The sequence below is a fragment of the Suncus etruscus genome, chromosome 1, assembly GCF_024139225.1.
Source record: "Suncus etruscus isolate mSunEtr1 chromosome 1, mSunEtr1.pri.cur, whole genome shotgun sequence".
In the NCBI taxonomy this organism is placed as follows: domain Eukaryota; kingdom Metazoa; phylum Chordata; class Mammalia; order Eulipotyphla; family Soricidae; genus Suncus; species Suncus etruscus.
The window spans coordinates 171512537-171653555 of record NC_064848.1 but is presented as its reverse complement, the minus strand read 5'-3'; the positions used below and the strand labels follow the sequence as shown (position 1 = coordinate 171653555).

The 141019-nt window shown below is 46.6% G+C and overlaps 6 protein-coding genes, 2 non-coding genes and 2 pseudogenes across 8 annotated transcripts; 6 read left to right on the top strand and 4 right to left on the bottom strand.

The window, feature by feature from the left end:
* Window positions 1-18817: 18817 nt before the first annotated feature.
* Window positions 18818-25022, top strand: ZNHIT3 (zinc finger HIT-type containing 3). Its single transcript, XM_049772742.1, has 5 exons — window positions 18818-18925; window positions 19028-19059; window positions 21006-21092; window positions 21672-21755; window positions 24485-25022. Exons 1-5 carry the CDS (start codon window positions 18840-18842, stop codon window positions 24664-24666), a joined length of 471 nt encoding a protein of 156 aa, XP_049628699.1. The 5' UTR covers window positions 18818-18839; the 3' UTR covers window positions 24667-25022.
* Window positions 25023-25526: 504 nt separating this feature from the next.
* MYO19 (myosin XIX) lies at window positions 25527-54340 on the bottom strand. Its single transcript, XM_049772773.1, has 24 exons — window positions 54142-54340; window positions 50682-50820; window positions 50237-50385; window positions 48222-48335; window positions 43723-43855; window positions 43156-43225; window positions 42433-42535; window positions 41643-41739; window positions 41445-41521; window positions 39528-39618; window positions 38970-39141; window positions 37822-37895; window positions 37082-37203; window positions 36792-36905; window positions 35444-35620; window positions 35025-35177; window positions 33927-34034; window positions 32413-32483; window positions 31965-32065; window positions 29958-30124; window positions 29744-29873; window positions 28205-28290; window positions 26732-27031; window positions 25527-25922 (listed from the first exon to the last, which is right to left on the bottom strand). The coding sequence occupies exons 1-24, from the start codon at window positions 54151-54153 to the stop codon at window positions 25794-25796; spliced, it is 2889 nt and encodes a 962-aa protein (XP_049628730.1). The 5' UTR covers window positions 54154-54340; the 3' UTR covers window positions 25527-25793.
* On the bottom strand, window positions 44975-45081 carry LOC126027054 (U6 spliceosomal RNA). Its single transcript, XR_007502190.1, has one exon. It is a non-coding gene; the product is annotated as a U6 spliceosomal RNA (small nuclear RNA).
* A 3960-nt stretch (window positions 54341-58300) lies between the features above and the next one.
* Window positions 58301-59960, top strand: PIGW (phosphatidylinositol glycan anchor biosynthesis class W). The gene has a single exon (XM_049771865.1). It carries the CDS (start codon window positions 58362-58364, stop codon window positions 59868-59870), a length of 1509 nt encoding a protein of 502 aa, XP_049627822.1. The 5' UTR covers window positions 58301-58361; the 3' UTR covers window positions 59871-59960.
* A 12649-nt stretch (window positions 59961-72609) lies between these two features.
* Window positions 72610-118034, top strand: GGNBP2 (gametogenetin binding protein 2). The gene is given in 18 exon segments (XM_049771564.1): window positions 72610-72798; window positions 73427-73625; window positions 85571-85651; window positions 87910-88163; window positions 93291-93389; window positions 98930-99043; window positions 101749-101872; window positions 101874-101891; window positions 101893-101917; window positions 101920-101959; window positions 103912-104048; window positions 104051-104079; window positions 106241-106435; window positions 112152-112299; window positions 114083-114208; window positions 114289-114437; window positions 115180-115428; window positions 117399-118034. Coding segments are annotated over 17 exon segments (2085 nt in total). The 5' UTR covers window positions 72610-72798; window positions 73427-73532; the 3' UTR covers window positions 117603-118034.
* On the bottom strand, window positions 90306-90404 carry LOC126028296 (uncharacterized; annotated as a pseudogene).
* LOC126033408 (uncharacterized) lies at window positions 113112-113281 on the bottom strand (annotated as a pseudogene).
* LOC125996607 (U6 spliceosomal RNA) lies at window positions 116617-116723 on the top strand. The gene has a single exon (XR_007491303.1). It is a non-coding gene; the product is annotated as a U6 spliceosomal RNA (small nuclear RNA).
* Window positions 118035-120051: 2017 nt separating the features above from the next.
* On the top strand, window positions 120052-130684 carry DHRS11 (dehydrogenase/reductase 11). Its single transcript, XM_049772558.1, has 7 exons — window positions 120052-120392; window positions 124043-124252; window positions 128372-128466; window positions 128954-129083; window positions 129572-129664; window positions 129870-129935; window positions 130049-130684. Exons 1-7 carry the CDS (start codon window positions 120231-120233, stop codon window positions 130088-130090), a joined length of 798 nt encoding a protein of 265 aa, XP_049628515.1. The 5' UTR covers window positions 120052-120230; the 3' UTR covers window positions 130091-130684.
* A 276-nt stretch (window positions 130685-130960) lies between these two features.
* MRM1 (mitochondrial rRNA methyltransferase 1) lies at window positions 130961-134448 on the top strand. Its single transcript, XM_049764431.1, is given in 12 exon segments — window positions 130961-131013; window positions 131092-131689; window positions 131692-131776; window positions 131779-131822; window positions 131825-131930; window positions 131933-131999; window positions 132221-132271; window positions 133761-133865; window positions 133867-133924; window positions 133926-133944; window positions 134024-134143; window positions 134290-134448. Coding segments are annotated over 12 exon segments (1407 nt in total). The 3' UTR covers window positions 134391-134448.
* The last annotated feature ends 6571 nt before the right edge of the window (window positions 134449-141019 follow it).

Below are 141019 nucleotides of genomic sequence, written 5' to 3'. Positions count from 1 at the left end.
CTGTCAAAGAACAAACTACTATCCCTGCCTGCAGCCACTGTTCCCATCTCACAAGCTCCAAACCATATTCATAAGCCTAATACTCCTCAAAGATGCTTGTTTGCTTCCCTCCATTAATATGGGAATAGCCTCAGAGGGTCTGCACTACCTTGATGAGGCCCAGCAAAGGTTAATGTGTGTTCAGAGGCTACATGGCTCAGTGGATTGGGGGTGAGAGCAGGAGATAATGAAGAGCCCTGTTTTTGATTCCTAGCACAATATGGTACCCCAGGGGCTGGAGCAATAGCACGCCAGAAGGGCACTTGCCTTGCCATGATGGACCCAGGTTCAATTCCTAGCATCAATTTCCTTTCCTTTCTTTTCTTTTCTTTTTTTTTTTTTACTCTTGGGTCATACCAAGTGGTGCCCAGGTGTTACTCTTGGCTTTTTTCTCAGAAATAACCCCAGGCAGGCATGGAGGACCATATGGGATGCAGGGAATTGAACCACTGTTCATCCTAGATTGGCCGTGTGCAAGGCAAATGCCCTACCACTGTGCTATCTCTCTGGCCCCTTGCCAGGGACAATTTCTGAGCGCAGAATCAGGAGTAACTTCTGAGTACTGCCAGGTGTGGCCCCAAAACAAACAAAACAAACAAACAAAAAGGTACCCTAAGTACCAACAGAACCAACCCCTACGTGCTAATCCAGGAATATTTCCCAAGCACCACGGGGTATGGCTCAAATAAATAAACAATGAAAATAAGTATATGGGACCAGGAATATGGTTCAAGTGGTAAAACTCAAGGCTAGCATGTGTGAGGTCCTGAATTTCTTCCCCAGCATAATGCCTCACCCCAGCACAGCCAGGTATAACCTAGTGGCCCTAAGCACCTCCAAATGTGGCTCTGGTGGCTTCTAAATACTGCACTGCTAGGTGTAGCATCACTAGGAGAGGGGCCTCAATGAAAATGAAAGGGTTGCAGAGACTTGAACTCTGACCTCTAGCCTAGAACTCAGAGACATTTGTGCATATGAACATCTCCACCGTCTACTCCTCACTTGTGCTGAGTTGAAGCAGAAGCTGGTCCCAGAGTTCACTCATTTTCCAGGACCTCAGTCCATTCTTCCCACCTGCATCCACACCCAGAAGGCCTTACTACCTATGGAATTAAGAAAGTTAGAAAATACTTAGAATCAGGGCCAGAGCGAAAGCGCCGTGGTAACGTGTTTGCCTTTCATGCGGCTGATCCAGGACGAACCTCGATTCGATCCCCAGCATCCCATATGGTCCCCCAAACCGGGAGATATTTCTTTTTTTTTTTTTTTTGGTTTTTGGTTTTTGGTTTTTGGGCCACCCCCGGCGTTGCTCAGGGATTACTCCTGGCTGTCTGCTCAGAAATAGCTCCTGGCAGGCACGGGGGACCATATGGGACACCGGGATTCGAACCAACCACCTTTGGTCCTGGATTGGCTGCTTGCAAGGCAAACGCCGCTGTGCTATCTCTCCGGGCCCTGGGGAGATATTTCTATGTACATATCCAGGAGTAACCCCTGAGCATCACCAAACAAACGAACAACAAAAAAAATACAGGACCGGGGAGATAGCATGGAGGTAAGGTGTTTGCCTTGCACGCAGAAGGATGGTGGTTCAAATCCTGGCATCCCATATGGTCCCCCGAGCCTACCAGGAGTGATTTCTGAGCTTAGAGCCTGAGTCCTGCCAGGTGTGACCCCCCAAAAAAATATCTGTAATTCTTTTCAAATAAACTGGAGCCAGAGAAATAGTACTAACACTAAGGAGCCTGGGGCCAGAGTGATGGTCAAGCAGGCAAGGTGATTTCCTTGCACACAGTCAACCCAGGTTTGATCTCCAGCATTTCATAAGGTTCCCAAGCACTTCCAGGAGTGAATCCTGAGTGCAGAACCAGGAGTAAACCTAATTATCACTGGGTGTGATCCAAAACCAAACAAAACCAAACAAAAACATTTTTTTTTTGGTTTTTGGGCCACACCTGGAGGTACTCATGGGTTACTCCTGGCTGTCTGCTCAGAAATAGCTCCTGGCAGGCACGGGGAACCATATGGGACACCGGGATTCGAACCAACCACCTTTGGTCCTGGATCGGCTGCTTGCAAGGCAAACGCCGCTGTGCTATCTCTCTGGGCCCTCTTTTTTTTTCTTTATTTTTTTTTGTTTTGTTTTGTTTTGTTTTTGGGCCACACCCGGCAGTGCTCAGGGGTCACTCCTGGCTGTCTGCTCAGAAATAGCTCCTGGCAGGCACGGGGGACCATATGGGACACCGGGATTTTAACCAACCACCTTTGGTCCTGGATCAGCTGCTTGCAAGGCAAAAGCCGCTGTGCTATCTCTCCGGGCCCCCTTTTTTTTATTTTTAATTATGAGAACAATGATGCAAAGGAAGAAGACAAAGTAAAGTTACCATGGAAGGACAATCACCAATAAACAGAGTTCTCAGAAGAAATCCTGTTGTTGACACCTTAATTTTGAACATACAGTCAAGGAACATTAAGAAGAAACAAAACAGAACCCATGTACAATTACTTTGTCCCTCAAGTCTCCAGATGTACATTATAACATTTCTTAGTGGTACACAAAGCAATTTAAAGCCATGATATTTGTGTAACTCCTTAAACATTGAAGGCATAGTATTTTTTACATTTCCATGCATATGCATATTAGTTTATGTTAACCTCAAAAGTTTAAGTAGGTTTTTTTTTAAGGTTTAGAGCAGGGGTCCTCAAACTTTTTAAACAGGGGGCCAGTTCACTGTTCCTCAGACCATTGGAGGGTCTGACTATAGTAAAAACAAAACTTATGAATGAATTCTAATGCACACTGCATATATCTTATTTTGCAATGAAGAAACAAAACAGATACAAATACAATATGTGGCCCATGGGCCACAGTTTGAGGACCACTGGTTTAGAGTCAAAAAAGCAAAGTAAAAACAGTGTTAGAGTGGCAATTATTGTTTTCATAGGCCCACCAAAATATGGGTGACATGGAAAGGAAAAGCCTTGGCTTAAATGCAAGGAGACCCTACTCCTGAAGTTTCCTGGCATAAGATCAGCTCTAGGCTCCAGCAAAATAATTTTTTTAATCCAAGTCCTTGTCTTGTAGTGCCAATACAGTTTTATTTTTCAAACAGTCTCTGTTTTTGGCAAAAGATTCTGAAATCTGCATATCCTACATTGAAGTCAGGCTGGTGTTGAGCATCCTCTAGTTTCACCTCACAATTAAAGGGCAATGCAGAGAGCCCTGTCCAGTAAGCAGGACATTATTGTTGTTAAGTCTTCTCAGTGTTAAGGGAAGTCTCTTTTGAGTAGGTCAATGTCAGAGTAGCAGTAGGGTCTTCCCTGGTAGAGGATTGCTTCCAGGTGATGTTATAGAGAATGTTGGATGTTTTGTAGGTGGCTTCCCTAGTTCAGGGGTGAATGGAGAATGCCCATTCTTCTGAGGCCTATGCCAGGTCATTATGTCAATGTTCAGGGCATAAGGTCCAATTGCACTACAAGTTTTGTGTGTTCCCATCTCTATTAGATAAGAAATTATTTGTATGTATAGAATTTCACCATTTTAATGTGCTTATGCAAACAAGGAATAATACAATGTGGTATTATTGGTACATATGGGGGCTGCAAGAACAGGTCCAACAATCCCCGTGACTTGATTTATACAGAAGCGATAAATTGAGGGAATCTTTCACCAAATTCCTTATTGATCAGTTCACAAAGAGAAGAAAAGATAAAGAGTAGGGGGAAATTGTCACTGTATAAGAGAATATTTAGTAAGAGATATAGCTGTCAAAGAAAATAGAAATAAAAATTTCAAAGGGCATACTTGTCTGTTTTATGCTTTTGAAATAGTTGGGTGGGTGTTAAATCCAGTGCACCATGTTGGTCTGTGATTTTGGATGGTGCAGTATTGAAGTTAAAAAGGGTAAATGTGGGGTAATGATGGTTTGGGGTGAGAGAGTTAAAGAGTAAAAATGAGTTTTGTAGGGGTGTGATAAAGAGCAGAATACAAAATGGACATTCTGCATACATAAAAACATATCTTAAGGATATGGAGTACTATTAATATATATTGTGCGCGCAGTTCGGAACATGTAGACTGGTATGAAATTACCAGTGACTGCCTTAGTACAGCCGAACAACTATCAGCCACCCCCAGTTAAGCTCCTCCAAGTGTAAAAAAGGCCTTTGGCACAACGGAGGTCTGCCGAAACCCACGCTGGCAGAGACTCCCAGCTCCCAGGAAGGAAGGAGATCCTTTCTGAGCCGGAAGGCCGGAAGTCAAAGCCCGCACCCTAAGCCTCCCTCTAAAGCCGGCTTGGGAGTGGGGAAAGCCTAGGGTACCCCATAAGCTCCTCCAAGGGACCCACTTTGCTGGCTTGCCCAGGCATGTGGCCCAGGGGAAGCCCTGGAGCTCCAGAGGAAGGAGGTAGAGGGGTGCTGAGGTGACCCAAGTCCCTCACCCCGATGCTAGGCCTGGTTAAAATGGCCTTTGGCACAACCTAATTATCACTGGGGGTGGCCCAAAACCGAACCAAACAAAAAAATTTAAGGAGCCTCTAGCAGGTGACTGCAGGCCATGACACTAGTTGTGTCCCAGAACCACTTGTAGTCCCACGAGCACCACCAGGCATGGCCCCTGAGCACAAAGCCAGATCAAGTGTGGGCCCATGAGCACTGCTGGGTATGGCCAAACAAACAGCAACAACAAAAATCCCAAAACTGAAGATTCCTGCTCTTCCCCAATTCATGTGGATTCATTCTCCAACATCCAGGCAGACACAGGAGAACAAGTATTTTCTGTTGTGAAGGATCCTGCAGTTTGACATTTTTTTTTTTACTATGTTATGCAGTACTTAGGTTGCCATGGATCAAACCCAGGTTGGCAGCATTCAAGGCAAGCACCCTGCCCGCTGTACTATACTATTACACTGGCCACTTACTGTTTTAATTAGTGAGCTAAGATGGTTTACAATAGCTAACATTTATGCTTTTGGTAGACAAGTCACCACAAAAGTAGCCAAGGCCACCCACCACTGTCTTGTGGTTATTTCTAGTCCACTACATCTCTCCCCATTCCTTCCTTCCATCCTCCCAACCCACCTCATTGAATAACCTCAGTTTTATTATCAAAGGCCAAGGGTTTGTTTTTATTCACCATTGTCTATTCTCTTGCTTTGTTTCTCTATATACCATATGAGTGAGGTCATCTGGCGTTTTTCCTCTCTCTGACTTACTTTCCTTAACATGACCTCTACTTCCATCCAAGTTGTAGCAAAAGGCAAGATTTTTATCTTCTCTAGAAAATGAATAGCATTCCATTGTATATTTATACCAAATTTCTCTTCATTTTTCTTTTCTCTTTATTTTACATTTTTAGCACACCCGGTGGTGCCCAGAGCCTATTACTGGCTTTGTACTTGCGAGTGATCCCTAATGGAATCACTTGCACAGGGGACCATTTGTGGTGCTGGTATTTAAACCAGGGTTGGCAGAATACAAGGTCAGTGCCTTAATGCCTGTACTATCTCTCTGGTCCTGTAGAACAATACTTTGCTCTATTGATATATTGTGGGACATTTGGACTGTTTCCAGATCTTGACTATTATAAATAGCTCTTTGTGGAACATAGTAGCACAAAGCTTTTTTTTGGGGGGGGGGAGCCACATCCGGCGGCGCTCAGGGGTTACTCCTGTCTGTGATCAGAAATCATTCTTGGTAGGATTGAGAGACCATATGGAATGCCAGGGATTGAACCCAGGTTAACCATATACAAGGCAAATCCTCTCCCCACTCTGGCCCCGAGTAGCACACAGCTTTATGAGTTCATGTTTTTGTCCTACTGGCTAAGGAGTTATTTTTGTTATTTAACCATTTACAGATAAGTTTTGTAACCCATACTCATGGGAGCCAGGTGGAAATAGACTCTGTGGTAAACAAGGTAGAGAGATTTAAGTTGGGGGCAGCTAAGGATCTATATTTAGTGGAAAATACTAAGAGAGCTTGGATCTCTTGGTTCTCATCTTCCCGAGTTTGGTGGGCAGATTTCTGCATCCTTCCAAAAGAAGCATTATTGCCAGAGCAATAATGCAGTGGGCAGAGCATTTGCCTTACACATGGCTGACCTGGCTTCAATCCTTCAAATCACATAAGGTCCCTCTAGCCCTACCAAGAGTGATCCCTGAGCATTGCTGGGTGCAACATGCACTATTCCACTTGTGCTAGCGAGGGTAGGGATGGTTCTAGTCCTCAAGTCACTATGATAATTGCTTTTAGGGGATCAAATTTAAGAGGGGGCTTCGTTATTCCCTGCCACTTCTTGACCATCCTCTACCCCCATTCAACTATGTGTTCTTCCAACAGCACCCTGAAATCTTGGGGAGACATTGGGTATAAGATACTTGGATATAGAAAATGGAGGGGCCGGGCGGTGGCGCTAGAGGTAAGGTTCCTGCCTTGCCTGCGCTAGCCTTGGAAGGACCGTGGTTCGATCCCCCATATGGTCCCCCAAGCCAGGAGCAACTTCTGAGCGCATAGCCAGGAGTAACCCCTGAGCGTTACCGGGTGTGGCCCAAAAACCAAAAAAAAGAAAAAAAAAAAGAAAAGAAAATGGATTTTGGTAATGCATAGAAGATGGATCCTTAATTTACAGTCTATTTTAGATTCATCTAAAAAGAGACATGTGAAGAGCTAAAGAGAGAATACAGGGGTTAAGCCACTTGCTTTGGGCATAATTGACCTAGGTTGGATCCCTGGTATCACATATGGTTTCCTGAATCCACCAGGAGTGATTTCTGGACACAGAGCCAGGAGAAGGCGTGCACACCCACCACTGACTATGGCCCCAAACCAAAGCAGAACAAAAAACAGTGGTGAAAACTTTACTCCTTCAGAAGGAATGTTACAGATCCTGAGAAAAGCAGTGAAAGCAGCCAAATGGTCTGGGTTGCAAGGAGAGAAAGACAGAGAGATAGCACAAGGGAAAGGTGCTTGCCTTGCCCACAGCAGACCCCAGTTAGTCTCTGGAGCATGGAGAGCCTGGGCCTAGATGCAGTCTTAGGAGCTGAATGGATCCTGAATGGATCAAGAATCTGAATTCTGGGGGCCGGAGAGATAGCATGGAGGTAAAGCGTTTGCCTTTCATGCAGAAGGTCAGTGGTTCGAATCCCGGCATCCCATATGGTCACCTGAGCCTGCCAGGAGCGATTTCTGAGCATAGAGCCAGGAGTAACCCCTGAGCACTGCCGGGTGTGACCCCCCCCCCAAAAAAAAAAAGAATCTGAATTCCCAGGGCCAGAGAGATAGCACAGCGGTTGGGCCTTTGCCTTGCAAGTGGCCAACCCAGGAAATGGTGGTTCAATTCCCGGCATCCCATATGGTCCCCTGAATCTATCCGTGGCAATTTATGAGTGCAGAGCCAGGAGTAACCCCTGAGTGCCACTGTTATGACCCCAAAACAAACAAACAAACAAACAAACAATAAAGAATCTGAATTCCCTTGCCTGGATGTGGGAAGGGTCCTGGCTGGAGCCTCAAAGAAGTAATGTTGATTTCCAGAGGTACAGACAGCTGACATAAGTTTTCATCTGTATATATTGTATGTGGAGAATTGGCTCAAGGTGGCAGAATCTTTATAGGAGAAAATTTGACATTCAACCACTGCCAAATGTTTGTGTTCTGTGTCTTTGGTTCTTTGGAAGTACTTCTAAAGCATTACTTGGAGACCCCAAAAGCCACTCTGTGTGCTATCCCTCTCGCCCCCTACTCTGGAGAAACTCAACAAAGTAGGCCAGACAGTTCAGTACATGGGTCCAGTTCTGCAATGCTGCTCTGGCCCAGCGGTGCTGGGTGCCACGGAGGCCACCTGAGTGATGCTTGGGAGCCACCTTGCACATACTCAGAAGTTCTTAGGGCTGGTGGTGCTTGAGGGACCATATGTGATGCTGAAAGATGCCTGTGAGAGGGCTGTGCTGGGCTCTCTGACTCAAGGATAAGAGCAGTCAGGTCTGTGCATTGAGCAAAAGGAAGCTCAATATCATGTGTGTGTATGTGTGCATGTATGCATGCATCCAAGAATCTCACATAGGCAAAGCAAGACTCTATCCAGGATTTTGTAGACTTCTTTTTAAAGATTAAACACCAAAAACCACAGAGATATAAAGGCATTAAGGCCTGCAGAAGGACGATGGTTCAAATCCCAGCATCCCATATGGTTCCCCGAGCCTGCCAGGAACGATTTCTGAGCTTAGAGACAGGAGTAACCGCTGAGCGCTGCTGGGTGTGAACCAAACCCCCCCCCCAAAATCCCAATTTTGTGGGGGCTGGAGATAGTACAGTTTATTAAATACTTGCCTTGCACATAGCTGACCTAAATTAAACTTCCAGCACTCCATATGGCCCCCTGATCCCAGCCAGATATGATCTCTGAATCCAGAGCCAGAAATAACCTCTGATCAGATCTGGGTGTGGCCAAAAAAAACCAACAACAATTAAAAAATAATACATATTTAAAAAATCCAAGTTATCAGTTCTTGGATCCAGATAAGTTCTCAAACAATTGCTTGCTTGACGATTTCTTAAAACAATTGCTTTTGGCCAAGTTCAAAGGTCTGCAGTTCCATTCCAGGAGGTATTAATATAGTTTCTCTGCAATGGATCCACAGATCCTTTATGTTTATTTGGAGTGGGGGTCCTCAAGGGACCGAGGGGCCATTCCTGGAGATACTCTGGCAACCAGGCCAATAGTTTGGTGCTAAGGTCAAACTATGTGGACGTGCTGCTGATGTTTGGAGACTCCAGATCCACAGCTGGTGACACAAAGGGCCTTCAAGGCTGAGCCCAGTGGAGCTTGGGATGTGCTTTAACCCTGGGCTAGATCCCCTGCTCCCCAGTCCATTCAACAAAATGGCTTTACAGATGTCAGATTTTTTTTAGCAAATCAGTGATAGTGATAGGTGGGCTATGCTTTAAATGTAAACAATGTAGTTTTCCTAGGATGGCTACATTCGTTTAATATGTTTATTTATTCGTGGTATTTATCAAAGAGAGTACATCAGGTTGGGTGCTTTGATTCTCAGCATGGCATATAATCTCCTGAGTCCCTACGAGTGGTCCCTGAACATAGAACCAGGAATAAATTCTGAGCATAGAGGAGTGTGGCCCCCCAAAACAAAAAATAAGTCATTTTTCTCATGTGAACTGTTTATTTGATTTCTTTGAAATATTTCTCACTAAGGAATATGACTTAGTGATAGAGGACTTGCCTTACAAGTATGAGGTCTTGAATTCAATTCCTGATCCCCCAGGACCACAGAAGTGTCTCTGAGCATGATTGGGTATGGGCATGGAACCAAAAATCAGCAACAAGCCCTCACTGCCTTCCTATGTGTAACACGGAGGGAGATCGGTGCCTCAATAGTTAATTAAACCCATTTCTCATCTGAAGTTCCACATTAACACAAAGCAATTTCCATGTCAAATGATATCACAGACCCCGCTTACAAATTGCCTCTAATTATTATCTCATTGTATCTCTACAGACGAAGACAAATATTTAATTGTATTCAACCACTATAAATACATGAGACAAAGAGTATTTGATTGTTGGCATGCTATATTTTTTCTTCTATAGAAAGGAAGTTTCTCTAGACTGGGGACAATATAAACGAAAAGTGAATATCCAATAAAAGGTGCATAATGCTGAAGGGCCTAGAAAGATAGTACAGGAGGTATGATAATTTGCCTGCATGCTGCTGACCCCGTTTAACCAATTCTTGGCACTACACATGGTCCCTGAAAACCAGTAAGTGCTTCTCTTGAGTACCAACCTTTCTTTCCCACAAAAATGGTATAGAATGTTGTAAAGAGTAACCAAGTCTGGGGCTGGATAGGACAATGAGTAAGGTACTTGCCTTGCATGAGGATGACTCGGTTTTGAGCCCCAGCACCCCATATGATCCCCCAGGTCCTTCCAGGAATGATTCTTGAGTACATAACCAGAAGTTCAGCCTTGAACACCACTGGGTATAGCCCAACCCCCCCCCCAAATGTAATCAATTCTTGGTTTGGGATGTAGCTCATACAGCATATCTTGCATGCCTGAGACTCTGATTTTGATTTCCAGCACCACAAAGCAAAAACAAACAAAAAGTAATCAAGTTTTCTGTAGGACTAATATCTGTCAACTAACAGTAGTACTTGTGCAGTGATTAACAGTTTATAAATACCGGTACTTATTTATTTTTGCAGAAGGATTCACATTTATTGGTTCAAATACAGTACCTAACACTTGCTAAACATGCATTTCACACCAATTGGTCACATTTCCACAGGTAGTCAATTCACAGGAAGGGCCCAGTCCTTGCCAGCTGGCAGGGTGGGAAGTAGCAGATGGCCTGGGGAGCTTGCAGAGCCCACCCACTAGCCTTTATTTGGTCATGAAGAGTTGATGGTGTCAGGCTGGCAGGCAGCCCTTGGCCAGCCTTGTGGGGACAAGGACTCAGACATCCGTGCGCTCAATTCCTACCTTGGACTGTGGACAAAGTGGGGCACAAAGGCAGGTAGCTCAGATTGGCTCATGGACGCATATGCTGCAGGGATCCCTAAAGGTGGTGGTGTGGAAAATGGTCCCTTGGGTTGTACACACAGGAAGGAAATAAATGGAGGCCTCTTCAAGATGGTGGCTAGTCCCTAGCTGGGCAAGTGGGAGGGACTCCCAAACACGACCCAAACACCACAATTACAACTGCAAGTCCTTATTGAAGACCTGGGATGACCTCACAGACAGAAACACCAACACAGAAGAGCAGGCAGGCATTCTTTCCCAACAGAAACACATAAACAGAGCTGGAGCAAGAGGTTCTCTTCCCACATTCGTCTGCATGACCAGGATGTCATTCAAGAGGTAGTTTTGGGGCTGGAGCAATGGAGCAGTGGTAGGGCATTTGTTTTGCATGGGGCTGACCCAGGACTGACCATGGTTCGACACCCCTGGCCTCCCATATGGTCCCCCAAGCCAGGAGCAATTTCTGAGTGCATAACCAGGAGTAATCCCTACACATCACTGAGTATGGCCCAAAATAAAAATAAGAAAAAAAGGGCCCAGAGAGATAGCACAGCGGCGTTTGCCTTGCAAGCAGCCGATCCAGGACCAAAGGTGGTTGGTTCGAATCCCGGTGTCCCATATGGTCCCCCGTGCCTGCCAGGAGCTATTTCTGAGCAGACAGCCAGGAGTAACCCCTGAGCACCGCCGGGTGTGGCCCAAAAACCCAAACCTCCCCCCCCCCAAAAAAAAAGAGGTAGCTTTTTTTTCCTTTTCAGGGAAATTCGAGTTAACAACATTATCAACTATTACAAGACATTTCAAAGAAAGAAAACAATGGTCACCAAGGACAAAGAAGATGAGCCTTTGGCTGGCAGGGCCACCTCCACCAGTGACTTTGGAGCAGAGACCCAGGGGAGGGAAGCTAGTGGGGCCTGGACTGGGAAACAGGACCAAAAAAAGGCAGTACTGCAAGCCTTAAGGTAACCCACTCTGGCCTGAGAGAGAATACAGCTTGCTCCTAGGCTGGTGGGCTCTCTGGGGCTCCTGCCTCTGAAGAAATAGTCCAGGTCTGGCTTCCAAGCCCAGAAGAGAGGCTGTTGCTTATGGCAACCAAGAGAGGAATTTCTGGGGATCCTGAAATTAAATACACATCCCTGAGCTGTGGCCCAAAACCCTTACCTCAAGGCTAACCAGTATCCACAGCACCTGGTGGACGATTGCCACTTCTCATCCTGAGATAAAACATCATTTCAGACACTGGACATAGACGCTTTAAGAGAGAGGAATAGTTAATTATTTTTTCTCCTTTTTAGTTTTTGGGCCGCACCTAGTACTGCTCAGGAGCTACTCCTATTTCTGTTCTCAGGACTCTCCTGGAATTGCTCAGGGGATCATAAGCAGTACTGGGGAACAAAATGTGGTTCTGGAGGCCTCCTGTATGTAAATCATGCTCTTAGCATGTGCCAACCATGCACTCAGTGTCTCTCTGGCTCTTCTTTTTTCCTTCATTATTTTATTTGGAGGACCACACCCAGAGGCACTCAGGGGTTACACCTGGCTCTGTAGTCAGAAATCACTCCTGGCAGCCTCAGGGAATCATATGGGATGCCAGGGATGTACCTGGGTTGGCTGTGTGCAAGGCAAATGCCCTACCCATATGCTATTGCTCTGGTCCCTTTTTTTCTTTGTTTGTAGAGCTGATGAAAGGCACGTATTCGACTCTACCACTGAACCACATCCTCAGTCCCCACAGAAGTGTCTGTATTCATTATACTTAAATGAAAAACATGCAGCCCAATCAGTCTAAGAGTGTCAGAGCCTGGGTCAAGTACCTCTGTTTCCAAGAAATGGGCAGGACAGAAACCCCTACTACTTCCCCTTTTAAATGACCTCAGTTAGTTAATACAAGCAGAGAAGAGCTGTTAGAAAGATCAGATAAGCTGAGCTAGTGATAAGTACTAACTACACTTGTCACTTCTAAAAATAAAAACGTGGGGGCCTGAGAGATAGCACAGCGTTTGCCTTGCAAGCAGCCTATCTAGGACCAAAGGTGGTTGGCTCGAATCCCGGTGTCCCATATGGTCCCCTGTGCCTGCCAGGAGCTATTTCTGAGCAGAGAGCCAGGAGTAACCCCTGAGCACTGCTGGGTGTGACCTAAAAACAAAACAAAACAAACAAACAAAAAAAAAAGTGAGGGCCGGAGCAATAGCACAATGGTAGGGCCTTTTCCTTGCACGCAGCCGACCTGAGACGAACCCAGTTTCAATCCTTCACATCCCATATGGTCCCCCAAGCCTGCCACGAACGATTTCTGAGCACAGAGCCCAGAAATTTCTGAGCACCACCGGTGTGACCCAAACTCTCCACCACCCCAAATCTCAAAGTCCTGCCACAGTTGATTAACCTTGCTCTGGTGGAGACACAAGTTCATCCGTCCCACATGGAATGTCCAATGCTAGACTTTCTTTCCTGCTGCTTGGCAGAAGTTTAGGAAGTTCAAGGTGCGGGCTAGCACTGGGACTTACTCATTTAGGCTTTGAGGGGTGGTGGAGAGCAGGAGTCACAGGGGAGGGCTCAGGGGCTACTCCAGACCCTCCTACCAGGGCTGAGGGACCATGCAGTGCTGAGGATCAAAGGCTGTTCTCCTACAGGCAATGCATGTACTCAGCCCATTGAGTGATCTCTCCAACCTGAGATTTGTTCTTACCTGCCTTCTTGGGACAGTCTGGCCTTTTGGACCCACTTGGGCTCCACGTGTCCTAATCCTGCTTGAACTATAAGGACCAATATGGGCCTGGAGCGCCCTCTGGCGATAATAGGTGCCGGGCCCGGAAGCCTCCAAGGTACAGCTCTGAAAACTGTGGGTTAGGATTAGGCTGCGAGGCCTCTAGAGTTACCTTGTCTCCAGGTCAAGCCTTAGGCTGCTGAGATAAATGAGCTGCTGGGATAAACAGATAGGGGTGTCCAGGAGGGAATAGATGCAACGTGGTCACTTTGACTCTGTGGCTGTCCAAATAAAGCTCTGAGGAACTGGACCATTTCCTTCCTCTTGTTGGTGCACCCTCACCAGCTGCCTGGCCCAATGATCTGGAGTGGGTGACTCTCTATGGAAACTGAGCCAGGGAGTTGTTGTCACATAGAGTAGAACAGGTAGGTACCTTTACTGTGGGAGGTGCCTACCAAGGCCCTTCTAGGAACTTTCATCTTGCTGGAGCTCATCTCTGTGCCTAGATTCATGTGGCACATGAATGGGTGGTATGGGGTTAAAACCCAAAATCCCCCCCAAAAAAACCAAAAAAACAACAACAACCCTGAAAATCTTATACTCTTCATTACTTTAGTCTCTGAACAGGACTCAGAGAAAGTCTGTGCTAGGTAGTGGTGATGTCCAAAGTGGGTAATTTCATTCTTGTTTTTTTTTTTGGTTTTTGGGCCACACCCGGTGATGCTCAGGGGTTACTCCTGGCTATGCACTCAGAAGTCGCTCCTGGCTTGGGGGACCATATGGGACACCGGGGGATCGAACCGAGGTCCATCCAAGGCTAGCGCAGGCAAGGCAGGCACCTTACCTCTAGCGCCACTGCCCGGCCCCGTAATTTCATTCTTTTCTTTTTCTTTTTTTGTGGGTGGGTGGAGAGGGCTTACTAAGGGGACTGGGTGGATCAAACCAGGATCTCCCACATGTTAAGCACATGTGCCAACCCTCTGAGTTCTCTTTCTGGCCTGGAAATTAGTGAATTTCTGGTTTATCCTGGGCAAAATGTTAGTGTTTCTGACCCTCTCAGGTGACCCAGGACTTTCTAGGTCATTATGGTTCAAGACTGTGATGGAGGTCCAAGGAATGTGGCACATTATGAGTCCTAGGATGAATGTGAATGCATCTCAAATTCTGGCTGGTTTCTGGTTGGCAGCTGGAGGCAAGGGTAGGGCCAGGAATGCAACCAGAGTCAAAGGTATAATCTTGGAACAGCCTGGTAAAGCCGAAGTGGGGACAATCCCTCCTCACTGCCTGAGGTTACCCCCAGAGCCGGCAGAGCTCTGTGCTGGAGAGTTAGCACAGCTGTGGGGTGTTTGCCTTGCACACTGTATCCAGGAATGACTGTGGTTTGATTCCTGGCATCCCATATGGTCCCCCTAGCCTGCCAGGAGCGATTTCTGAGCACAGAATCAGGAGTAACCCCTGAGTGCTGCCAGGTGTGACCCCAAAAAACAAACTAACAAAAAAATAGAGGGCAGAACCCTTTTACAGGGATCTAAGCTGCAGCACACTGGCTCTGAGGGAGATTTACAGACTCTGAATATCATATAAATAACTCTTTGGGGTGCCTCAGGAGACAAACCTATTTATACTTGGTCTCCTGTCATCTCCCTACAGCTCAAGAAGGCAGACCAGAGCATTCACTTAGTAAGGGAGTGAGTTCAGAGTGGGTAACTGATTGTGCCCAGTCACAGAAAGAGCAGGTATGAGCCAATACTTAACTGCTGTCTTGGCTGTAGCAGATTCATCTACCACAATATGATGACAGTAGTGTGAGGGCTTTTATGAAAGTGGGATCCCAGGGACTGAAGAGAAGAGGAACTTGGGATTGACAGTGACTCATTTTCCCAGGATGGCACAAGCCCAGTAGGCTGGGTGAAGTTCAGGGGCAGAGGAAGGCCATGGCTTCTAATAAATGTCATTTTTATTATTCCCCAAGTGGGAGGTGGTGCTGAAAGCCCATCATGGTTCACTCCTTTAAACTCATGAGGTCTGGCCCACTGGACTGGGGCCAGTGATAACTAGGCTGTTCTCCTGCTGGAGAGCTCCACCAGGGCCAGAACCAGGATAAGGCTGCTTGAGCAGGTGCCAACTGAAAAAGGCACACGCGAAGGGGCCTTTAAGTGAAGATTAGATTTTGCAGAAGGCTTTCTCTGAGACTCTGTCCCTTCTTTCCTGTCCTGCTCTAATTCAAGCTCCCAGTATCCTCGTTAATACTGGATACTTCCGGGCCTATGTTGGAGCTCAGTGAATAACGAGGTGAGTAAACTTCAGACACACACACACACACACACACACACACACATATACATACACACACATTTCATTTTAATTCCTTAGAGCAGGGGTCCTCAAACTTCTTAAACAAGGGGTAAGTTCAATGTCCCTCAGAGTGTTCAAAGGGCTGAACTATAGTTAAAAAAATATTAAAGGGGCCTGAGAGATAGCATGAAGGTAAGATGTTTGCCTTGCATGCAGAAGGACAGTGATTCGAATCCCGGCATCCATATGGTCCCCTGAGCCTGCCAGGGGCAATTTCTGAGCATAGAGCCAGAAGTAGCCCCTGAGTGCTGCCATGCATGCACAAGGATGGTGGTTCAAATCCCGGAATCCCATATGGTTCCCTGTGCCTGCCAGGCGCAATTTCTGAGCAGAGAGCCAGGAGTAACCCCTGAGCACTGCCGGGCATGACCCAAAAAAGCCAAACAAACAAACAAAAAATCTTATGCCAGGTGTAACCCAAAAACCAAAAAAAAAAAAAAAATCTTATACACCCTGAACATATATTATTTTGAAGTAAAAGAAAAAAGGAATAAATACAGTATTTAAAATGAAGAACAGGGGGCTAGAGAGATAGCATGGAGGTAAGGCATTTGCCTTGCATGCAGAAGGATGGTGATTCGAATTCCGGCATCCCATATCGTCCCCTGAGCCTGCCGGGGGCAATTTCTGAGCAGAGAGCCAGGAGTAGCTCCTGAGTGCTGCTGTGTGTGACCCAAAAACCCAAAACCCCTAAAAAAAAAAAAGACTATTAAAAAATCTTATGCTGGGCCCGAAGAGATAGCACAGAGGTGTTTGCCTTGCAAGCAGCCCATCCAGGACCAAAGGTAGTTGGTTCGAATCCCGGTGTCCCATATGGTCCCCCGTGCCTGCCAGGAGCTATTTCTGAGCAGACAGCCAGGAGTAACCCTGAGCACCGCCGGGTGTGGCCCAAAAACCAAAAAAAAAAAAAAAAAAAAAAAAAAAACTTATGCTGGGGCCGGAGAGATAGCATGGAGGTAAGGCACTTGCCTTGCATGCAGAAGGATGGTGGTTCAAATCCCGGCATCCCATATGGTTCCCTGTGCCTGTGCCTGCCAGGCGCGATTTCTTTTTTTTTTTAATTTTTAATTTTTAATTATGAGAACAATGATGCAAAGAGGACAAGGTAAAGTTACAGTGAAAGAACAATCGCCCATAAACAGAGTTCTCAGAAGAAATCCCCTTGCTGACGCCTAAATATTGAACCTACAGTCAAAAAAACATTAAGAAAAATCAGGCAGAACCCATGTACAATTACTTTGTCCACAAGTCCCCAGATTGTAGGACATTATAACATTTCTTGGCAGTACACATAGCAACCTAAAGCCATGAGATTTATGTGACTCCTTAACTTTGAAGGCATAGTCTTTTTATATATTCATGCACATACATATTAGTTTAAGTTAACATCAAAAGTTTAAGAGGTTTTCAGGCGCAATTTCTGAGCAGAGAGCCAGGAGTAACCCCTGAGCACTGCCGGGCGTGACCCAAAAAAGCCAAACAATAACAACAAAAAAATCTTATGCCGGGTGTAACCCAAAAACCAAAAAAAAAAAAAATCTTATACACCCTGAACATATATTATTTTGAAGTAAAAGAAAAAAGGAATAAATACAGAAATACAGTATTTAAAATGAAGAACAGGGGGCTAGAGAAATAGCATGGAGGTAAGGCATTTGCCTTACATGCAGAAGAACAGTGGTTCGAATCCCAGCATCCCAAATGGCCCCCGTGCCTGCCAGGGGCGATTTCTAAACGTAGAGCCAAGAGTAACCCCTGAGCACGGCCAGGTGTGACCTAAAAACCAAAATAAATAAATAAATAAATAAATAAATAAATAAATAAATAAACGAAATAAAATGAAGAACAAAGGGCTGGAGTGGTGGCACAGCGGTAAGGCGTTTGCCTTGCAGGTGGCTGACCCAGGACTGACTGTGGTTCATCCCGCTGTGTCCCATATGGTCCCCCAAGACAGGAGCGATTTCCGAGTGCATAGCCAGGAGTAACCTCTGAGTGTCACTGGATGTGGCCTTAAAACAAAAACAACAACAACAAAAACCAAAAGAAATAAAACGAAGAACAAGTAAAGCTAAGCCAACAAAGTTACCAATATTTCAATGGAGAGTTTGGGCCTGCTTTTGGTGGGCTATAGTTTGAGGACCCCAGCCCAAGAGGACTGAATCTAAGGCTCCTACATATGAACCATGGACTTTGGTGGGCTATAGTTTGAGGACCCCTGCCCAAGACTGAAAGGAATCGAGAGACAGAGAGGAGGAAGGGAGTCAGAGAGTTCAGTGCACATCCCACTCATGTGCATTGTGGGAATGCCTTGAGAGTAGGCTGCTAAGCAAGACAGGCAGCGAGGCGAAAAAAATAAAGAAAAAGAAAAGAAAAGAAAAAAGCCTGGTGGGCCAGTTAAATGTTCTTGGGAGGCTGCATGTGGCTGTAATTTGAGGACATCTGCCTTAGAGAAACAAGGCTAAGGGTTGCACTGGAGACCATAGTAGAGGGTTAATTAAAGCACTTGCCTCGCATGCAGCTGGCTACAATTTGATCCTCTCCATGCCCAGAGCAACACCAGGAGTGATTTCTGAGCAGAGTCAAAAATAAGCCCTGAGCACCACCTGGTGGTTCCAAACCTCCAAATAAAATAACAACAAGATTGAGGCTGGTAAGGACAGATTACCGTGTGCGACTTGATCTAGTCCTTTTCTCACGGTCAGTGTCTGGACTGTTCGTTCATTTGCTAGAGAGAAGAACTTGAGACGGCCTGAGAGAACATCATGCTCTTGCAACGTTTAGAAAGTACCAAGGAAAGTGAAGTGACTCATAGGCCCACATATTCATTTCATCTATGGGACAACAGACCTGGAGAGTGAGTGACGATGACTTGTTCTGAGCCGTATGCTTGCTTGCTCAGGAACTGGAAGTGGCCTCCAGAACAAGTTCATGGACTTCGTGACCTAACGGGGTTAAAAAAAAAAAAAAAAAAAAAAAAACCTTGGCGAGGAGAGTGTGTATATCGAGTGCATCGGCTTTCGACTTATCGAGCCTGGCAGAGTTAGAAGGATTGAACTCCATTGCTTTGGCCTGTCTCCGAATGCTGCGCGCTGATTGGCTCTGGGGCAGGAAGCGGAAGTAGGCGTGCACGTGGGTCGTGTGCGCAGCCGGAGAGGGGTGAAACAGGCAGACGGCGGACGGACGGACAGACAGACCGCCATGGCATCGCTCAAGAGCAGCACTGCCGTCTGCGTGGTCTGCCTGGAGAAACCCAAATACCGCTGTCCGAGCTGCCGCATGCCCTAGTGAGTGCTGGGCGGAGGCCGCGGGTTTAGGGGTGCGGGAGGTGGGGCGGGCGGGCGGCGCGATGGGGTCCTGACGGTGCCTCCTTCGGCCTCTCGTTTCAGCTGCTCCGTGCCCTGCTTCGGGGAGCACAAGGGTGAGCCTCCGCCGCCCCACCGTGGCCCTCAGTCCACCGCCGCGTGCAGGACAGGACAACCCTGCGGCCGCCCCGCATCTTGGCCCCCGCGGGCCTCCCTAGGAATGCCTCTCCGGGGTTTTGGAGCTGCCCAGGCCCATCGCCTTTAATTTGGCCTTCTAGCCGCCCCTTTGGACACAGTCCGATGTTTTCTTTCATGAGGGGTTCTAGATCATTTTTGCTTCCTTAGCGTTGTGACTCAGCCTCCTTCTTTGGACAAACTCTGCACCGGCTGTGGTTAACAAGAATATAGTGTTTTTCTCTTAAGTAATATCTTGGGGTTGGAAAGATAGTACAGCGGATTAAGGGTGCTTGCCTGGCATGCTGCTGACCCGGGTTCGATCTCCGGCATCCTGTGTGGTTCCCAGAGCACCTTCGAGTGTGATTCCTGATTGCAGAACTAGGAGTAACCCCTGAGCACTGCCAGATGGCAACCCAAAAACAAAGCCAAAGAAAAGAAAAGAATGCCTTGCTAGTGTTAGGGCAGTTTTGCAGTCCAGAGTTAGGGCTTTTGCTTTTGCAAATGAATGCAGGTTTCTTTTCAGACCCTTCGGTCTCAAAAGAATCTGCAATCTGAAGCAGCTTAGCGAAGCCAGGTGGGGGCTCCACTGACAAAGAGACAGGTCTGTATTGCTAGTGAAGGTGGGAAAAGCATCCGGAGAACCCCAGCATTTCTCAGATTTGGGGAAGGTTTCGGGCAATCTCCTCCAGCTCCCCCCATTCTGGCTCTCCGGGTTCTGGCTTACTGATTTGTGTGGTGTTAAACTTGACTTAAAGTGCAGCGGCATAAAGACCTTCCACTCTAATTTAGACTCAGTCTAAATAGTGAAGTAAATCTGGTTACTTTAACGGAAGTACCTTTGGCTTTTTATTTTACTTTTGGTGTTTTTTTATTTTTTCTTCTTGTTTGATTTTGGGCCGTAACTGGCAGTGTTCAGGGTTTACTCCTGACTCTGCTAAGGGGTCACTCCTGGTGAGGGCCTTGGTGCCACTTCGTAAACTGGGGATAAAATCTGGATTGGGGGCCCGGAGAGATAGCACAGCGGTGTTTGCCTTGCAAGCAGCCGATCCAGGACCAGGTGGTTGGTTCAGTCCCCCGTGCCTGCCAGGAGCTATTTCTGAGCAGACAGCCAGGAGTAACCCCTGAGCACCGCCTGGTGTGGCCCAAAAACCAAAAGAAAAGAAAAGAAAAGAAAACAAAAAACACTGGATTGGTTGGGTACAAGGAAGTGACTTTCTTGCTTTAGTCCCTTTCTGCCTCCTGGCCTTTGAGCTTTTCAATTTTGGCTTTTCTTTAACATGGTCCCTTTCTGTGTCCTTATGAACTCTTTCCCAGATCTCTTGTGCTTTTTGTTTGTTTTGTTTTGTTTTGGGTAATACTTGGTGGTGCTCACAGCTTACTCTGGGCTTTGTGCTCAGAGATCACTTCTGATAGAGCCAGGATCACATATGTTCCTACCACATAAGCTTGAAGGAACCATATGTAGTGTTGAGATAGAACCTAGAATGGCCATGTGCAAAGCAAGCGCCCTGCCCACGATACTAGTCCTCTGGCCCTAATGATCTCTCATTTTTATTGCCATCCATCTCTATTTTTTATTTTATTTTATTTTGGCTTTTTGGGTCACACCCAGCAGCGCTCAGGGGCCACTCCTGGCTCTACGCACAGAAATCACTCCTGGCAGGCTCGGGAGACCATATGGGATACTGGGATTTGAATCACTGTCTTTCTTCATGCAAGGCAAATGCCCTACCTCCACGCTATCTCTCCGGCCCTCCATCCATCTCTGAACCTCACCACCCCCCCACGCCTGGGCTCTTTTGAACTAGTTGTTGGCAGGATGGGGAGCTGCAGCCTTGTCCTTGAAGTGGTGCTGTTCAGCTCACTGAATTTGTATCTGTTTCAGAGAAATGCAACTCTAAAGCCTGTCCCACAGAGAGGAAAATCAGACCAGCTGTTCCTGCAATAATAAGAAAGCCAGGGGGAAGTGAAGGTGAGTTGATTGATTCTAGATGAAGCCATGAAAGGGTGGCTAGAGAGTTGAATTAGAAGAGAAGGTGAGGCCTAGGCTGGGAGCAAAAAAGCTTGCATCATCAGGGTGCCAGCTTCCTTAGCCCAGAGTCTAAAGGCTCCTATAGGCAGGGGATAGAGGCAGGAAAGGCCATTAATGGGGTTTGAGTTGGGAGGTGGGTGCTTTATCAGTCAGGGCTTTGGGTCTTTTTCTGCTGGTCCTGCCAGGCCCGCCTTTGGCCTCAGCCCCATAACTGCTGCTGGGGCTTCTCTGTGTGATGGGAATGGGCTGTTACTCCAACCAGTGATCAACCTTTAATATTGCCTGGTGTCCTGCACCAAGCCTTACCTCGCCAGAGGTCCTGAGCTCACTATAAAAGCACGACTTTTGAGAAGCATCTGCTTTTTGGCAGGGCTCATGGATTTTCAGAGCCCAGAGTTTGTCTGAACCTATTTATAGATTCCTGTTGCTGTCTGGTGTGTTATATACATTTTTGTTTGTTTATTGGGGTAGTCTGTCGCCTGAGTTTTTCTCAGTAAGTTGATTTACTCTGTTTCTTAGATGACAGTGACGATTCTATAGCTGATTTTCTCAATAGTGATGAGGAAGAGGACAGAGTTTCTTTGCAGAGTTTAAAAAATTTAGGTAAGTTTGTGTTGTGCTTGTTTACTTTGTTTGCTTATACTGAGATTATTTTAATTGTGATTTATTTGGGGGGAGGTGCTAGTGGTTGAACCCAGGGCCTCATACATGCAAAGCCTACAGGCTGTCACTGAGCTACTTCTTGGTCCCTGGTTTTTGTTTTATGTTTTGACCACACTTTGGGGCTCAAATAATAACTCCTGCTCAATGCTCAAGGATTCTGACAGTGCCAGGAATTGAACCAGTGTCTCCAGCATGCAGAGTAGGTGTTCTCTCAGGGCCAGAGAATATAGCAAGGAGCTTGACTTACATATGGCTGACTCGGATTCCATCCTGACATTCCATATGGTCTCCTGAACCCTGCCAAGAGTGACCCCAGAGCATGGAGCTAGGAGTAAGTCCTGAACACCACTGGGAATGGCCTGAAAACAAACAAAAATAGGTATTCTAGCAGGCTCTTTTCTCCTACACCTGGCCCCTGGCTTCTTTAAGTTACTAATTATGGTACTACTTTCACTGGCATATGGAATTCTTCCTCCAGCCACAGGGTTCTGTAAACATACAGATTTCTCAGATCCCAGCCTGCCTCCTAGTCCTAGAATCCTATTGGTTCTGTGGGTTAGTAATATTCTCCTCTTTCAAGGTGAGCTCAAGTTTCCTTTTCCTCTGCTAAATTTTTCTTGACCTGTTTGTCTTTCAGAATTAAACATTTTCAGCAACTAATTTTTCACTCAGCAGTTTTCATGTAATTCTTTTTCAGTTTATTAATTTTTATTTATAATTTTTTGCCCACATTTGGTTGTGCCCAGGTCTACACTTAGGGGTCACTCCTGGTGATATATAGGGACCGTATGGGGTTCTGGGGATTGAACCTGGGTTAGCTGCATGTGAGGCAAGTCCTCTACCCACTGTACTATCTCTCTAGGCTCAGATACACACTTATCCCCACAGTTCCAGTCTCCACTCCAGCCATTAGAACAGGCTGGGTAATTCAGGGTTTGCATTTTAGAGGGAGGGGGCATTAGTGCTCAGCATTTTTGCTTAGTTAGCCTTTACAGTTATTCTGTAGTTGAGGAAAGGCTGTTATTTTCATTCCCGTTTCACAGGTGCTGCTTTGTCTCACCCCATGGTAGCAATTAGTTAGACTGAGGTTAGAGCTGAGCTGGGGATGGGTGTGGACAAGCTTAGAAATTCCAAAGTGTTGGGGCTGGAGTGATAACACAGCGGGTATGGTGTTTGTCTTTCACGCGGCTGACCTGGTTGTTGTATCCCTGGCATTTTGTTAGGGCCCCTGAATCTGCCAAGAGTAACTCTTGAATGCCAAAGGGTGTGCCCCTCTCAAAAAAAAAAAAAAAGAAATTGCAAAGTGTCACACGGTGTTAGTGCCAAGTCCTTCATGCTGGATTGGGTTGCTTCCTTAAACATCCTATAGAGTATTAAAAGTAACTGTGTTCACAATTGAGAATCGTCAGGCTGGCACAGAAATAAAATACCAACATCTTAATGCTTTTGATTTCTGTATCTGACTGGTAAAAACAAAAAACAGTGCTTTAGCTTCAGTGGCATAAAGTGTTTTTTTTTTTTTTTTTTTTTTTTTTGCAGGGGGGTGGAGGGGAGACATACCTGGCAGCACTCAGGTTCTGCATTCAGAAATCGCTCCTGGCAGGCTTAGGGGACTACATGGGATGCAGCAATTGAACCAGGGTCCATCCTAGGTCGGCCACATGCAAGGTAAAAGCCCTACCACTGTGCTATCACTTTGGCTCCAGATAAAGTATATATGAAGATGCTAAGAAAGAGAATGTGAAAGCATTTAAATGGAAAATAATTACTATGCTAATCTGTTATTTAGGTAAACTTTGGGGTTAATTTTTGAGTTTAAAGAATCATTGGTGGGGCTGGAGCAATAGCACAGCAGTAAGGCGTTTGTCTTGCATGCAACCAACACAGGATAGATGGCAGTTCAAATCCCAGCATGTGGTCCCCCAAGCCTGCCAGGAGCAATTTCTGAGCACAGAGCCAGGAGTACCCCTGAGCTGAGAGCCGCTGGGTGTGACCCAAAAACCAAAAAAAAAAAAAAAAAAAAAAATAATTGGTGGTGCTGGGGCAGAGCAGAGAAATAAAACTACAATACATGCTTTGGGTTTTTTTTGGGGGGTGGAGGTTTGAGCCACACCTGGTGACACTTGGGGTTACTCCTGGCTATGCACTCAGAAATCACTCCTGGCTTGGGGAACCATATGGGATGCCGGGGATCGAATCCAGATCTGTCCTAGGTCAGCCACCTGCAAGGCAAACGCCCTACCACTGTGCTATCACTCCAGCCCCATTCTTCCCCCCCCCCACAGGAAGAAATCACTCCTGGCTCGGGGGGTCATATGGGATGCCAGGGATTGAACCTGCATCCATCCTGGGTCAGCTCTATGCAAGGCAAATAACCTACCACTCCGGCCCATATGCTTTGTTTTTGGGAAGTTCAGGTTCAATCCCTGGCACATGTTTTCTTGAACACTTCCAGAACATCCCCCCTCACTACCAATAGATGTGGCACAACCTCTCAATCCCCCCAAAAAGACAACAAAGGTTTGGGATTGTAGCTTAACAGTCAAGTAGTGCATGCTTTGCAAATATGAGATCTTCAACACGCATACAAATAAGGTTAAGTTTATGAAGGTGCAAAGTACTCAGCTGTCTTCATTTTAATTTCTTTTTTTCTGTTGCTAATTCCTTAGAGGAGTCTGCAGCATTAAAGACCTTACTACAGAATCCACACCTCAGACAGCTCATGGTCAGCCTGGATCAGGCAGACAACAAGGCGGAGCTCATGAAAGCCTGCATGCAGGAGCCCTTGTTTGTGGAGTTCGCAGACTGCTGCCTGAGGGTGGTGGAGCCGTCCAGGGGTGAAGATCTGTGAGATAAATGGAGCTACTTGTATAAACACACGCTGGACATACAGACCTCTGTGCCCCCCTGCCCCCAGATCAGCTAGTGGTGGGACCCTGGGCAAGTCCAGGGACTCCCCAGAACACATACACATCTTGGCTGAGAAGGGGAGGTCAGACTTCACCCAGCACTTTGGGCTTATGTTTCAGAGAGGAAGGATATAGGAGGCAGCAAACCTTTGTAAATAGAAAATCTGACATTTCAATGGTTGCTTGTAAATAGTTTATTTTTGGTACAGTAAAGATAGGCATACATAAGTTTTTTACTCCGTTTGAATTAAAACTTAGTGTTACTAAATAAAATCAAGATATGGTTGTTCTGACCATATGTTGTCTGTCATCCTTGGTTCGTGATCTAGGAATTGCTTGATATTACATTAAATAAAATATATTGGGGCCGGCGAGGTGGCGCTAGAGGTAAGGTAAGCGCCTTGCAAGTACTAGCCAAAGATCGACCGCGGTTCGATCTCCCGGTGTCCCATATGGTTCCCCCAAGCCAGGGGCAATTTCTGAGTGCTTAGCCAGGAGTGACCCCTGACCATCAAACGAGTGTGGCCCAAAAAAACAAAATATATATTAAATTAAATAGTAAGATTTTGGTTCCTTTTGAAGGAACGAGATGCAGAATTTCTCCAGCCCCCAAGGTGTACCCAATTTTGCCTGTACTGTTGGTGTGGTGGGCAGTCCCACTGGTATGAACAGACTTGGTCCTCTTTGGGTTCCATCTCTGAAGGTAGGAAAATGAAGTTCTAAGTCACCCTGAGGTTTTTATTTTGGGGGTGCTCACCCCTGGCAGGTGTTTGGGGCCTTATAACCCGAGCTGCGGAAGTGCACCAGCCCTCTGAGTTCTCTCCCTGGCCTTCAACCTGCGGTTTCTTCATCTTGGCTTGTTCGAAGTGTAGGCCGCAGCCCAGGAGCCCGGGTGTGGCTCTGCAGACAAGTGCTGCAGCTCTCACACATGCTTGGAGCCACTGTGGGAGCCACTTGGCAGCTATGTGTTGATTCAGTGTCTTTGGCAAGGCAGCTGGCAGGGAAGGCCTGGTAGGAACAAAGGCCCTAAGGATCACCCAGCCAGGCGAGGGTGGAAGGTGAGAAGCTCTCACACGTGGCCCAGTCTCTGTCTTTCCAGCAGGATCTGATTAAAGCCAGCAACATTGTCGGGCGAAGGGTCAGGGCAGATGTCAGCGTAGTGCAGTGGAGACCGTTTGCAATGAAACTTGATTGAACCCTGGGAGGAGAGAGGAAGCAGGTTAGCTATGGCTCACACAGCAGGGATCTGACATGTGTTTGGGAATGAAGCACAGCAGGAGCGGGACTGAGGAAACTCTTTGTTCTTTATAGAAGTTCACATCAGTTTTGTAGAGGTGAGGAAACAAGGCAGGAGTGCCCCCTGTCAACAGGCTACACAGGAGTATCACCTGCCACATTCCTGCAACATCTGAGCACAGAGCTTTGACAATGACTCTCTTGTTTACAAGCTGTTGGCCTGTGTGTAGTCACAGATTTACTCAGGTTACACACCAGCCCATGGCCTCATGCAAGGAAACCGTGTCTCTCCTCCACTCCTCACTGTAACAGGTCAAGCTTTATTTAGCTCCTTTTGTCTGGTGCCCGACTGGTTGCTCAGATGAAAACACAGCAGAGCACCATGACCTCTCACCCACCAGGCTGGCATTTCTTCAGCTAGAAAAGGCGAGGTCTAGTACAGTGACCTAAGGAAGATGTGGTGTTCTACCTGTAGGCTGTGGTCAAGGACCAAAGTGTTTGAAAGGAGGACAAATCAGAGGAGACTCTTTGGAGGTTCTGCTAGAATATGTAAGAGATTTAGAAATGTTAGAGGAGCCAGAAATAGGCCCTGGGCATGGCGGTGTGTGGCCAGCCTTCTACCCCTCCAAATGGGAAAATGCTGGGAATACCTAGTTGTGCTGATGGGAAGTCTGATCCCGAGGTCACTCGATGAGTAGGTGGGTTTCCTAGCCCCGCCTCACTCCTGCTCCTGCTGTGGGTCCTTCAAACTCTTTGCTCCCATGTGCTCACCTGTGGCAGTGCACGGATGGATGTGATCCCGCCCTGTTCCTGGACTCTCTGGACAGGGGAGCTTTTGGTGTCAGCCAGGGGGAGCTGGAGGCAGGCCCAGACCACCAGTTCCCTCTGAAAGCCTCGGATGCCCCCAGCTGCATTGACCAGGACTAGTCCCAGGGGCCACAGGCGGATGATTGCTCTCCAGTGTTTGGGGTAGTTCTTGGGCAGTGGGAAGGAGTCCTGCGAACAGGGAGCTGGAGACGAGTGTTTTTCTTCCACACCATCCAGTTCAGAAGCCAGGAAGGCCATCTGGACCTTAAAAGAGAATACCACTTAAGCACCTCCAATTTGTTAGCTTATGGGGTTAAAGCAAAAGTATGCAGGTAAGGTGCTTGCTATGTGAATGGATACCCTCTGCCATATTGGCTTCCTGCAGCAGAACTGTATATGTATATATATATATATATATATAAACCAAGGCAAGGAAAGCAGACAGTATAAAGGTTAAGACACTTTGGGTTAAATGAAACTGACACTGGTTCAATCCTGACACCACGTATGGTTCCCTGAGCATAGCCAAGAGTCACTTCTGAGCACAGAGCAGGAATAATGGTCGTACCTGAGGACCCTCAGCCCTGTGTTTAGTCCCTGGCACACATGGTCTCCTGCTTATTTTTCCAGTTTCAGGATCAGCCTCCAAGCAATGCTGGGTGTAGCCCCACAATCAAAATGGAAACCAAGGTAATTGCCTGGGCTGTATCTATATGCCCAATAACCTTACTAAGATCTACTATCAAAATTTGGGGCTGGAATTTTAGTACAGTGGGATGGACATCTATCTTGCATGTGGCAGACCTAGGTTTGGTCCCCAGCATCCCATATGATCCCCTGAGACCATAAGGAATGATTTCTGAGCTCAGCCAGGATTAAGCTTTGAGCACCTCCAGATGTGGTCCCCACACCAAAAATAAATAGAATGGACCTTCTTAAAGCATACAGTTCTACAATTCAAAATAAATTCCTAGTGTTGTGTCACTTATTTCTTGTGGGGATGCCACAATTGGTGGTGGAAGTTATACCAGGGACAGTGTACAGCGCTCCCACATTCATACAAGTGTTCGTCTTTTTTTTTTTTTGGTTTTGTGGGCCACACCCATTTGATGCTCAGAAATTGCCCCTGGCTTGGGGGGACCATATGGGATGCCGGGGGATCGAACCACGGTCCATCCTACGTTAGCCCTTGCAAGGCAGACACCTTACCTCTAGCACCACCTCGCCGGACCCATGTTCCAGTCTTTTGAGCCATCTCCCTGCCCACTTATGGTGCTTTGAATCTTTATAGTCACCCTGCAATTTACCCACCAGCCATGCCAGGCACAGACCAGGTGGCCTCCCATTGTGCACTAGCAGGGCCAGCATTCCAATAGGGGCCACAGGTCGATACCACAGACATGGTTCACCCACCAAAACTTTGAATCAGATACTCACTCGCCACTTCCGCCAGGTGCGCTTGATGACTGTGGCGGCTGCGTGCAGCCTCTGGATGTATTTCCGTGTTAACCAGGAACGGAAGGCTAGAGGGGTTGTCCAGAAGCAGGAGAGAATAAAGTATTCACAGACTGGTTTATTCCAGGCTTTACAGCCACCCCTGTGTTGGAAATGTCTTTTTTCCAGGGCCAGCTACCTTGTGCCATCACATACAGTAGGTACAAAAGTTAACACATAGAACAAAATGTCAACGCGTGCACAGAAGTACTCTAAGACCCCCAAGACCACCCGGGGGACATGGATGGCAGAAACAAGAATGGTTCTGGTCTTCAAGTGACCAGTTTCAGGGCTGGAGCGATAGCACAGCGCTAGGGCATTTGCCTCGAACGTGGCTCACCCAGGACAGACCTGGGCTCAATCCCTGGTGTTCCTTATGTTTCCCCAAGCCAGGAGTAATTTCTGAGCACATAGCTAGGAGTAACCCATGAGCATCACTGGGTGTGGACCCAAAACCAAATAAATAAATAAGATGACCAGTTTCCAGGAAGCCCACTGAATCCCTGTAGCCTCAATTGCCTGTTTCAGGTGGCTGCTAGAGGATCCGCTGGCCCTGTGTAATTCTTATTCTCTTGCTATTTTAAGCACTTTCAGGTTCTTTTTGGTATATTAAGGAAAAGCAGGTTTTTGTTAAACACTAATATATTTTAGTCCTAGAAAACAAAAGACAGACAAAACCCACCCACCTCACCAATCCAGATGGTTCTACATATTTCCTTATCCAGTTTTCCTGGAATTGCATCTGTGCTCACACAAACACAACACATGAAGCGGGTACTGGCCTTGATGTGCAATTTCATCTCCAGGTTTGAGTTATTAAAAATAGTTTTCTGGGCTGAGGAAAGCCCAACAGACTAAGTGCCTGTTTTGCATATGGGACATCTCCCCAATTCCATTTTTGGCAATCATGATTCCATGAGTAACAACCACCAAGAGCCCAAACACGGGACTGGGAGTAACCCCTAAACACCACAGGGTGTGGCTCACCTACCCCTACATCTCTCCAAGTGTTTCCTTTGATGTAAAATAATCCAAGTAACCTTGCTAGCTGATCTGTACTCTCTGGCCACCGACTTAGGTGGCTGTGTGGTTCTAGTGCTATGAGTCCTGCCTAGGTCTTTTCCTTTGAAATTCAAATCTGTTGGTTTTCACCTTTTCAAACTCACTCTACCCTGAAGCTTAGGAAGCAGGTTTGATACAAAGGCAAAAAGATAGATTAAGCAGCTTTGGTGTGGGAGAGGGGAAACAGGTTCTCTTTAACCTATAGCATATACAGTGGCCTGACTGTGACCTGGGAATGTAAATCCCAGCACACAGCAGGGATGGACCATCCTGTGCTGAGGCTGGCACACAGGGTATCAGGGGACTCAGCAGAATGTCGAAGAACACAGCTAGATGTCAGGGGGATCTGTGTAGGTATTACTGGGGCTGTATGAGAGCTTGAATGTGGTATGTAAGGGAGACGGGACTTGCGGCTCCTACCTGCTTGGATGAGCGTGGCCGCCCACCTCTGCCGTTCCCTTTGGCGGTGCCGGTACTGCCTCCAGCTGCCCTGGATGCAGCGGGCACACTGCTCCAGCACCTGGGCACGCACCTGTTCTAGAAGCTCCAGCTGGAACATGGAAAGGGGCCCACTGAGCTCCTGTGTCTTCTCAGTTCCCCAGTCTGGCCCTGCTCCGCACCCCCACAGCCTTACCAGGGAGTCAGTCATGAACACCTTGGTCCTGCCACAGCGCACCAGGACCTGTGTGACCTCAGCTGTGTCACTGGGTGTAGTTGTGGCCTGAGTTAGCACTTGCACAATCGACAAGATCTCATGGAGAAGAGGCTGCAGCGTGGTGTCCTCAACCTGTGGAGAGCATTCTGGGGGACAAGAGGCTTCCTTCAGTGCCTGCGCTTCTACTCCCTCTGTGCTAACAAACCGGGTCTGTCTCCCCAACACTACAAAGGTCCCTCTTCTGTCCTGATCTCTGACCCTTTTAAATTCCTTCCCTCTCTGCAGAGAAGTCAGAGGTGGCCCAGCAGTTGTCCCTGCTGTGCCCTTGGACAATGCAGAGTCTACTGCTGTGGCATTCCCTGGGCAGGGTGGACAAGGGAACTTGGCTACTCTTCCACCTGGACCCTCAGACCACCAGGTCAACTTTCCTCGAGCCCCCACTATACAGGAGCCCAACAGGCAGCTGAGCTCCCCTCTGTGAGGGGAAAGGGAGAACAGTTCCCAGTTCCACAGGCTGGATCCCTGGCTGGTGGCCTGCACCCCCTGGGGCTGCCTCCTGGACAGAGAACTTTACCTGAGGGCTCGGACCACCTTTAGCTGCTCACAGGCCTCTTGGAAAACAGAGGCCACAAAAGGTGACTCCAGAGATGAGAAACAGCATCAAAAGTGCCCAGGGGCCAGAGGGACTTTGAGCAAGAGACAGCAGTAGAGCAAACCGTGGAGAGAGGAGAAAAGAAGTGGGAAGAAAGGAGGACAAAGTGATACAAGTGCCGAAACAGGGAAAAACAGTGGAACACTACCAGCTAGTCAGTGGAGGGAAGCAGGGGCCGAGGCACTGATGCTATTGGGCTGGGCCCAACCAAGCAAGCATGAGCACCCCACCCTTGATTCATACCTCATCACTTAGTCCTGCAGCCTCTGATCTTTTAGAGGCAAAAACCTCCCAAAAGGTCACACATCTGACTCTGACCTTGACATTCAACTTTCCCAGTGCTTTGCAAAGGTCCTCACAGGGTGATTCTGGGAGCTTGAGGTTCAAGTTAACCATGCAGGACCCAACAGTTCCCCCAGTCTCTCTCCCACTGGCCAATCTGACTTGTTTTTGGGTCACATCCAGTGGTGCTCAGGGCTTACTCAAGGCTCTATTCTCAAGAATCACTCCTGATGATGCCAAGGTTCCAATATGGTGCCAGGATTGAACTCACATCAGCTGTGTGTAAGACAGTGCCCTGCTATACTATCCTATCACTCCAGACCCTGGCCAAGTTGAGTTTAATTGAGTGTGCTGAGTTTGAGTCTCTTCCACACATTTCCTGACTGGCTCCACATCTCTAAGCTTCTCTACTCCTGTGATATGCCCATAGGGCTGCCCTGGTGGTCTTGATGCTGAAAGCATCACCCCAAACTTCCCTATTATCATCTGCCCAGTTTCCCTGGCTAGGCTATGACTGTCATCTACTACCATTCTCTACCCTTACAAGCCAGCTGTTTGCACAAGCCAGGAGTCCTTCAGGCTGCAGGCTACTGTTTCCATCACTTTTCTGGTGAAAGCCTTTCACCTGGCCAATCTCATCCAGCCTCAGACACCTCTTCAAGAAAGCCTTCATGGGACCAGAGCAATAGCACAGCGAGGAGGGCATTTGGCTTGCACAAGGCCAAATTAAGTTTGATCCACAGGCTCTCATTCGCTCCCCACAGCCTGCCAGAAGTGATTTCTGAGCACAGAGCCAGGAGAAACTCCTAATTGCAACTAGGTGTGGCCCAAAAACAAAAACAAAAAACAGCCTTCCCTGATTTACTCCTCCCTGCCAACAACTCAGCATCCCATTCTCAGCTCTCTTCCCAGTTCCTTTAACTTTCCCAGTTTGTCTTCCTGAAGTGTCTTCTCACTAAACTTGGAGCCAGAAGAGCAGGGCTGTGCTTGATTAGTCCTGAGGTGGCCTCAGGAAGTTCCCAAGTTGATGGTTGAGCACAGGGTGCACTCACCTGCGAGTCCTTCATCAGAGGGGCTCTGAGGGCAGAGGGGGGGTTGTGGACGGAGCCTTCTCAGCAGCTTGTACCGCTCCACAAAGTTCCGGTGCGAGACCCTAGAGCCCAAAGGTGAGGTGGCTTACCTGTGGCCAGGCACGGCCCCCTCTCACCAGTCAGCCACCCACCAATGGTGTGCTGCCCGTGTGCCCACTGAAAGGAGCAGGAGGCCGATGGAGACTGTTTTTCACTGCCCTGCCACAGGTCTTCTCACACCAACGGACCCACTCTTCTTGGGGCTGGCTATCAGTCTCCTTCCAAAGGGTTTCCTTAGCTGGCTCCATCCTGCCACATAAATGCCTGACCCCATGGCTGGTCCTGCTGACCCACAGCCTTCAAGTCCCTCTTTTCTCTGCCACCCCAGGCAGTGGCCCTAGAGCCTTCAGGGAGCAGAGAGCCTACTCACCGGATGGGGAAGCCAGCAGCACTGATGTGGATGGTCTCCACCAGGCCACAGGCCTTCAGCTGGCTCAGGACCTGCAAGATCAGGGAGACAAGTGAGCCCTGTGGGCAGCGAGTAATCAGGAGAGTCTCGGGACACTCCTGTTAGAAAGGGTCGTTCTTAGACACTGGGCTCCTGGTGCCGCTGAGGCAGGTGCTATGCTCAGTGTAGAGAGCCTGGCAGTGAAGCCTTTCTGTTTCCTGAACATCATTATCTACTCAGCAGGTAGCAGAGGTTAGAGAGGCGGGGGGTGGGTGGTTAGGAGGAGGAGAGGCAATGAGAAGCAGGATGGAGGCAGAAGAAACAGGTTGAGATGGCAGGGCAGCTGAAGAGAGCCTGCTTAAAGGGTTTAGATTAAAAGCCACACATGGGGGACCAGAGAGATAGCAATGAGGTAAGGCGTTTGCCTTTCATGCAGAAGGTCATTGGTTTGAATCCCAGCGTCCCATATGGTCCCCCGTGCCTGCCAGGAGCAATTTCTGAGCATGAAACCAGGAATAACCCCTGAGCACTGCCGGGTATGACCCAAAAACCACACACACACACACACACACACACACACACACACACACACACACACACACACACACACAAGCCACACATGGTGTCTAGGGCCTTAATAAAATTGTTGCCTCCTGAAATCTGACTGCCTGTGGATACTTCTGGCTCTATGCTCAGAAATCGCTCCTGGTAGGCTTGGGGGACCATATGGGATGCCAGCATTCGAACCACCATCCTTCTGTGTCAAAGGCAAATGCTTTACCGCTGTGCTCTCTCTCCGGCCCCCAGGACTCAATAATTAATATGTATTTCAACAGTTACCTTGTGAAGATTCTTCTGGAATCCAAACTAAAGTCTTTACAGACTCTTGACCCAAAGGCCATATTGACCAACTGACTGTGGGAACTCTCCAGCAAAGCCCCAGGATCCCCAAGGAGTAGTAGCTCGAGGCAGAAATGGGTATACTGTGCAGGTCTCTAGCTAATCACAAGACAGCCTTTTTTTTCTGGGCAGCTTCAGTCTCTTATCAGGGCATGCGGCAGATGTGCTGAGGCCACTCCCCTTCCTGATGTGGTGACTGTGTACTGCACACAACACCTCCTGTCATTGGAGCAGTGGGCTGGGGCCTGGACCCCTCCACACCTCTCTCACCATGGCAACACCGGTGCCTCCTTCCAGTCCTAGCTTCTCTGTCTCCATGGCAGTGACATGGTTCTGGGGTGTAGCTATCAGCAAACATCACATGCCACATCCAGTCAGGGCTGGGTCTCCCTGTGTCCCTGCAGAGCTCTTGGCCCAGAATTTACAGCCTCTATTCAAGGGAGGCTCCTCACCCCTCACTGTCCTCTCCCAACTGTGACATTCCTTACACCCCCGTCTCTCAGCAGGTGGTTTCCTCTTCCCTTGTACTCCCCCATGTTAGACCAGCTCTGATGGGGTTGGGCATCTGTAAGCAGCACAGCCCCCACAGGAATTACCTCCTCCTGCAGGAAGGTCTGTGCCTGACCCTGGCTATTGGGCTTGATGCAGCGAATGTAGTGGGGGGTGGTGCTTTGAAGGACTTGTAGAAGCTGTTCCAGGGATGCCTACAGAAAGGATAGTGCATATGATTAGGCGGGCAGAGAGTGGGGCTACCCAGGGACATCAGTGGGCGGCTGAGCTCTCCTCTGCTTCACATGGCTCAGCAGCTCACCAACCTAAGGCCAGGTTATTGAGTGGACCCCTGGATGCTATTGACGTGTGTGCCCAAATCACTCTCCTCTTCTGACCCCCCCCAACCTATGACTTTTTTTTTTTGGATCTATGACCTTCCACCTGATTGGTCTTTCTGTGTTTCACAACCTAGTCACCCCAGCAGTAGGTATTATTAGTGGCTGTCCTATGTACTGCAAGTGTACCTGGGCTGACAGAGGCTTTTAGTGTGGGCCTAAAACTAGGGCCCAAGTGAGCCATCCAGACATCAGGTGAGTCCCCTCAGTGGACTTACTCAGTGAAACTGAGCAGGAAAGTCTGGAGCCTATTCAGTAAGTGAGAGCCCATACTCTGCATGCAGGACACCTACGATCAATCTCCAGCACCTCACAGTCCTGCAACACTACTGGGAATGACCCCTGAGCACAGGGACATGAGATCCAAACAACCAAATGCCCAGACTGTCTGGGATGCATGTGGGGGCTTCTATGAGAGGGACTGAGTGACAAGGAGGGGAGAGCGTGGGAGCTCAAGGCCTGGGGAGAAGCTGGCCTAGGTCTGGAGCAGTGGTGAGTCAATGGACAGAACACTGGGGAGGAGGGGCTGAGTTTGAGCAGGCAGCTGGAAAAGCCAGCAGGACTGGTGAGTATCAGGGGCACTTGAAGCAAATGCTCCTTACCACACTCCCAGGGCAAAGGCTCCCACAGGCCCTGGATTTCCCATCATGTCAGTTACACAGGAACCTCTGTCCAACACCTGAGACTATTAGCTCTCTGGGCCTTTTGATTGCCCATTTAACTCATTAGTGCTCCCCAGCAAACACTACCGGTATTGAAAAGCACCCTATAAACACCAAGTCGAGGATCCAGCTGCCTCAAACCCACCTTGAACTTGGACACCACTGTTAACACTGGCGCCCTGCTCTGGCCAGAGGGAGACTCCTGGGGCTTCTCTTCTGGGTCAGCAGGAAACAGTACTTTGAGCAGGTGGTCTTGGGACTGCTGCAGGAGTGTGGTCAGCTCAGGGGGAACAGGATCCTGTTGGGAAAGGCGAAGGGTAGAAGATATGCACGTGTGGAGGGCACCCCAGGGCTTCCCTGAACTTGGCCTGCCTTCTCGGGAGTGCAGAGCCAAGAGGAAAGAGCTGACCATTGGGACCCTAGAAACTAGCTGGGCAGACTGTGCTCCAAAACTGACACTCAATTTTGGATTCCAGAGAGGTTGGAGAAACAGGGCACACAATGGGAAAGTCTTGTGCCTGTGATACAGGTGACTCTCACCCTCAGGATACTCCAGGCCCTCACCTTGTTCTTCTCTACCAGGCCTGCCGTGTGGTAACGCACAGGTCCTGCATAGTGGATCACAATGAAGCTGGGCTCCTGGCTGAACTTGCTGTGGCCCAAGCACGGGCTGTCTGCTAGGGCACTCTCAATGCGTGTCTGCAGCTGGGCCGCACTGCTGGGCCGGTTCAGGCGACATTCCTACACAGCACGGAATGGCAGGCAGCCATAGATGAATGTCTCGGGCTGAGGATGCGGCTCAAGTAGTAGAGCCTTTGCATGCACAAGACTGTGGATTCAATCCTGGAACCACATGTCCCCTGCCCACACTGCATAGTGTGGACCTGGTGACTTATTGTGTCCCCATAATAGCCACAGCAGAGAAGGAATGCAGGGCTGGGGACACAGCACAGGGGTAAGGCTCTTGCCAAGTCCAGTGTGATTCCCAGCACTACATGTGATTCCCTGAGGACTGCTGAGAATTATCCTCAACACAGAGCTGGGAGGAGTCCCCAAGTAACACTGGGTAGCCCCAAACCCTTCTTTCTTTCCTTTTCTCTCTCTCTTTCTCTCTCTCTTTCTTTTTTCCTTCCTTCCTTCCTTCCTTCCTTCCTTCCTTCCTTCCTTCCTTCCTTCCTTCCTTCCTTCCTTCCTTCCTTCTTTTTTTTTTTTTTGGGCCACACCCTGTGACGCTCAGGGGTTACTCCTGGCTATGCGCTCAGAAGTTGCTCCTGGCTTCTTGGGGGACCATATGGGACGCCGGGGGATCGAACCGCGGTCTGTCCTAGGCTAGCGCAGGCAAGGCAGGCACCTTACCTCCAGCGCCACCGCCCGGCCCTCCCTCCCTCCCTCCCTCCCTCCCTCCCTCCCTCCCTCCCTCCCTCCCTCCCTCCCTCCTTCCTTCCTTCCTTCCTTCCTTCCTTCCTTCCTTCCTTCCTTCCTTCCTTCCTTCCTTCCTTCCTCCTTCCTTCCTTCTCTCTCTCTCTCTCTCTCTCCTTCCTTCCTTCCTTCCTTCCTTCCTTCCTTCCTTCCTTCCTTCCTTCCTTCCTTCCTTCCTTCCTTCCTTCCTCCTCTCTCTCTCTCTCTCTCTCTCTCTCTCTCTCTTTCTTTCTTTCTTTCTTTCTTTCTTTCTTTCTTTCTTTCTTTCTTTCTTTCTTTCTTTCTTTCTCTCTTTCTTTCTCTCTCTCTTTCCCCTTCCCTCCCTCCCTCCCTCCCTCCCTCCCTCCCTCCCTCCCTCCCTCCCTCCCTCCCTCCCCCCCACACACACACTCAGGCACCTCGTCACTAAGATGGCATTAGCACGCTCACAGAACAGATGGGGAGACAGAGGCAGTGGTCAAAGACTCAGAAAAGCCCAAATGCTGTTCCCCACCTCATTGATGAGGGAGCAGATACTGATGGGACTCCCCTCGATAAGATCCAAGCAGGTCTGATTGTCCTGGTAGTTGACAAAGGACCACTCCAGGCCCTCCATTGCATATTCCTCCTAGGGGGCAAAATGGGTGTCAGGTGGCAGCAGCAGCTGGGACCCCAGTCAGATAGGCTGTCCTGCAGCCAGCACAGGGCCACAGGGGCCCCTGTGAGGTCCCCTGCAAAGCCTGTGCAGTAGTCCCAGGATGGGGTTAAGGGCAGAAGGAGGAAGTGCCAGGTCAGTGCACTCACTTGCTGGGCCCTTAGGTAGTGTGCCACAAAGTGCTGCTGCAGTTTCTCATTAGCATAGTTGATGCAGAGCTGCTCTAGACTATTGTCAGGAAATGACTCGAAGCCATACACATCCAGCAGGCCTGGAAGGAGAGCATGTTGGGCCACTGCAAGGAGCAGCAGAGGGCTAAGGGGTGACAAGCGGCCTGGTGGAGGCCCTTCATATGGCGTATGAGGTGGAGTGAGCACTGTGCCAGCAGGGGTTGAGCAGGCCCCTCACTCCAGCCCACCCCACGTTATGGTGGGCCAGTCTCCACCCTGTGCCCCAGCCGAGCTCAAAAAGAACAAGTGAGGAGAAACGGCTCAGGAAAGCGTGAGTCCCAAGCACATTTCCAGTGTCTAGCCAGTCCAGTCCGGTGAGGTGACCTGGATCTCTTGAGCCAGCCAAACTAGCCCTGAGAACATCACTCTTCTCTGAGCACTACCCTGAGATCTAGAGCAGTGTGTCTGCCCCTCCCGATGATCCCACCTAAGCTTCATCTATGCCACATCCTAGAGTCCTTTCTAGTCCCTCCCCTCTCCATCCAAGACCATCCAGAGCAGGGTCTTTGGGGAGAAGAGGAATGAAATAGCACCATGGGAGAATGATGGGCACAGATATCCCCAAACACCAAGGTGTAGAAAAGTGAGGAGTCTGCAAAGTGAGCCCAGGGTTCCACTCTAATTTGGGGGGCACATCCCCACCAGGTTATCCCTGCTACCTATGAAACTGGTCCAGGAACCAGGGTCCGCACAGATGCTGCTGTTGATCACCGACACCAGCCAGTCAAACAGCCTGTGGAGAGGAGAGCACGGAGCTTGGTGATAGTTCCAGGCTGTGTCAGAGTGCTGCCAGCTACCCTCAGTGCAGATGCCAGCCCTTAGAGCTCCTGGATCCCAAGCCAAGGGCTAAATATTCAACTCCTGCTCTGCCCACGAGGGGCAAGGATATTTCTGGGAATCAACAGGTTGCATGGTCCTCTGAGCACTTAGCACCATTAGAAGTGAACACCTGAGAACTTCAGGATGTGACATTAAATTAGCTTTGAGGCGGATGGAAAAAGTGCCTGTCACCAAACTGGGTCGTCTGGGCCCAGCCACTTAGGCCCATTTTATAACTCAGATAATCAGATAATTTTATTCTCTCAGCATTGTTATCTCAGGCTTTATGGCTCCTAGAGCTCATGAAAGGGACCATCTCCCCAGAAAGGTGCCCAAATCCTACAGGCACACATGCACACCATATTCCACCTGTCAACATATATGCACACACATACGTAAGCACACATCCTTCAGTTTCAGACATTCCTGAATTCCCTTACAGAGCACTGAACTAAAGGTGAGAAATGATCCATAGCCACCTAGGGAGAGGGTGGACAGGCAGGTAACACTGATAACTCCACCCCTGGAGAGGGCCTGGACCCCCATTCTCACTTGGGCTCTTGGCCCTCTTGAATACTGTGTCATGCGAGAGTGTAGGCTCAGCTTTGGCTCCAGTACCATCTATCAAATACCGCAGTGATTACAAAGAACAAAGGACAAGGGCACCTAGAGACAAAAGCCTATTTACCCATGTCTGAACCTGGGCGCCCGGATCACCTCTGGGGCCTGGTCTGTCAGCAGAAAACAAGGCTGGTTAACCTCACCTCCAGTCAAGGTCAAGACGGGCTGCTGTATTTTCAGAATGAGCTACATTTGGGCTGGGAACGTGGCTGCTTTCTCACCAGATCTACTCAGGAACCAGAAGACCAGAGGCTCAGTCTGTGGCTCTCCCGTCCCATTGGGGGCTTATTGCCTGGGGTTATCTACTTGAACCCTGTGAAGCAGACAGAAGCTGGAGGACAGGAGAGAGCCCAGAGTAACTGCTTACCTTGCGTAGACCAGCTTCGCCAGACAGTCTCTACGGGTGTCACACTCGGCTTGGGAACAGGGTTTCCGGAACACCTGTTGCTGCCTGCCTGCCCGGATGGTTCGGATCCGCAGCGTATCAAGTAAAGGCTCCTCTGGGAGCAGCAGCAGGGAGGCCGAGGTGCTGAGTGAGCCTGTGAGGGACAAAACAGCCTCACAGGGCTCAGGGAACTCATGCTTGCTTAGACAGAGCAACCAGGTTCTGGGTCAGGGACTGAGTCAGGTGCTGGGTCAGGGACTCGCCAGAGGCAGAGGCAGGTCTGGAGCCTGTGTTTCCTGTCACCAGCCTACACTGCTACATGTGGGACCTATCACTGTCAAAATCTCAACTCTTTCCCTTGGAAAACATGGTCGGCCCATCTGCCTCCTCTGGGAACCAGGAATAGCTGGCCAGGGAAGGGCTCTGTGGCTGGTGCTATCAAGGGCATCAGCTGTCTCCCTTGCCTCCCCATCCCCGTGATGGCTCTTCTCTGGGTTAGGTCACCCAGATCACGACTATAAGCAGAGCTCAGGCACTCACAGTTGGCATTGGGCTTCAGCTGGCAGGGCTGGGCTTCATCGTCGAACTCAGCAAAGTGCAGGTTGCCAAGGTGCAGCAGTCCAGAGAGGACCTGTGGGGGAAAGTGGGGACATGAGGGCACCTCGAAATGTAGGGCCTCTAATGGTGAGCACACCCAGGAAGGCCCCCAGACACCTGCCTGCAGGTAACATGCAAGCAACTCAGACCCAATGTTTCATTTCATCCTTTCAATCCTCTAGGATGGTGGTTTCCCACTACCCACCTATCTGTCTACGAGTGTGAGAAGGTTGTAAAGCACTGATCTAAGAGGGATGTGTTATGCCTGTGCTAGTGAGGAGCTGGAGGAGACAAAATCGTAGGCCTATGGATATATACTTGGTGAAGGAGAGAGCAGGGGACTGTTTCTGCTCCTTCTGCAAGAGGAGCAAAATAACTGCAAATACTTTTAAGTATATGAAAGCTTTTATAATGTTTCTCTTCAATATCCGTTTCCCTGCCTTATTTCCCACCTACGACCTTCCAGGTGGGGGACACTGTTCAGCTCTTAATAAATAGGTGTTGAGCTAGGGAAGTCAGGGTCTTTTGGGCAGTTGGCTGGCGGGTTCTTGCCTTTTGGAGCTGCTAACAGGCTGATAGAAGATTCTGAGTCCAGCCTTCTCGCCCTTTTATCCTCCTATCTGTATGGATTATTTGCCGCGGATAAATATTACCAGGATCGCTTCCCCGCCCTAAGGAACAGGAGAATGGGAATCTCTTTCCCGTTCTGGGAGTTCTTTCGGGTTTAGGATAAAATGTCACGCTTCATACTAACTTGGTCCTTATGAGTTCCTGGTCTCTGATGAGGGCTTAGCCCCGTCTCCCCAAAACCCCTTCTTGGCTATGAGCTACAGAAGGCCCAACCCTGGGAAGGAGTCATGATTTCGCTAACAAAACCTGCCACAGTTATCAAGAACACTGCCACAGTATTCTCTGATATACATGGAGGAGTCCTCAAGGGTTTGGTTCTTCAGTCCAGCCACTTGAAAAACTTAGGCTGTGATCCTTTTTTTTTTTGGTTTTTGGGCCACACCTGGCGGTGCTCAGGTGTTACTCCTGGCTGTCTGCTCAGAAATAGCTCCTGGCAGGCACGGGGGACCATATGGGATGCCGGGATTCGAACCAACCACCTTTGGTCCTGGATTGGCTGCCTGCAAGGCAAACGCCGCTGTGCTATCTCTCCGGGCCCTTTTTTTTTTGGTTTTTGGTTTTTGCTGTTTGTTTCTGAACCACACTAGTGGGACTCAGGGCTTACTCCTGGCTCTACACTAGGAGGACCATATATGGTGCTGGGGATCAAACCCAGGTAGGGCTTGTACAAGGAAAGTATCTTACCTGCTATTCTATCTCTTTGGCCCACGAATTCAAAGTTTTAATAAAACATGGATCTGGAGCAATAGCACAGCAGTAGGGCATTTCATTTGCTTTGCATGCAAACAACCCGGTTCAATCACCAGAATCCCATGTGGTCCCCTGAGCCTGCCAGGAGCAATTTCTGAGCACAAAGCCAGGGGTAATCCCTGAGCACCACTTGGTGTGGCCCAAAAATCAAACCAAACCAAACCAAACAACAAAGTTTTAATGAACCAAACAAATGATAGTTTTTCTCTTTTGATTACTGTAATAATTCCCTCCTATACAGACACTGTGTCTTCCACTGCAGCTGTATATGCCCCTCACTGCCCTCTATACCCCAACACTGACATGCTATGATGAGGCTTAGCGAGTAGTATGGGGGTGGTCTACTATATATATATATAAATGCTGTCAAGTGGGATACTAGATCCTCAGGAATAGGGACTTGAGGTCTGGAGAAAGGGCCAAGGAAAGGGGCAGCCACTGGCACTGACTGGTGGAATAGGATTTGACGTGTCCTCTGACCTTAAAGATGTTTTCCTGGGTGGGGACATCAATGCCTAGGTGAAGCATGGCCTCTCTTGTCACCTCAAAGGAATCCTCTGAAAAGGAATTGAAGTGACAGTCCATTGTCAGACCTGGTAGTAATGCCTGAGGCAACCCTGGCCCCAGAGGAAGTGGGTGCTATAAGGTTGACCTGTGGACTGCGTCAGTGGTTCCTACCTTCCAGGCTCCATTCGGGATTGGGTAGCCATGAGAAGGCTGCTCCCTCGGGAAGGTGCCACTGGAGCCTCTCCTTGGCGCTGGCTCCTTTGCAGATCTGTGGGGAAAAGGGGCACTGACCTGGACCAGTGAAAGAAAGTCTGAGAGGCATGAGGAATGGCAGCAACATGACACGGCTGAGAGGACCCTCCAGAAAGACTCAGTAGGTACAGGCACAAAAGCAGGTTTGCTTTTGTCGACCTACAACTGCAGATGTCTAGGTGTCTCCAATCTCAGGCCTGACAACTCTCAGGTCCCAGAAAGCACCAGCAGGCCAGGGAGGCCAGTAGACAGAGGAAGCACTCAGCCCAGCAAGGAAGGCCATGGACTGGCCATGAGAGGCCAGCTTGGACCATGGGATGTCCCTTTCCATGTTTGGGGATACTCCGTTTGATGGAAGAGGATAGCTCTAGAAATATCCTCGCCCCACTGCAGGAGATCCTGTCACTCTGGGAGACCCACATTGGCCGAGGGAGAGGGAGACAGTTTCTGGTTCAATGACACAATCCTACTCTTAAGGTTTCTGGTTCAATGACACAATCCTACCCTTAAGGACTGGCTGGTCTAACAGAAGAGGCAAGACAGGCTCCTGCCACAGCACCAGAGAGCAAGGCTCCGCATATAGCACAGAGTGACCAAGTATGATGCGTATACCATACAAGTATGATGCATAGCAGGGAAGAGTCTTCCTGACCCCACCAGGAATCCTGAAAAGTGGTAAGTTCATTCCTCTGCGCCCCCAAACACAGACCTGGTAGAAGATGTGGAAGTTCCTCTCGTTGGAGGCCTGGCGGGCCACTCGGGTTTTCTCTAGGAGGTAGGTCTGAACGGCAGCTCCAGTCATCTGCTGGGCCCTGGGTGTGAGTTGTCAGCTCATTCCACAGCCTATTGTTAGGTACTTTGTGCCAGGTCAACATCTAACAGTTTCCCACAAGCTCTCCATTTAGCCAAGGGGAGCCCAAGGGATCACTTAGCAGGTCCCCAGGGCCTTCTCTTGGCAATCAGGACTAGTGGGTAGGGCCAGTGGGAACAGCAGCCCTTTCAGCTCAGGGGCATGGTTCTGAGAGGTGACAGCCGTTCAGGGTGAGGGCACAAGAATACACAGGCTAGAACAAGCACTGTCATGGGTGCCCTCAGCCTGGAGGTTCAAAGATTACCTGCAGCTACATCTGATCTCCAAGAATCCCATAGCTACTCACACCTGCAGGAGCCAGATGCTGTCCAGAGGGCTGTACAGTCATTCACCTACTCCCCACTTTCTTTTATTTTGGCCATATCTAGTGATGCTCAGGGGTTACTCCTGGCTATGTGCTCAGAAATCACCCCCTGGCTTGGGACCACATGGGACGCCGGGGGATCAAACCATGGTCCGTCCTACGCTAACACTTGCAAGGCAGACGCCTTTCCTCTAGCACCACCGGTCTGGTCCCAACTTACTCCCCACTTTCATCTAAACTGGCAGCAGGGGACTTACCTGTTTAGCTGGAGCTGGATGAACTTCCCAAAGCGGCTGCTGTTGTTATTCCTCAGTGTGCATGCATTCCCTGCACATACCAGGTACAATCCCTTTAGTAAGCAAGTCAACAGGAGCCCTTGCTAAGCCCCTTGTTGGTTTTTGTATCACTTAGGACTGGGTACTTGGAGATGAGCAGGAACAATTTAGGAGGGTTGTAATTTCTACATAATGAATCAGAAGGGACAAAAGGATTGTGTCTGAAGGCTTTAGACAGTAAGGATACCCTGAGCTGAGTCCCAGCATAAGCACCAATGACCATGTGTCCTTAGACAAGACCCTCTGCAACACTCCAGGAAACTGGATGAGGTCATGAAGGTCCTCTCCAGCACCTTATATATGCCCAAGCTGGAGGGCAGAGGTCGCCTGGACATCACCCCTACTTGGGGACATCCCCAAGTGCAAGGAAGTGACAGCAATTCATACTCCCCCTCTCTACCCCTCCCCCTAGAATGAGTGTCTCAGGACACTGTTCCTGTCCCCAGCAGGGGGCAGACTTGGGTCTGCAGTACCATGCACTGAGCTTACCAAAGGCTTCCATGACTGGGTTGGAGTTCAGGATGCGCTGCTCGATCCTCTCGGCAATCTTGTGGATCTCCTGGGATGTGGGAGAGGTGGCCACCACCGTGTAGAACTTCATCAGGCAGCGGGATGTCCATGTCTACAGCAGAAACAGCCCTGCAGAAACTGTGGTAATGCTCCAGCCCACCTACAGATTGGGACCCTGTGGGGAGCCTTATGCTCTGTTCTTTGCTGACCAAATAGTGAAAGCTGAATTTAACAGTGCCCTGAGCACAGCTCAGGCAAGGTGCTCAGTTCTGCTTCTGGGAGCTCCAGCAGCTACATTTAAGAAACAAGTGGAGGGGCTGGAGAGATAGCACAGGGGTAGGGTGTTTGCCTTGCACGCAGCTGATCCAGGAAAGATGATGGTTGGAATCCCGGCATCACATATAGTTTCCCCATGCCTACTAGGGGTGATTTCTGAGTGCAGAGTCAGGAGTAACCCTGAGTGCTGCTGGGTGTGGGCCCAAAAAAAGAAAGAAGTGGAGATGGGGAAGAGAAGGAATAATCTGAGACTGGAGAGATAGCACAGTGGTAGGGCATTTGCCTTGCATGCAGCCAACCCAGGACAGACGGTGGTGGTTCGCATCCCAGTATCCCATATGGTCCCCGGTGCCTGCCAGGAGCAACTTGTGAGTGTAAAGCCAGGAGTAACTCCTGAGCGCTGCCAGGTGTGACCCCCCCCCCCAAACAAAACAAAACACACACACACACACAAAAGAGAAGGAATAATCTACTCTGACCAGGGCATTGTGGTCTCAGAGCTCACAGACTGCAGTCTGTTTCAGACAGAGCGCGAAGCGAATTTTCGAGCCATCCAAAACAGCAGGGGACAATTATGTACCTATCCCCAAAATGATGAAACCGAGGCACAGAAAAATGTGATGTTTTGTTTTCTAGTTAAGGACAGGACTCTGATTTTTATATAGCTAGACAATCTAATTATAAGTTTATTTTCTTTTTAATCAGCTGACATGAGGTACACTTTCCTTTCAATTTTCAGTGTTGGGATTTTTTTTTTTTTGTCAAGACTCAGAAATACAATTAGCTGGTTTTTGGTTTGGGTTTTGGGGAGTGCCAGGTGGTGCTCAGAGGTTCTCTAGCTTTTGTCCTTGGGTGAACATGTCAGACTGCACATTAGGCGCAAGGCTCCCACATGCAAAGGAAGTCTTTTGAACCATCTTCCTGACTCCTACTTTATTGATTTTATTTTATTTTTTTAAATATGGAATGCTTCACAAATTTGCATGTCATCCTTGCACAGGGGCCATGCTAATCTTCTTTGTATCATTCCAATTGTAGTATATGTGCTGCCAAAGCAAGTACTACTTTATTGATTCTACACTATTTTTGCTTCTTTTGCATATACTTTATTCTTTTTTCCCCAAATTATTTTCTTTTTCTTGCAGTATGAGACTGAACTCAGGGTTGCACGTACATGGTGAGAGCTTCATCACTAAGCTATATTCCTAGGACACTTTAGTTTCTTTAGCGGGGAGGGGGGGGAGGGAGGGAGGATTTGTTCTGGTTTTTTGGGCCACACCCAGTAGTGCTCAGGAGTTATTCCTGGCTCTATGTTCAAAATATCACTCCTGGCAGGCTCAGGGGAACATATGAGATGCAGGGGATTGAATCCAGGTTAGTCCTGGGTCAGCCATGTGCAAGGCAAAGACCCTACCTCTGTGGTATTACTCTGGCCCCCAACAATGTAATTTCTTTCTCTTTTTTGGTTTTTGGGTCACACCTGGCAGTGCTCAGGGGTTACTCCTGGCTCTATGCTCAGAAATCACTCCTGGCAGGCTTGGGGGACCATATGGGATGCCAGGATTCAAACCACCATCCTTGTGCATGCAAGGCAAATGCTTTACTCCATGCTATCTCTCTGGCCCCAGCAATGTAATATCTTTTTTTTTTTTTTTTTGGTTTTTGGGCCATACCTGGTGGTGCGCAGGGGTTACTCCTGGCTGTCTGCTCAGAAATAGCTCCTGGAAGGCACGGGGGACCATATGGGACACTGGGATTCGAACCAACCACCTTTGGCCCTGGATCGGCTGCTTGCAAGGCAAACATCGTTGTGCTATCTCTCCGAGCCCAACAATGTAATATCTTAAGGTAGAAGCTCAGACCATTAGTTCAATTTATTTTTTCCTATTGTTTTGTTTGGGGGACACACCCACCAGTTCTCCTGGCTTACTCATGTCTCTGTAATCAGGATACCACACAGGGGTGTTGAGGATCAAATCTGGGTCAGCTATCTGCAAGAAAAGCACTTTTCGTCTGTACTATCTCTCCAGCCCAACTATTTGGCGACATTCAGGGGTTAATCCTGGTTCTGCACTAAGGAATTACTCCTTGTGGTGCTCACAGGACCATATAAGGTAACAGGGATCAAACCCCGGTCAACAGTGTGCAAGGCAATACTCTATTCACTGTACTGTCTGTCCTCTGTCGCCTTTACTATTGATTAAAAAAGAGATTTGAAATGCAATGTTTTGTTTATCTTTTTTTTTTTTTTTTTAAGAGACAGGGTCTCGCTATGTTGCCCAGGCTGGAGTGCAGTGGCTATTCACAGGCGCGATCCCACTACTGATCAGCACGGGAGCTTTGACCTGCTCCGTTTCCGACCTGAGCCGGTTCACCCGTCCCTAGGCAACCTGGTGGTCCCCTGCTCCCGGGGGGGTCACCATTTGATGCCGAAATTACTGTGGACACCTGATCGGCATAGCGTACTGCAGCCCAGAACTCCTGGACTCAAGCGATCCTCCGGCCTCAGCCTCCCAAATAGCTGGGACTACAGGCGCGCGTGTGCGCGCCACCATGCCCAGCTTATTTATCATTTCTAACATCTCTTAGGATTTAATCTTTGACCCAAAGGATAGTTAAAAGAGTGCTACTTGGTGCAGGAGAGATAGCATGGAGGTAGGTTGTTTTCCTTGCATGCTGAAGGTCGGTGGTTCAAATCCCGGCATCCTATATGGTCCCCCAGGACTGCCAGGAGTGATTTATGGGCATAGAGCCAGGAGTGGCCCCTGAGCGCTGCCAGGTGTGACAAAATAAAATAAAATTAGTGCTATTTAATTTTTGAAATCTCAATTTATTTTGTTTGTTTTAGAGGCCACAGCTGGCTCTATGATCAGAAATTACTCCTGGCAGGCTCAAGGGACCATATGGATGCCCAGGATTGAATCCGGGTCAGCTGTGTTCAAGGCCAATGCTCCGCCTGCTGTGCTATCACTTTGGCACTCATAGTATATATTTTTATTTTATGTACTTCTCCCTTTCAATTCTATCTATTTTACTTTAATATATTTTGACTATAATAGAATTTATTAATTTTTTGTTGTTGTTTTTGGGTCACACCCGGTAGCGCTCAGGGGTTACTCCTGGCTCTACGCTCAGAAATCGCTCCTGGCAGGCCCAGGGGACCATATGGGATGCCAGGATTCGAACCACCATCCTTCTGCATACAAATCTAACACCTTACCTCTATGCTATTTCTTCAGTCCCAAATTTATTAGATTTTTTTCCTTAGAATTTTCTTCTTTTGTTCTTTTTGGGTTTTGATTTGGGTTTTTGGGCTGTATCTGATGATGCTCAGGGGAACATGTGGTGCTGGTATTTAAACCAGTGTTGTGGCTGCTATTGCCAAATACAAGGAAAGTGTTTTAGTCCTATATTTTCTCCAGCCTTATTATTCTCTTCATAATAAATTCAGAACCCAGGCCTCCTGCAAGCAAGGCATGAACTCAGCCTGTCAAAGTCTCTGGCCTGAAGTGTATCATCTTTTTTGAGGGGTGAGATTTGGGAGGAAGATTTGGCTACACCCACAGTGCTCAGGGTTTTCTCTTGGCTTGTGCTCATGGATCACTCCTAGCGGGGCTCTGGGGACCTTATGGGGTGCCAAGACAGGTATGGCCCCCCAAAAGATCCCAAGGTTACAAAAAGATTCCAAGGTTTGCAGAAACAAAAAAGCTTTCTGATGAGCTCTTTAGCACTATTCTGGAATCTCCAGATATACTGGATGATATATACTCTGATGATAAAAAAAAATATATATATATATATACTCTGATGACAAAGTGAGCTAGAAGAACTATCAGAGGAGCTGGAGAGATGGCATGGAGGTAAAGCGTTTGTCTTGCATGCAGAAGGTCAGTAGTTCGAATCCCGGCATCCCATATGGTCCCCCGAGCCTGCCAGGAGCGATTTCTGAGCGTAGAGCCAGGAGTAACCCCTGAGCGCTGCCGAGTGTGACCCAAAAACCAAAAAAAAAAAAAAAAAAAAAAAAGAACTATCAGAAGTGGTGGATCTTGGACTAGAATCTTCCCTCTGACTGCTTGCCTACTACCACAGAGACTCCTTACTACTGCTGCAAGGAAATGACTCTCAGAAGAATATCCTCCTGCCTCTCTGCCCACCCAGCCAGTGCTGAAAAGGACAGGGGTCAGGGGAGAGGCTTCCTCTACCTTTCCAGCACCACTCTCGCCACTGACAATGATAGACTGGTTGACTGGCTCTATCAGGCTCTTCACATTCCGATAGGTCTGTTCACCAACAGTGAAGATGTGGGGCTTTAGTTTCTGAAACGCAGAAAGTGGAAGGTCAAGGGAGAGAACGCTGGTCTTCAAGGATTGGTTGGTTTGATGACAGCTGAGTAGGGAGGCTATCAATTGCAGTAACAGGATGCTTCACCTGGAAAGATTCCTGGATAGAGAAGTGTTAGGCCAACTGGGACAAGGCCCATGGTGGCATCATGCACTCTGCTATTTCAGTCTGCAGGCAATGCTGATTTGGCCCGTGCCCCTGATAACATCACATATACCTCCCCACCTTACCCTGATGTTCTATTTTTTGTTTGTTTGTTTGTTTTGGGGGGGGGCACACCCGGTAACTCTCAGGGGTACTCCTGGCTATGCACTCAGAAATCACTCCTGGTTTGGGGGACCATATGGGATGCCAGAGATCGAACCAAGGTCTGTCCTGGGTCAGCCGCTTGCAAGGCAAACACCCTACCTCTGTGCTATTGCTCCAAATCCTGATGGTCTATTTTGATGCTTATTATTTCATGTTATTGTACTTAGCAAAGAACTTCCTTACCCATTACTGCATTCTCTGCATTCTTTATTTAAACTTTTTTTGTTGTTTGTTTGGGGGCCATATCTGGCAGTGCTCAGGGATTACTCCTGATGCTGCACTCAGGAATTATCCTTGGTAGTGCTCAGGGTACCATATGAGATGCCAGGGATAGAACCCAGGTTGGCCATGTGCAAGGCAAGCACCCTAGCCACTATACTATTGCTTTGGACCTTTTGTGCATTTTTTAGATTGTGTAGCTAACCCAACTTTATAGATAGAAATCACCTTCCAAGACAACTCAACAGGTAAGTGTAGCATGTGACATCAGGGACATTTCAAGGACACTCAACATGTTCTCTCTCTCTTTCTCTTTTTTGGTTTTGGGGCCATACCCGGTGATGCTCAGGGGTTACTCCTGGCTATGTGGTCAGAAATCGTTCCTGGCTTGGGGAACCAAAAGGGGTGCTGGGGGATGAAACCCAATTCCGTCCTGGGTCAGCTGTATGCAAGGCAAATGCCCTACCGCTGTGTTGTCACTCTGGCCCCAATATGTTCTCTTTTTTGTACATATATATAAATTGTCCTCTGTGCAGGGCATCACACTAGGCACTGGGAAACTAGAGGGTACTGTAGCATGACTTGTTCCTATGAGAAGGCTCTGTACAAGACTGGGCAGCTTAGCGTTACCCATCCAGCAATGCTCACCAGAGCTTCCTGGGACAGGTCAGCTTCAAGATGGTCTGAGAGTTAGGCCTCTCTATCGTGACTCATCTGCTTGTCTCATAACAGTACCTTTTCTGCTGACAAACTTGATTTTCTGGAGGAAAATCTCAAGCACTTTACACTTTAACAACAACTAGTCAAATCCCTGCCTCCCATACCACCCAAATCCCTCAGTAGAGATGAATACATGCTTACTTTTCTTGAGCAAACCTTCTATATAAGTTTATCTCCCCCACCTCAACCTACTACATCCTCCAAAAAAAACTGATCTGTTCTTGGGGTGAGATTGAGAGTACAGCAGGTAAGGCATTTACCTTGCACGTGACTGACCAGGTTCGATCCCTAGCCTCCCATCTGGTCCCCCAAACTCTAGCAGGAGTGGATCCCGAGTACAGAGCCGGAATTAAACCCTAAGCAATGCCGAGTGTGGCCCAAAACCCCCCAAAAAAGCATAAGTGGTTTATTCTTGACCAAGCAATCAATTCCTAAGCAAGGAGAAAAAGTCTCAGGATAAATTGCAGTGAAATAGACATTTATCTCTCATTTATTTGCACCTACTGTCACATATCCAAAACACTGTGACCTCCTGGTGTGGATGACCCTGGCCCTGGTAGCTCAGAATGATGTCCTGTGAGTCTAATGGGGATGGGCCCTTAGGTCACAGGACATGGCAGAGGCTTACCTGGGGCTGAGGAGCAGCATGGTACTCTCTCATCAGTTCCAACGAGTAAAGTTGAGGGACCGGCTTGAAGGGGTTCAAAGCCACCAGGGTGCAGCCAGCATTGGTGTAGAACGTGTCTGCGGAGTACCGGGCCTGCAGACACCTTAGGACTGAGGCAGAGGTGTCCTTAGCAAACTCTGGCTCAAATGCAGACAGAACCGCACACAGACACAGATCTGCCTAATAGGGCTCCCTCTGCAATTAGTCTAGTGCCAGCAGCTCCCTGATGAATAGTAACAAGATCTAATTAAGATGAGCCCCAAATCTGGAGCAAAGCCTGTGCCAGGGAGTCTGGAGATAGCTACCAGGCAAAGGTCTGGGGTTTGTTGTGGCCAGAGATCAGCTGAATGTCCTCCTCACCCAGAGCCTCTCAGAGATGCACACTTGAGGAAGGGGAGGCCCGTACCTGTCTCTAGTGTCACAGGATTCACCTTGGTGAGGTCATCGAGCTGGTGCAGCGGATTCTCCCCACCCAGAAAATCCTGCAGGTCTTCCCTAAGGGTTTCTCCACTTTGGGCAGCAGAGTCTGGACTGTGACCATTAGCCTGGAAATAGGAGATAAAAGAGAAGAGCAGGGCCATGAAGCTGGACATCTGACCAGCTAGCAAGGAATGGGATTTTTTTTTTTTTTTTTTTTTTTGGTTTTTAAAGGGCCATACCTGGTGGTGCTCAGAGATTACTCCTGGATCTGTGCTCAGAAATCACCCCTGGCATGTTTGGGGGACCATATGGAATCCGGGAGTCAAACCATCATCCATCCTGTGTTGGCCCTGTGTAAGGCTAACGTCCTACCTCTGTGCTATCTCTTCAGCCCCTAAAGGATGGGAGTTTTACTGCAGGAAGAGAACAGGCTTCTAATAGTGTTTCCAATTTGGCGTCAGAGCACAATGGGCAGATGTGTACAATTTGTCTAGTACACAGCAGACTCAGGTTGATCCCAGGCATCCCATATGGATCCTCCAGTCCAATTGGGAATGATCCTTAAGATCATATCATGGCACAAAGGCATTTGCCTTGCAAGCAGCTGATCTGGGTTCAATCCCAGATCAGGTATGACTCCTGAGCACAGAGCCAAGATTAATCACTGAGGGCTGGAGAGATAGCATGGAGGTAGGACACTTGCCTTGCATGCAGAAAGACAGTGGTTTGAATCCTGACATCCCATATGGTCCCCCGAGCCTGCCAGGAGTGATTTCTGAGCATAGAGCCAGGAGAGCACTGCCGGGTATGGCACCCCCAAAAACCAAAATAAACAAACAAAAAAACACAGAGAGAACAAGAATAGACCCAGGAGTAAGTCCTGAGTACATTAATTTTGAGGACTAAACAGAATTATACCTTAAAATGCTCAGCATTGGGGCCCGGAGAGATAGCACAGAGGTGTTTGCCTTGCAAGCAGCTGATCTAGGACCAAAGGTGGTTGGTTCGAATCCCGGTGTCCCATATGGTCCCCCGTGCCTGCCAGGAGCTATTTCTGAGCAGACAGCCAGAAGTAACCCCTGAGCACTGTCGGGTGTGACCCAAAAACCAAAAAAAAAAAAAAAAAAAAAAAAAAGCTCAGCATTGATTTTTGGGCCACACCCAGTGGTACTCAGAGGTTACTCCTGGTTCTGTGCTCTGATTTCATTCCTGGCAATGAGTGTCAGTGCATGCAAGGCAAACATCCTACCCACTGTGCTATCACTCTGGCCCCTGGCACAGAAGAAGTGGTTCAATTTGATTAGTATGTGGTAAGGCTGATCAGTAAAGTATTGGAGGACAAGTGAGAGGCTCATGGGACTGGAGTCCATGCTTTGATGCAGAAGTCTGTGCAAAGCTGGGAGGAAAGCTAGGAGTGGATCCCTGAACACAGAGCAGCAAGTACTAATCCCCAATACCACTGGGTGTGGCCTAAAAACAAACAAGAAGAATGGCTGGAATCCTACAAAGATTGTGCCAAGGTAGTCCATTCAGTAGTAGAGACCAGGAATAAGGCAGGTTTTTGTTCATTTGTTTTTTAGACTGCACCAGCAGTGCTCAGAATCATGCCTGGCAGGACTGGGAGAACATTATGTAGTGTCTGGGTTCAAACCCAGGTCAGCACCCTCCCAGCAGCATACCCTTTCCCACAAGCACACACTGAGCAGGAACCCTTCCAGGCTGGGAATACACCAAGAACTACTGGGTGTGGCCCAAAATACCAAAACCAACAAAAAAGAATCCTACATGTTCACTCAGGTCATCTTACATATTTCTGTCCCTGATCTCATCGCCCAGAAGGCAGATTGTCCTCCACTTAGTTATTCTTACTTTTTTCAATGAATATCTCCTTTTGGAACCCCCAGGATCTCATGGTGCCTGAATAATTTGGGCTGGCAGGGTCATCTCTAAGAGTACTTTCACTGGTTCAGGCTTAGAAGGTCAAAGAGCTCTCAGGATTCCCTGATCCACTCTATTTTACCTGAAGCACATAAGCAAAAAGGGAGTCCTGGTAATGAGTTTTCTCATGGAAGAACTAAAGGTGTTCTTGACACCAGCCCCAAAATTGTCCCAAGGCATGAAGGCTACACCCCTTTGGAGATGTAGAAACTGAGACACCGCCCAGAGAAGGGTGGATTGCTTCAGAAATAATTTCCAAGAGAAAAAAAAACAAACATGGCTGTAATAAGAACAGGATAGGACCACCAAAAAAGCCAAGCTTTTTCCCTTATGGCATGTCTTAATCTGCACAGAAATCCCCAAGTGAGGGGCAGTTTTAGAAAAGCCTTACAAATCTTGCTTTATAAGCAACACACATTCCCCATTCTGGAATCACCAGCATCTCAACCTGAGATGTTTAAATCCTTTCTTTTCCTTTATGGCTTAACTCATGGTCAGTTCTCCTCTCCCTGCTGTAGAAGCCCATGTTTTGACTTGAATGTTGCTCTCCCCTCATATTTCCCTAAATAAAACTATTTTACTAAGACTGGAGCAAGAGGGGCCGGAGAGATAGCACGGAGGTAGAGCATTTGCCTTGCATACAGAAGGACGGAGGTTCAAATCCCGACATCCCATATGGTCCCCCGAGCCTGCCAGGAGCAATTTATGAGTGTGGAACCAGGAGTAACCTCTGAGCATCAAACACCAAAAACAAACAAACAAACAAACAAAAGACTGGAGCAAGAGCACAGTGGGTAGAACATTTATTTGCCTTAGATCCAGCATCTCACATAGTTCCCCAGCCTACCAAGAGTAATTTCTAAGTTCAGTACAGAGCCAGGAATAAGCCACAGAAGGCAGGGTGTGGCCCAAAAACTAAAAAACAAAACTACTTTATTTATCTCTTCCTGATAGTGTTTTCTAAGACAGCAAATGAAGAACATGGGAACCTGGGCAGAGATTAGGTCTGGTTTTTATTTTCCTACTGAAAGTTATTCCTCATTCAGCCTGAGATCACAGCTTTCTAAAAACTCGAGTGGTGGGACCAGCTCCTATGCTGTGCAGGTCAAATGGACCTCAAGTACAGCTTGACAGCTGCCCAGTAGGGCTGGTGGGATTTCACATCTGTGCCAGGGAGGTGCTCATGGCAGACAGTCCAAATCGCACTTACCCCCATTTCCCAGGGAGAGTGAGGTGGGGTGTATTCTCTCTTAAAGCTATCACCTCCCTCATTCCTAAGTTCTCCCATCAACATCATAAATAACCTACACACACCATTAGCCTTTAGAAGAAAAGTGCTAAAATCTCCAACTGGAAAGATTCAAATTAGGGATCAGGAAGAGCTTGTTAATAATGATGAGAAGCACCAACATAACTGTCTAAAGAGAGAGAAGCAGTTTGGATTCTATGCTAGCAAACAAAGAATGGGCAGAGTCCTCAGCAGCTGGATGCCCTGGTTAAGGCCTTACCTGTTGGAGCATCCTGTGAAAGCGTGGTCAGCCAGGGCTCTGGGTTGCAGGCATGAGTGCTGTCCACCCATTCATGGGGGTCCAGGCTGGTGCATAGGTCCAAGGAAGGGCTCAATTCTGGTAGAATCTGGACGAGTCACCCCAGAGACGATGACATGACACAAGAACCACACGAGGAGAGCGTCTTCTGGTGACTCAACTCCTGTTACTCCCACAAAACCAGAGAAATCCAAATGAGAACCTGGGCGAGCCTGAGCAGAGAGGGAGAGTCAGTTCTGGCTCCTGCCAATTAGGGAACAAGGGAAATTTTTACAAGTGCCTGGCAGAGGTTCCTGGGGGCAGTTTTACTCTCAGGATGAGGAGGGGAAGCTGCAAATCTTCTGGGTCAGTGTGCCATGGAGGACAAAGACACTTGTAGTAATCGTAGGTCCTACCCGCTCTGGACAAAATGATGTTACTTCCCTATTACCAGCACCTGGTGGGCGGGGTGTCTGAAAACACTCCTGCCAGCGGATCCAGGCAAGCTGTGGTGTAGGAGGGAAATCACAGCCGAGTCATTTACCTGGTAGCCACGTCACCATCTTGGCCCACCTTGACTGCCTCACCTTGAAAATACTGATAGTAAAGCCTACCGCACATGAGTGGCTGTGAAGGTCAGTGAGGTCCTGGCAGCATAGAGGGCAAACCCAAGTACTTGGGCAGAGGGGCAATGTGGTAATTCCTGCTCCTAAGGATGGGCAGGATCTAACAGGATACTCCTGTTAGAAAGTTAAAAAGGGGAAGGGAACAAAGAGATAGTCTCTAGAGGTTAAGGAACTCCCCTTGCATATGGTCCTCTGAGCAGTACCAGGGATGTTCCGAGCACAGAATCAAGGGTAAGCCTTGAGCAGTGCTGTGATCAGTGGCCCAAAACTTAAAAAGGAGGGGACTTGTTTCAGAGAAGGGGAAGATGACAGAGAAGGGAGCTGTGAGGCTGGGCTTTGATAGATGTTAAAAAACGGACTCTCAGGGGGCCCGAGAGATAGCATGGAGGTAAGGCGTTTGCCTTTCATGCAGAAGGTCATTGGTTCAAATCCCAGCATCCCATATGGTCCCCGAGCCTGCCAAGAGCGATTTCTGAGTATGGAGCCAGAAGTAACCCCTGAGCGCTGCTGGGTGTGACCCAAAAACCAAAAAAAAAACAAAAAACAAAAAAACCAAAAACGGACTCTCAGATGTGGAATTTCCCAGGTCTCAATGATATCCTTAGGAGGGACTGAGGATGAGGATGTCTGTACCAGAGTAATCCTGGTGGAGACTTTGAGGTTCTGAATCTGTCTGTCCTTTGAAAAAAAAAACAAAAACTTAGGGGCAGGGTCTACCATGGAAACTTGACAACAGGCACGGTGCTGGACTGTACCCTATTTCTGGTCTAGTCAGGGAGAGGGCCTCCTGGACTGAAGCTCAAAGCTTTCCCAAGAGCAAAGCTTCCACACCTGGAAGCTCATTTTAAGCTACCAGGGGTCTCAAACTCAATTTACCTCGGGGCCGCAGGAGGCAAAGTCGGGGTGATCCTTGAGTGCAAAGTCAGTAGTAAGCCTTGAACATTGGGGGGGTGTGACCCAAACAACTAAAACAAAACAAAACAAAAAAAGATTCCTCTAGGGCAGGGCCACAAAATGTACGGAGGGTCACAAATGGCCCGGGGGCCGCGAGTTTGAGACCCCTGAGCTAGAGGGAAAGGGGAACAGTCAGCAACACTAGGCTGTGGGTTTAGAATCCGATGCCCACAGATCACAAGGGCTCTCGAAGCTCTTACAGTGTTTCTGCTTTTGTTAAAAAAAACAACAAAAAACAAACAAACAAAAAAAACAAGGATCTCTCTCCATACCTAACAATACTGAGACAGGATCAAAAAGCTAGTCTCTCAGAGGGCGCTTTGCAAATGAAGTTTGCAACCTCAGTTCCCAGCCAGCATCTAGTCCGGTCAGATCCTAGCAAAAGTTTTTTTCCTCCAGTCCTTCCAAGCTCCTGCCCCTCGGATACCAGCCAAGCCAAGACTTTCTAGAAAGGGTGGGTGAGCACTGTGGGCGGGAGTGCGACGTAATGAATGGAAGAAACTCCGTCGTGGCGAGGCCAGTGGGAACCTGATCCACGACTCTTTGCAGGCTGCGATTCTTTCTCGGGCCGCCCAGGGGACAGCAGAGTAGAGAGAACAGGGATTGGAGGAGGCTCAGAAGAGGGGGTGCCCTCACCCTCGTGCTCTACCCTAGGAAACCGGGGACGCCCCGTGCCTAGGCCAGGCGCTCTGGAACCGCTCTGGAAGCACCAGGCACGGGGGAGGAGGAGAGGGCGCCCTTCCCGGGGAAGGTGGACGTGACCCCTAAGCAAGGGCACGGCTGCCCGGCGCCCACTTCCTCGGGAGGGGCCGGAGCCGGCCTCCTTCGGGCACTTGACCCCCTCCCCAAGACCGCCCCGGGTCGGCCACTTAGAAAAGTGGAGTGGCACTTTGCAAAAGGCCTGTTGGAAGAAGGGGGTCTTGGGGTTCTGGGGACGCAGGAGCGGCAGGAAAAAAAAGGGGGTGCAAGGGGACACAAGCGGCCTTCCCCGACAGACCCTTCGGGGTCCCGGCTAGAGGGTGGCACTCACCGGTCCCGCGGCCCCGAACCGCCCAGCGCGTGTGTGACCCGGGGCTGGAAAGGCGGGCGGACGGGCGGAGCGGGGCGCAGGAAGAAGCCGGGGAGGGAGGGAGGGAGGGAGGGAGGGAAGAGGCCGGGGCGGGAAGGAGGCCAAAGAAGCGCAAAGCGGCTCCCGCCGGCTCCTTCCAACCCGACCCTGCTGGGCTCTGTGTGGCTGGGAGCCCCGAGGCTCCGCCCCTGGGCGTGGCCTGGCCTGTACACGTGACCTGTGGCGCACGTGGCCTAGCTCGGAGCGCGGAGACCCGGCCTCGCCCCTCGGAGCTGAGGGTCTGTCTAGCTACGGGGAGGCCGTGCGTGAGGAGGAGAGGTCGGCGGGCGTCCTGAGGGCGGGGGGCGTCGCGAAGTGGGAACCTCCCCCATCTCCCGGGCTGGATCTCGCTGATGCTGGTGAAGCCCCGGCGACCCCGGAGGCCTTGGGCTATAGGGGAGCCTCCATCCATATTCCCACAGACTACCACCTATGGGAGCTGGCCCGGGAGCGGACGCAGCCGCCTTCCCGGGCTCCGGGAAACCACGCATCTGCGCATGCGCAGGAAGCTCGGCTTGGGAGGCGGAAGTGTTTGGCAGCGGGGCGGTGTGCTCAGTGAATCTCGATTGTGCCTGGACGCTGGTTTTAAAGGCTAGTCGATTCGGGTGATCCGGTTGGAGGTATCGTTGCTGAGCCCCCGACAGGCCTTCGTGCATGCACGCATGCTATTCCCCCCTCCAAGGGTGGTTTTTGTTGGACTTACTAGTGTGTTCTCTCTCCCTGTGACTCACCCACTCGCACCCTGTCATTAGCAACCCATCTAGACCTTCATCTGAAAAAATGTGCCTGTCTGGACAGAGGATAAGGATAAGGGGCTCCGTGGATCACTGAAGGTCTGGCATTTTTAGCTTTACTTTTTGGGCCACACCCCAGCTTCCTTGCCATGGGTCTCTCTCTCTCTCTCTCTCTCTCTCTCTCTCTCTCTCTCTCTCTCTCTCTCTCTCTCTCTCTCTCTGTCTCTCTCTGTCTGTCTGTCTGTCTGTCTCTCTCTCTGTCTCTCTGTCTCTGTCTCTCTCTCTCTGTCTCTCTGTCTCTGTCTCTCTCTCTCTCTCTCAGGCCTAATATGTGGTGCTTGCGATCTTCTACCTGGTTGTGAAGCCTTCTTTAGACAAACAAGAATCATACTGTATAAATCTCCCAGCCCCCTAAGAGAAAATGAAAAATTTCTCTTAATAACCTTTACACAGTTCTTGTAAGGGGACCCACAAGAGATGGGTTCTGCACTGGCTTGAAATCACTGGGGCCTAATGCTCTGCTCTGAAACCTAGAAATTAGAGTAAAATCAGGGTCTTAGTAGGTAGGGGGCTTGCCATGCACTCAGCAGACCTAGGTTTGATCCCAGCTTCCCCTATGGTCCCCTGAACTGTGCCAGGCGCCATCCCTGAGTACCACTAGGTGTAACCAAAAACCAAAAATTAAAAACAGCAAAAGAGTAAAATCAAGTTTGCTAACTTCACAGCAATGTAGATTTCCATAAATGCCTTCCTTTGCTCTGGTTTCACAGGAAGAAAAAAATGTCTCAAAAGCAGATGAAGGAAGCTTTTGTCAGTAACCTCAATGGAACCACTGCTCTTGAGGTCACCGAGGGCTTGTGCTTGCCTGTATTGTGTATCCTGCTCAGAGGACTCCTGCTTATTCTCTTACAGCACTTGGGTTCTTCACACGCTTGGAGAACTCGATTCTTGATTGACTTTGTTGTCCTAATAGTTCCCATGGTGACCGTTTTGACTGTTTTATCTACCTTTGTCCTCCTGGAGGACCTTGCTTTAATTGTCACTGGGGCAGGGCTGCTCTATCAAATATACAGCAGGCGGACTTGCTTTGACAGATTGCCTTTCCAAAAAATTCTTGAAAAATTCTGGAAGATCAGTCTAGAATCAGAATATATTCCAGCCATCTCCTGTTTCCGTGTCATTAACAGTGTATTTACTGCAATTGCCATTTTGGCTGTGGACTTCCCAATTTTTCCTAGAAGATTTGCCAAAGCGGAACTATATGGAATAGGAGCAATGGATATTGGGGTAGGAGGCTTTGTGTTTGGAGCTGCAATTGTTTCTTCAGAAGTTAGGAATAAACACACACAGGGGTTTACATTTAATTGCCTTTTAAGGCTATTATACACTACTTGGCCATTAATGTTACTAGGAATAGGACGATTAGTTCTCATAAAATCTCTAGACTATCAGGAACACGTAACTGAATATGGAGTTCACTGGAACTTTTTCTTTACCTTAATAGTAGTGAAACTGGTAACATCACTGCTTTTGGTTATTTTCCCCCTAAATAAATCCTGGATTGTGGCTATTAGCATTACTGTATTATACCAGTTAGCCCTTGACTTTACCCCATTAAAAATATTTCTTTTGTATGGTGCTGATGGCAGTGGTACAAGGGTTGGTTTACTAAATGCCAACAGAGAAGGAATACTATCTTCGGTGGGATATGTAGCAATTCACATGGCTGGTGTGCAAACTGGGTCCTATGTATTTAGAAAAAGAGCACAGGTCAAAGATTGGATACAAGTGGCAGGTTATATGCTGTTGGTAGCTATTGGCCTCTTCATAACGCTTTACATAGTTCAGGTAAATGTAGAAGCAGTATCTCGAAGGATGGGTAATCTAGCCTTTTGTATTTGGATAGTTGCTTCTTGCCTGACGATTCTTAGTACATTATTATTCTGCGATATAATTTTGAGTTTTGCCAAATTTCTAGTTAAAGGAGCTGTAGTGCCCTGTTCTTGGAAACTTATCCAGCTGCCTGCTACAAATAAAAACCATTCATTATCTCTGAACTCTAAAACTGAAAGAAAGGAATCCAGTCTTTGTTTAATCACAGCTCTGAATAGAAACCAGTTAGTATTTTTCTTGCTGTCAAATATAACAACTGGCCTGATCAACCTGTTGCTAGATACATTACACAGCAGTACTTTGTGGGCCTTGTTTGTGCTCAAATTCTATATGTTTACCAACTGTTTTATTATGTTTATGCTACACTTAAAAGATAAAACTATAAAATTTTGGTAATCGATGGGAATAGGATATTACCTGTGAATAATAGTATTTTATTAACCTGTGAACAATAGTATTTTAATGAGGAAGAATAAAAGAAGAAAACGCATCTCAGGTAAACCAGTGTTAATTATGAATTAAAAAATTTAAGAATTTGGGCCCGGAGAGATAGCACAACGGTGTTTGCCTTGCAAGCAGCCAATCCAGGACCAAAGGTGGTTGGTTTGAATCCCGGTGTCCCATATGGTCCCCCGTGCCTGCCAGGAGCTATTTCTGAGCAGCCAGCCAGGAGTAACCCCTGAGCACCACCGGGTGTGGCCCCCCCCCAAAAAAAATTTAAGAATTTAAATACTCAATAATGTGTTTGAGACTAGAATGTCTTTCAGTACTATATCAAACCAAAAGATAGGAAACAAAACCTTATATAGAATATTTGTTGAGTTTCAGTTCTTTTTTTTTTGGCGGGGGGAGGGAGGGTAATTTGGTTCATACCAGTTTACCTGGTCCATACCAGTGATACTCAGCAACTACTCTAGCCTGGTGCTTGGGACTTGCAATTTAACAAGAAGTTGGGGAAAAGAGTTTTCAAATTATATAACTACTTACTGTATTTTTTTATTCTGTTTTATATTAAAAACCTTTTAATTAACTATGGAATTGCCAGCAGTTCTTTACTGCTACATTTGTTGTGGTTCTTCATTGTGTTCTCAGTAGTGTTCGGGGACTAGACAGTGCTGGGATTGAACTCAGGCATGAACTCTAGTGCTTACGTCACATCCCTAACCACTACTGTTTACTATTAATCTCTCAAAATAGCTCAAGTATAGGAGGGGGTTATGGCTCAAGGAACAGTATATGTCTTTCATGTCTGAAGCCCTAGGTTCAATAATCAGCACTTTACAGGAAAAAAAAATCCACAAATATATAAATACTTATATATGTGTGTATATATATATATTTCTTAGTTATAAATGAGTGGTTAAAAAGATAAATAAAATGTTAGAAAAGTTAGGTATGTTTGAATTGTATGATATTGTTTTTATATCTAATATTAATACATGATGTGACTTCCCCTCTCCTTCCCTGCAATGCCAAGACCTCAGAGTCTCAAATATGCAAGACATCTGCTTTTTGTTTTGTTTTGTTTTTGGGTCACACCTGCTGGTGCTCAGGGGTTGCTCCTGGCTTTGCACTCAGAAATCAGTTCCTGCAGGCTCGAGGGACCATATGGGATGCTGGGATTTGAACCACCATCTGTCCTGAGTCTACTGCATGCAAGGCAAACGTCCTACCATTGTGCTATCTCACTGGTCCATGTGCTCCAGCCCTATGACCTTTTCCTTTACTCTGGGAATAATTCTTTTTTTCTTTTCTTTTCTTTTCTTTTTTTTTTTTTTTTTTCTTTTTGGTGTTTGGGCCACACCGGACGGAGCTCAGGGGTTACTTCTGGCTCTGCTCTCAGAAATCACTCCTGGCAGGCTCAGGAGACCAGATGCGATGCTGGGGATCTAGTCCAGGCTGTCCTGGATCAGCCGCGTGCATGGCAAATGCCCTACCACTGTGCTATAACTATACTTTACTTTGGAAATAATTCTATTTTTTTTCTTTTTCTTTCCTTTTTTTGGTTTCTGGGTCACACCCGGAAGCGTTCAGGGGTTACTCTTGGCTCCACGCTCAGAAATCGCTCCTGGCAGGCTCTGGGGGACTATATGGGATGCCGGGATTCGAACCAATGACCTGCTTGCAAGGCAAATGCCCTACCTCCATGCTATCTCTCCAGCCCCAGAATAATTCTATTTCCCTCCTCTGTTCTAGAGATTATTAAGAAAAAGTTTCATGTGGGGCTAGACTGTTAGCATAGCCAACGCAGGTTCAATTCCCAGTATCCTATATGGTCTCCGAGCCTGCCAGGAATAATTTCTGAGTCCAGAGCCAGGAGTAACTAGTGCCACTGGGTATGACCCAAAAACAAAATTAAAAAAGTTTCCTAAAATCTTGGAGCTGCAATCTTATGGGGAAAGACATTAAATAACTGTCAAACAGCATTGTCTAATGTACCAGAGAGATAACTCAATGAGATGGAGCACATTCTTTGAATGAAGAGGCCTGACTTGATCCCTGGCATCCATAGTTCCACTCTCATTACCCCAAATGCTGAAAGTACAGGTGGATACCACCTGGATGTACTCAGGAATCGCCCCTGGTGGTGCAGGAGGACCCTGATGTGGCACCAGGGTTCAAGCTGGTACAAAGCAAAGGCCTTACCCCCTGTACTATCTCTGGCCCAAATTTTATATAATCCCAAGAAATCATATAGTGATGTAATTAAAAGATGAAAATGTTGGGAATAACCTTTCCAGATAACCCAGGTAGATTATGATTATTATATGTTAATATGCAGTAGTTACATATTTTTCCTTTTTATCTACTTTTCCAAACTTCCATGTTTCTTTTCTGGTTTCTGTGCCACACCATGCTCTTGGGAAACCATGTTAGATACTGAAGTTTCATGTAAAGTATATGCTCCAACCTATTGAGCATTCTCTCTGCTCCTTATGCTAAATTTTTTTTGGAGAGGAGGCATAGTTTCTTTTTCTTCTTTCTTTCTTTCTTTCTTTCTTTCTTTCTTTCTTTCTTTCTTTCTTTCTTTCTTTCTTTCTTTCTTTCTTTCTTCTCTTTCTTTCTTTCTTCCTTCCTTCCTTCCTTCCTTCTCCTTTCTTTCTTTCTTTCTTTCTTTCTTTCTTTCTTTCTTTCTTTCTTTCTTTCTTTCTTTCTTTCTTTCTTTCCTTTCTTTCCTTTCTTTCTTTCTTTCTTTCCTTTCTTCTTTCTTTCTTTCTTTCTTTCTTTCTTTCTTTCTTTCTTTCTTTCTTTCTTTCTTTCTTTCTTTCTTTCTTCTTTCTTCTCTCTTTCTTTCTTTCTTCTCTCTTTCTTTCTTTCTTTCTTTTTTGACTTATTTTCTTTCTTATTTTTTTTGTGATTCTTTCTTATTTTTTGACTTTCTTATTTCCTCCCTCCCTCCCTCCCTTCCTTCCTTCCTTCCTTCCTTCCTTCCTTCCTTCCTTCCTTCCTTCCTTCCTTCCTTCCTTCCTTCCTTCCTTTCTTCCTTATTTTTTTGACTGTTTATAAACATTTGGAAGGGAAGCATATTTTCTTGTTCAGGACTTACTCATGGTTCTGTGTTCAGGGATCACTCCTGGCAGAGATAGGGGGAATCATATGATGTGCCGGGATTGAACCCAGTTTGGCTGTATGCAAGGCAAGCACTTTATGCCTGTTGTACTAGTTACCTCTCACACTTCATGTAATTTTTGACAATATATCATTACCTGAGAGGCTCAACTGACAGTACAGCTATCAGAGGACTTGTCTTATACACAAACCCAGATTTATTTTCTGGCACCACATAGGATCCCCTAAACATCAGCAGGAGTGATCTCTGAGCAGAGTCAGGATTAATTCTTGAGCACTGCTGATGTACCCCCCCAAGTCCCCCTAAATAAAATATTACTAGTCTAATAAAAGAGCAAATAATAGAAATGTTTTTGAATTTTGGGTCATTGGTGCTCAGGGCCTACTTCTGGCTCTGTGAGCAGGAGTGACCTCTGGTGGTGCTTGGGGATCATATGTGGTATGGATTTAAATCATGGTTCATAGTATTCAAGGCAGGCATCTTAACCCAAATAGCATGTCTCTGGTCCAATTTTAAAGAAGTTTTATTATAACATCATGATTTACCAAGTTGTTCATCATACAGTCATTTCAGGCATTAAATGCTCAAACATCAATCCTACCACCGGTGTGCCCTTCCTGACCAGTGTCTCCAGTTTCCCACCCACAACTTTAGCCTGCCTCCTTGCAGGCACAAACAAATCTACTTTATATTGTTACAACACAAAGGCAAATGGAATTATCAAAACTTAGACCAGCAAAGTCAATTTGAAATGATTGTTATATCTCTCCACGGTGTTACTAAAGTCAGTGTCTAAGAACTGACTGGGCTATGGTTAGTGCAGGTTGAGCCTTTTGTTAACTTTTTAGGCTCACTGAGCTTGGCAGCTTACTGTGTAACATTCTCATCAGATTTCCTGAGATTTTCCTTGGATGATACTATTCTGAAATTTTGAGGTGTCCTTAGCCACTGTAGCCACATGATCCAGGGTCTCTAGCACTGAAACAAATTTGGTGTGTTGGTCTTTTGATGTTTAAGTTGTGGAGCTGGGCCATTTCTGTTGAAAGGTATATGGTGTGGCACTGGGCTGCTGAGGTTCAGGCAGAAAAGAGAATCTGTCCCAACCCATTTTGAGAAGGTCCCAGAGGTATCAGCCCAGACCAAGAGTACCTAGGAAGAGTTGGCAGCCATTATTTTCTTTTGGAGCTTGGCAGAGGAACTGAGATACTTTTCTGGCAGGAAGATGGTGGGTGTGGGCAGAGTCTGCTGGGTTTTTAGGTAGCAGGGAGGGGATGAGGGGTGGGACTTGGCCCATCCTATTCTAAAAGTATCCCCGAGTTTTCAGTCCCACTTGAGAAGGTTCAGCTGCCCATCTTCTGGTACAAATATTTTAAATTATATAGCTGAATTAGTATTAGCAGTAACAAATATTTTTTTTTTTTTTTTTTTTTTTGGTTTTTGGTTTTTGGGTCACAGCCTGCGGTGCTCAGGGGTTACTCCTGGCTGTCTGCTCAGAAATAGCTCCTGGCAGGCACGGGGGACCATGTGGGACACCGGGATTTGAACCAACCACCTTTGGTCCTGGATCGGCTGCTTGCAAGGCAAACACCTCTGTGCTATCTCTCCAGGCCCAGCAGTAACAAATTTTTAAAAAGAGCTGCAAAAATAAAAACTGTTAGGGGCCGAAGAGATAGGATGGAGGTAAGGTGTTTGCCTTGCATGCAGAGGACGGTGGTTCAAATCCCAGCATCCCATGTGATCCCCTGTGCCTGCCAGGAGTAACCCCTGAGCACTGACGGGTGTGACCCAAAACCCAAAATAAATAAATAAATAAATAAATAAAAACTTAGTGATTATTTTATGAGTAGCATTAGTTTGTGGGTCTGGTTTTTGGCGTGGGGATTGGGCCATATCTGGCAGTGCTCAGTGCTTACTCATGGCTCTTGGACATATGTGGCGCTGGAGATTGAATCTGGGTCAGCTGCAAGGCAAATTTTTTTTTCTTTTTTTTTGGATTTTTTGGATCACACCCAGCAGCCAGGGGTTCCCCCTGGCTCTACGCTCAGAAATTGCTCCTGGCAGGCTCGGAGGACCATATGGGATGCCAGGATTTGAACCACCATCCTTCAGCATGCAAGGCAAACGCTCTACCTCCATACTATCTCTCCAGCCCCTGGCAGTACTTTCTTTACCTGCTGTTCACTCTATCTCTCTAGACCCAGAGGTATTTTTGTTTCGTTTTGTTTTGTCTTTTTTTAGTTTTTGGGTCACACCCAACAGCGCTCAGGGGTTACTTCCTGGCTCTACACTCAGAAATTGCTCCTGGCAAGCTCTGGAGACCATATGGGATGCCGGGATTCAAACCACGGTCCTTCTGCATGCAAGGCAAACGCTTTACCTCCATGCCATCTCTCCGGCCCCAAGGACCCAGCAGTATTATAACAAAAATTTCATGGTAGTTATATGTTAAATAACATAATAATTAAAAAAAAATCTAGATTGAGGATTCAGGAGATGCCTCAGAGGGTTAGAGTGTATGCTTTGCATGTGAGAGCTTCAGGTTTGTTTCCCTGCATGCATGGGTCTGAGCCAAACCCCAGTATGTAACCTGAGAGTAAATCTTCGGGGCCAGAGAGATAGCATGGAAGTAAGGTGTTTGCCTTGCATGCAGGTCGGTGGTTCGAATCCCGGCATCCCATATGGTCCCCTGAGCCTGCCAGGAGCGATTTCTGAGCATAGAGCCAGGAGTAAGCCCTGAGTGTTGCTGGGTGTGATCCGAACCCCCCCCCCCAAAAAAAGAGTAAATCCTCCACACTTGGGTATGACCCATCTAAGACAAAACCAAAATCTGTGTGTGTGTGTGTGTGTGTGTGTGTGTGTGTACCACATCTGGCAGTTCAGTGGTTACTCCTGGCCTGGCGCTCAGAATTTACTCCTGGCAGGCTCAGGGAACCATATGGATGCCAGGAATTGAACCTGGATCAGCCTCAATGCAAATGCCCTACCCACTATGCTACCACTCCAACCCCCAAACCAAAATCTTACAGGGGAGGGAATGTTTGTTTTGTTTGGGAGGAAGATACATGGAACACATGGGAAAGAGTGGGAAGAAGGAGACACTGATTAGTGTCTTTTAGCCAGATTAGTTGAATCCACTGTAGCAATAGGTTAACAGATGTGTCAGCCAGATTGAGCTCATGAACTGTCATTTAAATAGACTTAAAAATAAGAGGGCCAGAGCGATACTATAGCAGGTAGGGACTTGGAAAAACATAGTAACTTTGGGTTTTGGGTCATTCTCAGGGATGCTGCGAAGGGACAATACAGTACTAAGGGGTCAAACCCTGCATGTAAAGCCCAAGTCCAGTTGCTTAGACAATCTTTCCACTACGCTGTGGTAATTATAATATCCTGTTATAGACTTTACCACCTCATAAAATATCAGTGAATCAGGTATTCTAGCTTTATTTTCAGTGATCAGTTTTTTTTATTTTTGTTTTGTGGCTGTACCTGGCAGTTCTCAAGGCTAATTCCTGGCTCTACATTTATGAATCATTCCTGGTAGGCACCATATGGGTGCCTGGGCCCTTAATGATCTTTTTTATATTTCTTTTTTTTGGGGGGGGTCACATCCGAAAGCACTCAGGGGTTACTCCTGGCTCTACGTTCAGAAATCGCTCCTGGCAGGCTCAGGGGACCTTATGGGATGCTGGGATTCAAACCACTGTCCTTTTGCATGCAAAGCAAACACCCTACCTCCATGCTATCTCTCCGGCCCCAATGATCTTTATTTATTTATTTACTTATTTATTTATTTATTTTTGGTCAAACCTGGCACTCAGGGGTTACTCCTGGCTCTGTTCTCAGAAATCACTCCCAGCAGGCACGGGGGACCTTATGGGATGCTGGGAATCAAACTGGGGTCCGTGCTGGGTTGGCCACATGCAAGGCAATAATGCCCTACTGCTCTGCTATTGCTCTAGCACCAGTGATCATTTTTCTGTTTTTGAGCGTACCTTTACCACACTCAGTAGTCACTCCCAGTGGTGCTCTGGAAACATTCAACCATATTCGGTGCCAGGAATGGAACCAGACCTCCTGAATGTAAAGCATGCCCTCAAGCTAATGAGCAATTTTTTGTTCACACTCAGTTTTGAGGATTAAAAGGAGGAAGGACGGGAAAGTGTGATAGGGTCTGGATCTCATATCTATGACCTTTGTATTCTGACTCATTCTTATGACTTTAACTTTACACAATTATAAACTAACTATATCACATGTACCAGTAACTTTGTGTATATTATGTATTTACTTTTTGGTAATATTGGAGGTGAACTCCATGGTCTCAAATGTAGTGAGCTATATCCCCAGCCAATAGCTTTGTGTATAAAAGATGACAATCACAGGCATGGGGATAACTCATTTGATAGAGCACATACACATGCCCTGAATTTAAAAACATACATAAATTTAATCCTCAGAACTGTGTGGTTTCTGAGCACCAGGGAGTGTGGATCTGAAGTGCCCCAGGGGCTCCTGCAGAATCACAGATCAGACACCAGGTATAACCTGGAGCATCAGTGGCCAGAGCACCTCAGGTTCTGTGCAGAGCTAATACCCTTTTAAGCTCTCTCAAAGAAAATAAAAAGAACTGGCAATCACTTTTTATTTATTGTTTGGATTTTGGGTCACAACTGAGGTGTTCAGGGATTACTTCTGGCTCTTCACTTGGAGATCACTACTTCCTAGGGATTGAACCTGGGTCATCTTCATAACAAGACGAGACCTTCTGCTATACTAACTCCCTAGTTTTATTAATAAGCATTAAAGTGCAATACATTTATAAATCACACAACATTCTTTTCTCCATGGACATTTCCATTAAATCTAGGAAGAGAACAGACTCTCTCTCTCTCTCTTTTCTTTCTTTCTTTCTTTCTTTCTTCCTTTCTTCCTTCCTTCTTTCCTTTCTTTCTTTCTTTCTTTCTTTCTTTCTTTCTTTCTTTCTTTCTTTCTTTCTTTCTTTCTTTCTTTCTTTCTTTCTTTCTTTCTTTCTTTCTTTCTTTCTTCTTTCTCTCTCTCTCTCTTTCTTTCTTTCTTTTTTTGGTGCCACACCAGTACTTTTTTTTTTTTTTCTTTTTGGTTTTTGGGCGACACCCTGTGACACTCAGGGGTTACTCCTGGCTATGTGCTCAGAAATCGCTCCTGGCTTGGGGGGACCATTTGGGGGATTGAACTGTGGTCCATCCTAATTCAGCCACGTGCAAGGCAAGTGCCCTACCACTGCACCACCGCTCTGGCCCAGGAGTTATTCTAGGCTCTGTGCTAAGATTTAATTCTGGCAGGCTCGGGGGATGCCAAAGATTGAACCTTGGTCAGCCATGTGCAAGGCAAATGCCCTACCCACTGTGCTCTCACTTTATCCCCAGTATACTTCATTTAAATCTAGGTAGCTTGAAAAAGAGTTTATCTCACTAATTTCTGAGATTTGAGGAGAGCTTTCATATATTGGGAATCAGTCTAGGAAGTAAAAGGGTAACCACATCTGATAATCACATCTCCATCATTCTATTTTTTGTCTATTTTTTTATAACACCCTGATTTACCAAACTTCATAGTACAGTCATTTCAGGTATTAAATGCTCAAACACTAATCCCAACATCAGTGTGACCTTCCTTTCAGTGTCCTTAATCTTCCACTCATACCACAACCTGCCTTCATGCAGGCACAGCCAAATTTACTTCATATTGCTTATAACAGAAAATAAAACGAGGGCCCGGAGAGATAGCACAGCGGTGTTTGCCTTGCAAGCAGCCGATCCAGGACCAAATGTGGTTGGTTCGAATTCCGGTGTCCCATATGGTCCCCCGTGCCTGCCAGGAGCTATTTCTGAGCAGACAGCCAGGAGTTACCCCTGAGCACCGTGGGGTGTGGCCCAAAAACCAAAAAAAAAAAAAATAAATAAAACAATCAAAACTTAGATCAACATGGGTCAATTTGAAATAACTGTTGTATCTCTCCATTGAGTAAAGTCAATTTCTAAGGGATGGGATTGATGCTAGTTGAGCTTTCTGTGTTATTGTTTAAGTTCACTGAGCTTGGTAGATTACTATGTAACTTTCCAATCAGGTTTCCTGTGATACTACTGGGCTGATCCTACTATAAAATTTTGAGATGTCACAGCTGTCCAGGATTTAAACATTTAAAACAAATTTGGTTTGTTATTTCTAAATTTCTTATCAGGTACCAGCAAAATGTCCTCTGATTTTGACTGTTTTGTCTCTTGACCTTTTAATCTTTTGTTTTTTTTTTGGGGGGGGAGGGCCACACTTGGTAAAGCTCAGTGCTCAGAAATCGCTCCTGGCAGGCAACGGGGACCATATGGGATGCTGGGATTCGAACTACCTTTGGTCCTGGATCGGTCACTTGCAAGGTAAATATCCTTCTGCTGTGCTATCTCTGGGGGGGGGAGGCTCCAGCCTTTTAATATATTAACCCTGCCCTTTACAATGACGATAACTAAGTCTGAAAAAGGCAGCATCTTTTTTTTTAAACATATTTAGCATCTAGTCAATTAAGGTAAACTCTTTATAGATATACTTGTCTGTGAAGTATTTGCTGCAGCAGGTCTAGAGCAATAGTACATTGGGTAGAGCATTTGTTTTGCACACGGCCAGCCAAGGTTCAACCTTGAGCATCTTATATGGTTCCTGGAATCCACCAGGAGTGATCCCTGAGCTCAGCACCAGAAGCCCTGTGTAGCGTGGGATGTGACACCCCCCCCCCCCAAGTTTTCTTTTTCTTTCTGCAACTCTACTTGTTATAGCTGGGCAGATCAATAGTAAAAATAAGTACATGGTTTAAAAATAAAACTCAACATTTTCCTTTTGGTTTTTGGGCTGAGGGTTTTTGGACTTATTCTTGGCTCGAAGTTCAGTGATCCACTCTTGACGGGGCTTAGGGAAAATAAGAGGTACCAAGAATCAAAACAAGGTGCATGCAAAACAACTACCTTACCCACTGTACTTTATCTCTGGTCTGGAATAATTTTCTAAGTATTTTCCATCCATTATTGATTCTATATTCGTAGCATATTGGCTACCTCTCTTTACCTCCCTGAGCAACAAAATCGCAAAATATCTACCTTTAGCTTTACCGAATACTTGTATTTTGTAAAACACTGTCCAAAATACTAAGCAGTGTGTTCACCAGATGTAAAAGACAAATTCAACAGTAAGGAAAGGGTTTTCCTATGGTGATAATACTGTGGTTTCCTATTTATTTATTTATTTATTTATTTGGTTTTTGGGTCACACCCGGCAGTGCTCAGGGGTTACTCCTGGCTGTCTGCTCAGAAATTGCTCCTGCAGGCATGAGGGACCATATGGGACACCGGGATTCGAACCAACCACCTTTGGTCCTGGATCGGTTGCTTGCAAGGCAAACGCCGCTGTGCTATCTCTCCGGGCCCGGTTTCCTATTTTTTTAACCTCATATGCAGGTCTTAGTATCTGTAAGTCACTATAAAAAAAAACAAAAAACAAAAAACTTTAGTGCATGAATTAAATCAGTTTTCTAACAGATTTAAACTCCCAGAGTGAATATTTTTTGTTACTAGTCAGTGTACAATCAGTAAAGTGATGATAAAATTAATACCTTATTAACTCAGTTTGTAATTTTCAATATACTTCATCCAACAACATAATGCAAAGGTAGTTTTGGGGGCCAGAGTGATAGCACAGTGTTGCAAGTCAGCCCCTGAAGAGGTTGACTGATGGAGATGGAGGATGAGGTCTTTCCCTTCCAGCTCGGAGCATGCGTCTGCCACCCTGTTCAGCTGGCGGTTCTGAGGTGAAGCGGCGGGTAAACAGCTCGCAGTCAGGCTTGTGGAAATATTACCTTTATTTGGTGGACAAGACTGAAGTCCAAAGCCTCAGCATCAGTTCCAGCCAAAATCCCCTCGCCTTCCACAGACCCTTGCTTTTATCCCCCAGAATCAGGTACCACCCAATGGTGGGATCAGATACCACCCAATGGTGGGAGCAGAATCAGGTACCACCCTAGGGTTGGGGCAGAATGCCAGGTCACACCCTAGGGTAGGGTCAGAAACATAATAATCCCTTAAAATGTTTACATACACAACAGCACAGCAGTTCCCGGCATCCCAAGTGGCCCAGGAATTTCTGAATGCAGAACCTGGGAGTCACCTCTGAGCACTGCCTGGTGTAGCCTCAAAACAAAAAAACGAAAGTAGTTTAAGAGGCATATATACATTAACTGAGTTTTTATGGGAGCATCGTTAGATCTTAAAAGCCAGAGTAGTCTTTAGGAGTGTTTTTATATAAAACACGAGTCTCTAAACATGTCCACATTTGGGCTCTGTACAATAACCTGTCAGAAGTTGCATGCACATCTCCTATACCTACTGGATTTAGGTTAAAGACCACAGCATTCTTCTGCAACTGACCAAGACAAGAACCAGATAATCTCACCTTTGGAACTGAACAAAGGTTCTTCCAGTTTATTATGTCACCTACCCTAGTGACCACACAATGTCATAAGTCAACATGGCTTGGAATACACTATGGGGTCTTTTGTTGTTTTGACTCCAAGACTTCATGTAATGACCAAAAAGCTCATTTTAAAGGTCAGTATCACTGCTCTAGCCCAAGAGGAGAGGTAGTTATGACAAGTGGACGAATCCCTTTAACACCATGAAGCCTCTCTAAGCAAGCTACTTCCCAACTGTTTTCTTGGTTTTACTACAGGCCTGCAAAGCCTCCAGGTAGGAACTGAGTACACGGCGGCACGGAGAGTGTATAAGGGTTTTCTTGGCAACTGCTTTTCAGGAGCCTTTGGAAGGGCAGGGCCTTTGGCCAGTGCCAGTACTTTGCCCAAAGGAACTGGTGTCCAGTCTAAGCCCCTGAGTTAATATTAATCCAGGCCAAGAAAGAAGTTTCTCGGGCCAGTTTCCAGTCTTCTTTTTGCTTCCAACAGCACATGGACATAGGCAAAAAAAACAAAACCCAAAAAACAGTCGCACTTCAAAATATGTTCGCTTCCTTGGGTGGATGCTGCTCGCAGTTTGTGAAGCAGCGAAGCAACAACTGGCTCCCTCCAGAGGAATAGGGGTGTCGGGAAAGCAGCGTCTCTGGAAACCTAACCCAGAGTCTGTCTTACCCCTGGCGATGTCTCCCATCTCTCCCGCCTTCCACAATCCTCCCAGGGCCTCGACTCTCAGGTCGGGCCTTAAAGTCAACCCGTCGGCCCCGAGTGTGGCGCCCTGACGTCTAGGGGGGGCTACTCGTTGTTCCTAGCAGCCCTATTGGGGGGTCTATTCCAGGGGCCATAACTGGCGGGATGAAATCGACCGACAGGCCAACTAGCCCCCAGCAACCTCTTCCTTCCTTCCTGGCTCGGCCAGGCCAGGATCGGGGGAAGACGAGCTAGGATCCGCGCCTGCGCAGTCTCTCTCGCGAGAGCAGGCGACCCCGCCCCGCCCCTCTCGGCGTCCTCGGCCCCGCCCCTCCCGCCCCACCCTCCCCCGCCCGCCGCCCTCCCCCTCCCCCACTCCCCGCGGCGCGAGCGGCGGCTGCTGCCTCAGCTGGGGAGAGGAAACGGCATTCGGAGCCGCGCTCCCGCCCAGGCCGGTCCTGACGCGGGCCTCGTCAGCCGGTAACGGGGAGCAGAGGTTGGGGTGGGGGGGCAGAAAACCCGAGAAGCGACCGCGGAAAAACGGTGAAGGTCAACCCGAGACGCCTCCTCTCAGCAGGGTGAGGAGAGAGAGAGGGTCTTGCCGCTTCGGCTCCCCCGCCCTCTCGACGGGCTCTGCAGAAGCGAGGCGGGGTCGGCCCCTCCCAGGGGCGGGGCCTCGCCGGGCGGCCGCGCCTGGACTCCCAAGCTGATTGGGCGGGGCTAGCCCGGAAACGGGAGAACGGGTCAGCCTGAGGCTCTCGGAGCGGGCCCTCGACCCCCCCACACCCCCCCACTCCCGCCTGTGAGGAGGCTGGAGACGGCTGGGTGGGGTCTCCGGGGGCGGGGCCAAGGGAGCCCAGAGCGGGGGGGGGGGGGGCGGCGGGTCGCTCTTCCGCTTTCTCCTTTGGACCCTGCGGAGAGGCCAGAGGCGGCGGCGGCGGCGGCGGGGGTGGGGGTGGGGTGGGGAGGGCGCGCGCGCTCGGCGCTCTGGGCGCGAGGGGGCGGGTCCCGGCGGTCCTCGGCGCTGATTGGCCGAGCGCGTGTGGAATCGGGTGATGGGAAACGCAGCCGGGCTCTTCCTTCCCCGCCCGCCCGCTCGCAGCGCTCCCTCCCCCTCCCCCCGTGGCGAATGTGCTGCGCGGCGACGGCGGCAGCGACAGCGGCGGGTGCTGACGCTCGCTCGCTCGCGGGGCTTGTCTGTTGCAGGCAGGAGCTGGAAGGAGGCGGCGGCGGCAGCGGCAGGAGCAGCAGCAGCAGCGGCGGCGGCAGCAGCTGGGCGGAGGTGACGGCGGCCACGGCAGTGTCGGAGACGATGGCGCGACTGGTGGCAGTGTGCAGGGACGGGGAGGAGGAGTTCCCCTTCGAGCGCAGGCAGATCCCCCTGTACATCGACGACACGCTCACGGTGAGCGAGCGAGCGATCGGGCGAGCCAGCGGGCCGGGCCGGGCTCGCCTCCCCTCGCCTCGCCTCGCCTCGCCAGCCGCTCCCCTCCCTGGCAGCTGTTTCTCCTCCTTCCCCTCCCCCAGGCCGAGCGCTGCGCCCTGGAGAGAGCGAGCGGAGTGTTGCAACTCCTAGGCGAGGCCTCCTCCTCCTCCTCCTCCTCCTGCGCCCCGCCGGCCCCACCGACTCGCCTCTGCAGTGGGGCGCCCCGGGAGCCTGCCTCGGCGGGCCCCCAAGCCCGGCGCCTCTGCCCCGCGGGTGTCCCCCTGCCTGTTCACACCTTCCTTCCTTCCTTCCCCCCTGCCCTGACGTCGCACAGGCCCCAAGCATGTGCCTCCGAGTTGGGGGGAGGTTGAAAGGCGCTGGAGTTCGGGTTTGGGGGGGCTTCTCCCTTCCCCATACCACCGACCCATGATCAGGCTTCATTCTCTGCAAATGTCGCAGCTCCGTGGCTACCTCTCTCTCTCTCTCTTCTCCCTGCCTGCCTCCTTCCTAAGCGTAATTACCCAGGGCAGAATGACATGTTCTGCTTGCACAGTCAAGATGCCCCTGAAACGGTTTGTTTTTTCGCTCCTAGCCTGTTAGCTGGTCGATGACAGAAAAAAAAACAAACAAAAAAAACTCTTTTTGACAATGCTGTGCTTGGCTAGGCCATGACGCTTCAAAACAGGCTTGCTTGGCCTTCTTGTCTTCTTCTTTTCACAGGGAGCCTTTCCACCCCCACCTTCCTCCTTTGGAGGGAAGCAGAATTCGTGTTCAAGGGATCGTTTAAGAGACACTGCTTTCTCCTCTGGAGTGTCAACACTCAGATCTGGATGGTTTTCCTTATTTATTTATTTATTTTTTTTTATAGTTGGTGGCAGGTTGTGTGTGCAGGAACGGGGAGGAAGGAGTATGGTAGACTCTGCACAGTATTGCTGTATGATTTCCTTTCAAAGGAAATGGCAGAAATTTGAATCGAATCTGAACAGGAAATGAGTGCAGTGGCTTGCCACTGTTTCTTACATGAAATGAGCTTCAGTGTCTTGTTGAAATCTGAATTCCGTGGCTGCTGAGGATCTGGAATACTTGTATTTGCCTATTGAAGATAGATGTAAATCTCCTTATCACCTTTGTTCGTGTTTTTAACATTTTTTAGGTTTCAAAGACCATTGGTGTTTTGTTTCTGATTTTTTTATTATAAATATTTACTTTTCTTTTTTTCAAATTTTATGTAAAATGCAAGTCATTGTAGAACTGCCACCCTTAGATGCCTTTCTGTGTGCCAGGTTTAATTAAGACTTGATTGAGTTGCAGTATTTTAAAAAGGATTAGATGAGCTATTGAGTGACTTAATTTGTTAGAACTTTTTAAGTGAAAGTATCTATGATTACAAAAGCAGTTTTTTTTTCCTTCTCCCTGGGAAAAAGATGGAATGATTTGATCCTGATAGAAGGCAAATAGAATTTTTGTTAGTGCCTGATCATTAACTTGTAGCTTTGGTTCTGATTTCTTCACTTTGCATTAGAAATATTGTGGACTTGTAAATAAGTTTGAAAACTTGATTCATCTGCTGGTGATTTTTTTTTCCACATAAACACTTTGCTATAGTACTGAATATTAACCTCTTAGGTTTGTTCCAGAATATTGGAAGATAAAATCCTAAGGGGTTGGACATAAGATGATTGCTGTCGAGTGTGTCATACCAAAACACTGGGGAAATTAACATAAATTTGAGTGTTAAATGTTTGTAAGCATTTAAAAGGCTTTCCATTTTCAAGATAACACTCCTCTATGGTAACAGCACGGTAACATCTCATACAGTGTAGTTTTCCTCTGGCTGTGCAAGGGATTAAACCCAGAACCTCACACCTACAAGGCAGGTGCTTTTCCTGAACCACATCCTGGCCCCTCATATACACAACAATTTAAATAGCTAAATTTTGGGTGTTATTATACTCAGTACAATGATTTTACAAAGGCTATGTAGAAAAAGATGTAACCTTACACTTTTTTTCTTTTTTTTTTTTTTTTTTTTGGTTTTTGGGCCACACCCGGCGTTGCTCAGGGGTTACTCCTGGCTGTCTGCTCAGAAATAGCTCCTGGCAGGCACAGGGGACCATGTGGGACACCGGGGTTCGAACCAACCACCTTTGGTCCTGGATCCCAACCACCTTTGGTTCTGGATCTGCTGCTTGCAAGGCAAACGCTGCTGTGCTATCTCTCCGGGCCCTACACTATGATTTTTATGCTGATTTTTTTTTTTTTTCTTCAGAAAAAAGTTGCTATTGGTCTAAATTGCCTCTTTTTTTTGGGGGGGGGGGGGCCACACCTTATGGGTGCTCAGGGGTTACTCCTGGCTCTGCAGTCAGAAATTGCCCCTGGCAGGTTCCAAGGACCATATGAGATGCTGGGATTCTAACCACCGTCCATCCTATATCGACTGCAAGGCAAATGCCCTACTGCTGTGCCATCATCTCTCCAGCCCCTAAATAGCCTCTTAATACAGAAAAAAGTGCAGTTTTTCTTTGGGGTGGAAGAGTTATTTAGGGAATGAACAGAATTATTGCTTTGTCTTGGATACTCTACGGACTAACTGGATGCTGGTTCAGAATTTGTTTATTTTACTCCTGGCTTTGGGCTCAGGGATCAAAGCTGGTGGGCTCAGGACCATATATAGTGCAGAGATTGAATTTGAATTGGTGGTGTGCAAAGCAGGAGCCCTACTGGATATACTGTCTATTCAGCCCCTAAAATTCTATTGAGAACAAATAATGATGAAGGTGGTTTGAGAGTCATTTTTACTAGATAACTAAAGGAAAAATATAAAACAAACTGTTGGAAAAGAGAGGGAAGATCCCTCCAGCAGAGAAGTTTATGCTCTACTTTGGTATAGTACGATTAGGTGTTTTTTTTTTTTGTGGGGAGTGGGAGGTGTTGGTGGTTTTTGTTTTTGGGCCACACCCAATGATGCTCAGAGGTTTACTCCTGGCTGATGCTCAGAGGTTTACTCCTGGCTCTACATTCATTAAGTATCTCTGTCAGTGCTCGGGAGCCATATGGAATGCCATGGTTTGAACCTAGGTCAGCTCTTTGCATTGGTTAGTTCTATGATAGTTTGGTGGCATGTCTCTGAAGTTTAAATCTGATTTGGTTTTGGTTCCAAGGTTTGTAGGTAAGATACTGAAGAAACATTTTGTGAAATTTATTTCCAATTAGTTTAGAAAATTGTTAGATCATAAATGTCTGGTTACAGTACTTGGAATCAGTTACAAGTGTTATTTGGTAACAAGATTACTAAAGGTTGCTAGACCTAGTTAAACTGGGTGTTTTTACTTTGGTTTATAAAATGACGTTAAGAGGTTTGTATTTGAAGAATTAGATACTTTGGGGGGGGGGGTTTGGGCCACACCTGGCTGCATTCCTGGGTTTCTCCTGGCTCTTTGCTCAGAAGTTACTCTTGGCAGGCTCAGGAGACCATATGGGATGCGGAGAATTGAACCCAGGTCCGTCCCAGGTAGGCCGTGTGCAAACACCTTACCACTGTCTTATTGCTTTGGCCCTGAAAAATAATTTTTAAGTAAGTTTATTTGCAGAGCAGGAGGCATTATTGGGCCACACTTGGGAGTAGTAAAGGTTTCTGTTCAAGGACCATTCCTGGTGGTTCTCAAGGGGTCATATGTGGTGCATGGAATTGAATGAACCACAGTGGGCCTTGGGTAAAGCCTTGTATAAGTTGGTCATAAGGAAAGCTCCTTTTTCCTTGGACTATCTGTTTAGATCCTTAATTGAGTTTTTAATTATAAAAAACGGCAAAATACGTTCTTTAAAACAATCTTGAAAAATAACCCAGGTATTCTCCTTTCCATGAATAAAAAATTTATTTTTTATTTTTTGGGTCACAACGGCAGCGCTCAGAGGTTACTCCTGGCTCTACGCTCAGAAATTGCTACTCGCAGGCTTTGGTGACCATATGGGATGCCAGGATTTGAACCACCTCCAGCCCCTATATGAATAATTTTAAGGATATAGCAGCATTTGGTATAATGCTAGTTGTAATACATGCATAGATGCAGAGTTGAGATGTGTCACAATACACTGTTGTATAACATTCCATAACTTTATTTGTTGGAGACAGAGCTGGTTCTAGAGTTGCTATAAAAATATCAGTAATGATGGGGCCAGAGCGATGGTGCAGAGCAGTAAGTGCCTTGCCGGTACTAGCCTAGGACAGACCAAGGTTTGATATCCCGGCATCCCATATGGTCCCCCCAGCTAGGAGCGATTTCTGAGTAACCCCTGAGCGTCACCGGGTGTGGCTCCCCCCAAAACCCAAAAAATAATATCAGTAATGTTAAAATATTCTCAATGCATGAATACGTTTTTATTAAAGGCTATTTGGGGACCACACTAGTGGTTCTCAAAATTTATTCCTGACTGCTTAAATCTTTGGCAGTGCTGGGGGGAATCGTGTTGTACTGGGGTTTGAAATGGGGTTGGCTACATGCTAATAAGTGCCTTAGTCCCTGAACTCTATCTGGCCATCACTAAATTTTTTGGTAAGGTTTTTAGAAATACTAGATTTTAATAAAATACCCCTCCTTTTTTTTTGGCTTTTGGAGCACACTTGGATAGTGATCTGGGCTCAGGGATCCCTCTTGATAGTGCTCAATGGACCACATGGGGAACAGGGATCAAACCCAGATGGCTGACATCTATAGGACGGCTCACACTACAGCTACAGTTCTTTATACATTGTGTCAAGCTGCTGAAATATTTATCTTTTGGATTTGTTTGTTATTGGGCCACATCCTCTGGTGCTCGGGGATTGCTCCTGGGAGTAATTCTGCACTGGGAATTATTCCTGGTGGTCCCAGGGAACCATATTAAATGATGGGGATTGAATTCTACTTGGACTAAGGCAAATTCCCAATACTCTGTAATACCTCTCCAGCCCCCGTTGAATTATATCTGATTCTACTTTTCACCTCCTAACTAAAAATAGTTGCAATGTTTTACAATGTGATATATTTTTATTTGTATATATATTTTTTGTTTGTTTTTAGGCCACACCCATTTGATTCTCAGGGATTACTCCTGGCTAAGCGCTCAGAAATTGCCCCTGGCTTGGGGGGACCATATGGGATGCCGGGGGATCAAACTGCGGTCCTTCCTTGGCTAGCGCTTGCAAGGCAGACACCTTACCTCTAGCACCACCTCACCGGCCCCTTGATATATTTTTAAATGAGACTTTAAAAATAGTAAATGGTAGTATATCAACTTGGGGCTTAGGTGTTAGAACTTTCCTAAAAATTTAGTGCTTAGGGTGCTCACTTCAGCAGCACTTATACTAAGAATTTAATTTTTAGTACAGGAGTGAGTAGGGCTCTTGCCTTGCATGCTGCTGATGTGGGTTCAATCCTGATACCCCATATGTTCCCTTTAGTACTCCCTAGTATTTCCTGAATACAGATCCAGGTGTGGTCCAAATCCCCTACCACCACCAACAATTTTTAGTATTTAAGATGGGAGGTAACTCAGTGGTGGAGTATTTGCCTTGCATGTTTTAAGTGCATGGGTTTGATATCCATCACAGCTCCCCACTTTCCAAAAAAATATAATAGAATTCAAATATTTTCTTTCAACTCTGGATATAATATTGAACTTTATCAAATGTGATAGATGTTGCAAAAACAGATAGACTAACTTGTAATAGGATAAAATTATTCATTGGGATGATGAGACCAGGTTCAACTCATACTCCATGTGGGGTACCCAGATGCTGCTGGGAGCAACCCCTAAGCACAGAAGCCCCATTCCACACAACAGCATACCAGGAAGTGTGGAACACCCTTCCAGTAAGTTACCACAAAAGTGACAAAAACAAAAAAGTTAACACTGAAATGTTGGTGGTTTTTGTTACTTTTGTTTTTGGTTTTCAGGGCCATACCAACTAGTGCTTGAAAGTTGTCTGCTTAGGAATCTGCATGGGAATGCTTGTGATGCTGAGAATGGAACCTTGACCTGGAACTCAGTGAAACACCATTCTCCAGCCCTTTGTGTTATCTCCCCAACCTGACAATGATTTTATTTTTCTTTGGAAGGTGGAGATTTTTGGTCTGTACTCAACTGTGCTTACTAACCCTGTTCTGTGCTTGGGGGTTATTCCTGGCAGGATGGGAACCTGGAACCTTTGTGGTACTGGTTACTGATCTCTGGGTGGCTCTGAGCATAATAACCTTTGCCCTATTCACTATTATCTTTTCCTCCACTAAAAAAAAAAATATTTTAATAAATGTAAATTTTGGTTAGCTTTTGAAAATGCACTGAAACATTAGCTGTGGTCAAAGAAACCAGGACAGTATACTTCAGAGTGAAAGTAGGGGCCCTGAGAGATAGCACAGTGGCTAGGGCATTTATTTGCCTTGCATGTGGCCAACCCTTGTTTGATCCTGGCAACCCATATGGTCCCCTGAACCTTCCAGGAGCGATTTCTTTTTTGGGGGGGCAGGGGGTACACCCGGCGATTCTCAGGGGTTACTCCTGGCTATGCACTCAGAAATCACTCCTAGCTTGGGGGACCAAATGGGGACACCAGGGGATCGAACCACAATCCTTCCTAGGTCAGCGCGTTCGAGGCAAATGCCCAACCGCTTATGCAGCTATTCCAGCCCTCCCATCCCTCCTGAATGATTTCTGAGTGCAGAGCCAGGAGTAACCCCTGAGCACCACTGGGTGTGGCCCTAAAACAAAACAAAGAGTGAAGTAGATAGTGTGTAACTTTATAAAGTGTAGTAATTGCAAGACAATGACTCATTCAATTTTAGCTGGTTACTGAAAGGTAGCCTCAGCTCTAAGCCGAACAGTAATGATTCCTCTTTAAAAACAGGGCTGAGGGGCTAGAGAGATTGCACAGTGGTAGGGTGTTTGCCTTAGATGCAGAAGTATGGTGGTTCGAATCCCACCATCCCATATGGTCCCCCGAGCCTGTCAGGAGCGATTTCTGAGTGTAGAGCCAGGAGTAACCCTGAGCGCTGCCGGGTGTGACCAAAAACCAAAACCAAAAAAAAAAAAAAAAAAAATCCCAGGGGCCCGGAGAGATAGCACAGTGGTGTTTGCCTTGCAAGCAGCTGATCCAGGACCAAAGGTGGTTGGTTCGAATCCCAGTGTTCCATATGGTCTCCCTTGCCTGCCAGGAGCTATTTCTGAGCAGACAGCCAGGAGTAACCTCTGAGCATCGCCGGGTGTGGCCCAAAAACCAGAAAAAAAAAAAATCCCAGGGCTGAGTGATAGTACAAAGGGTAGGACGCTTGACTTGCATGTTGTCAACCTGGGTTCAGTTCCTGGAATCCACTATGATCCCGAGTCCGGTATTTTTCACTCTATATGATACACCTGACCATAAGACGCACCTAGTTTTTAGATGCTCTCCTCTGCACTCAGGCTTCAGCTCCTGGCGGCATTTGCTCCATAAGACATACTTTTTGGGGGAAGGTGCGTCTTATGGTACGAACACGGTAATCACTGAGCCCCACTAGTTGTGACCTCAAAACAAAATTAAAAAAAAAAAAACCAAAAATGCTAAATCTCTTTGTATTTATTTATTTAGGATTTTGGACTACAGACGTGGCTCTGCATTCAGGGATCACTCCTGATAGGCTCAGGGGACCATATGGTATAGGGGATCAAACCCAGTTGGACTGTATGTAAGACAAGCGCCCTACTTTATTGTATTACCTCTCTCTCTCCTCTTTGTGTTTTTAGACTGCTAGTGACTCCAGAAAACACAATGTTAGTTTATTGAACTCTTAAATGTTGTCTATTCTTCCTTATCCCCATCTCCTTTTTGTTTAGGCTATACCCAGGAGTACAGTGAATAAGGCTAGCTCTGTGTAGTATTCTAGTGAGACCACAGTGATGGGGCTGAAATTGGGCCTCCTTTATGCAGTACTTGTGTTAGCCCTTTTATTTATTTCCTTGTATCCCCCAGGGTCCCAAAGACCAGAATTATAAAAGGCTTTTTGTTTGTTTGTTTAAAGTAAAGGGTCTATGAATGTGGTTCAAATGATAGAGTTCATGCAAAACGAGTTATATTCCAAGAGGAAGCCTGATTATATATTCCTACCTGAAGCTCTGGTGCCCCCACAAATTAAATTTTTTTCCCAAATTAAATTTAAGTAGGCTATAGAATAGCATAAAAATTATAGATGCCTGCCAGGAGCTACTACTGAGCAGATAGCCAGGAGTAACCCCTGAGCGATGCCGGGTGTGGCCCAAAAACCAAAAAAAAAAAAAAAAATTATAGATGCAGTGACTGGAGAAAGTGGTAAGGCACTTTTATTCTGTGCTGTAGATCCAAGTCCTATCCATATGGTTCCCTAAGCTCCATTAGGAGTAATCCTTGAGCACAGAGCCAGGTGTAGCCCACCTAAAAAAGGAGGTTGACTGTTTGCCTTGTACATGGCTAACCCAGATTCAGTCTCTGCTGTCCTATAGAGTCACCAGGAGTGAGCACAGAACCAGGAATAACCCCTGAGCACCTCCAGGTGTGACCCAAAACAAACAAAAAGTGCAGTGATTTAGGCAATTGTTTTTTTTGTTTGTTTGTTTTTGGTTTGGGGGTCGCTCCTGGCAGGCTTGGGGATCATCTGGGGTGCCGAGATTTGAACCACCGTCCTGCATGCAAGGCAAATGCCTTACCTCCATGCTATCTCTCTGGCCCCTTTTCTTTCTTTTTTTTTTTTAAATAATATGTTTAAGCACCATGATTACAAACATGTTTGTAGTTGGGTTTCAGTTATGGGAAAGAACAACCCCCCTTCACCAGTCCAACCTTTCAACTACCAATGCTCCTCCCTCAACCTCCTCCCCCACCCCCAGCCTGTATACAGGCATTGTATTTCTCTTACTCACTACCATTGTCATGATAGTTGTTAGTGTAGTTATTTCTCTAACTGCACTCACTACTCTTGGTGGTATAGTAAGCTTCATATCTTGGCCTGGTCCTTTTGGCCTTCATCTTCATTGTCTCTAGGTATTATTACTATACTGTATTTTTTTAAACATTGATTGATTTAATTGGTTGTTGGGCCACTCCCAGCAGCATTCAGGGATCACTCCTGGCTCTGCACTCAGAAATCATCCCTGGCAGGCTGGGGGACCATATGGGTGCTGGGAATCGAACCAGGTTTCTCCCAGGTCAGCCACATGCAAGGCAAACGCCCTACCACTGTGCTATGTCTCTGGCTCCTGTATTTTATTTTTCTTAAATCCCAGAGATGAGTGAGACTATCCTGTGTCTTATCTCTCGATCCCTCTGACTCTTTTCACTCAGCATAATAGTTTCCATGTCCATCCATGTATAGGAAAATTTCATGACGTCATTTTTCCTGACAGCTGCATAGTATTCCATTGTGTATATGTACCAGTTTCTTGAGCCATTTATCTGTTATTGGGTATCTGGTTTGTTTCCAGATTCTGGCTATTGTAAATAAGCCTGCAGTAAACTGCTATTTTTTCTATTTATTTTGATCTTTACAGTTTCTTTTAGCTACATTATTAGAGACCAATTAAAACTTAAATCTGTGGGGGATGAAGTGATAGCACAGCGGCAAGGTGTTTGCCTTGCACGTGGCCTACACAGGACAGACCCTGGTTCGAATCCCGGCATTCCATATGGTCCCTCATGCCTGCCAGAAGTGATTTCTGAGCACAGAGTCAGGAGTAACACCTGACCCCCCCCACCCCCACCCCCCAAAAAAAACCTTGAATCTGTGGGGAGATGTTTGGAGGTCATTATATTGATAAGGCTACTAAATATGCAATAGTGTTGCTAGCAACACTGTCATAATGAAACTATGTTAAATGTTTTTATTTGGGGAGTATCTTAACTCCTGTTGGGTTGTATCTAGTGAAACTGGGCTATTCCCAGCTCAGGGTCACTCCTAGCAGTACTCCAAACTGTTAGTGTGAGTGGACTAGATCTTGCGTGCAAAGCATGTGCTCAGCCCTTTGAGCTATTCTTTCGGCCTCCTGCTGTCATTATTATTACTCTCACTATTTATAGTAAGACTGTGATTATGAAATTAAGAAAAACTAGAGAGAAGTTAGTAAATCTAAATATTGGATAATGGATCTTTGAAACTTAAATTTGGACATAGGATCTGTATATATGGGGGGAAAAAAGAGCTGTTGATGTGGAAGCATGTCTCTGAACTTGGTATAATGAAAGAAAAGGTGGGCCAGGGGCCTGAGTGATATAGTACAGCAGGTAGGGCATTTGCCTTCCACTCAACTGACTTGGGTTCAATCTCAGAACTTCATATATTCCTTCATATATATTACTAGGAGTAATTCCTGAGTGCAGAGCCATGAATAAGCTCTGAGCACTATCAATGTGGCTCAATTGGTACAATGGTAAGGGTTCTTTTCTTGCTTAGCATCCAACTTACCCTGGTTTGATCCTTGGAACCTCGTAAGGTCCCATGAGCCCTGCCAGAAGTGATCTCTGAATGCAGACCCAGGAGTAAAGCCTGAGAACTTCAAAGTATGACCTAGAAATGGAAGAAGGGAGGCAGGCTCTCTCTATTACCTAGATATAGCAGCATCTTATTTATGGAGGCTTACTCCTGGCTCTGCATGCAGGGATCACACCTTGCAGGGAGTGGCAGGGACTTATTTAACCAGGGTCGATCTCATGCATCCTACCAGATAAACTATTCAACACCTAAGAAACTTGTGTTTCAAGCCACTCATTTCTAAAATGAAGATAAAGAATGGTCACCTTCATTAAAGATGCAGTTTTTGTGAAGTGGTGATACCCTTTTATGATCTTATAATCTGACTGGAGTGTTTTGTTTTATCGGTTTTCCTCGTTTGTGTGTTAACTCTGTGTAGGAGTTTAAGGCCCTTGTAATCTAGAAATAGAAGTTTGTCCTAGCACAGTGTGTTTGAAACCTTTAACTATATTCTAATTAAGATAAGTGTTACATTTTATGTATACATAAAATATGAATGCATTTCACTGTTTTGAAAACATTCCCCTTTTTCACATTTCATCATTTCTGAAATTGGGATGCTTTCATTTGGTGACTTACAGTTATGGCTCTTCCTTGGTGAACTTTTACAATCAGTATTGTCACAGTTTTATGACTTTTTGTTTTAGTGCAGTGCTGAGATTTGAACTCATGTCTGCCTGACCTCTTGCTTCAATCCTAATTTTCCATTTTTTAAAAATGTTTGGATTAGGGGCTGGAGAGATAGCATGGAGGTAAGGCGTTTGCCTTTCATGCAAGAGGTCATCGGTTCGAATCCCAGCGTCCCATATGGTCCCCCGTGCCTGCCAGGAGCAATTTCTGAGCATGGAGCTAGGAGTAACCCCTGAGCACTGCCGGGTGTGACCCAAAAATCACAAAAAAAAAATGTTTGGATTATAAAGATCGTTGGAGAAAGCCAGAAGGGGATAGCATGAGTGGGTAGGAGGACATTTGCCTTACCCGCAGCTGACCTAGGTTCAATCCCAAGCATCCCATATGGTTTCCTGAGCTTTCCTGGGGTGACCCAATTGTCGACAGTTCTGGCCCAAAAACAAAAGATAATTGGGATTGGGGGCATGTAGAGAATGGGGTAAGGTAGGGGAGGAAATCTGGCTTCTTCAGTGCCCTATTTATTATTATTACTTGGTTTTTGGGTCACACTGGTAGCACTGAGGGTTTACTCCTGCCCGTGTGTGCTCAGAAATCATTTGGCAGTGGTTGGGGGATCATATTGGGATGTTGGGAATCAAACCCATGTGCAAAGGCAAAAAAAAAGCCCTACCTGCTGTGCTATCTCCAGTCTTATGAGTGATCCATTTTAGGAATTTATAAAATAAGATGTTTGTGTTCAAATAAGATAAATAATTGATTTCTTTTATTATTTTGCATATTTAGATGGTGATGGAATTTCCTGACAATGTGTTAAATCTTGATGGACATCAAAACAATGGCGCACAGCTAAAGCAGTTCATTCAGGTAATAGTTTTAGAAATCAGCATTTTAGGGGCTGGAGAGATAGCATGGAGGTAAGGCGTTTGCCTTTCATGCAGGAGGTTATCGGTTCGAATCCCAGCGTCCCATATGGTCCCCTGAGCACTGCCGGGTGTGACCCAAAAACCACAAAAAAAAAAAAAAAAAAAAAAAGAAATCAGCATTTTAAATTGTGTTTTAAAGAGTAATTGGAATTTAGCTTTTTTTTTTTTTTTTTTTTTTTTTTTTAGCTTTTTTTGTTTTTGTTTTTTGGGTCACACCTGGCAGCACTCAGGGGTTACTCCTGGCTCTACGCTCAGAAGTCGCTCCTGGCAAGCTTGGGGGATCATATGGGATGCACCACCTTCTGCATGCAAGGCAAACGCCTTACCTCCATGCTCTCTCTCAGCCCCGTTTTTTTTTTTCTAGCTTTTATTGTAACATGTAACTGATTTGTTTTTGTTTTATGAAAGTCCCTCGAGGTCTTAAGTTTTCACTGAAGTTGTTTTCTTTTACTATTGCTGTAGCGAATATATTTTATTTTTGTTTTTGGGTCTCACCCAGCAATGCTTAGAGGCTCTAAGCTCAGGAATCACTTCTTTTGGTTGTTGGGGGACCATATTGGCTACTGGGACTCAAACCCTGGCTGGCTGCTGACAAAGCAAACTACTATCTCCTGACCTCCAATGAATATATTCTCTGTATCTATCCCATTTAAAGGGATGTGGTAGCATTGTGTTTTTACATGTCCATAGGTTTCACTTCCATCAGGACATCTTTCCATCTTTTTTTTGGGAGGGGCACACCCCTTGGTGCTCAGGGGCCACTCCTGGGTCTGTGCTCAGAAATCGCCTCTGGCTGCTTGGGGGACCATATGGGATGCTAGGAATCAAACCAGCCAGTCCTGGATCAGCCTCGTACAAGGCAATGCCCTACAGCTGTGCTATCACTCCGGCCCTTCCATCTTTTTTTTTTTTTTTTTTTTTTTTTTTTGGTTTTTGGGCCACACCCTGTGACGCTCAGGGGTTACTCCTGGCTATGCGCTCAGAAGTTGCTCCTGGCTTCTTGGGGGACCATATGGGACGCCGGGGGATCGAACCTCGGTCCGTCCTAGGCTAGCGCAGGCAAGGCAGGCACCTTACCTCCAGCGCCACCGCCCGGCCCCTTTTTTTTTTTTTTTTAAAGACAGGTTATATGTACACAGTTTCATTGAGAATTTGTTGGTTTTCTGTAGTAGCTTCACATAAAATCAGATACCATGAAATTTTTATTCCCAAGTAATATACCTTCTTGGATGATAAATAGTTACTTAAAACCTGTGTCTACTTTTGGAGAAAACTTAAAAGGTTACTAGTAGAAACATCTTTCTTGGGAGGTAACTACTTTTCCATCTGCCTTTTGTTAAAGTGAAGATCTACTGGGGTAGTGTTTTCTTTGATTCAAGTCTTGAGTAGGACTTGTTAGAGTTTTGCCCATTTCTTTACAGCTATTTCCAAATGATTTTTCTGCTTTTTTGTAACATGTAACAGAATTTGTAACATGTCACCAGAATTATTCACTGCAGGTTCCTCTATACAATAGACTGTTCTCTCCCATTAATTCAACATACCTGTTAGATTGAGAACTTCTCTGCACAATCATCCTAATTTGACTCCTGTAGCTAAACATATATTATGTTGTTAAAAGTTGAAAAAAAAATACTAAAGCTACATTGCATCTTTTCCCCCCTATTTTTAAATAAGTTTTCTTTTAAGTGAGAGAACTACATTTAATACCACTGAACAAGTACCAGATATCTGGGTCTGAACCTTTATAATATGCTGAAGCACTTATTAAACTCTGACATCCTAAGCAGGGGGGTTTATATCTTAGATTCTGCAACTTTGGGGTTTTTGGAACAAACTCAGTCCAACATGGATAAGGCTGCCTTGTTTGCAGATAAAGATGGCAAGCCTGGCTCAGGTTTTACTTAATGTGCAAGGTTAAAAACCAGTGGTAGGGCCCAGAGAGATAGCACAGCGGCGTTTGCCTTGCAAGCAGCCGATCCAGGACCAAAGGTGGTTGGTTCGAATCCTGGTGTCCCATATGGTCCCCCGTGCCTGCCAGGAGCTATTTCTGAGCAGACAGCCAGGAGTAATCCCTGAGCACCGCCGGGTGTGGCCCCAAAACCAAAAAAAAAAAAAAAAAAAAAAAAAAACCAGTGGTAGTAGTGAAAGTAATTTTATGTCTTCTCTAAGGACTCATCATTTTTCTTTTTCTCTCAGAGGCACAGTATGCTTAAACAACAAGACCTAAGTATTGCCATGGTAGTAACATCTCGTGAAGTCTTGAGTGCACTTTCTCAGCTCGTCCCATGTGTTGGTTGTCGTCGAAGTGTGGAACGCCTCTTTTCCCAACTTGTAGAGTCTGGAAATCCTGCTCTTGAACCCCTGACAGTAGGGCCGAAGGGAGTCCTATCTGTAACTCGAAGCTGCATGACTGATGCAAAGAAACTTTATACACTATTTTATGTACATGGGTAAGTATGAATATTTAGGGGGGGAAATGGGTCTATTCACTTTTTTGTTTTGTTTTATTTCATATCTGGCACTGCTTGGGCTACTTTTCCAACCATGGAAAAATGGTCCTGGAGATTGAATCTAGGAGTCCTATATGAACTCTAAGCTATTTTCCTGCCTTATTCTTTCATTTTACTTATTTTGTTTGTTTTGGAGTCATACCCATTGTTATAGAGGAGTTCCTGATGGTGCTCTGGACTCACTTTTGGGAGCAGTGTGAGGATCATGACCCGGTCTTTCATGGTGAAATCATGTGCTCCAGCCCATTGAGTTTGCTCTCTGTTAAATCTTTTGTTTGTGGGGCCAGAGCAGTAGTGCATTGAGTAGGTTTGTTTACACACAGCCAGTTTGGGTTTCAGCATCCTATATGGTCACACTAGCACCACTAGGAGTAGCTCATAAGTGCACAGCCAGGAGTAACCAACCCATCAGCATTGTTGGGTATTTCCCCCAAACCAAATATTAATTTTTTTTTGGTTGGTTTGCTTTGGTTTTGGACCATAGCTGGCAGTCTCAGTACCATATGGGATGCTGGAAACCAAACCCAGGTCAGTTGCATGTAAGGCATATGTCCTACCCAACTGTACTATATCTCTAGCTGTCCCCTCTCCTCTCTTTCCACTCCCATCAAATTTTTGAATTTGGTGGTGGTAGCAGTTTTCCTAAATTTGGTTACTCTGGTTTTTTTTGTTTTTGTTTTTGTTTCTTCGGGCCACACCCGTTTGATGCTCAGGCGTTACTCCTGACTAAACGCTCAGAAATTGTCCCTGGCTTGGGGGGACCATATGGAATGCCAGGGGATCAAACCACGGTCCTTCCTTGGCTAGCACCTTGGCTAGTGCTTGCAAGGCAGACACCTTACCTCTAGCGCCACCTCACTGGCCCCAATTTGGTTACTCTGAATTTGGAATGAATATTCAGTCTTATTAACTGTTACTATTTTGACCAAACGTTTCTGCTCTTTACAAGGGAGAGGCAGGCAATAAGCAAATAGATAACTTGGTTTCTTTTGTTTTTGCCACACCTGATGGTACTTGGGTTACTCCTGGCTCTGTGCTCAGAAATTGCTCTTGGCAAGCTCTGGGGACCCTACAGGATGCTGGGGATTGAACCTAGGTCTGTGTGCAATGTAAATGCCCTACCCCCTATGCTATTGCTCTGGCCCAAGCAAATAGATAATTTGTAAGAAAAAATCTATCAATAAGAGAATGAATGGTTGAAGTTTGTATTGAAGCTTGTCAAGAAAAACTTTCTGAAAATGAATATAAAACGAGAAAGTGAAACTTGTCAATACCTGTGGAAAAAATCGGGAAAGAGGTAAATATATAGTTCAGAGGGTAAAGTTTTCCTGTCTTGGGCCCGGAGAGATAGCACAGCGGTGTTTGCCTTGCAAGCAGCCGATCCAGGACCAAAGGTGGTTGGTTCGAATCCCGGTGTCCCATATGGTCCCCCGTGCCTGCCAGGCACTGTTTCTGAGCAGACAACCAGGAGTAACCCCTGAGGACCGCTGGGTGTGGCCCAAAAACCAAAAAAAAAAAAAAAAAAAAAAAAGTTTTCCTGTCTTGTTTTAAAGATGGTAAACCATTGTGACTAGAATGGAATGAATTAAGGTAACAGTAAGGAAGTAAAAGTAGAGGAGTAATAAAAAATGAAGTAATGCTTTGAAGTCATTCTTAGGGTTTTAGGGAGGAGACTGGAGAGGGGAAATTGGTCCACACTTGGCTGTGCTTGGATTACTCCTGGTTCTGTGCTTAGAAATCACTCCTGGTGATATCAGGGAATCAAATGCAGTGCCAGGGATTGAACCCAGGTCAGGTACATGTGAGTCAAGCATCTTTATTATCTTTCAGGCCACATTTTCATGACAGGAGGGATGTGGGGAGAGTGACAGGTGCCAAGGAATTGAACCCTGAGCCTCGACCTGTGAAATTTCTATATCCCTAACTGCCCTAATTGGCCAAAGTGGGTTTATTTGCTTCAAACTAATTGGGAAGGTTTGATAGACCTTTCATTTGATAATGGTATCATTTATTTATTTATTTTTGTTATTGTTGTTTGGATCGCAAAGACACGAGTTTTATTGCAAATTGAGTTTAGGTATCAAAAATATGGAATGCTTCATGAATTTGCTTGTCATCCTTGAGCAGAGGCCATGCTAATCATCTCTGTAATTTTAATATATGTGCTGCCAAAGCGAGCACTCATTTATTTGTTTTGAAGTTGGGCTTTGACAGGTTTTTTAGCAGTCCTTGTTAGTAATGAGGGTGACCATCAGAGATAATGAAAACTGGATCCTAACTATTATCTTGAGGATGTAGGGATATGACTCAGCAATAGAGCACATGTTTGAGGCCCTGGGTTTTGTTTTCTGCCACTAAGAATAAATTTTAAACCTGGGCATATTTTGAGGAATAACCTAATTGCAAATTTTAGATCAAATAAGTAGAGGGAAGGTAAGTCTAATGAACTAGAACAATGTTGGAGAGATAATCATAGGGGTTAAGGGCCTTGCAGGTGACCCACTCCTGATTTATCACTAGCACCACAGCTGGACCCTCCAACTTTAACAGGAGTGAGTCCAAAACTAGTGTGGCCCAGACTCCCTCCCTCAAATTAAAAGAAAAATGGGTTGCTTTGTTTTTGTTTTGTTTTGTTTTTGTTTTTGTGTGTGTGTGTGGTTTTTGGGTCACACCCAGCAACACTCAGGGGTTACTCCTGGCTCTATGCTCAGAAATTGTCCCTAGCAGGCACAGGGGACCATATGGGATGCCGGGATTCGAACTGATGTCCTTTTTTATGAAAGGCAAACGCCTTACTTCCATGCTATCTCTCTGGCTGCTTTGGTTTTTTTGAGGATGGGGAGAATACACCCTTTTGTCCCTAGGTGACTCTTCCTTACTCAGTAGAGACCCAGAGTAATGGTCAGGGGACCATATATGATGCAGGGGATTGAACCCAGGTTGATTACGTGCAAGGCAAGCACTTACCCACTGTGCATTCTTTCTGACCCAAGATAGAAATAATTTACCTCAGAATGTCTTAAAAGTTAATGGATAGGGGCCATAGTGATAGCACAGCAGGGAGAGCATTTGCCTTATATGTGGCCAGTCCAAGTTCAATCCCTGCCAGTGCATCTGTTTCCCCGAGCCTACAAACAAAAATTGGGTGGAAGGCCAGAGCAATAATATGGCAAGAGTGTTTGCCTTGCACGTGGATGATCAGGTTCAATCTCTGGCATCTTGTATGGTCCGCTAAGCCCTATCAGGAGTGATTCCTGAATGCAGAGCCAGGAATAACCTCTAAGCATCACCAAATATGAAAAACAAAGAAAAGCTCAACAAAATCCACAATGAAAAGTTAAGACCCTTTGCTGATTGGTTGATGAGGTATAGATATGGTGGTACATTTTTATTTGTATAGAGTTTCTGTTGGTGGCCTCTCAGACTATTTAATATTTGGATAAGGGAAAGTACTGAGTGAATAGGTATTATTAAATTATATATTATTAAAATACTTAAATATTACTCAAGGAGTATGGAGGTATGATGAGACCCTTATAATCTGAGAGAATAGAGTATAAATAAAAGCAAGTCTTGAGGCTGGAGAGATAGCACAGTGGTAGGGCATTTGCCTTGCACGTAGCAGATCAGGACTGACGGTGGTTCAAATCCCAGCATCCCATATGGTCCCCCAAGCCTATCAGGAACAACTTCTTTTTTTTCTTTTTTTTCTTTATTTAAACATCTTGATTACAAATATGATTGTGATTAAGTTTCAGACATGTAAAGAACACCCCCCCTTCACCAGTGCAACATTCCCACCACCAATGTCCCAAATTTCCCTCCATCCCTCTTTTTTTTTTTTTTTTTTGGTTTTGGGCCATGTCCAGTGACGCTACGGGGTTACTCCTGGCTGTGCACTCAGAAATCACTCCTGGCTTGGGGAACCATATGGGACATGGGGATCTGCAGTCCATCCTAGGTCATCCGTGTGCAAGGCAAATGCCCTACCGCTGTGCCACCACTCCGGCCCCAGGAATGATTTCTGAGCACAGAGCCAGGAGTAACCCCTGAGCACTGCCAGGTGTGACCCCAAAAAAGTCTCTTTCAGCATTTTTCTTGTATTGTGATTGAATCTAGATGTCATATATTCAAGTCTTTCAACATTTTTTTTTGTCTTTTTTGGGGGGGCCACACCCGTTTGATGCTCAGGAGTTACTCCTGGCTATGCACTCAGAAATCGCCCCTGGTTCGGGGGGATCATATGGGACGCCAGGGTATCGAACCGCGGTCCATTCCTTGGCTAGCGCTTGCAAGGCAGACACCTTACCTCTAGTGCCACCTCACTGGCCCCAGTCTTTCTCAACATTTTTACAATTGCAAATGAAATGATTGGCAAGTAGACAGATTTTTGGGTTAAATATGATGAGCTGGGCCCGGAGAGATAGCACAGCGGCGTTTGCCTTACAAGCAGCCGATCCAGGACCAAAGGTGGTTGGTTTGAATCCCGGTGTCCCATATGGTCCTCCGTGCCTGCCAGGAGCTATTTCTGAGCAGACAGCCAGGAGTAACCCCTGAGCACCGCCGGGTGTGGCCCAAAAACCAAAAAAAAAAAAAAAAAAAGAATATGATGAGTTGTTTAGAGAGATAGTATAGGGCCATGATGGCGAACCTATGGCACTCAAAGGCCTTGCAGGTGGCACGTGGGAAGGTCCGCAATTAAGATATTTGATCTGTGCCGCATAGTTTTTAGATACTAAAATCTTGTTATTAAGGTTTAATTAATGTGCTGGCACTTTTGAGGAAATTCTTTGATTTTGTGCGGCAGTTTGGGTACTTGGGCTCAAAAAGGTTAGCCATCACTGCTATAGGGGATAAGGTCTTACATTGCATAGGACGGGTCTCAAGTTTAATTCTGACACTACATATGATCCCCGTGCATGCAGTGTGTGACGGGAAAAAAAAGGAATTTGATGGGAAATGCTCAATCAGATATATGTATAACTAAGTACTCTTCTAACTATAACAAGTGGTAAGTAGAATTGTTTTTTAAAACAATGGCTTATTATTCTTTACTTATTTATTTAGGTCCAAACTAAATGATATGATAGATGCTATTCCAAAAAGTAAAAAGAACAAGAGATGTCAGTTGCACTCTTTAGATACACACAAACCAAAACCTTTGGGGTAAGTAGAATTAAATACTAAGATGCTTATTTATTGTTAAAATTGCTTTGATCATATTTAGTTAAAATTTAAAGATGCAGTCACTAGTTTTATTTCATTAATAGGCTAATTATAACATAGGTCAAAATGTTTCTCAGCAGTTCTTTTTGTGCATAGAAACTAAATAGGGCCTTTATAAGTTTTTTTTAAACTTTTTTCCCTTACATATGTTTAAGAAGAAGAAACTTTATCTTTGTGAAAATTTATGTAGCCAGTATTTTTAGAGAAATATGTCAACTATTTAACAATCATAAAACGTAAAGTTATGCATTATTCATAGTCATGTATATTTCTATAACTAATTTGCAGTTTTAGGTTGGTTCTGTAATGCCTAAGGCACATTTTGCCCCCTTATGGCACAATGCCACAGTTACTTACTACAAAATTGGTTAGGATTGAGGCCATAAATGCTAGGGGAGTTTTAAGAAATTAAAACTTCAGTTTAAGAAATTGAAGGCGAGTCTTAAGAAAGTAACTTGTATTGGGGAGAATGGGTTGTAAAACTAGACTTTAAATTATTTTTAAAAAAGTATGTCCTTATTAGAAATGACACTATTTCATAGTTATTTTCCTTCCTGATAAACATAATGCATGACTAAGTGGTACTATGTTAATATCATACTTGCAATTTTTTCCTAAATTCAGGAACAAATTTAAAATATAATTAAAATTGTGAAAGACGATGAAAAATACACTGGGTTATGTATAATTTATTACATGAAAAACATAAACTGAATTATATATACCACAGAGTTAGTATGTACTCTCAAATACACATAACTCTACTGTCGTATTAATACATACACCCCCACCCCCTCCATACCCCTTTGTCCAGATTCTGTACTTGCCTTGTCCTTGTTTTGGGTGTCATCCCTGGTCTGATCTTACTTCTAGTTCTGAGCTCAGGATCACTCCTAGTGGTACTTAGGTGACAAAATGATGTGCCAGAGATCAAACTGGGGTGGTTTGTGATTAGACAAGGGCCCTGACTGCTGTCTTATGTCTCTAGTGGTTTCTGTATTGTTTTTGAGGATTAATTTTGTGTGTGTGTTTCTCTTTTTTTTTTTTTTTGTTTTGTTTTTGTTTTGGGGCCACACCCGGCAGTGCTCAGGGGTTACTCCTAGCTGTCTGCTCAGAAATAGCTCCTGGCAGGCACGGGGGACCATATGGGACACCGGGATTTAAACCAACCACCTTTGGTCCTGGATCGGCTGCTTGCAAGGCAAACACTGCTGTGCTATCTCTCCGGGTCCGTGTTTCTCTTTTTTTAAAAACTTTATTTTATTGATTGATTGATTCTTCAGCCACACCCAGTGGTGCTCAGGGATCACTCCTGGCTCTGCATTCAGAAATTGAACTGGGTTTCTCTCGGGTCAGCCGCATGCAAGGCAAACACCCTATCACTGTGCTATCTCTATGGCTCCTGTGTGTATTTTTTCTTTTCACTTTTTTTGCCTCTGCTCTCTGCACTATACTATTACTCCAGCTTCTCGATGTTTTTTCTATCTTGTACAGAAGTATTTATTTATTTATTTATTTATTTCCAGCATTTCTCCTAGCTCTGCTCAGGGGACCCAGGCAACACTGGAGTGACTGTAGTACTCTTCATTTCTTTTTTTTTTTTTTTTTTTGGTTTTTGGGCCACACCCGGTGACACTCAGGGGTTACTCCTGGCTATGTGCTCAGACGTCGCTCCTGGCTTGGGGGACCATATGGGACGCTGGGGGATCTAACCGAGGTCTGTCCTAGGCTAGCGCTTGCAATGCAGACACCTTACCTCTAGTGCTACCATGCTGGCCCCAGTACTCTTCATTTCTGCTGGGTCTTTGTTCTGACCATCTGATTAATCAAATACAGACTTCCCCAACCTCCAGATTATTAAATTTTACACAACCTCAAGTGATTAAGGATAATTGCTTCATGCATTCATTGTATATTGAGAGAAAATTTAATACTTTTTGAATGCAAAATTCAGTTCAACTTTCTATTTAAATAATAACCTTTATTTGAATGATCTATTAATAACCAAAGCCATATTGTAACACTGCATAATAAAAAGTTTGCCCTTTTTGTTTGTGAATATTTTTTACTGAGGAACTAAAAAAAAACAATACAGGGACTGGAGCTATAGCACAGTGGGGAAGGCGTTTCCCTTGCATGCGGCCAACCCAGGTTCAATCCCTGGCATCCTGTAGGGTCCCCTAAGCCTGCCAGGAGTTATTTCTTTTTTTTATTATTATTATTTGTATCTTTATTTAAACACCGTGATTACAAACAAGACTGTAGTTGGGTTTTAATCAGAAAAAGAACACCCCTCTTCACTAGTGCAACATTCCCACCAATTCAGGAGTGATTTCTGAATGCAGACTCAGGAGTAAATCCTGAGTGCCAGTGGTATGGCCCAAAACCCCAAATTTTTTAAATAAAATAAAAAAGTAATACGTACAACCAATATTTTGCGCGTTGGTACTCATTGCCACCTTTCTTCAAGGATCAGTCATGATTCCATCTAGATTCATTTCCTCATTCTCAGTGATCTTCATTAATTAATATACTTTTGTTAACATGTAGTTATGTTTCTTAGCTTTTTAGCTTAAAACAAAAAGTATCAGGGCCGGAGAGATAGCATGAGGTAAGGCGTTTGCCTTGTATGCAGAAGGTCAGTGGTTCGAATCCCAGCATCCCATGTGCTCCCCTGAGCCTGCCAAGAGCGATTTCTGAGCATAGAGCCAGGAGTAACCCCTGACTGCTGCCAGTTGTGACCCAAAAACAGACCAACCAACCAAACAAACAAAAAGTATGCTTTCACAAACTTCACATTTCAACCTCAGCTTTATCATAGGGGAACCCAGTGTTTATAAAATGTGTGTCAAATGTGAAATAAGCTTGAATGAAGTTAGTTGATCTTAACCATGTCTAACTTAGCTTCACATATTTACATGTGTATTCACCTTTACTATGAATGTTCATCATCATCATCATGTGCTATTGTTACTGTCTTTTTCTATTCAGACTTAGTACAGGAAAATGTTGGGTTTGAGCTTATCAATAGGAACAAGGTAGCCTAGCCTTCCTTAGACTATTACTATTCTCTTATCAAGTAATGCTAGGGTACTGTTTCTGAGAATAAGTTTGAGATCTGAAAGAGAGGTCTATGTCCTAGTTACAGGCCTTTAGATAATGAAGATTTTTTTTTAGGAAATGGTCTATAACAAGGGTCTCAAACTCGCAGCCCATGGGCTGCAAACGGCCCTCCGTACAACATTTTGTGGCTCTGCCCTAGAGGAATCTTGTTTTGTTTTGTTTTGTTTTAGTTGTTTGGGTCACACCCCCCAATGTTCAAGGCTTACTACTGACTTTACACTCAAGGATCACCCTGACTTTGCCTCCTGCAGCTCCCAGGTAAATTGAGTTTGAGACCCCTGGATAAGATCACCTGGAGGAAGAGGAGAGAGTGTTGAGGATTTCAGTTTAAAACAAGAAGCCAAAAAGAAATGGAAAAATGACTAGTGGTATAATGAACTGAAAAAGAAGTGTGCTGCTGGGATGATTAGTCAGTTGTGTTTAATGCTGAGTTAAGACTCAAAGAGTCCATTGAATATAGCCCTAATGACATAATTGGTGATCTTGATGAGAACTGTGGTTGGCTGAAAGAACAGAATGAGCGAAAAAATGATGTGACATGTAGGGTTATAATTAATTAAACTGAATGGGAAGGAAATATCACATTAGGAAGAACAAGGAGGAGAAAACCTTTTTCATAAAATTTGGTTTTTGGCTTAGAATGAAGGTGTTTTGTTTAAAGATTAAGAATAAAATACTAGATTGGAAGTGTAGAAATTTTTTTACTTAAAAAATTCATTTTTGTCGTGAGGGATGGCCACTTTCTGTCAGGCTAGATGTGGTATCAGGGATCAAATTTGGATTGGCTGCAAAGCAAATACCCTACCTTTCAACTAGGGCTCTGACCTGATCGTAGAATTTTTTTTTTTAATCCAGTAAAGATTTTATTTAAGATAGAAAAAAAAATATTTTAAGTAGTGGCTTCCCCTGTGTTATATTGGCCTGGGACCAGGGGAGGACAGTAACTTCATGTGGTGTGAGCCTGATGATTCACTACTCTGACTTGGTGACAGTGCTAGGAGCCATCAGGACTACCTTTTTAGTGAACTTTAGGTGCTACTTTTTTTTTTTTAACTATAAACGTAAAAAATAGTTTTATGTAAAGAAATGTGAGAGATGAGTTACAAAAATGTGAGTTTGAGGGTGACTCAGTTTTAGGAGATTAGGATCATTCATGCATAATCACAAAAAGTAAAATGAGAGTTGAGAATAGAAGGATGATATAAAAGAGACGGTAGTAAGCAAGAGTTACTTTTTTTTTTTTTCTTTTTCCTTCAAGACCACTGACTATTTTGACTGGAGAGGGGAGTAAGGAGTTGATATTTATGTTGATATTATTTACCTTGTACGGTGGGAAAGAGATTGAGAAATACCTTTCTGGTTATATCGACTAGATTAAGTGGATTCAGAGGTTTTTCTGTCTCAAGCATCCAAGATACTGAATTTCTAGGACTAGTGAGACCTACAGAAGATCAGGCAGGAGCCAGTAGTTCAGAATCATGAAAAGTCAAGATGTTGAATGGAATACAGGTACACATTTCTCTTGGAAAGCACATCTTCAGCAAAGCAGAATGCATGACCAGCACCACATAAAACCTGTGGGGGAGGTATAGTCTGGGAATTCTTTAAAAATTATTTGTTTAGTATTTAATATTAATTTAGTCTGTATAAAGTATTTATTTTAGTATGGTATATTTAGTAAATGAACATTTTAATTTACTAGTTTGACTAATGGATAACTCCCCACTTGTAAATGTGAAGTTAGCTGGGCTACCTTTAAAACCACATTAAGTAAATCAAAGTTTGTTTGTATTTTCTGTTTGTAGAAGATGTATTTTTAAGTGAAAGTATTGTGTAATTCTTTCCCAGCTTTTTAACTTAAACATTTCCCACTAAGTTGGCTCATAAAATGCTTTAGTATATTAACCAATTGTTACCTTGATAAATGTAAATGTACCAGGTACACGTAATAGTAGAGAGGAAGTTTTTAATGTAATAAGCACATTTAGCATTTTAATATGGTTAAAGTAAATATGTAGTGCTGTGCAAATTTAACCTAATTTTAATGTATTAAGTAATTGATTATTTTGATTTAGAGCATAGAAATGATGCCTTCAGGTTATCTCAGTGTCACTAAGCTTTGTACTATACTGTACTACAGTGAAGGGAGCAGTAGCAGTGTCAGTTCAGAGAAGTTAAGTACAGATAAGAGAAGTAGTGAAGACCACAGGAAGGACAGCAAGTGTAGGATCATTTTCCATTATGGACCTTTCCAGGGAACAGCCAGGTAAAATCAAGCAATCCCTTACCCTGCTTTTTAAAAAATGTTTTATTCTTCTATAATCTTCCCTTTTGCTAATATTTCTTTCTTTCTGCAGAGGTTGTTGGATGGATGTGTGGGAACTCATGTCCCAAGAATGCAGGGATGAAGTAGTTTTAATTGACTCTAGCTGTCTTTTAGAAACACTAGAAACATATCTGCGAAAACACAGGTAAGTCTACAGATCATGAAATTCATGTTGGGCAGTGTAGGAAGGTTAGTTATTCATAGTGCTTTTGTATAATGTACCGTATTTTCCGGCATATAAGATGACCCCCTAATTTTACAGTTAAAACATAGGATTAGGCCTATATTCGCTGTAAAGACAGAACGTTCCTGTGCTGCAGCTGTATGTACCACAGTGAGCCAATCACAACAATTAAAGGTTCAAAGGTTATACTGTCATAGAATTCCTCTCTGACTGGCCCATCTGAGCAGGCTTTTGACAGTGTAGATTCGGTACAGATACAGAACATTGTCTAATTTGCAATCCTGCTTGGATTGGCTGAGTTAGAAAAGCGGTCCGAGCAGCCTTGCAGTGATTGGTGCAGAATCGAGTTGGAAATTCGTTTGATGGCAATATCCAGACGATTTTTTGTTTAGTGGCATATCGAAATGTTTTTCGGCGTATAAGACGACCCCCGATTTTCGGCTGACTTTTTTCGTTTCGTCTTATACGCTGGAAAATACGGTACTCCACTTTTCCTTTTAGTATGTGGTTCTAGGTGGAGACTTCTGTTACTGCAGGCAAGGTGACTCAGTGTTAGCTAGTAGCTAGCATCCCTCCCCCCACCCCCCCCTTTTTTTTTATGCTGCACTTGGCCAGGTTCAGGACTTAGTCCTGCTCAGGGGTCAATCCTGTTGGTGCTAATGGGATGCCAAGGATAAAACCCAGATCAGCCACTTGCAAGGCAATCACCCTACCTATTACCAACCAGCATTTTTTTATTATTATTTTTGCTTGTTAGTTTCAGGTCACCCTCTAAAAAATATACTGACTGAATCAAGTAATTAATTAACTTAATCCCCTTTGGGAACTATATAATACTGCTTGGTTTTGGTTTTTATTGTTTTGTTTTGGTTTGGTTTTGGTTTTTGGGCCATACTCGGTGACACTCAGGTATTACTCCTGGCTATGTGCTCAGAAATCGCTCCTGAGCTGGTCCAATGGCAGTGGTTTATCAGAGCTTATTAATGTTAGTATCACAAAAGTTGGCTCTGTGTGGTATGTGGCTGACCTGAGTTCGATCCCTTGCATCTCAAAATGGTTCCTTGAATATACCCAATGTATTTCTTTTTTTTTTTTTTTTTTTGGTTTTTGAGCCACACCCGGCATTGCTTAGGGGTGACTCCTGGCTGTCTGCTCAGAAATAGCTCCTGGCAGGCACGGGGGGGGGGGGGGGGGGGGGGGGGGGGGGGGGGGCATTATAGGACACCGGGATTCGAACCAACCACCTTTGGTCCTGGATTGGCTGCTTGCAAGGCAAACGCCACAGTGCTATCTTTCCGGGCCCACCCAATGTATTTCTGAGTGCAGAGCAAGGAGTAATTAAACTATCCTTGAGCCCTGCACTGCTGGGTATGACCCAAACAAAAAAATATTTCTCAATGTAGAGAAAACTGGCTATACTATCACTCTAGACAAGTAATACAACTTTTTGAAAGAAATTCTTGACACTTTGAAATCCAATAATGTTGTGTATGGAAACATTTCAATGGGATTATTATGTTACTGACCCTACCCTGATCGGTGATTGTGCCCTACTCTAGGATGTGACCTGGCATTCTGCTCCCACCCTAGGGTGGTACCTGATTCTGCTCCCACCATTGGGTGGTACCTGATCCCACCATTGGGTGGTACCTGATTCTGGGGGACAAAAGCAAGGGTCTGTGGAAGGCGAGGGGCTTTTGTCTGGAACTGATGTTGAGGCTTTTGGCTTCAGTCTTGTCCACCGAATAAAGCTGAATTTTCACAAGCCTGACTGTCTGCTAGCGCTTTTACCCCGCCGCTTTACCTCAGGACCGCTAGCTGAACAGGGGTGGCAGACTAGTGCTCCGAGCTGGAGGGGAAAGACCTCATCCTCCTTCCCTCCATCTGTCAACCCCATCAAGGGCTGACTTGCAACACAGTAAAATAAAAATATACCCTTCTTTTTTTTTTTTTTTTTTTTTTGCCCTTTCCCTCAGTGCCTAATTAGTGATGCATTGAAAACTTTTTTTTGTTTTTGTTTTTGTTTTTTGGGGCCACACCCAGTGACACTCGGATTACTCCAGGCTATGCACTCAAAAATTGCTCCTGGCTTGGGGGACCGTATGGGAAACCGGGGATCTAACTGAGCTCCTTCCTGGGTCAGTTACATGCAAGGCAAGTGCCCTACCGCTGCGCTATTGCTCTGGTCCCACAAGTGTGTCTATATATATTAATTAATTTTGGTTTGGGGGTCATCATACCTGGTGATACTCAAGTTACTCCTGGCCCCACGCTCAGAAATCACTCCTGACTTGGGGGACCATATGGGACGTCGGGGATTAAACTAAGGTCCGCCCTGGATCAGCCACTTGCGAGGCAAATGCCCTACTCCTGTGCTATCACTCCGGCCACAAGTGTATATTTTTGATCTGTCATGGGGGCATTTATTTGGGCTCCCTGGAAATGTGGGACCCACCAGCTATACACACCGGAGCAATATTAGAGAGGCCTACTACTATGCAGTACTAGGATTTGAACTCCAGGGCCCTGAGAAAGCTAAGTATGTTTGCTAGCCCTTCGAGTTTCCTGCCTTTTATTTTAAAATACTTTAGGTAAGCAGAGATTGTAATTTTCTACAGTGTTATATTATACAGTTCTTAATCTTGAGGTTTGTTTTTTTTCAACAGGTTCTGCACTGATTGCAAAAATAAAGTCCTTCGAGCATACAATATCCTTATTGGTGAACTTGACTGCAGCAAAGAGAAGGGTTACTGTGCTGCGCTTTATGAAGGCTTACGCTGCTGTCCACATTGAACGACACATACATGTTGTGTTGTGAAACAGACTTCATTGCACATCTTTGGGTCGTGCTGAGCCAGAGTTCGCAGGAGGGTATGAGTATGTAATTTGCTAGAATGGGCTATCTAGCGCTTTGCTTCATTTTATTACTGAAAAATTTATTTTCATCACTTTTGCCTTAGAGCGTACATGTATAACCTAGAGTGTAAAAAATGTTGCTTTAAGACATGCATTATTCAGTTGAGTGATAAAGGGAAAATACTCTGATAGTTGGTTCAGTTCTTTGCTTCTTGTTGCTTGAATACAATCTTATTGGGGTGGGCTTTCATTATAGATTTTGTTTGTTCTGGGGTTTCACTTGCTGGTGCACAGAACTATTCCCAGCTTGGTTCTCAGAGGTCACTTCTGGCCTTGATTTTGGGGCTCAGTGGTGCTGAGGATCAAATTTGAGGCTCCCTCATGCACAATTTGCAAACCAGTTCTTTGACTTATCTCCCTGGGTCACGTTATCTTGAAATTTATTTTTCTCCTTTTCATTCATACATTTGCATGTTTAAATTTTGTTCCTATTATTTTATTTAGCATGAGAAGTAAGGTCTCTGCGGCAGTAGATTAAGGAATGCTTTCTTACGGAATATAATTAATGAACTGTATATATTATTGAATGATATAGGAATCTACATAAATTTACCTCTAGGGGTAAGGTGTCTGCCTTGCAAGCGCTAGCCAAGGAAGGACCGCAGTTCGATCCCCCGGCGTCCCATATGGTCCACCCAAGCCAGGGGCGATTTCTGAGCACATAGCCAGGAATAACCCCTGAGCGTCAAACGGGTGTGGCCCAAAAACCAAAAAAAAAAAAAAAAAAAAAAAAAATTTACCTCTAGGGGTAGGGTTATAGGTCAAGTGATAGAGCACATGTATAATATTTGTAAATCATTGTTTCATTCTCACTGCTAGGAGTGGACTCGATTAGGGTTTTTTTTTTTTTTTTTTTTTTGGTTTTTGGGCCATGCCCCCTATACTCAGGGGTTGCTCCTGGCTTGGGGGACCTTATGGGATCTTGTGAGTTGAACCCTGCTCCTTCCCAGGTCAGCTGCATGCAAGGCAAACGCTTTACTGCTGTATTATCACTTCGGCCCTTATATATTACTTCTGACTTAATTTTCTTTTTTCTTTTTTTTTCTTTGGGGTGGGGGGTTACACCCTGCAGCGCTCAGGGGTTATTCCTAGCTCTACGCTCAGAAATTGCTCCTGGCAAGCTTGGGGGACCATATGGGGATGCCGGGATTTGAAACATGTCCTTCTGCATGCAAAGCAAATCTCACACACACACACACACACACACACACACACACACACACACACACACACACACACACACAAAACCACAATGTCCTTCTGCATGCAAAGCAAATCACACACACACACACAAAAAAAAAACACACACACACAAAACCATACACACACACACAAAACAAAACAACAGAAAGATATTTGCTATTTGGAAGGTGAAGGCAAGTGTCTTGCTTAAGTAGGAACTGGGTGACACACACTGCCATTGGGGGCACAGAACACTTAAAACTTTTGGGACCAGAGAGATAGCACAGCGGCGTTTGCCCTTGCAAGCAGCCAATCCAGGACCAAAGGTGGTTGGTTCGAATCCCGGTGTCCCATATCCCGTGCCTGCCAGGAGCTATTTCTGAGCAGACAGCCAGGAGTAACCCCTGAGCATCCGCCGGGTATGGCCCAAAAAAAAAAACTTTCATCATATTAGTTCAGTTCCTGAAGTACCTTATTATTCAGCAAAACTAGGATTGTGTTCATCATGTCTCATTGGTTTTATTACCTATACATATACTTTTATATATGCATGTAAACAGTTTTACATTCAATCTCAGTGTTTGTATACTAAAACACATACCGAGTTGAATGTTTCGCTTTTTAGTAATTTCTATGTATACAGATTTAAAGCCTAAATGTGGAAATAAGTTCATATTTTACTATAATAGTTAAGAGCATTGAAATATGACTTTATTCTCTACAGTGCGAAGAGAAAGACATGCTAAGACAATAGATATAGCTCAAGAAAAGTTCTGACCTGTATTGGGTATTCATCTTTACGAGTGACTGCATCGAATCTGGCAAAAGCTACGAGCAGAAGAACAGACATGGCAGATGCTCTTCTATCTTGTGTTGATGCTTTACGCAAGAGTTTTGAGGTACGGAAGTCGCCTTCTTTGGTCAAAGCCTTGGATAGTTAAACTTTTTGTTTGGGGCTGGGGGCCTCCTAAGTGGTGCTCAGGAAGTCTGAGGCTTCTTCTTGGCCATTCTTGCCAATCAGGTAGGGCAGTTCAATGGGCAGGCCTGAGTATATGGTGTAGGTTGGACCCTGGTGCTTGATGATACCTGAATCACTCGGCAGTGCTTGGGACCTCTGGAACTGAGGTGATTGTTTTCGATGCTCGAGGGTTGATTCTCAGGGAACCATGCTTTGCTGGGAATGAAATTGAGTAGCTACTTGCAGGGCATGCGCCTTAACCTTGTACTATTTCTCCAGCCCAAAAAGACAAAAACAAATAAATTTAGATCATTCAGCTAAATAGCGTTTTTTTTTTTTTTTTTTTTTGAGTCACACCCAGCAATGCTCGGGTTACTCCTGGCTCTATGCTCAGAAATCGCTCCTGCAGTCTCGGGACCATATGGGATGCCGGGATTCGAACCACCATCCTTCTGCGTCTAAGGCAAATGCCTTACTGCTGTGCTATCTCTCTGGCCCCTAAATATTAGTGTTCTTATTGAGGAAATCAGTTAATGTTTACATTGCTGTGTTAACATGCCTGAAATTTGAAACTAAAATATTTTTGGTTTGGAATTTAAAGTGTCTATTAGTATACCTTATCACAGCCTTCAGCAATAAATTTTTTGTTGTTTTTTTGTTTGTTGTTTGTTTTGGGCTTATACCCAATATGCACTGAGCTTACTCCCAGCTCTATGATCAGTGATCATTCCTGGTGGGCTTAGGGACATATGGGGTATCCTGGGAATCAAACCTGGGGTTGACTGGCGTTCAAGGCAAGCACACTTGTATTCTCTCTCAGCCCCAGTTTTTAAGAATTTTTAGGCCACATACTGCTGAGCTCAGGGCTTACTTCTGGCTCAGTCTGCACCAAGAGATTGCTACTCCCTGGTGGTGCTCAGGGAACAGTATATGGGTGCTGGGGATTGAAACCCAGGTTGAGCACGTGCAAGGCAAGTTTGGTATCCATTTGTGCTACTTCTCCAGTTTTCCTAGGTACTGTATTTTCTGGCGTATAAACGACTTTTTGAAACAAAAAATAGTCAGCCGAAAATCAGGGTGGGTGCTTATACGCAGAATATATCCTGAAAAATGTTTCAATATTGCCGCTAAACAAAACAAAAAATAAATCAGGCCACAGAGTTTCCAGATCTCTTTCTTGGGGGCTCCCAAACAGTACCTCAGGAGTTCTGGGGGCCACTTCTAGGAAAACCCAGCTACCTTGTTGTGGTTCAGTGCCAGGGTCCAAAGATGGGTGTTGTTTGGTTCATTAGTTGGGGGAGATTAACTGATGCCACCAGGGAATTGCCAAGAAAAGTGCCTATGATAAGGGACCAATCACTGCAAGGCTTGCTCGGACTGCCTTTCTAACTCAGCCAATCCAAGGCAGGCTTTTTGATGCATGCAAATTAGACAATGTTCTGGACCCGAATCTACACTGTAAAAAGCCTGCCTCGGATGGCCATAATCTACACTGTAAAAAGCCTGCTCAGATTGGCCAGAGTCAGAGAGGAAGTCTGTTACAGTATAACCTTTGAGCCTTTGCTTGTTGTGATTGGCTCACTGTGGTACATACAGTTGCAGCACAGGAACGTTCTGTCTGATACAGCGAATATAGGCCTAAACCTGTTTTAACTGCAAAATTAGGGGGTCGTCTTATATGCCGGAAAATACGGTAGTTTTTTTTAAGAATGACATCTTTTGGGGCCAGAGAGATAGCATGGAGGTAAAGGTATTTGCTTGCATGCAGAAGGTCGGTGTTCAAATCCCAGCATCCCATTTGATTCCCCTGAGCCTGCCAGGAGCGATTTCAGAGTGGAAAGCCAGGAGTAACCTGAGTGCTGCTGGATGTGACCCAAAAACTAAAAACAAAACAAAACAAATAATGACATCTTTTAAGGCCTTAAACATGTAAGATTGCATGTGTTGTGTGTGTTAGGGAGTGGGAAGAGGTGTGTGTGGGGGGGAGAGAGATAGAGGAGAATCTGGTAAAATCAGTTTTGGTGTGTGATATTACTTAAAATGAAAATTTTCATAGAAAATATGGACATTTTGACTTACTCTGAATTTTGTTTTTAAAATAGATGACTGTGGAGAAAGTGCAGGGTATTAGCCGATTGGAACAACTTTGTGAAGAATTTTCAGAGGAGGAACGAGTAAGAGAACTCAAGCAAGAAAAGAAACGTCAAAAACGAAAGAATAGACGAAAAAATAAATGTGCATGTGATATTCCTACTTCCCTACAAACAGAAGATGAAAAGGAAGTAAACCAAAAGAAGGTAATGTTCATTAACACTAACTCAAAAATCTATATGTGTTTTTTGTGGGAGAAATACTGTTTTCTCATATGTAAAAACTATGCATATTTATTATGCTTTTCTAGAATGTTAGTGCTTGCAATTTTGTAGGTTGATTATTTTGTACTGTGGTTGCATTCTTTTTGATCTACACTAGGCTGTGCTCAGAGATCATGCCTTACACGGCTTGAGGGCATGGATTACTGGGGATTGAACCCATGTTGGCTGGCTGTGTGCTAGGCAGGCACCCTACCCAATTACTATTTCTGTGGCCCCAATTTTTTGGTTTTTTGAACATTTTTTGAACATTCTGCATTACTGGTTTTGTTTGTTGAGCTCCAGTGACTTCTATGACAATTTACTTCCAATTTAGTGTATTCCTACTGGTATGTCAATATTGAAAAAAACGGATTCTGTGCAGGTGGCCTGAGCTGATAGAATGGGTGTGGCTTTCGGGACTTCCAGAAGTATGAACAGGCTGGGGAGACTGTCCACCTGACTGACGCAAGAAAGACCCCAGAGTTCTGAGTCCCCAAACTGGCATACTTGGAGTTTGTATGATTAATTTCTCTGCAGAGATCAGTGAAAAATCTGTGAAGTGTGAGCCAATGGCTTGGCGATTGTGAGATATGTGCAACTCAAATGATAAGTTTTTTTTTTCCCTCTGTTTTAGGAGCCACACCTGACTGTACTCGGGTTATTCCTGGCTCTGTACTCAAAAATTAATCCTGGGGAACTGGAGTGATAGCACAGAGGGTAGGGCATTTGCCTTGCATGTGCGTTACCGTGGGTTATTCTTCTCGGCCTCACCAAATGGTCTACTGAGCCTACCAGGAGTAATTTCTGAACTCAGAGAGCTAAGAGTAATGCTGAGATCCACCCAGGGAAAAAAGAAAGAGAGGGAGAGGAAAATGTTTACTGTAGGGGGCCGGAGGGATAGCATGAAGATAAGGCGTTTGCCTTGCGTGCAGAAGGACGGTGGTTCGGATCCTGTCAATCCATATGGTTCCCTGAGCCTGCCAGAGTGATTTCTGAGCATAGAGCCAGGAGTAATCCCTGAGTGCTCCTGTTGTAGGACTCAAAAACCAAAAAGAAAAAAAAAAAAGAAAAGAAAAAGCTTACTATTAACGCAGAATCTGACACTATTGATGCCCTTATAAAACTATTAAAGTTTATCTGTCTTGTATTTTCAGTGGATCTTTTACTTACATGTGATTTTGTAACATCATATATTGGTCAAGGGGCTGGAATGATAGAACAGTTGGTTGGGTGTTTGCCTTGTATGGGATCAACCCAGGATTGATCTTTGGCATCCCATATGGCACTCCAAGGTCTGCTAGGAGTGATGTCTGAGTACATAGCCAGAAGTAACCCCTGAGCGCTGCTGGGTGTGGCCCCCCAAAAACAAGCAACAACAAAAACCAAACATATTGGTCATTTGAAAGATGGTAGTTTATGGGCAGGAGCGATAGCACAACAGAAGGGCTTTTGCCTTGCTCGTGGCTGACCCGGGATGGACCCAGGTTTGATCCCCAGCATCCCATACGGACCCCAAGCCTGCCAGGAGTGATATCTGAGCACAGATCCAGGAGTAACCCCTGAGTGCTGCCTGGTGTGGCCCCCAAACAAACAAACAAGCACAAAAAAGAAAGATGCTGGTTTACTAACTCATAAATCTCAGATTCATTATGTAATATTAGTTAATCCTGTAAAATCAGCATGACATCAGAAAGGCGGGGGGAGAGAGAGAAAGAGAGAGGAGAGAGAAAGACACACACACACCAGGGGACCATATGAGATGCTGTAATTTGAAACACTGTTCTTCTGCATGCAGGGCAAATGCCCTACCTCCATGTTATCTCTCCAGCCCATCCAGGAGTTATTTCTGTTTGTTTGTTTTTTTTTTTTGGGTGGGCGGTCACACCCTGCTGTACTCAGGTTGTTACTCCTGGCTCTACGCTCAGAAATCGCCCCTGGCAGGCACAGGGGACCATATGGGATGCCGGGATTCGAACCACCTCCCTCTGCATGGAAGGCAGACACCTTACCTCCATGCTATCTCCCCGGCCCCAGAAGTTATTTTATTTTATTTTGGGGGGGGGGCACACCTGGCGTTGCTCAGGGTTTACTCCTGGCTGTCTGCTCAGAAATAGCTCCTGCCAGGCACGGGGGACCATATGGGACACTGGGATTCGAACCAACCACCTTTGGTCCTGGATCGGCTGCTTGCAAGGCAAACGCCGCTGTGCTATCTCTCCGGGCCCCCCAGAAGTTATTTTTGAGTGCAGAGCCAGGAGTACCCCTGAGTGTTTGTCCAAAGCAATGCCTTAGCATTTGTACTGATGTCTCTCTGGCCCCATTAATCTTTATTTTAAAAATTTTAAAAGTGTTTGATGGTGGTAGGAGTGTATCTATATGAGGAAAACTTTCTACCACCAAGCCACCTCCCCATTGGTTTGGTTTCCTTGAAGTAGTTAACTTTTTTTTTTTGGTTTTTGGGCCACACCTGGCGGTGCTCAGGGGTTACTACTCCTGGCTGGCTGCTTGGAAATAGCTCCTGGCAGGCACAGGGGACCATATGGGACACCGGGATTCGAACCAACCACCTTTGGTCCTGGATCGGCTGCTTGCAAGGCAAACACCGCTGTGCTATCTCTCTGGGCCCGAAGTAGTTAACTTTTAATTTTGTTTGTTTGTTTGGGGGCCACACACAGCAGTGCTCAGGGGTTACTCTTGGCTCTGCACTCAGAAATAGCTCCTGGCAGTCTTGGGGGACCATGTGGGATAGTGGGAATTGAAGCTGGGTCCATCCCAGGTTGGCTGCGTGCAGGGCAAATGCCCTACCACTATGCTATCTCTCTGGCCTCTGTGACATTTATTTATTTTATTTTTGGGGGCCACACATGCACTCAGGGGTTACTCCTGGCTATGCGCTCAGAAATCGCTCCTGGCTCGGGGGACCATATGGGATGCTGGTGATCGAACCAAGGTCTATCCTGGATCAGCCGTCTGCAAGGCAAACACCCTACCACTGTGCTATTGCTCTGGCCCATGACTTTTTAAAGGTTTCTTTTTTGGGTTTTGGGTCACACCCAGCAGTGCTCGGGGGGTTACTCCGTCTCTACACTCAGAAATTGCCCCCAGCAGGCTCAAGGAACCATATGGGATGCCAGGATTCGAACCACTGTCCTTCTGTATACACGGCAAACGCCCTACCGCTGTGCTATCTCTCTGGCTCCTATTTTTTAAAGCTTTTGGATCACTACTGGGTGGTACCCAAGGGCTACTGCTTTACTGTGTACTCAGGTGTCATTGCATTTATTTTGTGAAAATGTCTTAAATATCTAAGTGTAAGTAACAGTAGTTCTTTTTATTTAGATTTTGCAGCCATACTTGGTGCTTGATGGTGCTGAGGGTTTACCCCTGGGTCTGAACTCAGGGTTGCCAGGATGGAACCTGGGTTGAGTGGTTGCGAGGCAATCACCCTGCCTGTGGATGTATCTCTCTAGCCCTGTCTCTCATTTATATGAAATTGATATTTCAAGTAAAAGGTAGCTAGATCGCTTTGTAATTTAAATAGTTACTGGGTTAAGGCATTTGTCTTGCATGTAGCTGGCACCGATTCAATCACTAGCATCAGCTATTGGTATCCCAAGTACCACCAAAGTGACCACTGAGCACTATCGGGACCTAAAAACTGGACAAACAGAAAAGCAATTTAAATAGTGCTAGTATTGTCCTTCATGATAGACCTTGTACTTTGGTATACAGGAAAAGGACTTAATCATACTTTGTCAGACTAAAAAAGCCATCTACTCCTGCATTGATATTTAATAAAATGTTCTCTGCTTTGTGATTTGCTTGACAACTGAAGAATATAATAACTTCTTCCTATAATTTGGCTGCCAATTAAGTTTATTTGATGTGTGCTAAAAATCAGAAACTGTTCCCATCTTTGCTTTTGTACTGTCAGTTTATCAAGACAGTGAAAAGATAAATTATATTTTGTTGTCCTTGTAAACATAGTTTTACATAGGGAACTTCTGGGATTAGGAAGTCACCATTTTGTTTATTTTTGGACCACATCTGGTGGTGCTCAGGTTTACTTCTGGCAATAGATTCTGTAATCATTCCTGGTGGTTCTTGGGGATTACTCCTGTCTCTGTTTAGGGATCCTTCATAGTAGTGCTTGGGGAATCATACGTGGTTCTGAGGAGAATAGAACCCAGGTCAGCCAAGTACAAGGCTAGCATCCTACCCACCTCTCACCTGCTCTGCTTTTTTTTTTTTTTTTTTTTGGTTTTTGGGTCACACCCGGCAGTGCTCAGGGGTTACTCCTGGCTCTGTGCTCAGAAATCGCTTCTGGCAGGCTCAGAGGACCATATGGATGCCAGGATTCAAACCACCAACCTTCTGCATGCAAGGCCTTACCTCCATGCTATCTCTAGCCCCTACTGTAAATGTTTTAATACCTTTTTTTTTGGGGGGGGGGTTGGGTTTTGGGCCACACCCGGCGTTGCTCAGGGGTTATTCCTGGCTGTCTGCTCAGAAATAGCTCCTGGCAGGCACGGGGGACCATATGGGACACCGGGATTCGAACCAACCACCTTTGGTCCTGGATTGGCTGCTTGCAAGGCAAACGCCACTGTGCTATCTCTCCGAGCCCTAATATCTCTTTTTTTCTCAAAAAATTACCACCAGGGTCTGGAGAGCTAGACAGTGGATAGAGCACTTGTCTTGCATGTGAGTGATTCCTCAGCACAGATCCAGGAGTTAAAACCCTCCTTTTTTTTAATCTCCCCCTTTCTCTTTTGTTGTTGCAATGATTGGGCTCTCACACATGCCTAGCTGTGGTACTCAAGAGTTTTTCTATGTTGCTCACTAAGTGTTACACATCAGTTTGTGGTTCTTGTACCCTACCAACTATACTATCTCACTTCAGTCCTTGCTCCCTTTGTTTGATTTCTGGGCCCCATCCTGTGGTACTTGGTGATATCTTCTTGCACAAAACTTGTGCTTTAGCCATTTGAACCATCTTCCTGATTCTAATATTTGGATTTTGTGCCTTGTCAGTGGTGCTCAGGGATGATTTCTGATGGCTCTAGGGAATGGAGAAGGGATATATGTGTGGTGCCAAGGATTAAACCAGGGTTGGCCACATGCAAGACAAATGCCTTGAAATCCAGGGTCAGAGAGATACCTCTTACTATAATAGTAAGGAAGTTAAAATGTAGCCATTGCGGGCTGAAGAGAGTACTTTTTTTTTTATTTAAAGAAAAAGCATCGGGGCCGGGCGGTGGCGCTAAAGGTAAGGTGCCTGCCTTGCCTGCGCTAGCCTTGGACGGACCGCGGTTCGATCCCCCGGTGTCCCATATGGTCCCCCAAGCCAGGAGCAACTTCTGAGCACATAGCCAGGAGTAACCCCTGAGCGTTACCGGGTGTGGCCCAAAAACCAAAAAAAAAAAAGAAAAAGCATCACATAGTTGATCATAATTCGTTTTTTCCAGATAAGTAAAGGCAAAGTTATTGAAAAGGGGGAAGGAAAAATATGAGAAGAAAAAATAAAAGTACAGTAGCAAGGTCATTGGTGAAAATTATTGTATCACCAATGAAGTTATTAATGCAATGACAGAAAGTTTAGTAAGATCTTGTGAGAATACTCTTCTTTTAAACCACCTATTTATATTAATCCCTACAGGAAACAGACTTCATAGAAAACAGCTGCAAAGCATGTGGCAACAATGAAGATGGCAATAGTTGTGTAGAAGTCATTGTTACCAATGAAAATACATCATGTACCTGTCCTAGCAGTGGCAATCTTTTGGGGTCCCCTAAAATGAAAAAAGGTAAGCTAAACAATTAAACATTAACTGTTAATGAATTTAATAATTAAAACAATTAGTTAACATTAACTGTTAAAAAGTTAATGTTTGCTATTGAAGTATTTTTAATATAACATTAGTTCCAGGCATATAGCGTACTTATTTTATATTTATGTCATTTCATTTTAATATAAGAGCTTTCAAAAATTCTGTAACCTAGATGATATTTTTTGATGGGGAAGCCACATCTCGAGGTTCTCCCTGTTCAGGAAGTAATCATAGCAGGGATAGGGGAACCTATCATAGCAGGGTAGGTTGAATCTAGGTCAGCCAAATGCAAGGTAAGTGCTCACCCACAGTATTATTCTTCCAGCCCAGAATTTTTGTTTGTTTGTTTGGTTGGTTTTTTTGGGTCACACTCAGCAGCGCTCAGGGGTTACTCCTGGCTCCACGCTTTAGAAACCGCCCCTGGCAGGCTCGGGATGCCGGGATTCAAACCACCGTCCTTCTGCATGCAAGGCAAATGCCCTAGCTCCATGCTATCTCTCTGACCCAGAATTTTCTTTTTCTTTCTTTCATTTTTTTTCTTTTCTTTTCTTTTTTTTTTTTTTTTGGTTTTTCGGGCCATACTCATTTGATGCTCAGGGGTTTACTCCTGGCTAAGCGCTCAGAAATTGCCCCTGGCTTGGGGAGACCATATGGGACGCCGGGGGTTTGAACCGTGGTCGCTATCTTTCATTGGCTAGAACTTGGCAAGGCAGACACCTTACCTCTAGCACTACCTCTCCGGCCCCCTATATATATATATATATATATATTTTTTTTTTTTTTTAAGCTGGGGGGCTTCACCGGAGGGAGGTTTTTCCCATCTCAGGTCAAACCCGGCAGGGCTAGGGGTGGTTCGACCTGATCAAATAAGATCAAGGTGTATGCGGGGAAGGGGTGCAGGGGTGGGCGCGCACACTCATTACCAACCACACCCCAGGCCGCACTGCCCCAGAATTTTATTTTTTTTATTTTTAGTGACATCGAATTTTAGAATTATTTTATTGCACCAAGAATACCATATATTCATATGTAATTTTACTTCATGGTGTTTATTATTTAACCAAAACAAAACAATAAAACTCTGGGGCTAGCGCCATAGAATACTGGGTTGGATGCTTGTCTTGCATGTGGCTAACTCGGGTTCAATCCTTGACAACCTAGATAATCCCTAAGCCACCAGGAGATACCATTGAGCCTAAAAACCAAAAAGCAAAAATACCTATAAATTCTTTCTTTTTTTTAATATTTCTTTTTTTAATTTTTTTTATCTTTAGTTAAACACCGTGATTACAAACATGACTGTAGTTGGTTTTAGTCACAAAAAGAACACCCACCCCCTTCACCAGTGCAGCATTCCCACTACCAATGCTCCCCATACTCCTCCACCCACAACCCCTGCCTGTATTCATCAGGCATTCACCTATAAATTCTTTTTTTTTTTTTTTTGGTTTTTGGGCCACACCCAGTAACGCTCAGGGGTTACTCCTGGCTATGTGCTCAGAAGTTGCTCCTGGCTTGGGGGACCATATGGGACACCGGGGGATCGAACCGCGGTCCGTCCAAGGCTAGCACAGGCAAGGCAGGCACCTTACCTTTAGCGCCACCGCCCGGCCCCTCACCTATAAATTCTTAACCCTATTTTCAGTGTTTAATTTACTTTACTTTCGATAAGCTATCCATTTGGAAAGTATCTTGTTGTAGGCTCATTTATTTCAATATATTTATTGGTATATTAATTGTAATTCTCATTTATTTTCAGGTCTATCTCCACACTGTAATGGTAGTGATTGTGGATATTCGTCTAGCATGGAAGGGAGTGAAACGGGTTCTCGGGAGGGTTCGGATGTTGCCTGCACTGAAGGCATTTGTAATCACGATGAACATGGTAGGTTCAGATGAAGCTCCCAATTAGTTCTTTAGTATGTCTGCAAAAGCACACTAATAAGGGATGGTTGGTTTTTGCAGGCGATGACTCCTGTGTTCATCATTGTGAAGATAAAGAGGATGATGGTGACAGTTGTGTTGAATGTTGGGCAAATTCTGAAGAGAACAACACCAAAGGAAAAAATAAAAAGAAGAAAAAGAAAAGCAAGATGTTGAAATGTGATGAACATGTAAGTGTCATAATTTGAAACTTCGGGAGTGTGAATGCAAAGGGTCTTTTTGGTTTGTCTTTAGCATTGCTCGGGGCCCTAGTGATCACTTCTGCTGATACTTGAGCTGACTATGCAAAAGCCCTGGGCAGTGTTCTGGCCCAGCATTGCTGGGGTCCACCAGGTCCAACTAGGAAACACCAGCAGGGTGAAGATATATATGCAGTGTTGAGGATTAAAAAATGGGTCAAGGGGCCGGAGAGAGAGCATGGAGGTAAGGTGTTTACCTTTCATGCAGGAGGCCATCGGTTCAAATCCCAGTGTCCCATATGGTCCCCCGTGCCTGCTAGGAGCAATTTCTGAGCCTGGAGCCAGAAATAACTCCTGAGCACTGCCGGGTGTGACCCAAAAACCACAAAAATAAATAAATAAAAAATGGGTCAAATTTGGGCCTAAACACTTATTTGTAAGCCCTCTGCTCTGAATTATTGTTCCAGCCCCCCAGTTCATTCTTTTGATAATACTTTTGTGTTTGTGTTTCTGGGGGCCACACTCAGCATACTCAGGGCTTACTCTTGGGCTCTATACTCAAGAATTACTCCTGGTAATTATCTCCTGGTGGTCTTGAGGAACCATATGGTATGCTAGAGATTGAACCTGCTGTGTGCAAGTCAAGCACCTTACTCGCTTGGTGTCCTATTGCTTCAGCTCCCAGTTCTTTCTTGCCTTTATTTTCCTGGGAAATCCTTTACTATGATTTCAGATCCAAAAGCTTGGAAGCTGTATTACCGATGCAGGTAATCGAGAGACCTCAGGAAATACCGTGCACACAGTGTTTCACCGAGACAAGACCAAAGATGTACATGCTGAAAGCTGTTGTGGTTCTGAAAAGGGTGGGCAGCCATTGCCTTGGTTTGAGCATAGGAAAAATGTGCCACAGTCTGTAGAATCCACAGAGACATCGTTTGGTCCTGATTCTGGAAAAGGTGCCAAGAGCTTAGTTGAACTCCTTGTAAGTATATCATGATGTCTTGTTGTGTATGAATATTTGTTCACAAGTAGATACAGGAGGGACAGCATTTATGGGTTTAAAGTTGTGGGTAGGAGAGGTTTTATGAAATTTGGAATAGGGCCAGAGATGTAGCTCAGCAGTAGACAGACCACTTTCCATCTCTCGACCTTAAAGCTAGAAGAGACTTGTTAAGAAAGGTATAGAATTAGTATTATGTTCAGGAATCTCTCTTTTTTTCTTTCTTTATTTTTTTCATTTTGTTTTTTAACCACACCTGGTGATGCTCAGGGGTTACTCCTGGGTATGTGCTTAGAAATTGCTCCAGCTTGGGGGATTAAACCGTGGTCCGTCCCAGGCTAGCGTGCACAAGGCAGAGATGCCTTACCGCTTGTGTCACCACTCCGGCCCCAGGAATCTTTTTTTGTTTGTTTGTTTGTTGTTGTTGTTTTTGGTTTTGGTTTTTTGGGCCACACCCGTTTGATGCTCAGGGGTTACTCCTGGCTATGCGCTCAGAAGTCACTCCTGGCTTGGGGGGACCATATGGGACGCCGGTGGATCGAACCGCGGTCCATCCTACGCTAGCGCTTGCAAGGCAGACACCTTACCTTTAGCGCCACCTTCCCGGCCCCTGTTTGTTTGTTTTTTGGGTCACACACATAACTAGTATTCTAAATAATTTAGGTCCACTTGGATTGTATTTACTACAGAAAAAAAAAAACCTTCTTATTGGCTCCATCCCCATTCTACCACAAATAGCATAGATGACTTAGAATCAAGTAGAATTCACCCGAAAATCAGAATTTGTATCAATTACAGAATATTTTCCAAATTTTTATTATACTTTTATCCTACATTACAACTAAATACCTAAAACATGAACTCTTGTCAGTTTCTATATTGAAGCTTGGCTACCAAACAAAACGCCACTCAGGAAGAGTTCACTTATGATAATCCTGGAGATTATTCACTTATGATTATCCTGGAGAGATAGCATGGAGGATTTTTGAGTCACACCTGACAGCACTTAGAGGGGTTACTTCTAGCTCTGCACTCAAAAATAAAATTTGGGGACTATGTGGCATGCTGGAGATCGAACCTGGGTAGGTCGTATCTGAGGCAAGTGTCCTACCTGCTATACTGTCGTCACTCTGGCTCATCTATAAATATTCTGATTAAAAACTTTCTGTGGTGCTCGCTTCAGCGACACATATACTAAAATTGGAACGATACAGAGAAGATTAGCATGGCCCCTGCGCAAGGATGACATGCAAATTCGTGAAGCGTTCCATATTTTTAAAAAAAAAAACTTTCTGTGGCTGAACTGATGTGAAAAGGGTAAAGAAAAAAAACAAAAAACCTCCTTAATTTTTTTAATCATATTTGAATTTTGAGCTTTTCTTCTTTTTCTATTAGGGTTAGAAAGGGTGTTGTTTGGGTTTCTTTTTTCTTTTTTTTGTTTTTAATTTTTGTTTCTAGAATACACCAGCAGTACCCAAGGGCAGACTCCTGGTGTGCTTAGAGATCACTCCTGGTGGGCTTGGAGAATCATTGTGGTGCCAGAGGTGGAACCTAGGTCAGCACATGCAAAGCAAGCATCCTACCTACTATACTTGACTCTTTGGTTCTATGAGGTTAGAGTTTTAACATAGTGTTCAGACTATGGTGAAGGGTAGAGTTAAAATCAGGTTCAGAGTTAGGGTTAATAATAGAGTTTAGGGGCCGGAGAGATAGCATGGAGGTAAGGCGTTTGCCTTTCATGCAAGAGGTCATCGGTTCGAATCCCAGCGCCCCATATGGTCCCCTGTGCCTGCCAGGAGCAATTTCTGAGCCTGGAGCCAAGAATAACCCCTGAGCACTGCCAGGTGTGACCCAAAAACCAAAAAAAAAAAAATAATAGAGTTTAGGCTAGGGTTAGGGTTTAGCATTTTGCATTTTTAAACCCTAGTCTTACCTATTTCTTTAATTTGCAGGATGAATCAGAATGTACTTCAGATGAGGAAATCTTTATCTCACAAGATGAAATACAGTCATTTATGGCTAATAACCAGTCTTTCTACAGCAATAGAGAACAATACCGACAACATCTGAAGGAGAAATTTAATAAGTACTGCCGCTTAAATGATCACAAGAGGCCCATTTGTAGCGGCTGGTTGACAACAGCTGGAGCAAATTAAATAAATAAAATAGCTCTGTCTTTCAATGAAACACTCAAGATGACTACTGCGCCTTCTCTTTAAAAAAAACTTAAGTTAGTGATTTATGGCAAATTTTATCTTAAATCATTGTGATTCTTTCTTGTTTTGGGAGACGGTGGAGGTAACCTCATTAGTTCTTTCTTCGGGCTTGTGTCTTTAGTTGTGTGGCTGCGCAGGCCTGCCATATGATTTAAGCCATCTCTTTTCATTAAATGTTCCTCTTTCTGTGAGACTTACTACAGCAACTTAGTGGCAAAAAGTAATGTTGTACTTATACTTCTGTACAGAAATGACAATGAGCTGAATATATGGTTTTACAAGTAGACATCCACTTGCAAAATGTTTGGATGTAATGTTAAAGCGCAATGTGCAAAATTTAAAATAAAGAATATTTATTAATATGCATAGTAAAATTCGGTGTACATGTTTCTGCTTAATGTGTGGCAGTATTTTAATATTTGCCATTTTGTGGTCTTGATACTTGGCCAGTGTTGGTGTTAGAGAGGCTGAAGAGCAAATGAGATATAGATACAGATGATTGAAGACAGAATTCTTCCCTGATTACAGTTGACAAATGAGAAAAAGTTTCCAGATCATTTGTTTTGAAAGAATAAATGTGCTGTGATACCTTTAAGTATTGGCTATCATCTTACTTTCTTATGAATGTGATGGTTGTTTTCTTTTTTCTTTTAAAACTAAAAGCTCCTGGTGGATAAAACAAGACACCATAAGGCCAGAGCTTCATATTGGTTTTTCAGAATGAAAACAGAACTTGTCAGTATTTCCGTGAAGGGTTTCCTATTAAGTAATTAGTATGTAGTAGAGGAATCATAACGTGGCCCTGAAAGCTAACCAGTTGTGGTCTGTTGTGAGTACATGTTCCTTATCTAGTTTCCAACAATAAAGTCACTGTAGCATAATAATTTACTGCTTTCAGAAGCTCTCTGAATACTGAAGGAGAGTTCCTAAGAAGTACCAGTTGACTGCCATTTAAAAGCTTGCATTAATAGTTCATCCGGGATGACGTGCTTTAGAGCTTTGTGTCCTTGGTGGGCAGCTGTCTATGCCACCACCTGCATTGACTCTAGGGCAGTAGATACTTCTGTGCAGTGCGGGTGGCATGAGTTCTATGGCCTTTATACCTGATTTGAATCAAGTGGGCAACAGCTGAAGTTTGGTGAAATTTAAATTACGCAGTTCTCTTCTGATATAAGTAGGGAAGGTTCGAGCTGGAGATAAAAAATAAGTTATGATTCCAGTTTGACCCTTGTTTTCATCCAGGCATCCATAAAAATAGTTGGTACTGTGATTCTGAGCTCAGTCACCTATACACCACCTGTTGGTGTCAGGTTGTAACGTCTTGAGATTCCCTCAAAGCAAAGGCTAGTATTGAATGTCTTCATCTTTGACTTGGGGCTAACACCCATGCTTGTTGAGAGATTATATTAGTCTCCTTCACTCCATTACTTGCAGTGAGATATGCTGATAGGTGCTTTTTCTTTGAAAGGATGAGTATAGTAAAAATGCAGAAATGAGGCTGTTTTTGGTGGTTTGATGAATGAGGAAACAACCAGTAGTCCAAGAGGAGACAAAAGGGAGAATGTAGGACAGGCAGTTTATGAGCACGTGCAGTGCATCTCCCATCTTCACCATCCCTGTCTTTTAATATGTTCTTATGAAGAAATCAGTAAGGTTATATCATATGGCTGCTGCGCAGATTATTATAAAGTGCCTTAAAGTGCTTGTTACACTTTAAGCACTCAGTAATGTTAGTTACTGTGTTTTATTCTTTGTGTTATATTTATTGGAGTCTAGTCCTTTTGTAGCTACAGTTCCTAGAAGGTAGGAACTGGAGTGCGTATCAGTTTTGGGCCAGCCGGGCAGTGCTGGGGGGTCACTGAACTCTGCTGTGAGGGAGGGTTTTCCCCAGGTGGGTGAGGCTAGCAAGTCAAGGCTGTCCCCTAGGTCTGTCGAAACCAGGACCTGCACACAAAAGGAGCCCTCTGCCCTTTAAGCCTCTTCTGGCTCAGTCTTAACCACTTGTCGGTTAGCATGGCCGAAGGGTCCGATAGGTTTCCTCCCAAAGTGACCCAGTTTTGATAGCTGATGTCTTTTCTGGACCAAATCCTACACACACCAGCTCTTATTAAGAGGAAATTGTATCCCCTCGAGTGCCCTTAATTTCTCTTCCCGAGCTGAGGGGCCATGAACAGGAAAGAGGCCGAGCTAGAGGCTAGAATACTGCAAGTACAAGTCCCTCCCGGAGAAAGACCCGCTAAACCTAGGTTTTCCTGCATCAGAGGGCTCTTGGGAGATAGGCGAGGGGGCCCCAACCCCCAGGAACCTTCTTCCCGCTTAGGGGCGTGCCGGAAGGGGCTCGGCCTCGCAAGGGCCGGGGCGGCAAGTCGGGCGTGTTCTCGGGCGGGCCTGGCGGAGGAGCCGGGGGTGGAGTCGGCGCCCGAGCACGGCCCGAATGGAGGCGGGTTTGGGCGCGGCGCCGACCGGGCCGGGCCGCCGGTGGCTCCCGCAACGGTCACCAGAGAAAGGCCCGGCCTCTGCGACCCGGGGCGGAGCTCCTCGGCCCCAGAGCACTTCTCGCGCTCCGACATGGGCGGGCAGGCGGCGGCCAGGGCCGGCATGGAGCGATGGCGCGGCCGGCTGGCTCTGGTGACGGGAGCCTCGTCGGGCATCGGCGCCGCGGTGGCCCGGGCCCTGGTCCAGCAGGGGTTGAAGGTGGTGGGTTGTGCTCGCACTGTCAGCAACATCGAGGTAAGGGCCGGATGGGGCGCGGGAAAGGCGGCGTTTCCGCCGAGATGGGGCCCTGCTGGGAGAGGGAGTGACCGGGCAGCTGTGACCCCCTGCCCTCATGTGTCTGCCACCCCAAAGCCCTTGACCCCGGGTTCAGGGACTGCTGCAGCGATGAGTGCCTGATGGAGAGGGCGGGTTGAATTGGTGCTTTTGGAAGTCTGTTTTTTATTTTATTTATTTTTAACCACACATCGACGGTGCTCAGTCTTGGCTCTGCACTCAGGAATCACTCCTAGTGCAGGATGTGGGGGAACCCCATGGGCTGCCAGGTATAGAACCCTGGTTTGCCCTATGCAAGGCAGCCCTACTATCATTCTGGCCCCAAAGCCCGCATCTTTTAAGGGATTTCGTTTCTCTTGATCTTCTCTTCCATTGCACCAAAGCTGACTCCAGCCATCTTTCTCTCTGCCTCTCCCTGCCTTCTTGCTTAAGATATAGGGAAGATGAAAGAGGAAGTCTGAACTCAGGGAGCAGCAAGATTATCCTGGAGAAGGACAAATGGACTGTGACTTTCTGGCCCCGTGGGCTGAGTTTTCTAACTCCTGGGCTGCCCAGACCTCTCTCACAAAGCCCAAGTGGCCAGACAACTGCCACACAAGTCAGAGCAGATTTGTTGACCATATTTTTTTTTACCCCTGATTGGAGAGTTGAGCCTTTCTGGAGGGTGAACCCCTGCTCCTCGGTTTTAATTGCCTTTAATTTCTCTGTGTCATCTTTGGACTCACCCTCACAAAACATTCATTCAGCGTTGGGACTAATACTTATCTGCTGACTGTCTCCACTGTGGCCCAAAGTCCCCTAGACAGAGAATTGATGAAGACACTTGGGCAGGGACAGGAGAGGGTGGACGGAAGGAGGACTGCCCTCTGCCCTGCTCCTCCCAAAGGTACACTTTATTTTTTTTTATAATATCTTTACTCAAGCACCATGATAACAAACATGTTTGTGGCTGGGTCCAAAGGTACACTTTAAAGTTTCCTAGATAATCCCAAGGTCACCTGGCCTGTCTGTCACTGCCCCACTGTGCCCCTCCTTAACAAGGCTGAGCCCAGCCCAGTCTGAAAGATCTGTCAAGAATTAGACACTTGAGGGCCCGGAGATATAGCACAGTGGTATTTGCCTTGCAAGCAGCCGATCCAGGACCAAAGGTGGTTGGTTCGAATCCCCGGTGTCCCATATGGTCCCCCGTGCCTGCCAGGAGCTATTTCTGAGCAGACAGCCAGAGTAACCCCTGAGCACCGCTGGGTGTGGCCCAAAAAATCAAAAAAAAACAAAAAAAAAACAAGAATTAGACACTTGGGCCAGAGCAATAGCACAGCTGCAGGGCATGTGCCTTGCAGTCGGGCGTGTGCCTTGCACGGGATGACCTGGGACAGACCCAGGTTCTATTCCTGGCATCCCATATGGTTCCCCCAAGCCTGCCAGGAGTGATTTCTGAGCTCAGAGCCAGGAGAAACCCCTGAGCACCACCCAAAAAAAGAAAAAAGATACTAGATTTCTTCTCATTTCAGTTTTGGGATCACCCCTTGTGCAGCTTGTACTCAAGGTTCCTTGGAGCTCCCCAGTTTCTAATACTGAGTTTCTTTCTTTCTTTCTTTCTTTTCTTTTTTCTTTTTTTTTTCTTCTTTCTTTCTTTCTTTCTTTCTTTCTTTCTTTCTTTCTTTCTTTCTTTCTCTCTTTTTCTTTCTTTTCTTTCTTTTTCTTTCTTTCTTCTTTCTTTCTTTCTTTCTTTCTTCTTTCTTTCTTTCTTCTTTCTTTCTTTCTTCTTTCTTTTTCTATCTTTCTTTCTTTCTTTCTTCTTTCTTTCTTTCTTTCTTTCTTTCTTCTTTCTTTCTTTCTCTTTCTTTCTTTCTTTCTTTCTTTTCTTTCTTTCTCTCTTTCTTTCTTTCTTCTCTCTTTCTTTCTTTCTTTCTTTCTTTCTTCTTTCTTTCTTTCTTTCTTTCTTTCTTTCTTCTTTCTTTCTTTCTTCTTTCTTTCTTTCTTTCTCTCTCTCTTCCTTCCATCTTTTTTTTCTCTCTCCTGTCATACCCAGTGGTGCTCAGGAATCACTCCTATCAGGGTTGGGGAACCATATTTGGTGCTGGGGATCAAATGTGGGTCAGCTAAATGCAAAGCAAGCACCTTATCTCCTTTACTATATCTCCAGCCTCTAACACTGGGTTTCTTAACTCTGAACTGACACTGGCCTTGTCTTCGTACTCTTGTACCCCAAACTAGTTAGAAAAAACGGTCCCTGAGAACCAAAGTGTTCTCTAAACTGGACACTCAGCCCTGGGATGACTCCATGTGTGGGGAGAGATGATTTCTGCTGCTACATGGTTTTAGGTTATAGTGGAGGGAATGGAGGGGCTGGTCCAGGGACACAGGGGAGGCAATGAGAAGGGAATAAAAAAGTTATCAGCTTTCCCTTCATTATGGCTATGGGGAATGGAGTTGGAGTGGTTTGGAGGGGGCAGCTTTGAGTCAGGGGTAAGAAAGGAGAAGCTCGGAGAGATAGCACAGCGGTGTTTGCCTTGCAAGCAGCGAACCAGGACTAAAGGTGGTTGGTTCGAATCCCCGATGTCCCATATGGTCCCCCGTGCCTGCCAGGAGCTATTTCTGAGCAGACAGCCAGGAGTAACCCCTGAGCACCGCTGGGTGTGGCCCCAGAACCCCCCCAAAAAATTTTTTTTAAATAAAATAAAATAAAAAAAAAAAGGAGAAGCTGCATACTAGGAGAGGTGAAAGTTATCAGCTTCCTTGCCCACAGTTTGCTTCTATTACAGAATTGATTGGTTCTTAAACAGTTTGGATTCTACCTCTTGGGGTGGCTATAATATATTAGGCAAAGGGGCATTTCTGAGTTATAAAGAAAGTTGCAGCAGGATCACCTGGTCCAGCTCTTTTCTTTCTGGGGAGAGAAGACAGCTCAGAACTGGCCAACCTGGCCTTCCTCTTTACTCAAGCCACTCTTGATACATGCACTCAATCAGCTCCACAAGGCTTCCACAGTGGACTGGTGCATAGGCTTTGTATGTAGTAGAACCAGGCTCCCTCCCTTCTACCAGACCTGGGAGTATCCTCTGGGAATGACTCAGAACTCCTCCCCCCAAAAAATAAAACCTCAAGAATGCCAAGTCCTTGACCTCTTAGGCCACCTAGCTTCCTCCTGCTTCTCTTCCAATCAACCTCAAGACTCCTCTGCTCCTGATCCAGAGCCACTTGCCACCCGACTTGTCTCCAAAGAAGCTCTGAGTGGGGGCAAGTGGACCTTGAAACACAGAGAAAACATCTTCCCTGAGCTCCCTCCCCACATAGCTTAGGCAGCTTTAGGTGGGAGGCACCAAGCATGTGTTTGTAGGAGAGGAGGCAGAAAAACTCTCCTCTGCCTCATTTCCAGGGCCCTAGCCCTTACCCTTCTCATATCAATGTTTACCCAGAGGGGGTTCTCCCTGGAGGTTTCAGCCTCCCCCGTCACACTCCCCACATTTTGAAAGGACAAACTTGGGCAGTGAGCAGTCCCACTGCCGGTGCCCCTAAGAAGAGGCAGCTGAGAAAAGGGATCCCAGCAGGATGACAGCAGAGGGGGGTTGTGTGGGCCACTCACTCCAGTCACCTGTTGGGTTTCATAGGAGCTGGCTGCTGAATGTAAGAGTGCAGGCTACCCCGGGACTTTGATCCCCTACAAATGTGACCTGTCCAGTGAGGAAGACATCCTGTCTATGTTCTCAGCGGTGCGCACTCAGCACAGCGGGGTGGACATCTGTATCAACAATGCTGGCTTGGCTCACCCCGATAGCCTGCTCTCGGGCACCACCAGCGGTTGGATGGACATGCTCAATGTAAGTCTGCTGATTTCTTGGAGGAAGATTGGCAGGGAAGAGAACTACTGCTTGTTGTGTGTTTCCACATGACCCAGGGTTATCAGGTACTTGGTCAGGCACATGGTCCGAATGGGAAGAAAAGAACCAAGAGATGGGGCCGGAGAGATAGCATGGAGGTAAGGCGTTTGCCTTTCATGCAGAAGGTCATCGGTTTGAATCCCGGCGGCCCATATCGTCCCCCGTGCCTGCCAGGAGCAATTTCTGAGCATGGAGCCAAGAGTAACCCCTGAGCACTGCTGGGTGTGACCCAAAAACCACAAAAAAAAAACCCAAAAAACAAACAAACAAAAAAAAACACCAAGAGACCGGTGACACTTTTCTCACTTCAGCCTGTGGGTGCCCTCTCTGAGCTTCTAGTCTTTTTTTGTTTGTTTGTTTTTGGTTTTGGTTTTGGTTTTTGGGCCACACTCGGCGGTGCTCAGGGGTTACTCCTGGCTGTCTGTTCAGAAATAGCTCCTGGCAGGCCCGGGGGACCATATGGGACACCGGGATTCAAACCAACCACCTTTGTTCCTGGATCGGCTGCTTGCAAGGCAGACACCGCTGTGCTATCTCTCCAGGCCCGAGCTTCTAGTCTTGTCTCTAACTGGCATAAGCACAACTGCCCTGTCAAGATAAACACATGCTTCTGTCTTAGCTGAGGTCAGGGGGTCTGCAGGGAGTAGGGCCACATGGGGAATTACTGCTAAGGTCCAGTGTCATTTGCTAGACTATGGACCTGATGTGGAAAGAGTTTATGGTCTTGCAGGAGTCAGGAATCTTGGGTTTTATTTACTTTGTTTTTATTGTTTGTTTATTTTTTATCTTTTGGCCATAACAGGGGTGACTCCCAGCTGTGGGCTTGGGGGTTATTCTTAGCAGTGCTGGAATTAAACTCCCGAGTCCTACTTGTAAAACCTGCGCTTGGCCCTTTGAGGTGTCTCTAGCTCAGAGCCTGGCTTTATATGTGCTCCCCAAGCCCCCAATCCTCACTAAAACCTCAGTTTAACAGGGCAGAAATATTTTTGGTCTGTTTTCTTCTCATGACTTTTTTTTTTTTTTTTTTTTTGGTTTTTGGGTCATTCCCGGCAGCGGCACTCAGGCTTACTCCTGGCTTTGTGCTCAGAAATCGCTCCTGGCTGGGTCGGGGGACCATATGGGATGCCGGGATTTGAACCCAGGTCTGACCTGGATCCGCTGCATGCAAGGCAAATGCCTTACCTACCACTGTGCTGTCTCTCGGGCACATATTTCATTCTCATATAGTCTCAGCCTATAAATGATAAATCTTGAATACGTGAAAATTTCCAATGCATATTGGAAATAAATTAAAAAGGTTGGAAAACCAAGAGTCAAATAAAATAACTATCAAAAACTTTTCAAGCTAGCCATGGACCAAACAAACTTTAGAACATGGAGGGTTTCAACCTCTGGACTGTTTTGAGGTGCTGGTAGGGCATCTGAGAGGTTAAAGGTAGTGCATAAGAGGCTGTATCTGTTCACATGCATTCACCTTCCATCTAACCACTAACAGGGGTATGAACTAGACATGAAGCAAAGCACTGGCCCTGCCCTCTCAGCCTTCCAGGAGACCCATCATGGGTTGGGTCATCACCTTAGATCACTAAGAGGATCTCTCAACTTGGAGCTCTCCTGGCCCTTCTGTAAAAGGAAGACTTAGTAGTATTCTGTGTGGTGATGCTGATAAGAATGATGATTTAGGGGCCCAGAGAGATAGCACAGCGGGCGTTTGCCTTGAAAGCAGCCGATCCAGGACCAAAGGTGGTTGGTTTGAATCCCGGTGTCCCATAAGGTCCCCCGTGCCTGCCAGGAGCTATTTCTGAGCAGACGGCCAGGAGTAACCCCTGAGCAACGCCGCTGGGTGTGGCCCAAAAACAAAAAAACAAACAAAACAAAACAAAACAAAAGAATGATGATTTAGTTTTTGTGCTATAGGCAGCAGTGCTCAGGGCTTACTTGACCTCTGTGCAACAGGGATCACTCCTGTTGGACTGAGGAAACCATATGTGGTGCCAGGGACTAAACCCAGGCCATCCTACCTACTATACAATGGCTTGGGCCCCTGGATTGTGATTCTGTTAGCACTCATGGTCAGGTATCTTTCCCACTCCCAGCCCTAGAAAAGTCACTTTTTCATCCATCCTCAGGATCTGAGCTCTCTACAGATGGCTGTAAAGTGGCCCTGACACCTGAGAGAGAGGAGAAACACCTCTCTACCTTTCTCTCCCCCTTGGGAGCTGGGTCTTTGGAGAACTAGAAAGCAGTCTCTGCCTGCCTTCTGGCTAAGGCTCTGTGTGGGCCAGCATTAGAGAGGAGATAATTCTTCAGGCCTGTTTGGGGAAGGAGGAACTTGGAGGTCACCTCTGCCAGCAGGGATTGGTGCCAAGGACAATGGAAATCCCCATGTCCTTGGAGGTTTCTTCCAGCTGATGTCAAGTTAACCCAACCCCATTCTTACAGATAGGACAAAGGTTAGAGCAGTGGTTCTCAAATAGTGGGGCGCGCCTCCCGGGGTGGGGGGGGCCCGCAAGGCTCGGTAAAGGGGGCGCGTTTGACTTCGGCAAACACTGTCATAACAAGCTAAGCCCCGTGTTTATGTTTCTGTATGTCTCTGGAGCTGAGAGTTGCGGTGTCCTGCTTCAAACCCCACTTCGAAAAGCTATGCATTGCAAAACATGCTCATTGTAGCCATGAGTCCAGACATCACCTCTGATGAAAAAATCAGCTCAAATTATTTTATATATTTTTGTTTTGCAGGTTAAAGGTTTTTTTTTTTTTTGGTTTTTGGGCCACAGCCATTTGTCGCTCAGGGGTTACTCCTGGCTATGTGCTCAGAAATTGCCCCTGGCTTGAAGGGACCATATGGGACGCCGGGGGATCAAACCTCGGTCCGTCCTATAGCGCTTGCAAGGCGACACCTTACCTCTAGCGCCACCTTCCCAGCTCAAAGTTTTTTTTTTAATAAAGCTACTATTTACAGTCGTGAGAGGGGGGGGCGCACGAAAAATGTTTTCTTCTTCATAGGGGGGCATGACAGAAAATAATTGAGAAGGCTGGGATCTGCATCACTCTAATCCTGAGGAAGAGGACAGGGAAGGTTAAAGAAGGACTGTGTCACTTGGGGAGATGGTACACATGGTCTGTGCCTGAGAAAAGGGTTTTAGAGCCTTCTTTTTTTTTTTTTTTTTTTTGTGAGCCACACCCTAAAATGCTCAGGGTTACTCCTGACTTTGCCCTCAAGAATCACTTGGGGGTGGGGGAGGTGCGGAGTCCTCTGAACCTGTCAGGAGCGATTTCTGAGGCAGAGCCAGGAGTAACCCCTGAGTGTTGTTGGGTCTGGCCCAAAAGGCCAAAAAAAAAAAAAAATTTTTTTTAAATAATCACTCCTGGCAGTACTCTGGGGACCATATAGGATGTTGGGTTTGAACCTGGGTTTGCTGCATGCAAGGCAAGAGCCCTACCTGCTGTACTATCGCTCTGGTGTAGAGCCTTTTTAAAAGTAGAAAGAGGGCTGAGTAATAATAGCACAGAGGTAGGGCATTTGCTTTGCACGTGGCCAATTGGGACAGACCGGGCTTCAATCCTCTGTATCCCATATGGCCCCTGAGTCTTCCTGGAGCGATTTCTGATCACAGAGTCAGGAGTAACCCCTGAGTACCACCAGGTGTGACCCAAAAACAAAACAAAAAGTAGAACAGGACCAAGTAATGCTTCCAGAGAAGAGCTGGGGGTCTGGGGACAGACAGGAGGCTGCTTACTGTTTGTGGGCTGGGGGAGGGGTCTCCTAGCTTTTAGTATCTTGGGAGGAGTTGCTTTTATTGCTACTTGGTTCAGGATCTTGGGCTGGGGACATCCCTGGCGAGGTCATGCCTCTGTTGCCAGCTGGAGGTGGTGTCTCTAGGGGAGAAACATCTAAGGCGAGATGTCCGGGGCCTGTTGTTGGTCTCTGGTAGGATCTGAGTGCGGGTTTGGAATGCCACCCACCACTGCCAGCACCCCCAGTGGGACTCTGTGGCTCCACCACCTGCAGAGCTGAGCCCGAGCTGGAGACATGCCCTTTCCCTCCCTGGCCTGCAGGTGAATGTGCTAGCCCTCAGCATCTGCACACGGGAGGCCTACCAGTCCATGCAGGAGCGAAAGGTGGACGACGGGCACATCATCAATATCAACAGGTGGGATAGAGTCACTACCGCGCCCGAGGGAGCCCTCTGGGCAGGGAAATCAGAACACACACCCAGGGAACACCACCTATCCCTGTGCCATGGCCACAGGGGCAGGGTCAACTGCGATTTAGCTAGAATGGCAGCTCCCCCTTCTCTCTGCAACTGATGCCTGGGTGGGGGGGAGTGCCACCACAGGGCACAGACAAAATGTCATCGGGGACATGACATCCCCAGCCTACGAGCGGAGACTACCTCTACCTCCAGAGATCTCCTGGTAGAACCTGGTCAGTGGTGAAGGTTCTGAGTACCAGCCACTGAGGGAACAACACTGTGTGGTCAGCAAAAGGATTCCTTGGAGCAAGGGTGGGCCTATGGACACTGCTTGAATAACAGGCTCTCCAGTGCACCTGAGGACCACTTCCCTTTAGCTTGTAGGTGATGAGGAAGTGGGGAATCACTGCTTCATTTTCTCTTCTTGCCCCTTCTCTCCACCCAGCATGTGTGGCCACCGAGTGGTTCCCCATTCCATGGTCCATTTCTATAGTGCAACCAAGTATGCTGTCACAGCACTGACAGAGGGACTGAGACAAGAGCTGCGGGAGGCCCAGACTCACATCCGAGCCACGGTGAGACCAGTGCTTTCCCGGCCCCACCACACCAGGGCTCAGGGTATTGCTGAAGCTCCTAGCAGTGGCTACTGTCACTTGAGTCTCCTTGTGTCCCTGACTCTGAGGTGAAAGGAGCTAAATTTGAAGGAAACCTGGTGGTGGGAGACCAAGGGAAGGCATTGTGAGAAGCCAGATGCACTCCAGCTTCCTCCTACCCCTCAGAGGCTGTCGGGCCGGGAGTAACTCACCTCTCTAAGCCTCAGCATTCTCATTTGTAAAATGGAGATGATACACTTTCTCAGGGTACAGAATCTTAAAGGATGGTGTTTGGAGGCCATTTACCATGCTGATAGGTAGCCAACATCCTTGTGTCTGACTTCTGGGCTGCTTTGGAGAGAGGAAGCAGTGCCAGGCCGTCCTCTCTGCAGTCAGGTGAAGGTTGGTCTGTGGCAAGAGTGGGCTGGAGCAGAGCTCAACCCTGAGCAGCCCTTTCTCTGTTGGCCCAGTGCATCTCTCCAGGATTGGTGGAGACACAGTTTGCCTTCAGACTCTATGACAAGGAACCTGAAAAGGCAGCTGCAACCTATGACAGCATAAAGGTGGGCTCTCCTCTGGCCTGGTGACTTCCAAGAGAAGGCAGAGGCCATCATGGCTTTCAGAAATAATCCCCCTCCTCCCTAACTTCTGGTTACTTTGGCCCCTCCTGGTGGTTTGGGGCGAGAATATGGACACCTGAGAGCACCTGGATGGTGGGAGGGAATGGAGTCCATTCTGTGACTCACTTAGCTCTCCTGGTGTGCTCAGTGTCTCAGACCTGAAGATGTGGCCGAGGCGGTCATCTATGTTCTCAGCGCCCCTCCACATGTCCAGGTGAGTTTGACCCCAGTTGTCTACTCCCTGGGAGCCCTGCACCCTGAAGGAGGCGGCAGGCAAGGGTTCTCAGGGATGGGGAGCGCGGGCACTTCAGCCTTGTGCCCCCACAGATTGGAGACATCCAGATGATGCCCACGGAGCAGCTGGCCTAGACTTCTGTGGGCAGCTTCTCAACGCCCTCTTGCTGGGCTCCCGACTCTGAGTTTAATGTGGGTTTGGGGCCCCTGGAGTTCACTCTGCACTACCCCATGAAGGGCCTCAAAATCTGAGGTTTTCACAGGCTGTCAACTTTATTCCAGTGGGAATGGGAAGAAAAGAGGGTGAGGAGAGGAGGTGGGTGTTCCCGAAATGATTGGAACTTGTCCTTGTCCTAGGTCTCCTTCCCTCTTGAGCTCTCAGACCCTCATTTAAACTTCCTGGTCTCATTCCTGTGACTAGGGAAGAAACTATAGCCCAAACAGTGGAGGAGGTTGCCTTTCTTACACCCATTGCCCCGTTCCCAAGGGATGTGTGTGCTAAGAGATGACTCTCTGAGTGTATGAGTGACAGCCCAGGCCTCCTGTTGGCTTCTACCTGTGCCCACTGTCCTGCCACCCCCTCCCACAGCTCCAGCCCTGTCTGACTCTTCAGTCTTAGGGGGATGGTCTCTTTGTACTGCGGAAGCAGAATTTCAGGGCCGACTTCTCAAGTGGATTTCCCCATAATCATTAAAAGAAAATTGTAATAAACTTTGACTTCTGGGCGTCTTTGATTTCTTTCAGCTTCTCTGTATTCAGGAAGACTCATGTTGCAGAAGTCTGAGGGCATCAGTCTTGGAGTGTGGAGTACCCTAGATAGCAGATGTGGACTTGAATTGAGTACTTGTTTGAGTACCATGACATGTAGGACACGGGCTACCTTGTCAGTCAGTGCACACAGCTACAGAGCTGTCACTTAACACATAAAAGGCCACGGGATAATAAGGCCTGCAGGGAAGCTGATAATGGGTGCTGAGAGTTTGGTTGACAAGACAGTAGAGGCGAATGCCGGAAGAGTCTTGGGAAGAAAACCTGCAGCTCCTGGGGCTAGACTGGCCGTGGGAAGGGAGGCATCTGGAACGATCTAATTGAACAGGAAAGCCAGTGTGTCCCTATTGATACCTGAATAAACGCAGATCTCTGGCTTCCTGGCACCTTGGCACCTTGAAGGGCCCAGAAGCGGAGCCTAGCCTTACAGTCAACTCGGCCTCCAGCACTGGCCACGGACAGGTGATGGTGGCCTTGCAGCTAATAATCCTGCAGGGGGCGCTGTGGGGAACAGCCTGGCGACTGGGCAAGCGCAGTAGGAAGCCGGGCAGGGGGCGTGGCCTCCTGAACCCGGAAGTGGAGTCCTGGGCTGGCTGGATTGCAGTCCGTGTCCCCGGCAATGGTTCTGGGGCAATCCGACGGAATCGAGAGTCCCGTTCACCGCTACTGAGTTCCCGGCGCCTGGGGACGCCGCTAGGGGCTCCGACCACGGCGCTGCTCGGGGCGCTGCGGGGCAAGGCCTGGCGATGCTCAGGCCACCCGCTCACGCGTGCTTCGGCGCAATGGGCGCGTCGTGGCCCGCGGCCCGGCGGAGAGGAGCTGAGCCGCCTGCTCCTGGATGACCTGGCGCCGGCCACGCTGGGCCCCGGGGGCCGGGAGCTGCTGTACGGCCTGTCCCCGTGCCTCCTGGCGCTGCGGGCCGCCCGCCGTCGCGTGGCCCGGCTCCTGCTGCAGGCCGGCAAGGCCGTGGCTGCAGGGGGAGGCGGGCCGAGCAGCTGCGGGGAGGCGAGGCGCAGAATATACCGGTTCTGGCGCCCAGAAAGCAGAAGCTGGACGCCTGTGTCGCCACCAGGTCCACCAGGGCGTGTGCATGGAAGTGAGGACCCGCTGCGGCCCAAGCCTGGACAGAGCCGAGGACGGAAGACCTGATGGCGACGGGCCCCCAGGCAACTGTGGCTCGTCCTCGAGGGAAACCAGGATCCCCGAAATCTGGGGCCGTGATACGCTCAGCTCACTTCCTCGGTGCCGATAAGATTATCACCAGCCAGAGGAACAGGCACGGAACGCCCCCTTATTTCCCTTGTGCTTCACCCCCACCCCTCTTTAGAGGCGCACTGAGCTTCCTAAGCACCTTGAATCTGGGTTTGCCCCTTTCAGCCAGATCTCACACTTGTCAGAACTCTGACCCCCCCCCCCCCAACTCTTGGGTCCCTAGGAGGGCAGGGGATCAGGTTTGCCCATTCCCAACCTCACAGAAAACTTTGGGAAAATTTGCAGCTGCCCGCTTACTCCTTGGGTCAGCAAGGCCAGCGCAGGGGCCATGGAGTGGTGACCACGGTGTACTCCACCGACGACCTGGGCCGGTTTCTTACAGGTAATGGGCTGCAGTGGGGGTTAAAGGAGCAGATAGGAAGGAGTCAAACATTCCCTCTGGGGCACTCAGCCAGCTGCTGACAGGGCATGGGGCATTATTTTCTGCTTCCTTTATAGAAACCATTTTTATTTATTTTTGTTTTTTGGCCCACACCTGGGCACGTTCAGGAGTTACTCCTGGCACTGCGCTCAGAAATTGCTCCTGGCAGCCTCGGGGGACCACATGGGATGCAAGGGATCAAACCTGGATCTGTCCCAGGTCAAGCTGCATGCCAGGCAAATGCCCTAACTGGCACTGCTATCTCTTCGGCCCTATAAATCTATCTTAGAAGGAAAGGAGTTTAAAAATCTGAGGTAGAACAACTTCTCCTTTTCCTGTTCTCACTCTCCAAGTGTACCCCTTTTGCCCCCTCTTGTGTGTTGTTGCTTTTTAAATTGGTGCAGTTAGCTGTGAGGAGTTGGCAGAGGTGTTGGGTTCCTCCAGTATAACTCAGCGTTACTCTTTGAATACCTCCACATCCCTCTCCCTCTCCCTTCTGCAAACAACAAAAAACATAAAGAACAAAAATCGCCTTATAATATTTAGGAAACCTGGCTTGGGAATCCCAAGTCTTCGCCTTCCTTTGATGGACACAAGGGGCAGTATTGCCCTATATTTGGCATCTCTCCTGGCCACACCACCGACACTACCACCCCCACCCCAGATTCCTCAATTTTCTGCCCTTGCATCATATGTAGATATATTTACATCTATTTCTTTTGGATTAATCCAGTCACATGGATATAAACTCTATCAGTATTTGAGTGCCTTCCATATATAATTTCTAGCGATCTTGCTCTCCTTTCTTTTTTTTTTTTTTTTTTTTTGGTTTTTGGTTTTTGGGTCCTCACTCAGCAGTGCTTAGGGGTTACTCCTGGCTCTACTCAGAAACCGCTCCTGGCAGGCACTCGTGGACCATATGGGATGCTGGAATTCAAACCACCATCCTTCTGCCATGCAAGGCAAACACCCTACCTTCATGCTATCTCTCCGGCACTCTGCTGTACTATCTTTGCAGTCCAGCCAGTCTCAGTTTGATCTCTGGTATCCCCGTGTCTTTCAAATGGGGTTGGCCCAAAATTATAGTGAGAGCTTCCCTACCACCATCTGTGACACTGTAATCACTATTTTAGATTTTGTTTGGGAGGTGTGGCTATGCTCAGGGCTTACTCCTGGCTCTGCACTCAGGAATTACTCCTGAGTGGTGGTGCTCAGGGGATGTGATGGATTGAACCCAGGTTCGCCATGTGCAGGGTAAGCACCCTCCCTGCTGCACTATTGCTCCAGCCCCAATTTTTGTTGTTTTGTTCCTCACTCCAGCTGCCTGCTCAGCTGTTTGCTGAAGTATGAACAAATCTTGAACAAATCCACTGCTAGGGCTGGAATCTCTCTGCACCAAGCCAGTTCCTCCAGAGCACCTCAGGAAGATTTGACGATCTCTTTCTTCTTTCAGGCCAAAGCACGGCAGGGCTGGCTTGTGGCTGGCACAGTGGGCAGCTCCCCCGATACCTCCCACCACCCCAACATCCCCCATCATCAGTTGCCTCGAGTTTCTGTGGGAGCCTGGTCGCGACCCTCCTCGTGCTGGGTGGGTAGAGCCGCTATTCCCTGGGCTGGGCTGGACGATACCCAGGCCACCCCCAAAACTTTGGTCCTATACCCTGCAGGGAACGAGGGTTTGGGCCTGTCCTGGGAGGCGCAGACTTCCTGCCACCTGCTTCTTACCATCCTGCCCGGATGCCAGCTACACCCTGGACTTGAGTCCCTGAACGTCTCTGTTGCTGCTGGTGAGTTTAGTCCCACTCCCTATCTTCAGCTGAACGTGCTCTCTCCATTTGTGGGGGACACAGTGCTCAATGAGGAGGTGAATGGAGCTGGGCCCTCCTCTTAGCCTGGCCCCCTGTCTCTCTCCCCTCCCCCCCAATCTATGTAGGAATTCTGCTTCACTCTATCTGCAGCCAGAGAAAGGGTCAGAGAGGGAGACCTCCCCAGGACTCCCAAGAACTCGCAGTTGCTCAGAAGGACCCAGAGTAGCCCAGCTCCCTGAACTACCTTCTGGATATGAAAAAAGACAGGAACAGGTGGGGTGGCTCTGGGGGTTACCTGACTCCCCATGCCTAGGAGGGCATGTCTTTGGTCCCTCTTCTTTACCACTCTTTGGGTGGGTGAGGCGGGAAGACCAGAGGTTCCTCGTGTTGATGTCGGAGGCAGCTGTTTCCTTAATGCACTGGGACAGGGTCTGCTTCTTTGTGTTATTTGCTGGGCCCTCCAGGATGAAGGGAGCAAGAGCAGCTAGAGGGGAGGCTGCTGCCTTCCATTTGGCCAGCAGACAGGTGCTGCCCCAGGCTCCATCCTTGTCCACTGCCTTGCAACCTTGAGCAGGGGGCTTTGTTTGTTGTTGTTGTTTTGTTTTGTCTTGGGAGGCACACCTGGTGGTCCTCAGAGGTTACTACTGGCTCTGCACCCTGGATTCACTCCTGATGAACTATGGGAAATCATATGGGATGCTGGGGATCGAAACCTGGATCAGCTGCTTGCAGGGCAAAGGCCCAATCTGCTGTACTATCGTGCAGGTCCCATATTTATTTTTGTTTGTTTTTGTTTTTGGGCCACACCTGGCAATGTTCAGGGTGCAGCACTCAGAACTCACATAGAACATGTGGGTTAAACCTGGGTCTGCAATATGTCAAGGCAAGCATCCTATCCCACTGTACTATCTCTCTGGCCCTAGGGGGCTTTGTCTTAATGCATCTTGGACCCTTGTGTGTGGTGCTTTTATTGGCTGCTGGTCAGGAGCGAATCCAACAGAAGACACTAGACCTGTTGTGTCCCAGTCCTCTAGGTGGCAGCCACACACTTCTACCCAGCGTCTCTTCAGTCCTTTGCAATCTCTGGGGAGATTAGACTCCACACTAGACCCACACATACTTCCCAACTCCAGGACTCCTGAGCTCCTGCCAATGACTTATCAATCAGTTCCACATCTGTGGAAGGAACCCATGAGCCTTTGATTCTGTGTGGTGATGAGCAGAGAGTTGCTGTACCCTACAGACAGACTGTGTCTTCCTCCCCTGACCCCACTAATTGGCCAAAGCCACTGTAGAGGGAGTTTAGAACTGTAGAACCACTTGGAAATCGTGACAAGATCTTGCCTTTAACATGGAGAGGCCACCTTCAGGGACCTGGTCCAGTTGCCTTTGGCCCCACAGAGAAGCAGTGAGACCAAGGGTAGATCACAGGGGTGTTCCAAAAAGGAAAAGAATTGCAGGGGTGAGGGCCCGGAGGAGCCGGGAGCACACACCTGGCCTGCACTAGGCCCCAAGGTCCAGCCCCAGCCCCACCTCACCCTCCTCCAAGCATCACAACATCGCTGGGGTCTGAGAATGGAACCATGGAACCAGACATCCAGGGGACTCTTGGTTCTCGGTTCCCACTAGCACCTCTGGGGAACAACCTTGCCCCCAAACAAAGCAAAATAAAATAAAGGATATGTTGCAGGACATCACAAACCTGTGCTCTGGGAGTTTCTGTTGTGTGTTTGGGATGAGACCCGGCTGTTGTGGGTGGGCCTGGTCAGTAGGAGGCCCAAGTAGAATGAAGCTTGACTTTGGGCTGCATCAAGATCTTCCCCTGGAGGGGCCAACGTGATAGCACAGTGGTAGGAGCGTTTACCTTGCACGAGGCAGATCCAGGACGGACCTGGTTTCGATCCGGCGTCCTACATGATCCCCCAAGCCAGAAGTGATTTCTGAGCGCATAGCCAGGAGTAACCCCCTGAGCATCACCAGGTGTGGTCCAAAAACCAAAAAAACAAAAGATCTGGGAGGCCGGGCGGTGGCGCTAAAGGTAAGGTGCCTGCCTTGCCTGCGCTAGCCTTGGACGGACTGTCGGTTCGATCCCCCGGTGTCCCCATATGGTCCCCCCAAGCTAGGAGGCGACTTCTGAGCACATAGCCAGGAGTAACCCCTGAGCGTTACCGGGTGTGGCCCAAAAACCAAAAAAAAAAAAAAAAAAAGATCTTCCCTGAGAGCCAGGAACTCGCCTGAGCCTTCTGCCTGCTGACCACATGCACAATTAGAGCTCCGCTGGTGCCTACAATCACCTGCACCAACCCAATATGGTGATAGAAATGGGGGGGGGGTTCTTTATTTTTTGGTCATATCTAGGGGTGCTCAGAAGCTAATTTCAGTGCGGTGCTCCACTAAATCATTTATTTTAAATTGGTGTTGGGAATCGAACTCAGGACTCCACCCATGCAAGATGAACCACATCCCCCCAGCCCTCAACATGCAAGTATCTTTTCTATTGGTTCTATTCTGGAAAACCCAGACTCGATGCAAATGAACTCAATTGAGGAACCCTTCTGGAATTGAGGGGCTGATTTTATTCTTTTGGGATAAAATCCTGCATGAAATCTGGAAGTAGGAGTTGGAGCACTCATGTACAGAGTTACCTCTGTGCATAGTCAGGGAGGGGCATGTGACTGGTCTACTAAGCATCTCTCTACCTGGGCTTATCAGCTGTTTTTATTTGGGGGTGGGGTGGGATACCTTTGGTACCTCAAGCCCTACAGGGCTGATTCCTGAGTATAGTACAGAATCAGGAGTAAACCCTGAGCATCACTGGGTGTGGCCCAAAAGCAAATAAAAAGTGGCTTATGCTGAGTCTTGTTCTTTGAGGTATCTCTGGTGCCCAACATAGCGCCCAACCACCCCTCACACCCCTTCCCAACAAGTTGGCAGGAGCTAGAGAGGTTCTGGGTGTATGTATGGGGGAGTTCTTCCCCTTGCAGGAAAGGGGGGGCTAATGTTGAGGTGCTAAGAGGGGATCCTGGCTACAGGCGGTGTTGCTCTCAGCTTTAGGATCAGTAAATGTGATTCTTCCTCAGGAGATTGGTGATGCAATCAGAGGGGTCCATGGGTGGAGGGCCCTTAGCCTGTTTGGTGCCTAGAGGAAAGCACCCACTGCTCCTGGGGGTGCCTGGGCAGGAGCTGTGGTGGGCAGAGCCCCCAGCTAACAGACTCTATAGACTCCATTGCATTGAGCCCTGAAGGTGCAACCAGCAATGATTTACTTGGCCCCCCCTCCCCAGAGGCTGATGGGGTGGCATAGGTAGCCCCTTCTTTGTTAGCCTCCCCACCCCATGAGGAGATGGTGGCACAGCCCTCCTCCATGGCTGCAATCAATTGTTTTTCCCCTGAAGGAGGCTAAATTGCTAACTCCCTTCCCCAGGCTGGGGTCCTAAACTAGACACACACAGACCCCCACTCTGCAGTTCCAGGCGCCAGGGAGCCCCACAGTTTGTAAATGTAATCAACCTTGAGGTCTCAGCTTCCACAGGTGCAATTAGCATGCCCATCTGCTAATCCCTGATTAATGATGTTTACAAACATGCGCTCCCCCTCCCCACACCCCTGCCCCTGCCTCCTCGGGCCTCCCCAGCCAGCTGAATCCACCTAGTCTGCCCACTCAAACCCCCACAGGGCTTAGGGGGGCAAAGATAGGGTTCAGCTGCTGCTTCCTCTGGTTCTGTTGCCCAGACCCCATTGCCAGAGGCCCTTTCTGGCCAAACCTTAGCTTGGATCTAGGCTGATGAAGCCTCAGTTTCCCCATCTGGCAGTGGACATAAGGGGAGGGCTCCAGCCCCGTTGTCCCAGTAGGACTTAGCACCAAACCTGGACACAGTAGGTGCTCAATAAACCTGATCTCTGGGCTGTGGTGACACTAACCAAGGACATGGGGATAAGGGACTCAGGCATTATGGACATGAGCGCCCCAGCCAAGCTAAGGCCTGTCCCTCCCCGGCCCCCCCTCTCCGGAGAGAAGGGCTGGTCCCCAGCTCATTACTGGGGGGGGGGGGGCTTGGGGTGAGGTGTCATATTGGAACAGCTCCCAGGGCTGTTCACAGCTTCCCTGTTTCATTAACACCTCCCCGGGGGTCTCCAGCTCAGCCTGCTGGGGGAGGGTCTCCCAAAGTTCTAGCTGCATCCTACCCAGCCCCAGAGCTCAGTGCCCCCCTCTCTGGCCTGTTCTGCCTGACAGAATGGTAGGTGTGTTTGTATGGGAGAAAGGGTATTTCTGCATCTTCCCAGTGGGACCCTGTTCAGGGGGCCCTTATTTGCCTACTCCTATCTACCTTACCCTCCCATACCCCTATACCCATATCCCATCACCACATCTCCACCCTGACACATCTTTTCTAGTCCCCCATGACTGGGGTGTCAAGCTGGCATAGATTGGGGGTTCTCATCTTGTTCCTCTCCAGGCAAGAGCCCCACTTCAGGGCTGGCAGCCATGGTTACTTACATGTGCTGTCGCAACTACCCCAAATTAGCCTTTCCAGTCCCAGGGCCCTTGTGCAAACTGGAGGGGCTTTGGGGAGGGGGCACCATTATTAGCACTTTCCAAAGAGCAGGAGAGGGTGTGAGCTGTGCCCCAGTTAATTGTCCCACTTTCATGCCCAGATTGGGAAAAGGAGCCGGGTTGGCCTGGAATTAGGACCAGGAGATTTTACACCTCAGGCTCTGAGGCAGAACAGACGCTGCACCCCTGGGAAGGCTGAAAATGGAGGTCTGTGTCCTCACCATGGCCCATCTCCGAGGACGCTCTCCCACCACCGACAAGGCCTGATCTGGCCCCCTCTAACTCTGTCCTTTCACCTTTCTCCCCGAGGATTGTCATTTAGAAAGGAGGGTCTATGAAAAACTGTGTCTTTCACGGTCACCCCAACTGCATGACAATGTCAAGTGACAACCATTTCCTTTAGAAAGAAGAGACAGAGCTCGAGAGATAGTACAAGGGTGAAAGTAACTGCCTGACATAAGAGTGACCCCACTTTGGTCATCAGCAGCAGCAGAGGGTCCCTCTGAGCAGCACCAAGGTTCAGTCCTGAGTACAGGACCAGGAATAGAGCCTGAGCACTGCCAGGTGTGACCCCAGACAAATTATAAGAAGAAACCAGTAGGGGCCGGAGAGATAGCATGGAGGTAAGGCCTTTCATGCAGAAGGTCATTGGTTCAAATCCCGGCGTCCCATATGGTCCCCCCGAGCCTGCCAGGAAGCAATTTCTGAGCGTGGAGCCAGGAGTAACCCCTGAGCACTGCCGGGTGTGACCCAAAAAACAAAAAAAAAAAAAAAAAAAAAAAAGAAGAAACCAGGGCACATTCTGGTGAGTGAGTGAGAAGGGGAAACAATGGATGTACTGCTGTCCTGATCCCCACCAACTGCCAGCACCCCTGGTCCTCACAGTCCTCTGGGAACCGGAAGCCCTTCGCTCTTCCCTTGATGATGATGGGACCACCATCCCCTTCAGCTACTGAGGTCAGAGTTCCTGAGCTGCTTCTGTGTTTCCTAGGCCTGCATTCACTGCTCATTGGGATCTGGAAGCCTAGGAAGGTCAGGTTGGTCTTAGGGGAAGAGACATGCTTGCCATATGTACAGCCCTAGATTCCATCACCCAGCACCACTGCAAACCTTCAGAGCCCCAAGAACAAAGGAATAGGGGTCGGAGCGATGGCACAAGCAGTAAGGTGTCTGCCTTGCGTGATCTAGCCTAGGACAGACCGCAGTTCAATCCCCCAGCATCCCATATGGTTCCCCAAGCCAGGAGCGATTTCTGAGCACATAACCAGGAGTAACCCCTGGGTGTCATCAGGTGTGGCCCCAAAACCAAAAAAAAAAAAAAAAAGAACAAAGGAATGAAAATGGAACGAGAGCACATGGGTCAAGGCAAGGCTTGCTTTGCACGTAGCTGACTCTGGTTCAATCCCTAGTACCCCTGTATGATCCCCTGAGGACTGTCAGGTGTGGCCCAAAAAGAAAAAAAGAGAAGAGGGGCAGGAAGCTTCTGAAAGAGAGGTCAGGCCCTATTTGTATTCATCACGGTTTGCCTACTCCCCTCTGCCCAACCACCTGGACCATCCTAAATTGAGTGGTCTTGCTAAAGGATGAGGTACCCCTGGTACCTCGCCCTATGCTGTGGGTGTGCCTAGGCAGGGGTGGCCAGAGGGTGGCTGTGGCACATGGCATAGAAGCTGCCTGGATTGGGTTGAGATACCAGCTCTATTCCCAGAGCCCAAACTTTGGCCTTGACCCACTTTCTTCAGGGCTCCATATGCAACAACTAGGACTAAACCAGAGTCAGCTTCACGGAAGGCCTTATCCCCAGGACGGGCTCTTTGACTTTGGACAAGTTTCTTATCTTCTGGGGGCAGGGTGGGGTGACGGGAGCCTTCCTTGCCTGCTTCTCTCTCTCTTTCCTGGGGGATTCTGGAACGGGCCCTTTGAGGTTTTTGTTTTGTTTTGTTTTTTGCATCATACTCGACAGCTTTCAGGGGTTACTCCTGGCTCTACACTCAGAAATCACTCCTGGCAGGCTCAGGGGACCATATAGGATGCTAGGATTCGAACCACCGTCCTTCTGCTTGCAAGGCAAATGCCTTACCTCTGTGCTATCTGTCCAGCCCCGAGTTGTTTTTTTGTTTGTTTGTTTCTTTCTCTCCCTCCCTCCCTCCCTCCCTCCTTCCTTCCTTCTTTCCTTCCTTCCTTCCTTCCTTCCTTCCTTCCTTCCTTCCTTCCTTCCTTCCTTCCTTCCTTCCTTCCTTCCTTCCTTCCTCCCTCCCTTCCTTTCCTTCCTCCCTTCCTTCCTTCCCTCCCTTCTTTCT

Bases quoted from the DNA above. Each gene is read 5' to 3' on its own strand.
- PIGW (XM_049771865.1), top strand. From the start codon at position 58,362: ATGTCTCAAAAGCAGATGAAGGAAGCTTTTGTCAGTAACCTCAATGGA.
- MYO19 (XM_049772773.1), bottom strand. The intron at 43,856-48,221 runs GTAGAGGAAGCC...TTTCTGCTGTAG, and splicing joins GCGAGAGTGGTGCTGGAAAG to ACATGGACATCCCGCTGCCT. The intron at 39,142-39,527 runs GTGAGTGCCTGA...TGTCCCTCACAG, and splicing joins GCTGAAGCCCAATGCCAACT to GCTCACTCAGCACCTCGGCC.
- DHRS11 (XM_049772558.1), top strand. From the start codon at position 120,231: ATGGGCGGGCAGGCGGCGGCCAGGGCCGGCATGGAGCGATGGCGCGGC. The intron at 124,253-128,371 runs GTAAGTCTGCTG...CCTGGCCTGCAG, and splicing joins GTTGGATGGACATGCTCAAT to GTGAATGTGCTAGCCCTCAG. The intron at 129,665-129,869 runs GTGGGCTCTCCT...TGGTGTGCTCAG, and splicing joins CAACCTATGACAGCATAAAG to TGTCTCAGACCTGAAGATGT.
- ZNHIT3 (XM_049772742.1), top strand. From the start codon at position 18,840: ATGGCATCGCTCAAGAGCAGCACTGCCGTCTGCGTGGTCTGCCTGGAG. The intron at 19,060-21,005 runs GTGAGCCTCCGC...TATCTGTTTCAG, and splicing joins CTGCTTCGGGGAGCACAAGG to AGAAATGCAACTCTAAAGCC. The intron at 21,093-21,671 runs GTGAGTTGATTG...TCTGTTTCTTAG, and splicing joins AAAGCCAGGGGGAAGTGAAG to ATGACAGTGACGATTCTATA.